Source organism: Pleurodeles waltl, chromosome 9 (assembly GCF_031143425.1).
Source record: "Pleurodeles waltl isolate 20211129_DDA chromosome 9, aPleWal1.hap1.20221129, whole genome shotgun sequence".
In the NCBI taxonomy this organism is placed as follows: Eukaryota; Metazoa; Chordata; class Amphibia; order Caudata; family Salamandridae; genus Pleurodeles; species Pleurodeles waltl.
Window position 1 is genome coordinate 624,097,694 of NC_090448.1, and position 144,179 is coordinate 624,241,872.

The following is a 144,179-nucleotide window of genomic DNA, read 5'->3' on the forward strand; positions in this document are numbered from 1 at the left end:
TGGAATACTGCTGGGCGCGCACTCTGAAATCGGGGATTTTTAAAGGCAAAGATCAAGAGGGCAGACAGTTTGTAAACACAATTTAAATCACAGAAACAGATCAAAACAGTCTCCTAAAAACACACTCTGCAAGATGTATGTAGCCTTTTTACTTAAAAGAAAAAAGGGGGTGGGGGTTAGGTGCCACAAAGTAGCAGGGCAATAAACACAGTCACAGCAAAAACAAATTTAAAGAAAACACCACTTTAAAAGAGACAAGACTAGCTGAAACACAGAGAGTCCACAGTTAAACAGACACAGGTATCTGAAATAAACACTGTTGAACAAATTATACTATTTACCCAGAAAAATCTCAGAGCTCCTTAGCTAGGTCTTTTTGCAATCTTTGAAAACTGGGCTGTATCAGAACACAGGGAAGATGCTGAGGCTCACAAACTGGAGGTGGCTGTCTTGGGCTTCCATCCACAAACTTAAGGGGCCAAAGCAGGTGTGGGGGGGCTGGGACTCAGGTGCAACAGGGACTCAGAGAGCCAATCAGCTAAGTCCAGTCCCTGTGGGCAGAGGGAAAAGCAGCTGCTGCTCTATTCAGAATCTCCTTGGATACAGACAGGCTGAATCCACACTTCCAAGCTAGCAGAGTCTACTTTCCAGGTAAGGGAGAGAGTGCTTAAAAAACAAACACTGGAATACTGCTGGGCGCGAACTCTGAAATCGGGCATATTTAAAGGCAAAAAACAGGGGGGCAGACAGTTTTTAAACACAATTTAAATCACAGAAACAAATTAAAACAGTCTCCTAAAAACACACTCTGCAAGATGTCTACAGCCTTTTTACTTAGAAGAAAAAAGGGGGGAGGGGTTAGGTGCCACAAAGTATCAAGGCAATTCAAACAGTCACGGCAAAAACACATTTTTTTAAAAACACCACTTTAGAAGATGCCAGACTGCCTGAAAGACAGAGAGTCCACAGTAAAACAGACACAGGTAGCTGAAATAAACACTTTTGAACAAATAATACTATTTTCGCAGAAAAATCTCAGGGCTCCTTACCTAGGTCTTTTTGCAATCCTTGAAAACTGGGCTGTATCAGAACACAGGGAAGATGCTGAGGCTCACAAAATGGAGGTGGCTGTCCTGGGCTTCCTTCCACAAACTTAAGGGGCCAGAGCAGGTGTGGGGGGACGGGACTGCGGTGCAACAGGGACTCAGAGAGCCAATCTGCTAAGTCCAGTCCCTGTGGCAGGGGGAAAGGCAGCGGCTGCTCCATTCAGAATCTCCTTGGATGCAGACAGGCTGAATCCACACTTACAAGCTAGCAGAGTCTACTTTGCAGGTAAGGGAGAGATTGTTTAAAAAACAAACACTGGAATACTGCTGGGCGCGCACTCTGAAATCGGGCTTTTTTAAAGGCAGAAAACAGGGGGCTGACATTTTCTAAACACAATTTAAATGTCAGAAACAGATTAAAACAGTCTCCTAAAAACACACTCTGCAAGATATATGTAGCCTTTTTACTTAGAAGATAAAAGGGGGAGGGGGGTTATGTGCCACAAACTAGCAAGGCAATTCACACAGTCACAACAAAAACAAATTAAAAAAAATATCACTTTAAAAGAGGCCAGTCTGCCTGAAACACAGAGAGTCCAAAGTAAAACGGACACAGGTAGCTGAAACAAACACTTTTGAACAAATAATACTATTTACCCAGAAAAATCACAGGGATTCTTACCTAGGTCTTTTTGCAGTCCTTAAACACTGGGCTGTATCAGGACACAGGGAAGATGCTGAGGCTCACAAAATGCAGGTGGCTGTCTTGGGCTTCCCTCCACAAACTTAAGGGGTCAGAGCAGTTGTGGGGGGAGGGGCTCATGTGCAACAGAGATTCAGAGAGCCAATCAGCTAAGTCCAGTCCCTGTGGGCAGGAGGAAAGGCAGCTGCTGCTCTATTCAGAATCTCCTTGGATACAGACATGCTGAATCCACACTTCCAAGCTAGCAGAGTCTACTTTCCAGGTAAGGGAGAGATTGTTTAAATAACAAACACTGGAATACTGCTGGGTGCGCACTCTGAAATCGGGGTTTGTTAAAGGTAGAAAACAGGGGGGCAGACAGTTTTTAAACACAATTTAAATCACAGAAACAGTTTAAAAAGTCTCCTAAAAACACAATCTGCAAGATGTATGTAGTCTTTTTACTTAGAAGAAAAAAGGGGGGTTATGTGCGACAAACTAGCAAGGCAATACGCACAGTCACTGCAAAAACGAATTAAAAAAAAACACCACTTTAAAAGAGACCAGGCTGCCTGAAACACAGATAGTCCACAGTTAAACAGACACAGGAAGTTGAAAGAAAAACTTTTGAACAAATAATACTATTTAACCAGAAAAATCTCAGGGCTCCTTACCTAGGTCTTTTTACAATCCTTGAACACTGGGCAGTATCAGGACACAAGGAAGATGCTGAGACTCACAAAATAGAAGTTGCTGTCTTTGGCTTCCCTCCACAAACTTAAGGGGCCAGAGCCGGTGTGGGGGCGGGCGGCGCTCAGGTGCAACAGGGACTCAGAGAGCCAATCAGCTAAGTCCAGTCCCTGTGGGCAGGGGGAAAGGCAGCTACTGATCTATTCAGAATCTCCTTGGATACAGACAGGCTGAATCCACACTTCCAAGCTAGCAGAATTAACTTTCAAGGTAAGGGAGAGGTTGTTTAAAAAACAAACACTGGAATACTGCTGGCCGTGCACCCTTAAATCGTGCTTTTTTAAAGGCAAAAAACAGGGGGCAGACTGTTTTAATCCGTTTCTGTGATTTAAATTGTGTTTTAAAACTGTCTCCTAAAAACACACTCTGAAAGATATATGTAGCCTTTTTACTTAGAAGATAAAAGGGGGGGTTATGTGCCACAAACAAGCACGGCAATTCACACAGTCACGGCTAAAACAAATTTAAAAAAAACACCACTTTAAAAGAGTCCAGGATGCCTGAAACACAGAGAGTCCACAGTAAAACAGACACAGGTAGCTGAAATAAACATTTTTGAACAAATCATACTATTTACCCAGACGAATCTCAGGGCTCCTTACCTCGGTCCTTTTGCAATCCTTGAACCCTGGGCTGCATCAGAACACAGGGAAGATGCTGAGGCTCACAAAATGGAGGTGGCTGTCTTGGGCTTCCCTGCACAAACTGAAGGGGCCAGAGCTGGGTTGGGGGGGCGGGGCTCAGGTGCAACAGGGACTCAGAGAGCCAATCAGCTAAATCCAGTCGCTGTGGGCAGGGGGAAAGGCAGCTGCTGCTCTATTCAGAATCTCCTAGGATACAGACAGGCGGAATACACACGTCAAAGCTAGCAGAGTCTACTTTCCAGGTAAGGGAGAGATTGTTTAAAAAACAAACACTGGAATACTGCTGGGCGCGCACTCTGAAATCAGGCTTTTTTGAAGGTAGAAAACAGGAGGGCAGACAGTTTTTAAACACAAATTAAATCACAGAAACAGATTAAAACAGTTGCTTAAAAACACACTCTGCAAGATTTATGTAGCCTTTTTACTTAGAAGAAAAAGGTGGGGGGCGGGTTAGGTGCAAAAACTAGCAAGGCAATTGACACAGTCAGAGCAAAAACAAATTTGAAAAACACACCACTTTAAAAGAGACCAGGCTGCCTGAAACACAGAGAGTCCACAGTTAAACATACACAGGTAGCTGAAATAAACAGTTTTGAACAAATAATACTATTTACCCTGAAAAATCTCAGGGCTCCTTACCTAGGTCTTTTTGCAATCCTTGACCACTGGGCTGTATCAGGACACAAGGATGATACTGAGGCTCACAAATGGAAGTGGCTGTCTTGGGCTTCCCTCCACAAACTTAAGGGGCCAGAGCAGGTGTGGGACGGCGGGGCTCAGGTGCAACAGGGACTCAGAGAGCCAATCAGCTAAGTCCAGTTCCTGTGGGCACAGGGAAAGGCAGCAGCTGCTCTATTCAGAATCTTCTTGGATACAGACAGGCTGAATCCACCGTTCCAAGCTAGCAGAGTCTACTTTCTAGGTAAGGGAGAGATTGTTTAAAAAACAAACACTGGAATACTGCTGGGCGCGCACTCTAAAATAGGGCTTTTTTAAATGCAAAAAACAGGGGGGCAGACAGTTTCTAAATACAATTTAAATCACAGAAACAGATTAAAACAGTCTCTTAAAAACACACTTTGCAAGATGTATATAGCCTTTTTGCTTAGAAGAAAAAAGGGGGGGTTAGGTGCAAAAACTAGCAAGGCAATTCACACAGACACGGCAAAAACAAATTTGAAAAAAACACCACATTAAAAGAGACCAGGCTGCCTGAAACACAGAGAGCCCACAGTTAAACAGACACAGGTAGCTGAAATAAACACTTTAGAACAAATAATACTATTTTCCCAGAAAAATCTCAGGGCTCCTTACCTAGGTCTTTTTGCAATCCTTGAAAACTGGGTTGTATCAGAACACAGGGAAGATGCTGAGGCTCACAAACTGGAGGTGGCTGTCTTGGGCTTCTTTCCACAAACTTAAGGGGCCAAAGCAGGTGTGGGGGGCGGGGCTGAGGTGCAACAGTGACTCAGAGAGTCAATCAGCTAAGTCCAGTCCCTGTGGGCAGGGGCAAAGGCAGCTGCTGCTCTATTCAGAATCTCCTTGGATACAGACAGGCTGAATCCACACTTCCAAGCCAGCAGAGTCTACTTTTCAGGTAAGTGAGAGATTGTTTAAAAAACAAACACTGGACTACTGCTGGGCGCGCACTCTGAAATCAGGCTTTTTTAAAGGCAGAAAACAGGGGGGCTGACAGTTCCTAAATACAATTTAAATCACAGAAACAGATTAAAACAGTCTCTTAAAAACACACTTTGCAAGATGTATACAGGGAGTGCAGAATTATTAGGCAAATGAGTATTTTGACCACATCATCCTCTTTATGCATGTTGTCTTACTCCAAGCTGTATAGGCTCGAAAGCCTACTACCAATTAAGCATATTAGGTGATGTGCATCTCTGTAATGAGAAGGGGTGTGGTCTAATGACATCAACACCCTATATCAGGTGTGCATAATTATTAGGCAACTTCCTTTCCTTTGGCAAAATGGGTCAAAAGAAGGACTTGACAGGCTCAGAAAAGTCAAAAATAGTGAGATATCTTGCAGAGGGATGCAGCACTCTTAAAATTGCAAAGCTTCTGAAGCGTGATCATCGAACAATCAAGCGTTTCATTCAAAATAGTCAACAGGGTCGCAAGAAGCGTGTGGAAAAACCAAGGCGCAAAATAACTGCCCATGAACTGAGAAAAGTCAAGCGTGCAGCTGCCACGATGCCACTTGCCACCAGTTTGGCCATACTTCAGAGCTGCAACATCACTGGAGTGCCCAAAAGCACAAGGTGTGCAATACTCAGAGACATGGCCAAGGTAAGAAAGGCTGAAAGACGACCACCACTGAACAAGACACACAAGCTGAAACGTCAAGACTGGGTCAAGAAATATCTCAAGACTGATTTTTCTAAGGTTTTATGGACTGATGAAATGAGAGTGAGTCTTGATGGGCCAGATGGATGGGCCCGTGGCTGGATTGGTAAAGGGCAGAGAGCTCCAGTCCGACTCAGACGCCAGCAAGGTGGAGGTGGAGTACTGGTTTGGGCTGGTATCATCAAAGATGAGCTTGTGGGGCCTTTTCGGGTTGAGGATGGAGTCAAGCTCAACTCCCAGTCCTACTGCCAGTTCCTGGAAGACACCTTCTTCAAGCAGTGGTACAGGAAGAAGTCTGCATCCTTCAAGAAAAACATGATTTTCATGCAGGGCAATGCTCCATCACACGCGTCCAAGTACTCCACAGCGTGGCTGGCAAGAAAGGGTATAAAAGAAGGAAATCTAATGACATGGCCTCCTTGTTCACCTGATCTGAACCCCATTGAGAACCTGTGGTCCATCATCAAATGTGAGATTTACAAGGAGGGAAAACAGTACACCTCTCTGAACAGTGTCTGGGAGGCTGTGGTTGCTGCTGCACGCATTGTTGATGGTGAACAGATCAAAACACTGACAGAATCCATGGATGGCAGGCTTTTGAGTGTCCTTGCAAAGAAAGGTGGCTATATTGGTCACTGATTTGTTTTTGTTTTGTTTTTGAATGTCAGAAATGTATATTTGTGAATGTTGAGATGTTATATTGGTTTCACTGGTAATAATAAATAATTGAAATGGGTATATATTTTTTTTTTGTTAAGTTGCCTAATAATTATGCACAGTAATAGTCACCTGCACACACAGATATCCCCCTAACATAGCTAAAACTAAAAACAAACTAAAAACTACTTCCAAAAATATTCAGCTTTGATATTAATGAGTTTTTTGGGTTCATTGAGAACATGGTTGTTGTTCAATAATAAAATTAATCCTCAAAAATACAACTTGCCTAATAATTCTGCACTCCCTGTATAGCCTTTTTGCTTAGAAGAAAAAAGGGGGGGTTAGGTGGAAAAACTAGCAAGGCAATTCACACAGACACGGCAAAAACAAATTTGAAAAAAACACCACATTAAAAGAGACCAGGCTGCCTGAAACACAGAGAGCCCACAGTTAAACAGACACAGGTAGCTGAAATAAACACTTTAGAACAAATAATACTATTTTCCCAGAAAAATCTCAGGGCTCCTTACCTAGGTCTTTTTGCAATCCTTGAAAACTGGGTTGTATCAGAACACAGGGAAGATGCTGAGGCTCACAAACTGGAGGTGGCTCTCTTGGGCTTCTTTCCACAAACTTAAGGGGCCAAAGCAGGTGTGGGGGGCGGGGCTGAGGTGCAACAGTGACTCAGAGAGCCAATCAGCTAAGTCCAATCCCTGTGGGCAGGGGCAAAGGCAGCTGCTGCTCTATTCAGAATCTCCTTGGATACAGACAGGCTGAATCCACACTTCCAAGCCAGCAGAGTCTACTTTTCAGGTAAGTGAGAGATTGCTTAAAAAACAAACACTGGACTACTGCTGGGCGCGCACTCTAAAATCAGACTTTTTTAAAGGCAGAAAACAGGGGGGCTGACAGTTTCTAAACACAATTTAAATCACAGAAACAGATTAAAACAGTCTCCTAAAAACACACTCTGCAAGATTTATGTTGCCTTTTTACTTAGAAGAAAAAAGTGGGGGGCGGGTTAGGTGCAAAAACTAGCAAGGCAATTCACACAGTCAGAGCAAAAACAAATTTGAAAAACACACCACTTTAAAAGAGACCAGGCTGCCTGAAACACAGAGAGTCCACAGTTAAACATACACAGGTAGCTGAAATAAACAGTTTTGAACAAATAATACTATTTACCCAGAAAAATCTCAGGGCTCCTTACCTAGGTCTTTTTGCAATCCTTGAACACTGGGCTGTATCAGGACACAAGGATGATGCTGAGGCTCACAAATGGAAGTGGCTGTCTTGGGCTTCCCTCCACAAACTTAAGGGGCCAGAGCAGGTGTGGGACGGCGGGGCTCAGGTGCAACAGGGACTCAGAGAGCCAATCAGCTAAGTCCAGTTCCTGTGGGCACAGGGAAAGGCAGCAGCTGCTCTATTCAGAATCTTCATGGATACAGACAGGCTGAATCCACCCTTCCAAGCTAGCAGAGTCTACTTTCCAGGTAAGGGAGAGATTGTTTAAAAAACAAACACTGGAATACTGCTGGGCGCGCATTCTAAAATAAGGCTTTTTTAAATGCAAAAAACAGGGGGGCAGACAGTTCCTAAATACAATTTAAATCACAGAAACAGATTAAAACAGTCTCTTAAAAACACACTTTGCAAGATGTATATAGCCTTTTTGCTTAGAAGAAAAAAGGGGGGGTTAGGTGCAAAAACTAGCAAGGCAATTCACACAGACACGGCAAAAACAAATTTGAAAAAAACACCACATTAAAAGAGACCAGGCTGCCTGAAACACAGAGAGCCCACAGTTAAACAGACACAGGTAGCTGAAATAAACACTTTAGAACAAATAATACTATTTTCCCAGAAAAATCTCAGGGCTCCTTACCTAGGTCTTTTTGCAATCCTTGAAAACTGGGTTGTATCAGAACACAGGGAAGATGCTGAGGCTCACAAACTGGAGGTGGCTGTCTTGGGCTTCTTTCCACAAACTTAAGGGGCCAAAGCAGGTGTTGGGGGTGGGGTTCAGGTGCAACAGGGACTCAGAGAGCCAATCAGCTAAGTCCAGCTCCTGTGGGCACGGGGAAACGCAGCTCCTGCTCTATTCAGAGTCTCCTTGGATACAGACAGGCTGAATCCACCCTTCCAAGCTAGCAGAGTCTACTTTCCAGGTAAGGGAGAGATTGTTTAAAAAACAAACACTGGAGGGGGCGTGTTCTGGGCGTCAAGATGGCGGTCGCACTTTTGTAGTGCTCAGGACCACTCCGTCATCCGCCTCTCATAAAATCACTATCGGTAAACATCAACACCGTGAACCCTTCATCGGGGTTCCTTTATTGTGCCCTGTCTTAAGTGGCGGCTTCCCGGCCCTCACCGCCCTGTGAGACCGAGGTTTTGGCTGCCCAGCGTTCGACCACTGTTTCCCCTGATCAAGATGGTGGCTGAGGGACAGACCTGTGCTGCGGCCCGCTGCGGCGGAAAGGCGGCTGAAAGGTTGCGGCAGCCCGGACGGCCTGGAGGCAGGGCTGCGGACCCCGAGCCAGAGAAGTTTCGGGTCACGGCCGCTGTGACTGGGAGAAATCAAGGTAGGTCCCGGTGCGGCAGCACCGCAATTCTCTGGTCCCCCTGATTTTTTCCCCCCTTCCCATGGTGAGCGAGGGCTGGGAAGGGGGGCGTTCCGTGGGCCGGAGGTCGGGGTACTCGGCCGCGAATTGTGTAGGGCCCTGGCAGGCCCAGAGCCCGACGTTAGGAGGAAGACCTGCAGACCGCTGGGAGGGCCGCCTGAGCGGACGGGTGCTCGCAGGGGCACGGGCACCCCCCTACTTATGCTGCTATAGGCTGGGACACGGGCCGGGATGGAGGGCCTACCAGGGGTGTGATCAGCCGGAGGACCGAACCGGCGGGCTCGTTGCCCCCTCTCCGCCCCCCAAGATAAGAGACTCCGTGGCAGCGAGGGGCCCCCCAGCTGGAGCCCGGGTGAGGGTTTTGGAGCCCAGGGCTGGCTGCAGTCCAGGGCCTAGACATTACATCACATCGAGGGCAGCCAACTACGGACCGTGCTGCGGTGACGCTCTCCCCACTGGTCTCCCCAGGAGAGGGGAAAGAAGAAATTAAGTAACAGTAACAAGCAGCAACCACAAACGTGAGCTGGGACAAACACTGGGATACCGAGAGGTGAATCTAGACCTTCAGGCCCCGTGAGCAGAGAGGGGCCCGATCTCCGTCCTTTGGACCACAGTGGGGTGCAGTCTGAAGGTGACATGTTAGGGATTACAAGTAGAGCCTCCCTTTTCACCCTTTCCTTATTCTCTGACCGCGTCTCCTCCGGACACCAGGCATCCTTACCGACTGGACAAGGGAGGAGTCCGGGAACCATATCGAGTGAATAAAAACGCGGCCGGGGTAAAGGACATAGAAGGGGATAGGACAATAACAAAACAAAACAGTAAGATGAAATAAACTCTGCAACACCGTGTTCCCCCAATACCCCTAGAACTATCTAATAGATTCATAAATTAGGATATACCACTGGGGGAATCAGATTAGATCCCCAGGGATCTCCCATCAGGCCCTACAGTAGGGCAGAACAAAATTGACCGATCACTGCAACCCTATAGAGGTTAGAACCACACCCAACATCATGGGCAAAGACAAAGCGATCAAACAAACAACGGAACAAACTTGTATGGACCAATTCACCACAGGGACAGTGAGCCCACGGTAGGAAGGCCCAACCACAAATGGCGGTAATAACCCACAAACATCGTGCAGCGACCTGGCGGCGATTCAGGCCTCCCAGACAGCAGTCGAATAAAAAATAGGGGAGGTCGGAGTGGAAGTCGCCCTGATCCGGCAAGATCTCCGCAATGCAGTATCCCGAATCACAGAGGCCGAGTCGAAAATCTCCACGGCAGAAGATGAAATAACAACTCTAAAAACCCAAATCTCAAAGCTTACCAAACACACCTCAAATCTACACAGGAGGGCTGCAGACGCCAAAAACAGATCTCGACGTACCAATCTTCGCCTAGTGAGTCTTCCCGAGGCCACTGCAGAATCATCATTGGATACATTCCTAGAGGATTGGTTCTGGTCCTGGTTGCCGGCAGACCACCTCACGCCATGGTTCACAATCGAACAAGCCCATAGGTCGCTGCGCGCAAAGCCTCTGCCCGGCTCCCCACCCAAGCCAGTAATAATCTGCCTCTTCAACTCCAAAGACAGAGACCTGGTCCTGCGGGAGGCTCGCACCAGGGGAGACCTCCTCTGCAATGGAACAAAAGTACTCCTTTTCCCAGATTACACATTAGAGGTACAGCAACAACGCTGCTCGTTCATGGAAGTGAAGCAAAAGCTTAGATCAATGGACATCCAGTATAGTCTCCTGTTTCCAGCCAGCCAGCCTCCGGGTGATCTATAATAATAAAACCTACTTCTTTAAGCGGCCGACCGCGGCACGGACCTGGCTAACGGAAGAAACCCCACTAGATATGCACAGAACAGGATCACACCCACCGCTTAAGACAACACCAGCTCACCCAAGGGGGCAACAACCAATGCGCAGTCAGCGCACACGCTCTCGGAAATGAAGAGGAAGACATAGATGCAGGTCAGACTCCCCTCCCGGGGCTTATTGATCGGAACCCAGACACCCACAATCGAAAGAGAATTCCAGAGCCACCCTGACAAGCCTGAAACCACAGTACACAACCGAGATCCAGCTAGAGACACAAGAAGACTCTGACTTATCCAGTAGTCCAATCCTGTGACTGCATAGGTGGAACTTATTCTGGGAAAGACTTAAGACAATGAACACAGAAATAGAAGCGTTATGCCTAACTTTATCACACATCGAGTATTATACATTTATGCATGATCCGATACTAGGGAGGGGTCCACCGCCACCAATACCACAGCCTTACCACTCAAAAGCCATCTCACCAGTTTTAGAAGTGAGGGGCTATGTATATGGGCGACAGGTGCTTCTGGGGGTGGGGAGGGAGTTGGGGGGCAAGGGGGTTCCGGCCTCATTCTAAAGGCCAATGTTAGAATTTGTATGCAAAGGCAAGATTCATATTTTTTTTTTAATTGAGGCACAGGGCAGGATGCTTAATGACTCAACAGATATAATAGAGTGTGAGAATCGGCAGAAGGAAGATAGAAAGAGAAGTCCTTCAGAGTTGCACAAACTAGTAGCTAAAGGTTGGCTCGACAACTGTAAATTCCCACCTACAATCACCCCCCCCCCATGAATCAAGAACAAATTATGTCATGGAACATCAACGAGCTCCTAGACAAAATGAAACGAACTGCAGTATTCACCTTGATACATAGATACAATCCAGAAATACTCACGTTGCAGGAAACCCACCTTTTGGGGGATAAATACCCATTCCTGACTCGTCGAGGATTTGATAGAGTGTACCATGCGGGATACACACGTGGGTCACAAGGAGTAGCCATATTATTGCATCGTACCTTCCCTATGACACACATCCAAGTACGGAGAGACCAACAGGGGCGGTTTTGTAGCCATTACCGGTAAGGTAGAAGGGATCACATTTAATATAATAATTATCTACGCCCCTCCCTCCCTGGTCAGCTCAACCCTCCAGGCACTCACAAAACTTCTCTCTGACATACCCCCGGGGCACACTATACTAGGTGGCGACTTCAACGCAACCCCGGACCCGACCTTAGATGTAGACGGCCCACTCACCACATATAGACGTACACTGGCAACCAAAATTAAAGAGTGGTTATCTGCCACAGGATTATGTGACGCCTGGCGGATATGGCATCCGAGGCAGAGACAATTCACCCACACCTCAGCAACCCATGGCTCCCAATCCAAACTAGACCTGATGCTTCTTCCGAGCAGAGATTGTACAACCCTCTCACACATCAAGATTCTAGCCAGAGGAATCTCTGACCATGCCCCTCTCCGGCTCATACTAGGCCCGGCCCGCCCCCGGCGTCGCCCCATGTGGCAGCTAAACGCATGGTATCTTCAAGATGAACACTTTAAGGAACAATTACGTCAGGCACAAGCAGAATACCTCCACCTAAACGAAGGCTCAGTAACCTCAGAGGGCACTCTATGGGCGGCAGGGAAGGCGGTATTAAGAGGTATGGCTAAAAATCTGATACGTAATCAGGAACGTGCCAAAACGCTACATATCAAACAGCTAGAGCTCTGAGCAATAAACCTCGAAAGAGACAACGTAATAAACCCAAGCGAGAAACTGACGCAACAACTCCTCCTAATCTGAGAGGAGAGATGAGGTCAATCCCAGGAGGCCGCGAAACATTTAAGGAGGACCAGCACTGGAAGGATATATCGCTGGGGGAACAAGACCGGGAAGATGCTGTATTGGTTGATCTCTCGCGATCACGCCTCCAAGATCGTCCCTGAAATTTATGACGGGATAGGGCCCTGGTTACGGGTCATACCGAAATTGCGAATGCTTTTGCCAACTATTATCATACACTGTACCAAGCATCTACACAAATAGATTCACATCAAAGACGTCAACTACTTGACAAGATCCCCCTCCCACAGTTACCTATGATAGAAGCACAGCTTTTTTTTTTTAAAACTGGGTTGTATCAGAACACAGGGAAGATGCTGAGGCTCACAAACTGGAGGTGGCTGTCTTGGGCTTCTTTACACAAACTTAAGGGGCCAAAGCAGGTGTGGGGGGCGGGGCTGAGGTGCAACAGTGACTCAGAGAGCCAATCAGCTAAGTCCAGTCCCTGTGGGCAGGGGCAAAGGCAGCTGCTGCTCTATTCAGAATCTCCTTGGATACAGACAGGCTGAATCCACACTTCCAAGCCAGCAGAGTCTACTTTTCAGGTAAGTGAGAGATTGTTTAAAAAACAAACACTGGACTACTGCTGGGCGCGCACTCTAAAATCAGGCTTTTTTAAAGGCAGAAAACAGGGGGGCTGACAGTTCCTAAATACAATTTAAATCACAGAAACAGATTAAAACAGTCTCTTAAAAACACACTTTGCAAGATGTATATAGCCTTTTTGCTTAGAAGAAAAAAGGGGGGGTTAGGTGGAAAAACTAGCAAGGCAATTCACACAGACACGGCAAAAACAAATTTGAAAAAAACACCACATTAAAAGAGACCAGGCTGCCTGAAACACAGAGAGCCCACAGTTAAACAGACACAGGTAGCTGAAATAAACACTTTAGAACAAATAATACTATTTTCCCAGAAAAATCTCAGGGCTCCTTACCTAGGTCTTTTTGCAATCCTTGAAAACTGGGTTGTATCAGAACACAGGGAAGATGCTGAGGCTCACAAACTGGAGGTGGCTGTCTTGGGCTTCTTTCCACAAACTTAAGGGGCCAAAGCAGGTGTGGGGGGCGGGGCTGAGGTGCAACAGTGACTCAGAGAGCCAATCAGCTAAGTCCAGTCCCTGTGGGCAGGGGCAAAGGCAGCTGCTGCTCTATTCAGAATCTCCTTGGATACAGACAGGCTGAATCCACACTTCCAAGCCAGCAGTGTCTACTTTTCAGGTAAGTGAGAGATTGCTTAAAAAACAAACACTGGACTACTGCTGGGCGCGCACTCTAAAATCAGACTTTTTTAAAGGCAGAAAACAGGGGGGCTGACAGTTTCTAAACACAATTTAAATCACAGAAACAGATTAAAACAGTCTCCTAAAAACACACTCTGCAAGATTTATGTTGCCTTTTTACTTAGAAGAAAAAAGTGGGGGGCGGGTTAGGTGCAAAAACTAGCAAGGCAATTCACACAGTCAGAGCAAAAACAAATTTGAAAAACACACCACTTTAAAAGAGACCAGGCTGCCTGAAACACAGAGAGTCCACAGTTAAACATACACAGGTAGCTGAAATAAACAGTTTTGAACAAATAATACTATTTACCCAGAAAAATCTCAGGGCTCCTTACCTAGGTCTTTTTGCAATCCTTGAACACTGGGCTGTATCAGGACACAAGGATGATGCTGAGGCTCACAAATGGAAGTGGCTGTCTTGGGCTTCCCTCCACAAACTTAAGGGGCCAGAGCAGGTGTGGGACGGCGGGGCTCAGGTGCAACAGGGACTCAGAGAGCCAATCAGCTAAGTCCAGTTCCTGTGGGCACAGGGAAAGGCAGCAGCTGCTCTATTCAGAATCTTCATGGATACAGACAGGCTGAATCCACCCTTCCAAGCTAGCAGAGTCTACTTTCCAGGTAAGGGAGAGATTGTTTAAAAAACAAACACTGGAATACTGCTGGGCGCGCATTCTAAAATAGGGCTTTTTTAAATGCAAAAAACAGGGGGGCAGACAGTTCCTAAATACAATTTAAATGACAGAAACAGATTAAAACAGTCTCTTAAAAACACACTCTGCAAGATGTATATAGCCTTTTTACTTAGAAGAAAAAAGGGGGGGTTAGGTGCAAAAACTAGCAAGGCAATTCACACAGTCAAGGCAAAAACAAATTTGAAAAAACACCACTTTAAAAGACACCAGGCAGCCTGAAACACAGAGAGCCCACAGTTAAACAGACACAGGTAGCTGAAATAAACACTTTAGAACAAATAATACTATTTTCCCAGAAAAATCTCAGGGCTCCTTACCTAGGTCTTTTTCAAATCCTTGAACACTGGGCTGTATCAGGACACAGGGAAGATGCTGAGGCTCACACAATGGAGGTGGCTGTCTTGGGCTTCCCTCCACAAACTTAAGGGGCCAGAGCAGGTGTGGGGGGAGGGGCTCAGGCGCAACAGGGACTCAGAGAGCCAATCAGCTAAGTCAATTCCCTGTGGGCACTGGGTAAGGCAGCTGCTTCTCTATACACTATATTATACACTAACCCTTCGTTCTGTGTACAGGTTAATGGGACCATACCCCACAGGTTCGACGACCGCAGAGGTACTCGACAGGGATGTCCCCTATCCTCTCTTTTGTTTACCCTGGCCATTGAGCCTCTAGGCCAGATGATCAGAGCAGGCTCAGTATATCGAGGGTGGAAATGGGGTCCATCTCATGAAGACAGGATAGCTCTATATGCAGATGACCCATACGCAAATTAAGTTTTAAATACCTAGGGATCTGGGTAACCTTTCTGCCAAAAATCTATCTCCTCTGCTAACAAGAATCAAAATGGACATGCAGAGATGGCAAACCCTCCCCTTGAATGTGATGGGGTGGGTGGCCCTATACAAAATGATGATCTTGCCAAGACTCCTATACATATTCCAAAATGTTCCCATCCTCATCCCCCACTCCTGGTTCAAAAATCTCGAAAGCATCACCGGAAGATTTCTATGGAGAGGTAACAGACATCGAGTAGTGATACAACATTGCCGGAGAGGAATGTATGATGGAGGTTTGGGTGCGTCAGATCCCTATCTGTATTACCTGGCTACACAATTGATAGTGGTCCATGACTGGTTTAATGGGGGCTGGGAAGACCCGGCGTATAAGACAGAATTGACACTTCTGGGGTTTCCACAGGTTCTTGACATGCTGTATGGAGCATCGCTTCCTCGTGACATGGAGGAAAAAACCAAAGTGGTCTTCCTGGCATGGCGAGCCGCGTTACGCCACACTCACTGGAATACTGTTATCACCCTCCAGACTCCGCTATGGAGAAGGAAATGGATGTATGCCTCCGCCACGCTAGAGGGATTCACAACATGGGACCTAATAGGCATTTCTCTGGTTGGGGACATTTGCAAAGGGAGGGCCATGACATCGTTCCAAGACCTACAAGGAGAATTTCCATTAAAACACACACAGTTCTTTAGATACCTTCAACTAAGACACGCACTGCGAACCCATCTGCCCACCACAAGCCCTATACCGGACTTTAACCCACTGGAAGCCAAAATACTCATGGGAAATATGGAGGGGAGAGGCATTTCTCAATTTTACAAAACGCTAATCAACAACACTCCTGATAACTTAGTCATTTTTAGGACTAAGTGGGAATCATGACTCGGACCCCTAGAAGAAACGGAATGGAGGGAAGCCTTGACGGCGCCCAAGGTATTGGCAATATCGGCAAGGTTCCCCATGATACAATTCTAATATTTATATGGGGCCTATCTGACACCATCCAAACTACACAAAATGGGAGCCCGCCCTTCTGCCAAATGCCCAAGATGCCCGAATGAACCAGCAGACTTCTTTCATATGGTATCGACCTGTCAAAAAATACAAAAGTACTGGGAAGGGGTGATCCGAGATATAGGAAGGGCACTGGGTCAAGAAATACAAAAATCAGCTAAGCTAATCATATTGGAGGTAAAGGAAGAAATGGGAGGAACACATGCTAAACTAACACTGACAGCTATGGCATTATTAGTCGCTAATAGAGATATCGCTGCAGCGTGGATGTCCCCAGAATGCCAGTTGATCCAGAAATGGAGGAAGGGTGTGGATTGGTGTGCCAATCCGGAGAAACTGTTATTTGAGTCTAGAGGGTGCCCACACAAATTCGAAAAGATATGGGGACAATGGCTAGAATGATGACATAAACCAGATACGTAATAAGATACTTAGGGGGTCATTCCGACCCTGGCGGTCCATGACCGCCAGGGCCGGGGACCGCGGAAGCACCGCCAACAGGCTGGCGGTGCTTCCTGGGCCATTCTGACCGCGGCGGAAAAGCAGCGGTCAGAAAAGGGCAACCGGCGGATTCCCGCCGGTTTACCCATGGCCCAGGGAATCCTCCATGGCGGTGCTGCTTGCAGCGCCGCCATGGGGATTCCGACCCCCTTCCCGCCATCCTGTTCCTGGTGGTTTTTACCGCCAGGAACAGGATGGCGGGAACGGGTGTCGTGGGGCCCCTGGGGGCCCCTGCACTGCCCATGCCACTGGCATGGGCAGTGCAGGGGCCCCCTAACAGGGCCCTATAAAGAATTTCAGTGTCTGCTTTGCAGACACTGAAAATCGTGACGGGTGCCACTGCACCCGTCGCACCCCTACAACTCCGCCGGCTCCATTCGGAGCCGGCTTCATTGTTGCAGGGGGTTTCCCGCTGGGCCGGCGGGCGGCCTTCTGGCGGTCGCCCGCCGGCCCAGCGGGAAAGGCAGAATGGCCGCCGCGGTCTTTTGACCGCGGTGCGGTCATTCGGCGGTTCCCGCCGCCCGCCGGGGTCATATTGACCCCCTTAATGTTTCAAGGGGACACTACGGTGGCTAGATCTGCTGATAGCACCACAACCCAATATTGTTGATGACTAACAACGATACTAAAACAATGATAAGACGCACAAATTCCATGCGTCCTTGCCTTGTACTTGAACCTGTTTTTTCCTTCCTTTTCTATATATGTCTGAAAAACAATAAACATTTGTTTATAAAAAAAAAACACTGGAATACTGCTGGGCACACACTCTGAAATTGGGCTTTTTTAAGGGCAAAAAACAGGGGGGCAGACAGATTTTAAACACAATTTAAATCGAAAAAATAGATTAAACCTGTCTCCTAAAAACAAACTCTGCAAGATGTATGTAGCCTTTTTACTTAGAAGAAAAAAAGGGGGGGGGGACTTATGTGCCACAAACTAGCAAGGCAATTCACACAGTCACAGCAAAAACAAATTGAAAAAAAACACCACTTTAAAAGAGGCCAGGCTGCCTGAAACACAGAGAGTCCACAGTAAAACAGACACAGGTAGCTGAAATAAGCACTTTTGAACAAATACTACTATTTACCCAGAAAAATCTCAGGGCTCCTTACCTAGGTCATTTTGCAATCCTTGAACACTAGACTGTATCATGACACAGGGAAGATGCTGAGGCTCACAAAATAGAGGTGGCTGTCTTGGGCTTCCTTCCACAAACTTAAGGGGCCAGAGCAGGTGTTGGGGGTGGGGCTCAGGTGCAACAAGGACTCAGAGAGCCAATCAGCTCAGTCCCCTCCCTGTGGGCAGGGGGAAAGGCAGCTACTGCTCTATTCAGAATCTCCTTGGATACAGACAGGCTGAATCCAGACTTCCAAGCTAGCAGAGTCTACCTTCCAGGTAAGTGAGAGATTGTTTAAAAACAAACACTGGAATACTGCTGGGGGCGCACTCTTAAATCGTGCTTTTTTAAAGGCAAAAAACAGGGGGTCAAACGGTTTTTAAACACAATTTAAATCACAGAAACCGAATAAAACAGTCTCTTAAAAACACACTCTGCAAGATTTATGTAGCCTTTTTACATAGAAGAAAAGGGGGGGTTATGTGCTACAAATTAGTAAGGCAATTCACACAGTCACGACATAAATAAATTTGAAAAAAACACCACTTTAAAAGAGACCAGGCTACCTGAAACACAGAGATTCCATAGTAAAACAGACACAGGTAGCTGAAATAAACACTTTTGAACAAATAATACTACTTTCCCAGAAAAATCTCAGGGCTCCTTACCTAGGTCTTTTTGCAATCCTTGAACAATGGGCTGTATCAGGACACAGGGAAGATGCTGAGGCTCACAAAATAGAGATGGCTGTCTTGGGCTTCCCTCCACAAACTTAAGGGGCCAGAGCAGGTGTGGGGGAACCGGGCTAAGGTGCAACAGGGACTCAGAGAACCAATCAGCTAAGTCCAGTCCCTGTGGGCAGGGACAAAGGCAGCTGCTGCTATATTCAGAATCTCCTTGGATACAGACAGCCTGAATCTACACTTCCAAGCTAGCAGAGTCTACTTTCCAGGTAAGGGAGAGATTGTTTAAAAAGCAAACACTGGAATACTGCTGGACGCGCACTCTGAAATCAGGCTTTTTTAAAGGCAAAAAACAAGGGGCAGACAGTTTTTAAACACATTATAAATCACAGAAACAGAATAAAACAGCCTCCTAAAAACAAACTATGCAAGATGTATGTAGCCTTTTTACATAGAAGAAAAGGGGGGTGTTATGTGCCACAAACTAGCAAAGGAAATCACATAGTCACGCCAAAAACGAATTAAAAAAAACACCACTTTAAAAGAGACCAGGCTGCCTGAAACTCAGAGAGTCCACAGTAAAACAGACACATGTAGCTGAAATAAACACTTTTGATCAAATAATACTATTTACCCAGTCAAATCTCAGGGCTCCTTACCTAGGTGTTTTTGCAATCCTTGAACACTGGGCTGTATCAGGACACAGGGAAGATGCTGAGGCTCACAAAATGGAGGTGGCTGTCTTTGGCTTCCCTCCACAAACTTAAGGGGCCAGAGCAGGTGTGGGATGGCGGGGCTCAGGTGCAACAGGGACTCAGAGAGCAAATCAGCTAAGTCCAGTCCATGTGGGCAGGGGGAAGGCAGCTGCTGCTCTATTCAGAATCTCCTTGGATACAGACATGCTGAATCCACCTTTCTAAGCAAGCAGAGTCTGCTTTCCAGGTAAGGGAGAGATTGCTTAAAAAACAAACACTGGAATACTGCTGGGCGCACACTCTGAAATCGGGCTTTTTTAAAGGCAGAAAACAGGGGGCAGACAGTTTCTAAACACAATTAAAATCACAGAAATTGATTAAAACAGTCTCCTAAAAACTCACTCTGCAAGATGTATGTAGCCTTTTTACTTAGAAGAAAAAAGGGGGGGGGGGTTAGGTGCCACAAAGTAGCAGGGCAATTCACACAGTCATGGCAAAAACAAATTTAAAGAAAGAGACCAGACTGCCTCAAACACAGAGAGTCCACAGTAAAACAGACACAGGTAGCTGAAATAAACACTTTTGAACAAATAATACTATTTACCCAGAAAAATCTCAGAGCTCCTTACCTAGGTCTTTTTGCAATCCTTGAACACTGGGCTGTATCAGGACACAGGGAAGATGCTGAGGCTCACAAAATGGAGGTGGCTGTCTTGGGCTTCCCTCCACAAACTTAAGGGGCCAGAGAAGGTGTGGGGGCGGGCAGAGCTTAGGTGCAACAGGGACTCAGAGAGCGAATCAGCTAAGCCCAGTCCCTGTGGGCGGGGGAAAGGCAGCTGCTGCTCTGTTCAGAATCTTCTTGGATACAGACAGGCTGAATCCACCCTTCCAACCTAGCAGGGTCTACTTTTCAGGTAAGGGAGAGATTATTTAAGAAATAAACACTGGAATACTGCTGGGTGCGCACTCTGAAATCAGGCTTTTTTAAAGACAAAAAACAGGGGGGCAAACTGTTTTTAAACACAATTTAAATCACAGAAACAGATTTAAAAAGTCTCCTAAAAACACACTCTGCACGATGTATGTAGCCTTTTTACTTAGAAGATAAAAGGGGGAGGGGGTTATGTGCCACAAACTAGCAAGGCAATTCACACAGTCACGGCAAAAACAAATAAAAAAAAAAACACAACTTTAAAAGAGGCCAGGCTGCCTGAAACACAGAGAGTCCACAGTAAAACAGACACAGGTAGATGAAATAAACACTTTTGAACAAATAATACTATTTACCCAGAAAAATCTCAGGGCTCCTTTCCTAGGTCTTTTTTGCAATCCTTGAACACTGGGCTGTATCAGGACACAGGGAAGATGCTGAGGCTCCCAAAATGGAGGTAGCTGTCTTGGGCTTCCCTCCACAAACTTAAGGGGCCAAAGCAGGTGTGGGAGGGGCAGGGCTCAGGTGCCACAGGTTCTCAGAGAGCCAATCAGGTAAGTCCAGTCCCTGTGGTCAGAGGGAAAGGCAGCTGCATCTCTATTCAGAATCTCCTTGGATACAGACAGGCTAAATCCTCACTTCCAAGCTAGCAGAGTCTACATTTCAGGTAAGGGAGAGATTGTTTAAAAAACAAACACTGGAATACTGCTGGGCGCACACTCTGATATCAGGCTTTTTTAAAGGCAAAAAACAGGGGGGCAAACAGTTTTTAAACACAATTGAAATCACAGAAACAGATTAAAACAGTCTCCTAAAAACACACTCTGCAAGATGTATGTAGCCTTTTTACTTAGAAGAAAAAAGGGGGGGTTATGTGCCACAGACTAGCAAGGCAATTCACACAGTCACTGCAAAAACAAATTTAAAAAAAACCACAACTTTAAAAGAGGCCAGGCTGCCTGAAACACAGAGAGTCCACAGTAAAACAGACACAGGTAGATGAAATAAACACTTTTGAACAAATAATACTATTTACCCAGAAAAATCTCAGGGCTCCTTTCCTAGGTCTTTTTTGCAATCCTTGAACACTGGGCTGTATCAGGACACAGGGAAGATGCTGAGGCTCCCAAAATGGAGGTAGCTGTCTTGGGCTTCCCTCCACAAACTTAAGGGGCCAAAGCAGGTGTGGGAGGGGCAGGGCTCAGGTGCCACAGGTTCTCAGAGAGTCAAATTAGGTAAGTCCAGTCCCTGTGGTCAGAGGGAAAGGCAGCTGCATCTCTATTCAGAATCTCCTTGGATACAGACAGGCTAAATCCTCACTTCCAAGCTAGCAGAGTCTACTTTTCAGGTAAGGGAGAGATTGTTTAAAAAACAAACACTGGAATACTGCTGGGCGCACACTCTGATATCAGGCTTTTTTAAAGGCAAAAAACAGGGGGGCAAACAGTTTTTAAACACAATTGAAATCACAGAAACAGATTAAAACAGTCTCCTAAAAACACACTCTGCAAGATGTATGTAGCCATTTTACTTAGAAGAAAAAAGGGGGGGTTATGTGCCACAGACTAGCAAGGCAATTCACACAGTCACTGCAAAAACAAATAAAAAAAAAACACCACTGTAAAAGAGGCCAGCTGCCTGAAACACAGAGAGTCCACAGTAAAACAGACACAGGTAGCTGAGATAAACACTTTTGAACAAATAATACTATTTACCCAGAAAATCCCAGGGCTCCTTACCTAGGTCTTTTTGGAATCCTTGAACACTAGGCTGTATCAGGACACAGGGAAGATGTTGAGGCTCACAAAATGGAGGTTGCTGTCTTGAGATTCCCTCCACAAACTTAAGGGGCCAGAGCATGTGTGGGACGGCGGGGCTCAGGTGCAACAGGGACTACTAAAGCCAATCAGCTAATTCCAGTCCCTGTGGGCAGGGGGAAAGGCAGCTGCTGCTCCATTCAGAATCTCCTTGAATACAGACAGGCTGAATCCACACTTCCAAAATAGCAGAGTCTACTTTCCGGGTAAGGGAGAGATTGTTTAAAAAACAAACACTGAAATACTGCTGGGCGCGCACTCTGAAATTGGGCTTTTTTAAAAGCAAAAAACAGGGGGCAGACAGTTTTTAAACACAATTTAAATCACAGAAATAGATTAAAACAGTCTCCTAAAAACACACACTGCAAGATGTATGTATCCTTTTTACTTTGAAGTAAAAAGGGGGGGGAGTTCTGTGCCACAAACTAGCAAGGCAATTCACACAGTCTCCGCAAAAACGAATAAAAAAAAACACCACTTTAAAAGAGGCCTGGCTGCCTGAAACACAGAGACTCCACAGTAAAACAGAAACAGGTAGCTGAAATAAACACTTTTGAACAAATAATACTATTCACCAAGAAAAATCTCAGGGCTCCTTACCTAGGTCTTTTTGCAATCCTTGAACACTGGGCTGTATCAGGACACAGGGAAGATGCTGAGGCTCACAAAATGGAGGTGGCTGTCTTGGGCTTCCCCCCACAAACTTAAGGGGCCAAACTAGGTGTGGGGGTGGGGCGGGCCTCAGGTGCAACAGGGGCTCAGAGAGCCAATCAACTTAGTCCAGTCATTGTGGGCAGAGGGAAAGGCAGCTGCTGCTCTATTCAGAATCGCCTTGGATACAGACAGTCTGAATCCACACTTCCAAGTTAGCAGAGTCTACTTTTCAGGTAAGGGAGAGATTATTTAAAAAACAAACACTGGAATACTGCTGGGCGCGCACTCTGAAATTGGGCTTTTTTTAAAGCAAAAAGCAGGGGGCAGACAGTTTTTAAACACAATTTAAATCACAGAAATAGATTAAAACAGTCTCCTAAAAACACACACTGCAAGATGTATGTAGCCTTTTTACTTTGAAGAAAAAAGGGGGGGGAGTTATTTGCCACAAACTAGCAAGGCAATTCACACAGTCACGGCAAAAACAAATTAAAAAAAACTCCACTTTAAAAGAGGCCAGGCTGCCTGAAACACAGAGACTCCACAGTAAAACAGAAACAGGTAGCTGAAATAAACACTTTTGAACAAATAATACTATTCACCAAGAAAAATCTCAGGGCTCCTTACCTAGGTCTTTTTGAAATCCTTGAACACTGGGCTGTATCAGGACACAGGGAAGATGCTGAGGCTCACAAAATGGAGGTGGCTGTCTTGGGCTTCCCCCCACAAACTTAAGGGGCCAAACTAGGTGTGGGGGTGGGGCGGGCCTCAGGTGCAACAGGGGCTCAGAGAGCCAATCAACTTAGTCCAGTCATTGTGGGCAGAGGGAAAGGCAGCTGCTGCTCTATTCAGAATCGCCTTGGATACAGACTGTCTGAATCCACACTTCCAAGTTAGCAGAGTCTACTTTTCAGGTAAGGGAGAGATTATTTAAAAAACAAACACTGGAATACTGTTGGGCTGCGCACCCTGAAATCGGGGATTTTAAAAGGCAAAGATCAAGGGAGCAGACAGTTTTTAAACACAATTTAATTCACAAAAACAGATTAAAAAAGTCTCCTAAAAAAACACTGTGCAAGATGTATGTAGCCTTTTTACTTAGAAGAAAAAAGGGGGTGGGGTTAGGTGCCACAAAGTAGCAGGGCAATTCACACATTCACGGCAAAAACAAATTTAAAGAAAACACCATTTTAAAAGAGACCAGACTCCCTGAAACACAGGGAGACCACAGTAAAATAGACACATGTAGCTGAAATAAACCCTTTTGAACAAATATTACTATTCACCAAGAAAAATCTCAGGGCTCCTTACCTAGGTCTTTTTGCAATCCTTGAACACTGGGCTGTATCAGGACACAGGGAAGATGCTGAGGCTCACAAAATGGAGGTGGCTGTCTTGGGCTTCCCCCCACAAACTTAAGGGGCCAAACCAGGTGTGGGGGTGGGGCGGGCCGCAGGTGCAACAGGGGCTCAGAGAGCCAATCAACTTAGTCCAGTCATTGTGGTCAGAGGGAAAGGCAGCTGCTGCTCTATTCAGAATCTCCTTGGATGCAGACAGTCTGAATCCACACTTCCAAGTTAGCAGGGTCTACTTTTCAGGTAAGGGAGAGATTATTTAAAAAACAAACACTGGAATACTGCTGGGCATGCACTCTGAAATCGGACGTTGTTAAATTCAGAAAACAGGGGGGAAGACAGTTTTTAAACACAATTTAAATCACAGAAACAGATTAAACAGTCTACTAAAAACACACTCTGCAAGATGTACGTAGCCTTTTTACTTAGAAGAAAAAAGGGGGGGGGTTATGTGCCACAAATTAGCGAAGCAATTCACAGAGTAATGGCAAAAACAAATGTAAAAAAAACACCTCTTTAAATGAGGCCAGGCTGTCTGAAACACAGAGAGTCCACAGTAAAACAGACACATGTAGCTGAAATAAACACTTTTGAACAAATAGTACTATTTCCCAGAAATATCTCAGGCCTCCTTACCTAGGTCTTTTTGTAATCCTTGAACACTGGGCTGTATCAGAACGCAGGGAAGATGCTGAAGCTCACAAAATGGAGGTGGCTGTCTTGGGCTTCCCTCCACAAACTTAAGGGGCCAGAGCAGGTATGGGGGTGTGGGGATCAGGTGCAACAGGGACTCAGAGAGCCAATCAGCTAAGTCCAGTCTCTGTGGGCAGGGGGAAAGGCAGCTGCTGCTCTATTCAGAATCTCCTAAGATACCGACAGGCTGAATCAACACTTCCAAGCTAGCAGGGTCTACTTTCCAGGTAAGGGAGCGATTGTTTAAAAAACAAACACTGGAATACTGCTGGGCACCACTCTGAAATTGGGCTTTTTTAAAGGCAAAAAACAGGGGGCAGACAGTTTTTAAACACAATTTAAATCACAGAAACAGATTGAAAAAGTCTCCTAAAAACACACACTGCAAGATGTGTGTAGCCTTTTTACTTGGAGGAAAAGGGAGGGGGGTATGTGCCACAAACTAGCAAGGCAATTCACACAGTCAAGGCAAAAACTATTTTTTTTTTAAATCACCACTTTAAAAGATGCCAGACTGCCTGAAACACAGAGAGTCCACAGTAAAACATAAACAGGTAGCAGAAATAAACACTTTTGAACTAATAATACTATTCACCCAGAAAATCTCAGGGCTCCTTTCCTAAGTCTTTTTGCAATCCTTGTACACTGGGCTGTATTAGGACACAGGGAAGATGCTGCGGCTCACAAAATGGAGGTGGCTGTCTTGGGCTTCCCTCCACAAACTTAAGGGGCCAGAGCAGGTGTTGGGGCCGGGGCTCAGGTACAACAGGGACTCAGAGAGACAATCAGCTAAGTCCAGTCCCCGTTTGCAGGGGGAAAGGCAGCTGCTGCTCCATTCAGAATCTCCTTGAATACAGACAGGCTGAATCCACACTTCCAAAATAGCAGAGTCTACTTTCCGGGTAAGGGAGAGATTGTTTAAAAAACAAACACTGAAATACTGCTGGGCGCGCACTCTGAAATTGGGCTTTTTTAAAAGCAAAAAACAGGGGGCAGACAGTTTTTAAACACAATTTAAATCACAGAAATAGATTAAAACAGTCTCCTAAAAACACACACTGCAAGATGTATGTAGCCTTTTTACTTTGAAGAAAAAAGGGGGGGGGAGTTCTGTGCCACAAACTAGCAAGGCAATTCACACAGTCTCCGCAAAAACGAATAAAAAAAAACACCACTTTAAAAGAGGCCTGGCTGCCTGAAACACAGAGACTCCACAGTAAAACAGAAACAGGTAGCTGAAATAAACACTTTTGAACAAATAATACTATTCACCAAGAAAAATCTCAGGGCTCCTTACCTAGGTCTTTTTGCAATCCTTGAACACTGGGCTGTATCAGGACACAGGGAAGATGCTGAGGCTCACAAAATGGAGGTGGCTGTCTTGGGCTTCCCCCCACAAACTTAAGGGGCCAAACTAGGTGTGGGGGTGGGGCGGGCCTCAGGTGCAACAGGGGCTCAGAGAGCCAATCAACTTAGTCCAGTCATTGTGGGCAGAGGGAAAGGCAGCTGCTGCTCTATTCAGAATCGCCTTGGATACAGACAGTCTGAATCCACACTTCCAAGTTAGCAGAGTCTACTTTTCAGGTAAGGGAGAGATTATTTAAAAAACAAACACTGGAATACTGCTGGGCGCGCACTCTGAAATCGGGGATTTTTAAAGGCAAAGATCAAGGGAGCAGACAGTTTTTAAACACAATTTAATTCACAAAAACAGATTAAAAAAGTCTCCTAAAAACACACTGTGCAAGATGTATGTAGCCTTTTTACTTAGAAGAAAAAAGGGGGTGGGGTTAGGTGCCGCAAAGTAGCAGGGCAATTCACACATTCACGGCAAAAACAAATTTAAAGAAAACACCATTTTAAAAGAGACCAGACTGCCTGAAACACAGGGAGACCACAATAAAATAGACACAGGTAGCTGAAATAAACCCTTTTGAACAAATATTACTATTCACCAAGAAAAATCTCAGGGCTCCTTACCTAGGTCTTTTTGCAATCCTTGAACACTGGGCTGTATCAGGACACAGGGAAGATGCTGAGGCTCGCAAAATGGAGGTGGCTGTCTTGGGCTTCACCCAACAAACTTAAGGGGCCAAACCAGGTGTGGGGGTGGGGCGGGCCTCAGGTGCAACAGGGGCTCAGACAGCCAATCAACTTAGTCCAGTCATTGTGGTCAGTGGGAAAGGCAGCTGCTGCTCTATTCAGAATCTCCTTGGATACAGACAGTCTGAATCCACACTTCCAAGTTAGCAGAGTCTACTTTTCAGGTAAGGGAGAGATTGTTTAAAAAACAAACACTGGAATACTGCTGGGCGCCACTCTGAAATTGGGCTTTTTTAAAGGCAAAAAACAGGGGGCAGACAGTTTTTAAACACAATTTAAATCACAGAAACAGATTGAAAAAGTCTCCTAAAAACACACTCTGCAAGATGTGTGTAGCCTTTTTACTTGGAGGAAAAGGGAGGGGGGTATGTGCCACAAACTAGCAAGGCAATTCAAACAGTCAAGGCAAAAACTATTTTTTTTTTTAAATCTCCACTTTAAAAGATGCCAGACTGCCTGAAACACAGAGAGTCCACAGTAAAACATAAACAGGTAGCTGAAATAAACACTTTTGAACAAATAATACTATTCACCCAGAAAATTTCAGGGCTCCTTACCTAAGTCTTTTTGCAATCCTTGTACACTGGGCTGTATTAAGACACAGGGAAGATGCTGCGGCTCTCAAAATGGAGGTGGCTGTCTTGGGCTTCCCTCCACAAACTTAAGGGGCCAGAGCAGGTGTTGGGGCCGGGGCTCAGGTACAACAGGGACTCAGAGAGCCAATCAGCTAAGTCCAGTCCCTGTTGGCAGGGGGAAAGGCAGCTGCTGCTTTATTCAGAATCTCATTGGATACAGACAGGCTGAATCCACACTTCTAAGGTAGCAGAGTCTACTTTCCAGGTAAGGGAGAGATTGTTTCAAAAACAAACACTGGAATACTGCTGGGCGCGCACTACGAAATTGGGCTTTTTTAAAATCAAAAAACAGGGGGCAGACAGTTTTTAAACACAATTTAAATCACAGAAATAGATTAAAACAGTCTCCTAAAAACACACACTGCAAGATGTATGTAGCCTTTTTACTTTGAAGAAAAAATGGGGGGGAGTTCTGTGCCACAAACTAGCAAGGCAATTCACACAGTCACGGCAAAAACGAATAAAAAAAAACACCACTTTAAATGAGGCCAGGCTGCCTGAAACACAGAGACTCCACAGTAAAACAGAAAGAGGTAGATGAAATAAACACTTTTGAACAAATAATACTATTCACCAAGAAAAATCTCAGGGCTCCTTACCTAGGTCTTTTTGCAATCCTTGAACACTGGGCTGTATCAGGACACAGGGAAGATGCTGAGGCTCACAAAATGGAGGTGGCTGTCTTGGGCTTCCCCCCACAAACTTAAGGGGCCAAACTAGTTGTGGGGGTGGGGCGGGCCTCAGGTGCAACAGGGGCTCAGAGAGCCAATCAACTTAGTCCAGTCATTGTGGGCACAGGGAAAGGCAGCTGCTGCTCTATTCAGAATCGCCTTGGATACAGACAGTCTGAATCCACACTTCCAAGTTAGCAGAGTCTACTTTTCAGTTAAGGGAGAGATTATTTAAAAAACAAACACTGGAATACTGCTGGGCGCCACTCTGAAATTGGGCTTTTTTAAAGGCAAAAAACAGGGGGCAGACAGTTTTTAAACACAATTTAAATCACAGAAACAGATTGAAAAAGTCTCCTAAAAACACACTCTGCAAGATGTGTGTAGCCTTTTTACTTGGAGGAAAAGGGAGGGGGGTATGTGCCACAAACTAGCAAGGCAATTCAAACAGTCAAGGCAAAAACTGTTTTTTTTTTTAAATCTCCACTTTAAAAGATGCCAGACTGCCTGAAACACAGAGAGTCCACAGTAAAACATAAACAGGTAGCTGAAATAAACACTTTTGAACAAATAATACTATTCACCCAGAAAATTTCAGGGCTCCTTACCTAAGTCTTTTTGCAATCCTTGTACACTGGGCTGTATTAGGACACAGGGAAGATGCTGCGGCTCTCAAAATGGAGGTGGCTGTCTTGGGCTTCCCTCCACAAACTTAAGGGGCCAGAGCAGGTGTTGGGGCCGGGGCTCAGGTACAACAGGGACTCAGAGAGCCTATCAGCTAAGTCCAGTCCCTGTTGGCAGGGGGAAAGGCAGCTGCTGCTTTATTCAGAATCTCATTGGATACAGACAGGCTGAATCCACACTTCTAAGGTAGCAGAGTCTACTTTCCAGGTAAGGGAGAGATTGTTTAAAAAACAAACACTGGAATACTGCTGGGCGCGCACTACGAAATTGGGCTTTTTTAAAAGCAAAAAACAGGGGGCAGACAGTTTTTAAACACAATTTAAATCACAGAAATAGATTAAAACAGTCTCCTAAAAACACACACTGCAAGATGTATGTAGCCTTTTTACTTTGAAGAAAAAATGGGGGGGAGTTCTGTGCCACAAACTAGCAAGGCAATTCACACAGTCACGGCAAAAACAAATAAAAAAAAAAAAAACTTTAAATGAGGCCAGGCTGCCTGAAACACAGAGACTCCACAGTAAAACAGAAAGAGGTAGATGAAATAAACACTTTTGAACAAATAATACTATTCACCAAGAAAAATCTCAGGGCTCCTTACCTAGGTCTTTTTGCAATCCTTGAACACTGGGCTGTATCAGGACACAGGGAAGATGCTGAGGCTCACAAAATGGAGGTGGCTGTCTTGGGCTTCCCCCCACAAACTTAAGGGGCCAAACTAGTTGTGGGGGTGGGGCGGGCCTCAGGTGCAACAGGGGCTCAGAGAGCCAATCAACTTAGTCCAGTCATTGTGGGCACAGGGAAAGGCAGCTGCTGCTCTATTCAGAATCGCCTTGGATACAGACAGTCTGAATCCACACTTCCAAGTTAGCAGAGTCTACTTTTCAGTTAAGGGAGAGATTATTTAAAAAACAAACACTGGAATACTGCTGGGCGCGCACTCTGAAATTGGGGATTTTTAAAGGCAAAGATCAAGGGAGCAGACAGTTTTTAAACACAATTTAATTCACAAAAACAGATGAAAAAAGTCTCCTAAAAACACACTCTGCAAGATGTATGTAGCCTTTTTACTTACAAGAAAAAAGGGGGAGGGTTATGTGCCACAAATTAGCAAGGCAATTCACACAGTCACGACAAAAATAAATTAAAACAAACACCACTTTAAAAGAGCCCAGGTTGCCTGAAACACAGAAAGTCCACCGTAAAACAGACACAGGTAGCTGAAATGAACACTTTTGAACAAATAATACTATTTACCCAGAAAAATCTCAGAGCTCCTTACCTAGGTCTTTTTGCAATCCTTGAACACTGGGCTGTATCAGGACACAGGGAAGATGCTGAGGCTCACAAAATGGAGGTGGCTGTCTTGGGCTTCCCTCCACAAACATAAGGGGCCAGAGCAGGTGTGGGACAGAGGGGCTCAGGTGCAACAGGGACTCAGAGAGCCAATCAGCTAAGTCCAGTCCCTGTGGGCAGGGGGAAAGGCAGCTGCTGCTCTATTCAGAATCTCCTTGGATACAGACAGGTTGAATCCACAATTCCAACCTAGCAGAGTCTACTTTCCAGGTAAGGGAGAGATTGTTTCAAAAACAAACAAACACTGGAATACTACTGGGCGCACACTCTGAAATTGGACTTTTTTAAAGGTAGAAAACGGGGGAAGAGAGTTTTTAAACACAATTTAAATCACAGAAACAGATTAAAACAGTCTCCTAAAAACACACTCTGCAAGATGTATGTAGCCTTTTTACTTAGAAGAGAAGGGGGGGTTATGTGCCACAAACTAGCAAGGCAATTCACACAGTCAAGGCAAAAACAAATTTTTAAAAAAAGCACCACTTTAAAAGAGACCAGGCTGCCTGAAACACAGAGAGTCCACAGTAAAACAGAAACGGGTAGCTGAAATAAACACTTTTGAACAAATAATACTATTCACCCAGAAAAATCTCCGGGCTCCTTAACTAGGTCTTTTTGCAATCCTTGAACACTGGGCTGTATCAGGACACAGGGAAGATGCTAAGGCTCACAAAATGGAGGTGGCTGTCTTGGGCTTCCCTCCACAAACTTAAGGGGCCAGAGCAGGTGTGGGACGGCGGGGCTCAGGTGCAACAGAGACTCAGAGAGCGAATCAGCTAAGTCCAGTACCTGTGGGCAGGGGGAGAGACAGCTGCTGCTCTGTTCAGAATCTCCTTGGACACAGACAGGCTGAATCCACCCTTCCAAGCTAGCAGAGTCTACTTTCCAGGTAAGGGAGAGATTGTTTAAAAAAAAAACACTGAAATGCTGCTGAGCGCGCACTCTGAAATTGGGCCTTTTTAAAAGCAAGAAACAGGGGGTAGACAGTTTTTAAACACAATTTAAATCACAGAAATAGATTAAAACAGTCTCCTAAAAACATACTCTGTTAGATGTATGTAGCCTTTTTACTTTGATGAAAAAAGGGAAGGGGAGTTATGTGCCACAAACTAGCAAGGCAATTCACCCAGTCACGGCAAAAACAAATTTAAAAAGAAACACAACACTTTAAAAGAGACCAGGCTGCCTGAAACAAAGAGAGTCCACAGTTAAGCAGACACAGTTAGCTGAAATAAACACTTTTGAACAAATAATACTATTTTCCCAGAAAAATCTCAGTGCTTCTTACCTAGGTCTTTTTGCAATCCTTGAACACTGGGCTGTATCAGGACACAGGGAAGATTTTGAAGCTCACAAAATGGAGGTGGCTGTCTTGGGCTTCCCTCCAGAAACTTAAGGGGCCAGAGCAGGTGTGGGACGGCGGTGCTCAGGTGCAACAGTGACTCAGAGAGCCAATCAGCTAAATCCAGTCCCTGTGGGCACGGGGAAAGGCAGCTGCTCCTCTATTCAGAATCTCCTTGGATGCAGACAGGCTGAACCCACCCTTCCAAGCTAGCAGAGTCTACTTTCCAGGTAAGGGAGAGATTGATTAAAAACAAACACTGGAATACTGCTGGGCGCGCACTCTGAAATCAGGCTTTTTTAAAGGCAAAATGCAGGGGGGCAGACAGTTTCTAAACACAATTTAAATCACAGAAACAGATTAAAACAGTCTCCTAAAAAGACACTTTGGAAGATGTATGTAGCCTTTTTACTAAGAAGATAAAAGGGCGGGGTTATGTGCCACAAACTAGCAAGGCAATTCACACAGTCACTGCAAAAACAAATTTAAAGAACACACCACTTTAAAAGAGACCAGACTGCCTGAAACACAGAGAGTCTACAGTTAAACAGACACAGGTAGCTGAAATAAACACTTTTGCACAAATACTATTTACCCAGAATAATCTCAGGGCTCCTAACCTAGGTCTTTTTGCAATCCTTGAACACTGGGCTGTATCAGGACACAGGGAAGATGCTGCGGCTCACAAAATGGAGGTGGCTGTCTTGGGCTTCCCTCCACAAACTTAAGGGGCCAGAGCAGGTGTTGGGGCCGGGGCTCAGGTACAACAGGGACTCAGAGAGCCAATCAGCTAAGTCCAGTCCCTGTTGGCAGGGGGAAAGGCAGCTGCTGCTTTATTCAGAATCTCATTGGATACAGACAGGCTGAATCCACACTTCCAAGCTAGCAGAGTCTACTTTCCAGTTAAGGGAGAGATTGTTTAAAAAACAAACACTGGAATACTGCTGGGCGCACACTCTTAAATCGTACATTTTAAAGGCAAAAAACAGGGGGGGGGCAAACAGTTTTTAAACGCAATTTAAATCACAGAAACAGATTAAAACAGTCTCCTAAAAACACACTCTGCAAGATGTATGTAGCCTTTTTACTTAGAAGAAAAAAGGGGGGGTTATGTGCCACAAACTAGCAAGGCAATTCACACAGACACAGCAAAAACACATTTTGAAAAAACACCACTTTAAAAGAGGTCAGGCTGCCTGAAACACAGAGAGTCCACAGTAAAACAGACACAGATAGCTGAAATAAACACTACTGAACAAATAATACTATTTACCCAGAAACATCTCAGGGCTCCTAACCTAGGTCTTTTTGCAATCCTTGAACACTAGGCTGTATCAGGACACAGTGAAGATGCTGAGGCTCACAAAAAGAAGTGGCTGTGTTGGGCTTCCCTCCACAAACTTAAGGGGCTAGAGCAGGTGTGGGTGGCAGACTCAGGTGCAACAGGGACTCAGAGAGCCAATCAGCTAAGTCCAGTCCCTGTCGGAAGGGGGAAAGGCAGCTGCTGCTCTATTCAGAATCTCCTTGGATACAGACAGGCTGAATCCACACTTCCAAACTAGCAGAGTCTACTTTCCAGTTAAGGGAGAGATGGTTTAATAAACAAACACTGGAATACTGCTGGGCGCGCACTCTTAAATCGTACTTTTTTACAAGCGGGCAGACAGTTTTTAAACATAATTTAAATCACAGAAACAGATTAAAACACTCTCCTAAAAACACACTCTGCAAGATGTATGTAGCCTTTTTACTTAGAAGAAAAAAAGGGGGGGGTTATGTGCCTCAAACTAGCAAGGCAATTCACACACTTACGGTAAAAGCTAATTTTAGAAAAACACAACTTTAAAAGAGGCCAGGCTGCCTGAAACACAGAGAGTCCACAGTAAAACAGACACAGGTAGCTGAAATAAACACTTTTGAACAAATAATACTATTTACCCAGAAACATCTCAGGGCTCCTTTCCTAGGTCTTTTTTGCAATCCTTGAACACTGGGCTGTATCAGGACACAGGGAAGATGTTGAGGCTCCCAAAATGGAGGTAGCTGTCTTGGGCTTCCCTCCACAAACTTAAGGGCCAGAGCAGGTGTTGGGGTGGGGCTCAGGTGCAACAGGGACTCAGAGAGCCAATCAGATAAGTCCAGTCCCTGTTGGCAGGGGGAAAGGCAGCTTCTGCTCTATTCAGAATCTCATTGGATACAGACAGGCTGAATCCAAACTTCCAAAATAGCAGAGTCTACCTTCCAGGTAAGGGAGAGATTGTTTAAAAAACAAACACTGGAATACTGCTGGGAACGCACTCTGAAATCAGGCTTCTTAAGTCCAAAAAAAAGGGGGGCAGACAGTTTTTAAACACACTATAAATCACAGAAACAGATTAAAACAGTCTTGTAAAAACACAGTCTGCAAGATGTATGTAGCCTTTTTAATAATAAGAAAATAGGGGGGGGGGGGGTTATGTGCCACAAACTAGCAAGGCAATTCACACAGTCACTGCAAAAACAAATGTAAAGAAAACACCACTTTAAAAGAGACCAGACTGCCTGAAACACAGAGAGTTTACAGTTAAACAGACACAGGTAGCTGAAATAAACACTTTTGAACAAGTAATACTATTTACCCAGAATAATCTCAGGGCTCCTTACCTAGGTCTTTTTGCAATCCTTGTACACTGGGCTGTATCAGGACACAGGGAAGATGCTGCGGCTCACAAAATGGAGGTGGCTTTCTTGGGCTTCCCTCCACAAACATAAGGGGTCAGAGCAGGTGTTGGGGGCGGGGCTTAGGTGCAACAGGGACTCAGAGAGCCAATCAGCTAAGTCAAGTCCCTGTGGGCAGGGGGAAAGGCAGCTGCTGCTCTATTCAGAATCGCATTGGATACAGACAGGCTGAATCCACACTTCCAAGCTAGCAGAGTCTACTTTCCAATTAAGGGAGAGATTGTTTAAAAAACAAACACTGGAATACTGCAGGGCGCACACTCTGATATCGGGCTTTTTTAAAGGCAAAAAACAGGGGGGCAAACAGTTTTTAAACACAATTTAAATCACAGAAACAGATTAAAACAGTCTCCTAAAAACACACTCTGCAAGATGTATGTAGTCTTTTTACTTAGATGAAAAAAGGGGGGGGTTATGTGCCACAAACTAGCAAAGCAATTCACACAGTCACTGCAAAAACAAATTTAAAGAAAACACCACTTTAAAAGAGACCAGACTGCCTGAAACACAGAGAGTCTACAGTTAAACAGACACAGGTAGCTGAAATAAACACTTTTGAACAAATAATACTATTTAACCAGACAAATCTCAGGGCTACTTACCTAGGTCTTTTTGCAATCCTTGAACACTAGGCTGTATCAGGACACAGGGAATATGCTGAGGCTCACAAAATGGAGGTGGCTGTCTTGGGCTTCCCCCCACAAACTTAAGGGGCCAAACCAGGTGTGTGGGTCGTTGCGGGCCTCAGGTGCAACAGGGACTCAGAGAGCCAATCAGCTAAGTCCAGTCCCTGTGGGCAGGGGGAAAGGCAGCAGCTGCACTATTCAGTATCGCCTTGGATGCAGACTGGCTGAATCCACACTTCCAAGCTAGCAGAGTCTACTTTCCAGGTAAGAGAGATATTGTTTACAAAACAAACACTGGAATACTGCTGGGCGTGCACTCTGTAATTGTGATTTTTTAAGTGCAAAAAACAAGGGGGCAGACAGTTTTTAAACACAATATAAATCACAGAAACAGATTAAAACAGTCTCCTAAAAACACATTCTGCAAGATGTATGTAGCCTTTTTACTTAGAAGAAAGGGGGGGAGGGGGGTTATGTGCCACAATCTAGCAAGGCAATTCACACAGTCACAGGAAAAAATAATTTAAACAAAAATACCACTTTAACCCCTTCGCTGCCAGGCCTTTTCCCCCTCCTGTGCCGATCCTTTTTTTGGGTATTTGGAGCAGTTCGCGCTTAGGCCCTCATAACTTTTTGTTCACATAAGCTACCCACGCCAAATTTGCGTCCTTTTTTTCAACATCCTAGGGATTCTAGAGGTACCCAGACTTTGTGGGTTCCCCAGAAGGAGGCCAAGAAATTAGCCAAAAAACAGTGAAAATTTCGTTTTTTTTAAAAAAAATTGGAAAAAAGGGCTGCAGAAGAAGGCTTGTGGTTTTTTACCTGAAAAGGGCATCAACAAAGGGTTTGCCGTGATAAAATTACCAGCTTCCCAGCTTTCAGGAACAGGCAGACTTGAATCAGAAAACCCAATTTTTCAACACAATTTTGGCATTTTACTGGAACATACCCCATTTTTATGATTTTTTGTGCTTTCAGCCTCCTTCCAGTCAGTGACAGAAATGGGCATGAAACCAATGCTGGATCCCATGAACCGCAACATTTTTGAAAAGTAGACAAAAATCTGAATTTAGCAAGGGGTAATTTGTGTAGATCCTACAAGGGTTTCCTACAGAAAATAACAACTGAAAAAGAAAAATATTGAAATTGAGGTGAAAAAAACATCAATTTTTCTCTACGTTTTGCTCTGTAACTTTTTCCAGCAATGTCAGATTTTCGAAAGCAATATACCGTTACATCTGCTGGACTCTTCTGGTTGCGGGGATATATAGGGTTTATAGGTTCAACAAGAACTCTAGGTACCCAGAGCCAATAAATGCTTGCACACTGCAGTGGGTTTTCAATCTATGCCGGGTATATACAGCAATTCATTTGCTGAAATATACAGAGTAAAAAATAGCTATCAAGAAAACCTTTGTATTTCCAAAATGGGCACAAGATAAGGTGTTGAGAAGCAGTGGTTATTTGCACATCTCTGAATTCCGGGGTGCCCATACTAGCATGTGAATTACAGGGCATTTCTCAAATAGATGTCTTTTTTACACACTGTCTTACATTTGGAAGGAAAAAATGTAGAGAAAGACAAGGCGCAATAACACTTGTTTTGCTATTCTATGTTCCCCCAAGTCTCCAGATAAAAATGATACCTCACTTGTGTGGGTAGGCCTAGCGCCCGCGACAGGATATGCCCCAAAACACAACGTAGACACATCACAGAAAACAGAGCTGTTTTTAGCAAAGTGCCTACCTGTAGATTTTGGCCTCTAGCTCAGCCGCCACCAAGGGAAACCTACCAAACCTATGCATTTCTGAAAACTAGAGACCTAGGGGAATCCAAGATGGGGTTACTTGTGTGGCTCGGACCAGGTTCTGTTACCCAGAATCCTTTGCAAACCTCAAAATTTGGCTAAAAAAACACATGTTCCTCATATTTCTGTGGCAGAAAGTTCTGGAATCTTAGAGGAGCCACCAATTTCCTTCCACCCAGAGTTCCCCCACGTCTCCCGATAAAAATGATACCTCACTTGTGTGGGTAGGCCTAGCGCCTGTGACAGGAAATGCCCCAAAGCGCAACGTGGACACATGCCAAATTTTTGAAGGAAAACAGAGGTGTTTTTTGCAAAGTGCCTACCTGTAGATTTGGGCCTGTAGCTCAGCCGCCACCTAGGGAAACCTACCAAACCTGTGCATTTCTGAAAACTAGAGACCTAGGGGAATCCAAGATGGGGTGACTTGTGTGGCTCGGACCAGGTTCTGTTACCCAGAATCCATTGCAAACCTCAAAATTTGGCTAAAAAAACACATGTTCCTAACATTTCTGTGGCAGAAAGTTCTGGAACCTGAGAAGAGCCACAAATTTCCTTCCACCCAGCGTTCCCCCACGTCTCCCGATAAAAATGATACCTCACTTGTGTGGGTAGGCCTAGCGCCCGCGACAGAAAACGCCCCAAGGCGCAACGTGGACACATCCAAATTTGTGAAGGAAAACAGAGGTGTTTTTTGCAAAGTGCCTACCTGTAGATTTTGGCTTGTAGCTCAGCCGCCACCTAGGGAAACCTACCAAACCTGTGCATTTCTGAAAACTAGAGACCTAGGGGAATCCAAGATGGGGTGACATGTGTGGCTCGGACCGGGTTCTGTTACCCAGAATCCTTTGCAAACCTCAAAATTTGGATAAAAAAACACATGTTCCTCAAATTTCTGTGGCAGAACGTTCTGGAATCTGAGAGGAGCCACAAATTTCCTTCCACCCAGCGTTCCCCCACGTCTCCCTATAAAAATGATACCTCACTTGTGTGGGTAGGCCTAGCGCCCGCGACAGGAAACGCCACAAAGCGCAACGTGGACACATCCAACTTTTTGAAGGAAAACAGAGGTGTTTTTTGCAAAGTGCCTACCTATAGATTTTGGCTTGTAGCTCAGCCGCCACCTAGTGAAACCTACCAAACCTGTGCATTTCTGAAAACTAGAGACCTAGGGGAATCCAAGATGGGGTGACTTGTGTGGCTCGGACCAGGTTCTGTTACCCAGAATCCTTTGCAAACCTCAAAATGTGGCTAAAAAAACACATGTTCCTCAAATTTCTGTGGCAGAAAGTTCTGGAATCTGAGAGGAGCCACAAATTTCCTTTCACCCAGCGTTCCCCCACGTCTCCCGATAAAAATGATACCTCACTTGTGTGGGTAGGCTTAGCGCCCGCGACAGGAAACGCCCCAAAGCGCAACGTGGACACAGCCAAATTTTTGAAGGAAAACAGAGGTGTTTTTTGCAAAGTGCCTACGTGTAGATTTTGGCCTGTAGCTCAGCCGCCACCTAGGGAAACCTACCAAACCTGTGCATTTCTGAAAACTAGAGCCCTAGGGGAATCCAAGATGGGGTGACTTGTGTGGCTCGGACCAGGTTCTATTACCCAGAATCCTTTGCAAACCTCAAAATTTGGCTAAAAAAACACATGTTCCTCACATTTCTGTGGCAGAAAATTCTGGAATCTGAGAGGAGCCACAAATTCCTTCCACCCAGCGTTCCCCCACGTCTCCCGATAAAAATGATACCTCACTTGTGTGGGTTGGCCTAGCGCCCGCAACAGGAAATGCCCCAAAGCGCAACGTGGACACAGCCAAATTTTTGAAGGAAAACAGAGGTGTTTTTTGCAAAGTGCCTACCTGTAGGTTTTGGACTGTAGCTCAGCCGCCACCTAGGGAAACCTACCAAACCTGTGCATTTCTGAAAACTAGAGACCTAGGGGAATCCAAGATGGGGTGACTTGTGTGGCTCGGACCAGGTTCTGTTACCCAGAACCCTTTGCAAACCTCAAAATTTGGCTAAAAAAACACATGTTCCTCACATTTCTGTGGCAGAAAGTTCTGGAATCTGAGAGGAGCCACAAATTTCCTTCCACCCAGCGTTCCCCACGTCTCCCGATAAAAATGATACCTCACTTGTGTGGGTAGGCCTAGCGCCCGCGACAGGAAACGCCCCAAAGCGCAACGTGGACATATCCAAATTTTTCAATGAAAACAGAGGTGTTTTTTTGCAAAGTGCCTACCTGTAGATTTTGGCTTGTAGCTCAGCTGCCACCTAGGGAAACCTACCAAACCTGTGCATTTCTGAAAACTAGAGACCTAGGGGAATCCAAGATGGGGTGACTTGTGTGGCACGGACCAGGTTCTGTTACCCAGAATCCTTTGCAAACCTCAAAATTTGGCTTAAAAAACACTTGCTCCTCACATTTCTGTGGCAGAAAGTTCTGGAATCTGAGAGGAGCCACAAATTTCCTTCCACCCAGCGTTCCCACACGTCTCCCGATAAAAATGATACCTCACTTTTGTGGGTAGGCTTAGCGCCTGCGACAGAAAACGCCCCAAGGCGCAACGTGGACACATCCAAAAATGTGAAGGAAAACAGAGGTGTTTTTTGCAAAGTGCCTACCTGTAGATTTTGGCTTGTAGCTCAGCCGCCACCTAGGGAAACCTACCAAACCTGTGCATTTCTGAAAACTAGAGACCTAGGGGAATCCAAGATGGGGTGACATGTGTGGCTCGGACCAGGTTCTGTTACCCAGAATCCTTTGCAAACCTCAAAATTTGGATAAAAAAAACACATGTTCCTCAAATTTTTGTGGCAGAACGTTCTGGAATCTGAGAGGAGCCACAAATTTCCTTCCACCCAGCGTTCCCCCACGTCTCCCTATAAAAATGATACCTCACTTGTGTGGGTAGGCCTAGCGCCCGCGACAGGAAACGCCCCAAAGCGCAACGTGGACACATCCAAATTTTTGAAGGAAAACAGAGGTGTTTTTTGCAAAGTGCCTACCTGTAGATTTTGGACTGTAGCTCAGCCGCCACCTAGGGAAACCTACCAAACCTGTGCATTTCTGAAAACTAGAGACCTAGGGGAATCCAAGATGGGGTGACTTGTGTGGCTCGGACCAGGTTCTGTTACCCAGAATCCATTGCAAACCTCAAAATTTGGCTAAAAAAACACATGTTCCTCACATTTCTGTGGCAGAAAGTTCTGGAGTCTGAGAGGAGCCACGAATTTGCTTCCACCCAGCGTTCCCCCATGTCTCCCGATAAAAATGATACCTCACTTGTGTGGGTAGGCCTAGCGCCCGCGACAGGAAATGCCCCAAAGCGCAACGTGGACACAGCCAAATTTTTGAAGGAAAACAGAGGTGTTTTTTGCAAAGTGCCTACCTGTAGATTTTGGCTTGTAGCTCAGCCGCCACCTAGGGAAACCTACCAAACCTGTGCATTTCTGAAAACTAGAGACCTAGGGGAATCCAAGATGGGGTGACTTGTGTGGCTCGGACCAGGTTCTGTTACCCAGAACCCTTTGCAAACCTCAAAATTTGGCTAAAAAAACACATGTTCCTCACATTTCTGTGGCAGAAAGTTCTGGAATCTGAGAGGAGCCACAAATTTCCTTCCACCCAGCGTTCCCCCACGTCTCCCGATAAAAATGATACCTCACTTGTGTGGGTAGGCCTAGCGCCCGCGACAGGAAACTCCCCAAAGCGCAACGTGGACATATCCAAATTTTTCAAGGAAAACAGAGGTTTTTTTTGCAAAGTGCCTACCTGTAGATTTTGGCTTGTAGCTCAGCTGCCACCTAGGGAAACCTACCAAACCTGTGCATTTCTGAAAACTAGAGACCTAGGGGAATCCAAGATGGGGTGACTTGTGTGGCTCGGACCAGGTTCTGTTACCCAGAATCCTTTGCAAACCTCAAAATTTGGCTAAAAAAACACATGTTCCTCACATTTCTGTGGCAGAAAGTTCTGGAATCTGAGAGGAGCCACAAATTTCCTTCCACCCAGCGTTCCCCCACGTCTCCCGATAAAACTGATACCTCACTTGTGTGGGTAGGCCTAGCGCCCGCGACAGGAAACGCCCCAAAGCGCAACATGGACACATCCAAATTTTTGAAGGAAAACAGAGGTGTTTTTTGCAAAGTGCCTACCTGTAGATTTTGGCTTGTAGCTCAGCCGCCACCTAGGGAAACCTACCAAACCTGTGCATTTCTGAAAACTAGAGACCTAGGGGAATCCAAGATGGGGTGACATGTGTGGCTCGGACCAGGATCTGTTACCCAGAATCCTTTGCAAACCTCAAAATTTGGATAAAAAAACCACATGTTCCTCAAATTTCTGTGGCAAAAAGTTCTGGAATCTGAGAGGAGCCACAAATTTCCTTTCACCCAGCGTTCCCCCACATCTCCCGATAAAAATGATACCTCACTTGTGTGGGTAGGCCTAGCGCCCACGACAGGAAACGCCCCAAAGCGCAACGTGGACACAGCCAAATTTTTGAAGGAAAACAGAGGTGTTTTTTGCAAAGTGCCCACCTGTAGATTTTGGACTGTAGCTCAGCCGCCATCTAGGGAAACCTACCAAACCTGTGCATTTCTGAAAACTAGAGACCTAGGGGAATCCAAGATGGGGTGACTTGTGTGGCTCGGACCAGGTTCTGTTACCCAGAATCCATTGCAAACTTCAAAATTTGGCTAAAAAAACATATGTTCCTCACATTTCTGTGGCAGAAAGTTCTGGAATCTGAGAGGAGCCACGAATTTCCTTCCACCCAGCGTTCCCCCACGTCTCCCGATAAAAATGATACCTCACTTGTGTGGGTTGGCCTAGCGCCCGCAACAGGAAATGCCCCAAAGCGCAACGTGGACACAGCCAAATTTTTGAAGGAAAACAGAGGTGTTTTTTGCAAAGTGCCTACCTGTAGATTTTGGCCTGTAGCTCAGCCGCCACCTAGGGAAACCTACCAAACCTGTGCATTTCTGAAAACTAGAGCCCTAGGGGAATCCAAGGTGGGATGACTTGTGTGGCTCGGACCAGGTTCTATTACCCAGAATCCTTTGCAAACCTCAAAATTTGGCTAAAAAAACATATGTTCCTCACATTTCTGTGGCAGAAAGTTCTGGAATCTGAGAGGAGCCACGAATTTCCTTCCACCCAGCGTTCCCCCACGTCTCCCGATAAAAATGATACCTCACTTGTGTGGGTTGGCCTAGCGCCCGCAACAGGAAATGCCCCAAAGCGCAACGTGGACACAGCCAAATTTTTGAAGGAAAACAGAGGTGTTTTTTGCAAAGTGCCTACCTGTAGATTTTGGACTGTAGCTCAGCCGCCACCTAGGGAAACCTACCAAACCTGTGCATTTCTGAAAACTAGAGACCTAGGGGAATCCAAGATGGGGTGACTTGTGTGGCTCGGACCAGGTTCTGTTACCCAGAATCCATTGCAAACCTCAAAATTTGGCTAAAAAAACACATGTTCCTCACATTTCTGTGGCAGAAAGTTCTGGAATCTAAGAGGAGCCACAAATTTGCATCCACCCAGCGTTCCCCCACGTCTCCCGATAAAAATGATACCTCACTTGTGTGGGTAGGCCTAGCGCCCACGACAGGAAATGCCCCAAAGTGCAACGTGGACACAGCCAAATTTTTGAAGGAAAACAGAGGTGTTTTTTGCAAAGTGCCTACCTGTAGATTTTGGCCTGTAGCTCAGCCGCCACCTAGGGAAACCTACCAAACCTGTGCATTTCAGAAAACTAGAGACCTAGGGGAATCCAAGATGGGCTGACTTGTGTGGCTCGGACCAGGTTCTGTTACCCAGAATCCTTTGCGAACCTCAGAATTTGGCTAAAAAAACACATGTTCCTCAAATTTCTGTGGCAGAACGTTCTGGAATCTGAGAGGAGCCACAAATTTCCTTCCACCCAGCGTTCCCCCACGTCTCCCTATAAAAATGATACCTCACTTGTGTGGGTAGGCCTAGCGCCCACGACAGGAAACCCCCCAAAGCGCAACGTGAACACATCCAAATTTTTGAAGGAAAACAGAGGTGTATTTTTGCAAAGTGCCTACCTGTAGATTTTGGCTTGTAGCTCAGCCGCCACCTAGGGAAACCTACCAAACCTGTGCATTTCTGAAAACTAGAGACCTAGGGGAATCCAAGATGGGGTGACTTGTGTGGCTCGGACCAGGTTCTGTTACCCAGAATCCTTTGCAAACCTCAAAATGTGGCTAAAAAAACACATGTTCCTCATATTTCTGTGGCAGAAAGTTCTGGAATCTGAGAGGAGCCACAAATTTCCTTTCACCCAGCGTTCCCCTACGTCTCCCGATAAAAATGATACCTCACTTGTGTGGGTAGGCCTAGCGCCCACGACAGGAAACGCCCCAAAGCGCAACGTGGACATAGCCAAATTTTTTAAGGAAAACAGAGGTGTTTTTTGCAAAGTGCCTACCTGTAGATTTTGGACTGTAGCTCAGCCGCCATCTAGGGAAACCTACCAAACCTGTGCATTTCTGAAAACTAGAGACCTAGGGGAATCCAAGATGGGGTGACTTGTGTGGCTCGGACCAGGTCCTGTTACCCAGAATCCATTGCAAACCTCAAAATTTGGCTAAAAAAACACATGTTCCTCACATTTCTGTGGCAGAAAGTTCTGGAATCTGAGAGGAGACACGAATTTGCTTCCACCCAGCGTTCCCCCACGTCTCCCGATAAAAATGATACCTCACTTGTGTGGGTAGGCTTAGCGCCCGCGACAGGAAACGCCCCAAAGTGCAACGTGGACACAGCCAAATTTTGGAAGGAAAACAGAGGTGTTTTTTGCAAAGTGCCTACCTGTAGATTTTGGCCTGTAGCTCAGCCGCCACCTAGGGAAACCTACCAAACCTGTGCATTTCTGAAAACTAGAGCCCTAGGGGAATCCAAGGTGGGATGACTTGTGTGGCTCGGACCAGGTTCTATTACCCAGAATCCTTTGCAAACCTCAAAATTTGGCTAAAAAAAAAAATGTTCCTCACATTTCTGTGGCAGAAAGTTCTGGAATCTGAGAGGAGCCACGAATTTCCTTCCACCCAGCGTTCCCCCACGTCTCCCGATAAAAATGATACCTCACTTGTGTGGGTTGGCCTAGCGCCCGCAACAGGAAATGCCCCAAAGCGCAACGTGGACACAGCCAAATTTTTGAAGGAAAACAGAGGTGTTTTTTGCAAAGTGCCTACCTGTAGATTTTGGACTGTAGCTCAGCCGCCACCTAGGGAAACCTACCAAACCTGTGCATTTCTGAAAACTAGAGACCTAGGGGAATCCAAGATGGGGTGACTTGTGTGGCTCGGACCAGGTTCTGTTACCCAGAATCCATTGCAAACCTCAAAATTTGGCTAAAAAAACACATGTTCCTCACATTTCTGTGGCAGAAAGTTCTGGAATCTAAGAGGAGCCACGAATTTGCATCCACCCAGCGTTCCCCCACGTCTCCCGATAAAAATGATACCTCACTTGTGTGGGTAGGCCTAGCGCCCACGACAGGAAATGCCCCAAAGTGCAACGTGGACACAGCCAAATTTTTGAAGGAAAACAGAGGTGTTTTTTGCAAAGTGCCTACCTGTAGATTTTGGCCTGTAGCTCAGCCGCCACCTAGGGAAACCTACCAAACCTGTGCATTTCAGAAAACTAGAGACCTAGGGGAATCCAAGATGGGCTGACTTGTGTGGCTCGGACCAGGTTCTGTTACCCAGAATCCTTTGCAAACCTCAGAATTTGGCTAAAAAAACACATGTTCCTCAAATTTCTGTGGCAGAACGTTCTGGAATCTGAGAGGAGCCACAAATTTCCTTCCACCCAGCGTTCCCCCACGTCTCCCTATAAAAATGATACCTCACTTGTGTGGGTAGGCCTAGCGCCCACGACAGGAAACCCCCCAAAGCGCAACGTGAACACATCCAAATTTTTGAAGGAAAACAGAGGTGTATTTTTGCAAAGTGCCTACCTGTAGATTTTGGCTTGTAGCTCAGCCGCCACCTAGGGAAACCTACCAAACCTGTGCATTTCTGAAAACTAGAGACCTAGGGGAATCCAAGATGGGGTGACTTGTGTGGCTCGGACCAGGTTCTGTTACCCAGAATCCTTTGCAAACCTCAAAATGTGGCTAAAAAAACACATGTTCCTCATATTTCTGTGGCAGAAAGTTCTGGAATCTGAGAGGAGCCACAAATTTCCTTTCACCCAGCGTTCCCCTACGTCTCCCGATAAAAATGATACCTCACTTGTGTGGGTAGGCCTAGCGCCCACGACAGGAAACGCCCCAAAGCGCAACGTGGACATAGCCAAATTTTTTAAGGAAAACAGAGGTGTTTTTTGCAAAGTGCCTACCTGTAGATTTTGGACTGTAGCTCAGCCGCCATCTAGGGAAACCTACCAAACCTGTGCATTTCTGAAAACTAGAGACCTAGGGGAATCCAAGATGGGGTGACTTGTGTGGCTCGGACCAGGTTCTGTTACCCAGAATCCATTGCAAACCTCAAAATTTGGCTAAAAAAACACATGTTCCTCACATTTCTGTGGCAGAAAGTTCTGGAATCTGAGAGGAGACACGAATTTGCTTCCACCCAGCGTTCCCCCACGTCTCCCGATAAAAATGATACCTCACTTGTGTGGGTAGGCTTAGCGCCCGCGACAGGAAACGCCCCAAAGTGCAACGTGGACACAGCCAAATTTTGGAAGGAAAACAGAGGTGTTTTTTGCAAAGTGCCTACCTGTAGATTTTGGCCTGTAGCTCAGCCGCCACCTAGGGAAACCTACCAAACCTGTGCATTTCTGAAAACTAGAGCCCTAGGGGAATCCAAGATGGGGTGACTTGTGTGGCTCGGACCATGTTCTATTACCCAGAATCCTTTGCAAACCTCAAAAATTTGCTAAAAAAACATATGTTCCTCACATTTCTGTGGCAGAAAGTTCTGGAATCTGAGAGGAGCCACAAATTTCCTTCCACCCAGCGTTCCCCCACGTCTCCCGATAAAAATGATACCTCACTTGTGTGGGTTGGCCTAGCGCCCGCAACAGGAAATGCCCCAAAGCGCAACGTGGACACAGCCAAATTTTTTAAGGAAAACAGAGGTGTTTTTTGCAAAGTGCCTACCTGTAGATTTTGGCCTGTAGCTCAGCCGCCACCTAGGGAAACCTACCAAACCTGTGCATTTCGGTAAACTAGAGACCTAGGGGAATCCAAGATGGGGTGACTTGTGTGGCTCGGACCAGGTTCTGTTACCCAGAATCCTTTGCAAACCTCAGAATTTGGCTAAAAAAACACATGTTCCTCACATTTCTGTGGCAGAAAGTTCTGGAATCTGAGAGGAGACACGAATTTGCTTCCACCCAGCGTTCCCCCACGTCTCCCGATAAAAATGATACCTCACTTGTGTGGGTAGGCTTAGCGCCCGCGACAGGAAACGCCCCAAAGTGCAACGTGGACACAGCCAAATTTTGGAAGGAAAACAGAGGTGTTTTTTGCAAAGTGCCTACCTGTAGATTTTGGCCTGTAGCTCAGCCGCCACCTAGGGAAACCTACCAAACCTGTGCATTTCTGAAAACTAGAGCCCTAGGGGAATCCAAGATGGGGTGACTTGTGTGGCTCGGACCAGGTTCTATTACCCAGAATCCTTTGCAAACCTCAAAAATTTGTAAAAAAAAACATATGTTCCTCACATTTCTGTGGCAGAAAGTTCTGGAATCTGAGAGGAGCCACAAATTTCCTTCCACCCAGCGTTCCCCCACGTCTCCCGATAAAAATGATACCTCACTTGTGTGGGTTGGCCTAGCGCCCGCAACAGGAAATGCCCCAAAGCGCAACGTGGACACAGCCAAATTTTTGAAGGAAAACAGAGGTGTTTTTTGCAAAGTGCCTACCTGTAGATTTTGGCCTGTAGCTCAGCCGCCACCTAGGGAAACCTACCAAACCTGTGCATTTCGGTAAACTAGAGACCTAGGGGAATCCAAGATGGGGTGACTTGTGTGGCTCGGACCAGGTTCTGTTACCCAGAATCCTTTGCAAACCTCAGAATTTGGCTAAAAAAACACATGTTCCTCACATTTCTGTGGCAGAACGTTCTGGAATCTGAGAGGACCCACAAATTTCCGTCCACCCAGCGTTCCCCCAGGTCTCCCGATAAAAATGATACCTCACTTGTGTGGGTAGGCCTAGCGCCCGCGACAGGAAACGCCCCAAAGCGCAACGTGGACACATCCAAATTTTTGAAGGAAAACAGAGGTGTTTTTTGCAAAGTGCCTACCTGTAGATTTTGGCTTGTAGCTCAGCTGCCACCTAGGGAAACCTACCAAACCTGTGCATTTCTGAAAACTAGAGACCTAGGGTAATCCAAGATGGGGTGACTTGTGTGGCTCGGACCAGGTTCTGTTACCCAGAACCCTTTGCAAACCTCAAAATTTGGCTAAAAAAACACATGTTCCTCACATTTCTGTGGCAGAAAGTTCTGGAATCTGAGAGGAGCCACAAATTTCCTTCCACCCAGCGTTCCCCACGTCTCCCGATAAAAATGATACCTCACTTGTGTGGGTAGGCCTAGCGCCCGCGACAGGAAACGCCCCAAAGCGCAACGTGGACATATCCAAATTTTTCAAGGAAAACAGAGGTGTTTTTTTGCAAAGTGCCTACCTGTAGATTTTGGCTTGTAGCTCAGCTGCCACCTAGGGAAACCTACCAAACCTGTGCATTTCTGAAAACTAGAGACCTAGGGGAATCCAAGATGGGGTGACTTGTGTGGCTCGGACCAGGTTCTGTTACCCAGAATCCTTTGCAAACCTCAAAATTTGGCTTAAAAAACACTTGTTCCTCACATTTCTGTGGCAGAAAGTTCTGGAATCTGAGAGGAGCCACAAATTTCCTTCCACCCAGCGTTCCCCCACGTCTCCCGATAAAACTGATACCTCACTTGTGTGGGTAGGCCTAGCGCCCGCGACAGGAAACGCACCAAAGCGCAACGTGGACACATCCAAATTTTTGAAGGAAAACAGAGGTGTTTTTTGCAAAGTGCCTACCTGTAGATTTTGGCTTGTAGCTCAGCCGCCACCTAGGGAAACCTACCAAACCTGTGCATTTCTCAAAACTAGAGACCTAGGGGAATCCAAGATGGGGTGACTTGTGTGGCTCGGACCAGGTTCTCTTACGCAGAATCCTTTGCAAACCTCAAAATTTGGCTAAAAAAACACTTGTTCCTCACATTTCTGTGGCAGAAAGTTCTGGAATCTGAGAGGAGCCACAAATTTCCTTTCACCCAGCGTTCCCCCACGTCTCCCGATAAAAATGATACCTCACTTGTGTGGGTAGGCCTAGCGCCCGCGACAGGAAACGCCCCAAAGCGCAACTTGGACACATCCAAATTTTTGAAGGAAAACAGAGGTGTTTTTTGCAAAGTGCCTACCTGTAGATTTTGGCTTGTAGCTCAGCCGCCACCTAGGGAAACCTACCAAACCTGTGCATTTCTGAAAACTAGAGACCTAGGGAAATCCAAGATGGGGTGACTTGTGTGGCTTGGACCAGGTTCTGTTACCCAGAATCCTTTGCAAACCTCAAAATTTGGCTAACAAAACACATGTTCCTCACATTTCTGTGGAAGAAAGTTCTGGAATCTGAGAGGAGCCACCAATTTCCTTCCACCCAGCGTTCCCCCACGTCTCCCGATAAAAATGATACCTCACTTGTGTGGGTAGGCCTAGCGCCCGCGACAGGAAACGCCCCAAAGCGCAACGTGGACACATCCAAATTTTTGAAGGAAAACAGAGGTGTATTTTTGCAAAGTGCCTACCTGTAGATTTTGGCTTGTAGCTCAGCCGCCACCTAGGGAAACCTACCAAACCTGTGCATTTCTGAAAACTAGAGACCTAGGGGAATCCAAGATGGGGTGACTTGTGTGGCTCGGACCAGGTTCTGTTACCCAGAATCCTTTGCAAACCTTAAAATTTGGCTAAAAAAACACATGTTCCTCACATTTCTGTGGCAGAAAGTTCTGGAATCTGAGAGGAGCCACAAATGTCCTTCCACGTCTCCCGATAAAAATGATACCTCACTTGTGTGGGTAGGCCTAGCGCCCGCGACAGGAGACACCCCAAAACGCAACGTGGACACATCTAATTTTTTAATTGAAAACATTGCCTAACTGTAGATTTTGGCCTCTAGCTCAGCCGGCACCTAGGGAAACCTACCAAACCTGTGCATTTTTTAAAACTAGAGACCTAGGGGAATCCAAGATGGGGTGACTTGCGGGGCTCTGACCAGGTTCTGTTACCCAGAATCCTTTGCAAACCTCAAATTCTGTCTAAAAAAACACATTATCCACACATTTCGGTGACAGAAAGTTCTGGAATCTGAGTGGAGCCACAAATTTCCTTCCACCCAGCGTTCCCCCAAGTCTCCCGATAAAAATGATACCTCACTTGTGTGGGTGGGCCAGGTGCCTGCAACAGAATAAGGCCCAAAACTTGTAGAGATAGAGGGGATAGCACAGCAAGTTTATAAGGACATATTCTTTTATACATCTTTAGACTGACTCTGCTTTGGGGACCCACATAAGTGAGGTGTCATTTTACTTGGGAGACTGAGGGGAACACTGGGGAGTAGGAATTTTGTGCTGGAGTGGTGATCCTACGAAGAAAAGTAAGGAAAATATGCTTTTTTAAGCACATTTTGAGGTTTACAGAGGAGTCTGGGTAAGAAAATGTTGGGGGATCCACGCAAGCCACACCTCCCTGGACTCCTTGGGGTGTCTAGTTTTAAAAAATGTCTGGGTTTGGTAGGTTTCCCTAGATGAAGGCCGCACACAGGACCAAAAACATAGGTGCCCTCTCCCCCCCAAACACAGGTAGTTTTGTAATATATCGTTTTGATGTGCCCACATACGTCCGTGATGTGCCAAACACAAAAATTTTGAAAAGAAACACACTTAGGTTATGTGAAAAAGATCCCTCACCCACCAACCAAGTTGGTGGCATGCTTCATCATCGGGGTCCCACCTGAGGCACCTAGTGTGTCACAGGTGTGCTGCGACGCCTGATTACAGCGGAGCAGGTTTTGTCATTTTTACCACCCATACTGGTTGGATTTGGCACGAGGGTGAGTGATGGTTTTGTGGATCAAATTTTACTAACAAGAGCTTTCACAAAAATGAAATGCACTGTTAGTAACTGAAAGGCAAAAAACTGAACCAATGACTCACAGCTCGTGAGCTGTAAAGCCGCGACAAGGCACCAACCACTTTACAGTCCATTCACACAACTTTCATACATGACACACACAAGGCCATTCACACCGCCTGCCACGGGCCCAGCACATTACAACACTCACATCGACAGACAGCGCCACTCAAGGGCCCATCACTTACATACGCCCACATGCCTGATACAACAATCACACCAGCTGATGGGAGTGTGTGGACTGGTGTTTGGCTGGCAGTGTGTTGCAGTAGCCAATAGCAAGTCAATATGTACACTCTCAGCCAAGCCCCACTCCACACACAATGGCATCATTTTTTTTAATTTTTTTTTTAAACAGAGGAACCCCTAACTAAGTAGAAAGAAGTACAAAACTACAAACACAAAAGCTCTAACTAAGAACATGACAGCAATGCTAACCATGAAACTAAACACATGAAAATACAAAACAGACATGAGTTTACACTCATGGTTGTTCCCATAAATTCTTCTGGGTGTGGTAATTCTTAAAACAAGCACCGACACACAGCCCAGGCTTTGAAGGACAATCTGGGCAGTACATTTGAGTCATTTGAGTCATTTCTTACAATCTAGCCACATCCTCCACCACTGCTTCTCTAGGAACTCTGGCCTGTTCCACCACAATAAGGCTCTCTATCACTGACTCCTGAAATTTCACAAATGTCATCTTTGACTCTGGAGACCTATCCCTAAACACAATAAAAGCATTGAAGGTTGCTAAGTGGAAGAGGTGAAGTGCTAACTTCTTATACCAAACGTAAGACTTACGAATAGCAGTATAAGGTTCCAACCTCTGGTCAACTCTATCTACACCTCCCATGTGCTTATTATAATCTAAAATGCACACAGGTTTGCGCACTTCCGCAACCTGGCCCCAAACAGTCACAGGGGAAGTACTCTCATCATGGATGGTACTTAGCATGTAGACATCCCTCTTGTCTGAAAATTTCTAAGCTAGCAGCTCCTCGTTCCGCAAGGCACAGCACTGTCCTCTCTCAAGTTTTTTACAGACAAGCTCCCTTGGATAGCCTTTCCGGTTAGAACGGATTGTGCCACAAGCAACTGTGTCCACTCTAAACAATTCCTTGAACAATTGCACACCAGTGTAGAAGTTATCTACATACAAATGGTGACCTTTGTTGAACAGTCGTCTACCAAGATCCCACACAATTTTCTCAGTAACTCCAAAAGTGGGAGGACAACCAAGGGGGTCAATATTAGAATCCCTACCAGTGTACACACGGAAACTATACACATATCCTGTCCTACTTTCAGACAGCATATACAATTTAATTCCATATCGTGCCCTTTTGTTAGGAATGTACTGCCTAAAAATCAAACGACCCTTGAGGAGGACCAAAGACTCGTCCACACTTATCTCTTTGCCTGGAATAAAGACCTCCGAAAACCAATCTACAAAATGATCAAGGACAGGCCTAATCTTAAAAAGACGGTCAGAATCTGGGTGATCTCGTGGCTAGGCTAATGCATTGTCAACAAAATGCAGCATCCTAAGAAGAAGCAAATACCGATTACGACTCATGGTCGCTGGAAATATAGCTGTTGCCATCAAGGGACTAGTAGACCAATAAGAAGCCAGTGACGGCTTCCTTATCAACCCCATCAAAAAAGTCAAACCCAAAAACTTTTTTAACTCCTCCAAATTTGTGGGAATCCACTGGGCAGCTCTAGAGTGTGGCCTAAGTCTTGCAGCGTTGTCCCTCAAATGCTGCTCCGCATACAAATTAGTCTGCTCAACAATCTCTTCCAAAAACTTATCATCCATGAATAACTCAAAGAAATTGATAGGCATAAAGTTCTCTGTATTGGCGTTACACCCAGGGAGACCAGTAAAGGCAGGCAATTCTGGCTGCTCCATGTTTGGGGCAACCCAGACATCAGGTCTTATAACGGGAAACCTTTCAGCCCCAGGTTGCTGCACTATTGGCACATCAATGTCCTCATCTAAAACAGGCCCTTCATCTGCACTGAGTGTGGCTTCATCATCAGAAGATTCCCCTCCAACAGAAACATCACTGCCAGAATCTCTGACTTCCTCCTCTGCCTCAGATGCAGAGTCCGTCTCACAGTCATGATCAGACTGTGACTCAAAAAGCATACCAACCACCTGCTGAGCGGTCATCCTGCGGCTAGCCATGATCTCTCCTGCTAAAATTAACTGGACAAATTCACCACCAACAACCAGCACTGTGTAAGACAAGTAACAAAGTGTAGCTCTGTTAGTAAGAGTTATAAACTCAAAAACTATACCGCTCACTTGTCTGAAAAAGCTTGATTCACCAGCAACTACACAGCAATCACCAATGATATCCCACTAAAAATAAAGAAAGAAAGGCAAATTAGAAATAAGACAAAACAAATACCATTGTGCACAAACCTAAGGACAATTTCACACACAATCCTGCATTTAGTACACCCCCTACAAACATGTCATTCAGGCATGGCAACAATACTCCTTTGGAGTAAATTGTTTTTACTTACCTAAAACATGCAACTTTGCAAACTGCAGGTCAACCACCGCCAAAACCGCAAGGAGCCACAGCAAATAAAGCAAAAGCTTTGAACTAGAACAAAAAGGAGGAAAACATTTTTTATCACAAATGCAAAGACTTCTTCAGTTGACAAACACCCCACCATCAAACATTTAGAAATTGGTGCCTAAGTGGATTCTGCCATAGGGGCAGATGGGCCTACTACAAAAATAGGCCTGTCTGCCCCAAGGAAGCCAGAAAATACCTTTATTAGTGTGTCCCCATGGAGAGCGACCCTTGCCAAAGGGGACAGCCCTCAAAAAAAAAAAGAAAAAAAAAAAAACACACACACTATCCCTGGTGTCTACATGGCTTCTGCCCCCCTTGGGGGCAGGTGGGCCTAAAAAAATAGGCCCATCTGCCCCCAGGGGGTGTAGAAATGGCCAACAGGTCAATGCCCCCCTTGGGGGGGCGCCCCGTGACCAAGGGGACGCCCCCCCACAAAAATAAACAAATTAAAAAAAATCCCTGGCGTTCTAGTGGTTTCTGCCCCCCTTGGGGGCAGACCAGCCTAAAAATAATAGGCTGATCTGTCTCCAAGGGGTGCAGAAATGGCCTGGGTACATGTGCCCCCAAAGTGGGGGGGCGACCCTTGCCCAAGGCCCCCCCCATCCACTAACACACACACACACACACTATCCCTGGTGTCTACGTGGCTTCTGCCCCCCTTGGGGGCAGGTGGGCCTAAGAAAATAGGCCCATCTGCCCCCAGGAGGTGTAGAAATGGCCAACAGGTCAATGCCCCCCTTGGGGGGGGGCGCCCCGTGACCAAGGGGACACCCCCCCACAAAAATAAACAAATAAAAAAAAACCCTGGCGTTCTAGTGGTTTCTGCCCCCCTTGGGGGCAGACCAGCCTAAAAATAATAGGCTGATCTGTCTCCAAGGGGTGCAGAAAGGGACTGGGTACATGTGCCCCCAAAGTGGGGGGGCGACCCTTGCCCAAGGCCCCCCCATCCACTAACACACACACACACACACACACACACACACACACACACTATCCCTGGTGTCTAAGTGGCTTCTGCCCCCCTTGGGGGCAGGTGGGCCTAACAAAATAGGCCCATCTGCCCCCAGGGGGTGTAGAAATGGCCAACAGGTCAATGCCCCCCTTGGGGGGGCGCCCAGTGACCAAGGGGACGCCCCCCACAAAAATAAACAAATTTTAAAAAATCCCTGCCGTTCTAGTGGTTTCTGCCCCCCTTGGGGGCAGACCAGCCTAAAAATAATAGGCTGATCTGTCTCCAAGGGGTGCAGAAATGGCCTGGGTACATGTGCCCCCAAAGTGGGGGGCGACCCTTGCCCAAGGCCCCCCCCATCCACTAACATACACACACACTATCCCTGGTGTCTAAGTGGCTTCTGCCCCCCTTGGGGGCAGGTGGGCTTAACAAAATAGGCCCATCTGCCCCCAAGGGGTGTAGAAATGGCCAACAGGTCAATGCCCCCCTTGGGGGGGCGCCCCGTGACCAAGGGGACGCCCCCCCCACAAAAATAAACAAATAAAAAAATAATAGGCTGATCTGTCTCCAAGGGGTGCATGTGCCCCCAAAGTGGGGGGCGACCCTTGCCCAAGGCCCCCCCCATCCACTAACACAGACACACACACACTATCCCTGGTGTCTAAGTGGCTTCTGCCCCCCTTGGGGGCAGGTGGGCCTACAAAAATAGGCCCATCTGTCCCCAGGGGGGGCAGAAATGGCCAACAGGTCAATGCCCACCTTGGGGGGGCGCCCCGTGCCCAAGGGGACGCCCCCCCACAAAAATAAACACATTAAAAAAAATCCCTGGCGTTCTAGTGGTTTCTGCCCCTAAAAATAATAGGCTGATCTGCCCTCAAGGGGGGCAGAAATGGCCCTAAAATGCATGCCCCCCAAAGGGGAGCGACCCTTGCCCAAGGGGGCGCCCCCCCATCCACTACACACACAATCCCTGGTGCCTAAGTGGCTTCTGCCCCCCTTGGGAGCTGATGGACCTAAAAAAAATAGGCCGATCTGCCCCCAAGGGGGGCAGAAAAGGCCAACAGTTCTCTGCCCCCTTGGGGGGGGGCGCCCCTTGCCCAAGGGTGCACCCCCTCACACATAAATGCACATAAAAATATAAATCCCTGGTGATCTAGTGTTTTCTGCCCCCCTTGGGGGAAGATCTGGCTAAAAAGTAGCCAATCTGCCCCCAAGGGGGGCAGAAATGGCCTAAGTAATTGCCCCCTAAAGTGGAGCGACCCTTGCCCAAGGGGCCGCTCCCCGCAAGCCAAAATCGCCAAATAAATTTAAAAAAAAACAATCCCTGGTGTCTAGTGGGCATTCCTGCTGCCCGATCGCAGTGCCTTTCCTTTCCCCCGGTGCCTCTTTAGCCCAAACCCCCCACCCACCGGGAAGAGGAATTCACCTCTTCACTCCACGCCGCACAGGAAGCAAATGGGGGGGTCGGGGGTGGAAGGGGAAGGGCTTCCCCTTCCATCCATGACTTTGGGGGGTGGGGGGAAGCACACAGAGGGAGCGAGAGCGCTCCCTCTGGGCTGTGTGCCGAGGACATAGTGGTTACGTCCTCGGCACAGCAGCACTGTGCCGCAGGACGTAACCACTACGTCCGCGGCACAGAAGGGGTTAAAAGAGGCCAGTCTGCTTGAAACACAGAGAGTCTACAGTAAAACAGACACAGGTAGCTGAAATAAACACTTTTGAACAAATAATGCTATTTACCCAGAAAAATCTCAGGGCTCATTACGTAGGTATTTTTGCAATCCTTGAACACTGGGCTGTATCAGGACACAGGGAAGATGCTGCGGCTCATAAAATGGAGGTGGCTGTCTTGGGCTTCCGTTCACAAACTTAAGGGGCCGGAGCTCAGGTGCAACAGGGACTCAGAGAGACCAATCAGCGAAGTCCAGTCCCTGTGGGCAGGGGGAAAGGCTCTATTCAGAATCTCATTGGATAGAGACAGGCTGAATCCACACTTCCAAGCTAGCAGAGTCTACTTTCCAAGTAAGAGAGATATTGTTTACAAAACAAACACTGGAATACTGCTGGGCGTGCACTCTGTAATTGGGATTTTTTAAGTGCAAAAAACAAGGGGGCAGACAGTTTTTAAACACAAAATAAATCACAGAAACAGATTAAAACAGTCTCCTAAAAACACATTCTGCAAGATGTATGTAGCCTTTTTACTTAGAAGAAAAAACGGGGCGTATGTGCCACAAACTAGCAAGGCAATTCACACAGTCACAGGAAAAAATTATTTAAACAAAAATACCACTTTAAAAGAGGCCAGTCTGCTTGAAACACAGAGAGTCTACAGTAAAACAGACACAGGTAGCTGAAATAAACACTTTTGAACAAATAATGCTATTTACCCAGAAAAATCTCAGGGCTCCTTACCTAGGTATTTTTGCAATCCTTGAACACTGGGCTGTATCAGGACACAGGGAAGATGCTGAGGCTCATAAAATGGAGGTGGCTGTCTTGGGCTTCCCTCCACAAACTTAAGGGGCCAGAGCAGGTGTGGAGGGCAGGGCTCAGGTGCAACAGGGACTCACAGAGCCAATCAGCTACGTCCAGTCCCTGTGGGCAGGGGGAAAGGCAGCAGCTGCTCTATTCAGAATCTCCTTGGAAACAGACAGGCTGAATCCACCCTTCCAAGCTAGCACAGTCTACTTTCCAGGTAAGGGAGAGATTGTTTAAAAAACAAACACTGGAATACTGCTGGGCACGCACTCTGAAATCGGGCTTTGTTAAAGGCAGAAAACAGGGGGGCAGACAGTTTTTAAACACAATTTAAAACACAGAAACAGATTAAAACAGACTCCTAAAAACACACACTGCAAGATGTATATAGCCTTTTTACTTAGAAGAAAAAAGGGGGGGGGGGAGTTATGTGCCACAAACTAGCAATGCAATTCACACAGTCACAGGAAAAAATAATTTAAACAAAAACACCACTTTAAAATAGGCCAGTCTGCCTGAAACACAGAGAGTCTACAGTAAAACAGACACAGGTAACTGAAATAAACACTTTTGAACAAATAATGCTATTTACCCAGAAAAATCTCAGGGCTCCTTACCTAGGTATTCTTGCAATCCTTGAACACTGGGCTGAATCAGGACACAGGGAAGATGCTGAGGCTCACAAAATGGAGGTGGCTATCTTGGGCTTAGCTCCACCAACTTAAGGGGCCAGAGCAGGTGTTGGAGGCGGGGCTCAGGTGCAACAGGGACTCAGAGAACCAATCAGCTAAATCCAGTCCCTGTGGGCAGGGGAAAGGCAGCTGCTGCTCTATTCAGAATATCCTTGGATATAGACAGGCTGAATCCAAACTTCCAAGCTAGCAGAGTCTACCTTCCAGGTAAGAGAGAGATTGTTAAAAAATGAACACTGGAATACTGCTGGGCACACACTCTGAAATCTGGCTTTTTTTAAGGTAAAAGACAGGGGGGCAGACAGTTTTTAAACACAATATAAATCATATAAACAGAATAAAACAGTCTCCTAAAAGCACTCTGCAAGATTTATGTAGCCTTTTTACATAGAAGAAAAGGGGGGGTTATGTGCCACAAACTAGCAAGGCAATTCACACGGTCAAGGCAAAAAAGAATTTGAACAAAGCACCACTTTAAAAGAGACCAGGCTACCTGAAACACAGAGAGGCCACAGTGAAACAGAAACAGGTAGCTGAAAGAATCACTTTTGAACAAATAATACTATTTACCCAGAAAAATCTCAGGGCTCCTTACCTAGGTCTTTTTGCAATCCTTGAACACTGGGCTGTATCAGGACACAGGGAAATGCTGAGGCTCACAAAATGGAGGTTGCTGTCTTTGGCTTCCCTCCACAAACTTAAGGGGAAAGAGCAGGTGTGGGGGGGCAGGGCTCAGGTGCAAAAGGGACTCAGAGAGCCAATCAGCTAAGTCCAGTCCCTGTGGGCAGGGGGAAAGGCAGCTGCTGCTCTATTCAGAATCTCCTAGGATACAAACAGGCTGAATCCACACTTCCAAGCTAGCAGGGTCTACTTTCCAGGTAAGGGAGAGATTGTTTCAAAAACAAACAATGGAATACTGCTGGGCGCGCACTCTGAAATCGGAGAATTTTAAAGGCAAACATCAGGGGGGCAGACAGTTTTTAAACACAATTTAAATCACAGAAACAGATTAAAACAGTCTCCTAAAAACACACTCTGCAAGATGTATATAGCCTTTTTACTTATAAGAAAAAGGGGGGGGGGAGTTATGTGCCACAAACCAGCAATGCAATTCACACAGTCACAGCAAAAATGAATAAAAAAATAAAAAAAACACTTTAAAAGAGACCTGGCTACCTGAAACACAGAGAGGCCACAGTAAACCAGACACAGGTAGCTGAAATAAACACTTTTGAACAAATACTACTATTTACCCAGAAAAATCTCAGGGCTCCTTACCTAGGTCATTTTACAATCCTTGAACACTAGACTGTATCATGACACAGGGAAGATGCTGAGGCTCACAAAATAGAGGTGGCTGTCTTGGGCTTCCTTCCACAAACTTAAGGGGCCAGAGCAGGTGTTGGGGGTGGGGCTCAGGTGCAACAAGGACTCAGAGAGCCAATCAGCTCAGTCCCCTCCCTGTGGGCAGGGGGAAAGGCAGCTACTGCTCTATTCAGAATCTCCTTGGATACAGACAGGCTGAATCCAGACTTCCAAGCTAGCAGAGTCTACCTTCCAGGTAAGTGAGAGATTGTTTAAAAACAAACACTGGAATACTGCTGGGGGCGCACTCTTAAATCGTGCTTTTTTAAAGGCAAAAAACAGGGGGTCAAACAGTTTTTAAACACAATTTAAATCACAGAAACCGAATAAAACAGTCTCTTAAAAACACACTCTGCAAGATTTATGTAGCCTTTTTACATAGAAGAAAAGGGGGGGTTATGTGCCACAAATTAGTAAGGCAATTCACACAGTCACGACATAAATAAATTTGAAAAAAACACCACTTTAAAAGAGACCAGGCTACCTGAAACACAGAGATTCCATAGTAAAACAGACACAGGTAGCTGAAATAAACACTTTTGAACAAATAATACTATTTACCCAGAAAATCCCAGGGCTCCTTACCTAGGTCTTTTTGGAATCCTTGAACACTAGGCTGTATCAGGACACAGGGAAGATGTTGAGGCTCACAAAATGGAGGTTGCTGTCTTGGGCTTCCCTCCACAAACTTAAGGGGCCAAACTATGTGTGGGGGTGGGGGCGGGCCTCAGGTGCAACAGGGACTCAGAGAGCCAATAAGCTTAGTCCAGTCTCTGTGGGCAGGGGGAAAGGCAGCTGCTGCCCTATTCAGAATCTCATTGGATACAGACAGGCTGAATCCACACTTCAAGCTAGCAGAGTCTACTTTCCAGGTAAGTGAGAGATTGTTTAAAAAACAGACACTGGAATACTGCTGGGCGCGCATTCTGAAATCAGGTTTTTGTTAAAGGCAAAAAACAGGGGGGCAGACAGTTTTTAAACACAATATAAATCACAGAAACAGATTAAAACAGTCTCCTAAAAACACACTGTGCAAGATGTATGTAGCCTTTTTACTTAGAAGAAAGGGGGGGAGGGGGGTTATGTGCCAAAAACTAGCAAGGCAATTCACACAGTCACAGCAAAAACACATTTAAAAAAAAAACACCACTTTAAAAGAGGCCAGGTTGCCTGAAACACAGAGAGTCCACAGTAAAACAGACACAGGTAGCTGAAATAAACACTTTTGAAAAAAAAATACTATTTACCCAGAAAAATCTCAGGGCTCCTTACCTAGGACTTTTTGCAATCCTTGAACACTAGGCTGTATCAGGACACAGGGAAGATGCTGAGGCTCACAAAATGGAGGTGGCTGTCTTGGGCTTCCCTTCACAAACTTAAGGGGCCAGAGCAGGTGTTGGAGGCGGGGCTGAGGTGCAACAGGGACTACGAAAGCCAATCAGCTAATTCCAGTCCCTGTGGGCAGGGGGAAAGGCAGCTGCTGCTCCATTCAGAATCTCCTTGAATACAGACAGGCTGAATTCACACTTCCAAAATAGCAGAGTCTACTTTCCGGGTAAGGGAGAGATTGTTTAAAAAACAAACACTGAAATACTGCTGGGCGCGCACTCTGAAATTGGGCTTTTTTTAAAGCAAAAAACAGGGGGCAGACAGTTTTTAAACACAATTTAAATCACAGAAATAGATTAAAACTGTCTCCTAAAAACACACACTGCAAGATGTATGTAGCCTTTTTTACTTTGAAGAAAAAAGGGGGGGGGAGTTATGTGCCACAAACTAGCAAGGCAATTCACACAGTCACGGCAAAAACAAATTAAAAAAAACTCCACTTTAAAAGAGGCCAGCCTGCCTGCAACACAGAGACTCCACAGTAAAACAGAAACAGGTAGCTGAAATAAACACTTTTGAACAAATAATACTATTCACCAAGAAAAATCTCAGGGCTCCTTACCTAGGTCTTTTTGCAATCCTTGAACACTGGGCTGTATCAGGACACAGGGAAGATGCTGAGGCTCACAAAATGGAGGTGGCTGTCTTGGGCTTCCCCCCACAAACTTAAGGGGCCAAACTAGGTGTGGGGGTGGGGTGGGCCTCAGGTGCAACAGGGGCTCAGAGAGCCAATCAACTTAGTCCAGTCATTGTGGGCAGAGGGAAAGGCAGCTGCTGCTCTATTCAAGAATCGCCTTGGATACAGACAGTCTGAATCCACACTTCCAAGTTAGCAGAGTCTACTTTTCAGGTAAGGGAGAGATTATTTAAAAAACAAACACTGGAATACTGCTGGGCGGCGCACTCTGAAATCGGGGATTTTAAAAGGCAAAGATCAAGGGAGCAGACAGTTTTTAAACACAATTTAATTCACAAAAACAGATTAAAAAAGTCTCCTAAAAAAACACTGTGCAAGATGTATGTAGCCTTTTTACTTAGAAGAAAAAAGGGGGTGGGGTTAGGTGCCAAAAAGTAGCAGGGCAATTCACACATTCACGGCAAAAACAAATTTAAAGAAAACACCATTTTAAAAGAGACCAGACTGCCTGAAACACAGGGAGACCACAGTAAAATAGACACATGTAGCTGAAATAAACCCTTTTGAACAAATATTACTATTCACCAAGAAAAATCTCAGGGCTCCTTACCTAGGTCTTTTTGCAATCCTTGAACACTGGGCTGTATCAGGACACAGGGAAGATGCTGAGGCTCACAAAATGGAGGTGGCTGTCTTGGGCTTCCCCCCACAAACTCAAGGGGCAAAACCAGGTGTGGGGGTGGGGCAGGCCTCAGGTGCAACAGGGGCTCAGAGAGCCAATCAACTTAGTCCAGTCATTGTGGTCAGAGGGAAAGGCAGCTGCTGCTCTATTCAGAATCTCCTTGGATGCAGACAGTCTGAATCCACACTTCCAAGTTAGCAGGGTCTACTTTTCAGGTAAGGGAGAGATTATTTAAAAAACAAACACTGGAATACTGCTGGGCATGCACTCTGAAATCGGACTTTGTTAAAGGCAGAAAACAGGGGGGCAGACAGTTTTTAAACACAATTTAAATCACAGAAACAGATTAAACAGTCTACTAAAAACACACTCTGCAAGATGTACGTAGCCTTTTTACTTAGAAGAAAAAAGGGGGGGGTTATGTGCCACAAATTAGAGAAGCAATTCACACAGTAATGGCAAAAACAAATGTAAAAAAAACACCTCTTTAAATGAGGCCAGGCTGTCTGAAACCAGAGAGTCCACAGTAAAACAGACACATGTAGCTGAAATAAACACTTTTGAACAAATAGTACTATTTCCCAGAAATATCTCAGGCCTCCTTACCTAGGTCTTTTTGTAATCCTTGAACACTGGGCTGTATCAGGACGCAGGGAAGATGCTGAAGCTCACAAAATGGAGGTGGCTGTCTTGGGCTTCCCTCCACAAACTTAAGGGGCCAGAGCAGGTATGGGGGTGCGGGGATCAGGTGCAACAGGGACTCAGAGAGCCAATCAGCTAAGTCCAGTCTCTATGGGCAGGGGGAAAGGCAGCTGCTGCTCTATTCAGAATCTCCTAAGATACAGACAGGCTGAATCAACACTTCCAAGCTAGCAGGGTCTACTTTCCAGGTAAGGGAGCGATTGTTTAAAAAACAAACACTGGAATACTGCTGGGCACCACTCTGAAATTGGGCTTTTTTAAAGGCAAAAAACAGGGGGCAGACAGTTTTTAAAGACAATTTAAATCACAGAAACAGATTGAAAAAGTCTCCTAAAAACACACACTGCAAGATGTGTGTAGCCTTTTTACTTGGAGGAAAAGGGAGGGGGGTATGTGCCACAAACTAGCAAGGCAATTCACACAGTCAAGGCAAAAACGATTTTTTTTTTAAATCACCACTTTAAAAGATGCCAGACTGCCTGAAACACAGAGAGTCCACAGTAAAACATAAACAGGTAGCTGAAATAAACACTTTTGAACAAATAATACTATTCACCCAGAAAATCTCAGGGCTCCTTACCTAAGTCTTTTTGCAATCCTTGTACACTGGGCTGTATTAGGACACAGGGAAGATGCTGTGGCTCACAAAATGGAGGTGGCTGTCTTGGGCTTCCCTCCACAAACTTAAGGGGCCAGAGCAGGTGTTGGGGCCGGGGCTCAGGTACAACAGGGTCTCAGAGAGCCAATCAGCTAAGTCCAGTCCCCGTTTGCAGGGGAAAAGGCAGCTGCTGCTCCATTCAGAATCTCCTTGAATACAGACAGGCTGAATCCAAACTTCCAAAATAGCAGAGTCTACTTTCCGGGTAAGGGAGAGATTGTTTAAAAAACAAACACTGAAATACTGCTGGGCACGCACTCTGAAATTGGGCTTTTTTAAAAGCAAAAAACAGGGGGCAGACAGTTTTTAAACACTATTTAAATCACAGAAATAGATTAAAACAGTCTCCTAAAAACACACACTGCAAGATGTATGTAGCCTTTTTACTTTGAAGAAAAAAGGGGGGGAGTTCTGTGCCACAAACTAGCAAGGCAATTCACACAGTCTCCGCAAAAACGAATAAAAAAAAACACCACTTTAAAAGAGGCCTGGCTGCCTGAAACACAGAGACTCCACAGTAAAACAGAAACAGGTAGCTGAAATAAACACTTTTGAACAAATAATACTATTCACCAAGAAAAATCTCAGGGCTCCTTGCCTAGGTCTTTTTGCAATCCTTGAACACTGGGCTGTATCAGGACACAGGGAAGATGCTGAGGCTCACAAAATGGAGGTGGCTGTCTTGGGCTTCCCCCCACAAACTTAAGGGGCCAAACTAGGTGTGGGGGTGGGGCGGGCCTCAGGTGCAACAGGGGCTCAGAGAGCCAATCAACTTAGTCCAGTCATTGTGGGCAGAGGGAAAGGCAGCTGCTGCTCTATTCAGAATCGCCTTGGATACAGACAGTCTGAATCCACACTTCCAAGTTAGCAGAGTCTACTTTTCAGGTAAGGGAGAGATTATTTAAAAAACAAACACTGGAATACTGCTGGGCGCGCACTCTGAAATCGGGGATTTTTAAAGGCAAAGATCAAGGGAGCAGACAGTTTTTAAACACAATTTAATTCACAAAAACAGATTAAAAAAGTCTCCTAAAAACACACTGTGCAAGATGTATGTAGCCTTTTTACTTAGAAGAAAAAAGGGGGTGGGGTTAGGTGCCGCAAAGTAGCAGGGCAATTCACACATTCACGGCAAAAACAAATTTAAAGAAAACACCATTTTAAAAGAGAACAGACTGCCTGAAACACAGGGAGACCACAATAAAATAGACACTGGTAGCTGAAATAAACCCCTTTGAACAAATATTACTATTCACCAAGACAAATCTCAGGGCTCCTTACCTAGGTCTTTTTGCAATCCTTGAACACTGGGCTGTATCAGGACACAGGGAAGATGCTGAGGCTCGCAAAATGGAGGTGGCTGTCTTGGGCTTCCCCCCACAAACTTAAGGGGCCAAACCAGGTGTGGGGGTGGGGCGGGCCTCAGGTGCAACAGGGGCTCAGAGAGCCAATCAACTTAGTCCAGTCATTGTGGTCAGTGGGAAAGGCAGCTGCTGCTCTATTCAGAATCTCCTTGGATACAGACAGTCTGAATCCACACTTCCAAGTTAGCAGAGTCTACTTTTCAGGTAAGGGAGAGATTATTTAAAAAACAAACACTGGAATACTGCTGGGCGTGCACTCTGAAATCGGGCTTTGTTAAAGGCAGAAAACAGGGGGGCAGACAGTTTTTAAACACAATTTAAATCACAGAAACAGATTAAACAGTCTCCTAAAAACACACCCTGCAAGATGTGTGTAGCCTTTTTACTTGGAGGAAAAGGGAGGGGGGTATGTGCCACAAACTAGCAAGGCAATTCACACAGTCAAGGCAAAAACTATTTTGTTTTTAAAATCACCACTTTAAAAGATGCCAGACTGCCTGAAACACAGAGAGTCCACAGTAAAACATAAACAGGTAGCTGAAATAAACACTTTTGAACAAATAATACTATTCACCCAGAAAATCTCAGGGCTCCTTACCTAAGTCTTTTTGCAATCCTTGTACACTGGGCTGTATTAGGACACAGGGAAGATGCTGCGGCTCTCAAAATGGAGGTGGCTGTCTTGGGCTTCCCTCCACAGACTTAAGGGGCCAGAGCAGGTGTTGGGGCCGGGGCTCAGGTACACAGGGACTCAGAGAGCCAATCAGCTAAGTCCAGTCCCTGTTGGCAGGGGGAAAGGCAGCTGCTGCTTTATTCAGAATCTCATTGGATACAGACAGGCTGAATCCACACTTCTAAGCTAGCAGAGTCTAATTTCCAGGTAAGGGAAAGATTGTTTAAAAAACAAACACTGAAATACTGCTGGGCGCGCACTCTGAAATTGGGCTTTTTTTAAAGGAAAAAACAGGGGGCAGACAGTTTTTAAACACAATTTAAATCACAGAAATAGATTAAAAGAGTCTCCTAAAAACACACACTGCAAGATGTATGTAGCCTTTTTACTTTGAAGAAAAAAGGAGGGGGGGGAGTTCTGTGCCACAAACCAGCGAAGCAATTCACACAGTAATGGCAAAAACAAATGTAAAAAAAACACCACTTTAAATGAGGCCAGGCTGTCTGAAACACAGAGAGTCCACAGTAAAACAGACACATGTAGCTGAAATAAACACTTTTGAACAAATAGTACTATTTCCCAGAAATATCTCAGGCCTCCTTACCTAGGTCTTTTTGTAATCCTTGAACACTAGGCTGTATCAGGACGCAGGGAAGATGCTGAAGCTCACAAAATGGAGGTGGCTGTCTTGGGCTTCACTCCACAAACTTAAGGGGCCAGAGCAGTTGTGGGGGGACGGGGCTCAGGTGCAACAGGGACTCAGAGAGCCAATCAGCTAAGTCCAGTCTCTGTGGGCAGGGGGAGAGACAGCTGCTGCTCTGTTCAGAATCTCCTTGGACACAGACAGGCTGAATCCACCCTTCCAAGCTAGCAGAGTCTACTTTCCAGGTAAGGGAGAGAATTTTTAAAAAACAAACACTGGAATACTGCTGGGCGCGCACTCTGAAATTGGGGATTTTTAAAGGCAAAGATCAAGGGAGCAGACAGTTTTTAAACACAATTTAATTCACAAAAACAGATAAAAAAAGTCTCCTAAAAACACACTCTGCAAGATGTATGTAGCCTTTTTACTTACAAGAAAAAGGGGGGAGGGTTATGTGCCACAAATTAGCAAGGCAATTCACACAGTCACGACAAAAATAAATTAAAACAAACACCACTTTAAAAGAGCCCAGGTTGCCTGAAACACAGAAAGTCCACCGTAAAACAGACACAGGTAGCTGAAATGAACACTTTTGAACAAATAATACTATTTACCCAGAAAAATCTCAGAGCTCCTTACCTAGGTCTTTTTGCAATCCTTGAACACTGGGCTGTATCAGGACACAGGGAAGATGCTGAGGCTCACAAAATGGAGGTGGCTGTCTTGGGCTTCCCTCCACAAACATAAGGGGCCAGAGCAGGTGTGGGACAGAGGGGCTCAGGTGCAACAGGGACTCAGAGAGCCAATCAGCTAAGTCCAGTCCCTGTGGGCAGGGGGAAAGGCAGCTGCTGCTCTATTCAGAATCTCCTTGGATACAGACAGGCTGAACCCACCCTTCCAAGCTAGCAGAGTCTACTTTCCAGGTAAGGGAGAGATTGATTAAAAACAAACACTGGAATACTGCTGGGCGCGCACTCTGAAATCAGGCTTTTTTAAAGGCAAAATGCAGGGGGGCAGACAGTTTCTAAACACAATTTAAATCACAGAAACAGATTAAAACAGTCTCCTAAAAAGACACTCTGGAAGATGTATGTAGCCTTTTTACTAAGAAGATAAAAGGGGGGGGGTTATGTGCCACAAACTAGCAAGGCAATTCACACAGTCACTGCAAAAACAAATTTAAAGAAAACTCCACTTTAAAAGAGACCAGACTGCCTGAAACACAGAGAGTCTACAGTTAAACAGACACAGGTAGTTGAAATAAACACTTTTGCACAAATACTATTTACCCAGAATAATCTCAGGTCTCCTAACCTAGGTCTTTTTGCAATCCTTGAACACTGGGCTGTATCAGGACACAGGGAAGATGCTGCGGCTCACAAAATGGAGGTGGCTGTCTTGGGCTTCCCTCCACAAACATAAGGGGCCAGAGCAGGTGTTGGGGCCGGGGCTCAGGTACAACAGGGACTCAGAGAGCCAATCAGCTAAGTCCAGTCCCTGTTGGCAGGGGGAAAGGCAGCTGCTGCTTAATTCAGAATCTCATTGGATACAGACAGGCTGAATCCACACTTCCAAGCTAGCAGAGTCTACTTTCCAGTTAAGGGAGAGATTGTTTAAAAAACAAACACTGGAATACTGCTGGGCGCACACTCTTAAATCGTACATTTTAAAGGCAAAAAACAGGGGGGGGCAAACAGTTTTTAAACGCAATTTAAATCACAGAAACAGATTAAAACAGTCTCCTAAAAACACACTCTGCAAGATGTATGTAGCCTTTTTACTTAGAAGAAAAAAGGGGGGGGTTATGTGCCACAAACTAGCAAGGCAATTCACACAGACACAGCAAAAACACATTTTGAAAAAACACCACTTTAAAAGAGGTCAGGCTGCCTGAAACACAGAGAGTCCACAGTAAAACAGACACAGATAGCTGAAATAAACACTACTGAACAAATAATACTATTTAACCAGACAAATCTCAGGGCTCCTTACCTAGGTCTTTTTGCAATCCTTGAACACTAGGCTGTATCAGGACACAGTGAAGATGCTGAGGCTCACAAAAAGAAGTGGCTGTGTTGGGCTTCCCTCCACAAACTTAAGGGGCTAGAGCAGGTGTGGGTGGCAGACTCAGGTGCAACAGGGACTCAGAGAGCCAATCAGCTAAGTCCAGTCCCTGTCGGAAGGGGGAAAGGCAGCTGCTGCTCTATTTAGAATCTCCTTGGATACAGGCAGGCTGAATCCACACTTCCAAACTAGCAGAGTCTACTTTCCAGTTAAGGGAGAGATGGTTTAATAAACAAACACTGGAATACTGCTGGACGCGCACTCTTAAATCGTACTTTTTTACAAGCGGGCAGACAGTTTTTAAACATAATTTAAATCACAGAAACAGATTAAAACACTCTCCTAAAAACACACTCTGCAAGATGTATGTAGCCTTTTTACGTAGAAGAAAAAAAGGGGGGGGTTATGTGCCTCAAACTAGCAAGGCAATTCACACAGTTACGGTAAAAGCTAATTTTAGAAAAACACAACTTTAAAAGAGGCCAGGCTGCCTGAAACACAGAGAGTCCACAGTGAAACAGACACAGGTAGCTGAAATAAACACTTTTGAACAAATAATACTATTTACCCAGAAACATCTCAGGGCTCCTTTCCTAGGTCTTTTTTGCAATCCTTGAACACTGGGCTGTATCAGGACACAGGGAAGATGTTGAGGCTCCCAAAATGGAGGTAGCTGTCTTGGGCTTCCCTCCACAAACTTAAGGGCCAGAGCAGGTGTTGGGGTGGGGCTCAGGTGCAACAGGGACTCAGAGAGCCAATCAGCTAAGTCCAGTCCCTGTTGGCAGGGGGAAAGGCAGCTTCTGCTCTATTCAGAATCTCATTGGATACAGACAGGCTGAATCCAAACTTCCAAAATAGCAGAGTCTACCTTCCAGGTAAGGGAGAGATTGTTTAAAAAACAAACACTGGAATACTGCTGGGAACGCACTCTGAAATAAGGCTTCTTAAGTCCAAAAAACAGGGGGGCAGACAGTTTTTAAACACACTATAAATCACAGAAACAGATTAAAACAGTCTTGTAAAAACACAGTCTGCAAGATGTATGTAGCCTTTTTAATAAGAAGAAAATAGGGGGGGGGGTTATGTGCCACAAACTAGCAAGGCAATTCACACAGTCACTGCAAAAACAAATGTAAAGAAAGCACCACTTTAAAAGAGACCAGACTGCCTGAAACACAGAGAGTTTACAGTTAAACAGACACAGGTAGCTGAAATAAACACTTTTGAACAAATAATACTATTTACCCAGAATAATCTCAGGGCTCCTTACCTAGGTCTTTTTGCAATCCTTGTACACTGGGCTGTATCAGGACACAGGGAAGATGCTGCGGCTCACAAAATGGTGGTGGCTTTCTTGGGCTTCCCTCCACAAACTTAAGGGGTCAGAGCAGGTGTTGGGGGCGGGGCTTAGGTGCAACAGGGACTCAGAGAGCCAATCAGCTAAGTCAAGTCCCTGTGGGCAGGGGGAAAGGCAGCTGCTGCTCTATTCAGAATCGCATTGGATACAGACAGGCTGAATCCACACTTCCAAGCTAGCAGAGTCTACTTTCCAATTAAGGGAGAGATTGTTTAAAAAACAAACACTGGAATACTGCAGGGCGCACACTCTGATATCGGGCTTTTTTAAAGGCAAAAAACAGGGGGGCAAACAGTTTTTAAACACACTATAAATCACAGAAACAGATTAAAACAGTCTTGTAAAAACACACTCTGCAAGATGTATGTAGTCTTTTTACTTAGATGAAAAAAGGGGGGGGTTATGTGCCACAAACTAGCAAAGCAATTCACACAGTCACTGCAAAAACAAATTTAAAGAAAACACCACTTTAAAAGAGACCAGACTGCCTGAAACACAGAGAGTCTACAGTTAAACAGACACAGGTAGCTGAAATAAACACTTTTGAACAAATAATACTATTTAACCAGACAAATCTCAGGGCTACTTACCTAGGTCTTTTTGCAATCCTTGAACACTAGGCTGTATCAGGACACAGGGAATATGCTGAGTCTCACAAAATGGAGGTGGCTGTCTTGGGCTTCCCCCCACAAACTTAAGGGGCCAAACCAGGTGTGTGGGTCGTTGCGGGCCTCAGGTGAAACAGGGACTCAGAGAGCCAATCAGCTAAGTCCAGTCCCTGTGGGCAGGGGGAAAGGCAGCTGCTGCACTATTCAGTATCGCCTTGGATGCAGACTGGCTGAATCCACACTTCCAAGCTAGCAGAGTCTACTTTCCAGGTAAGAGAGATATTGTTTACAAAACAAACACTGGAATACTGCTGGGCGTGCACTCTGTAATTGTGATTTTTTAAGTGCAAAAAACAAGGGGGCAGACAGTTTTTAAACACAATATAAATCACAGAAACAGATTAAAACAGTCTCCTAAAAACACATTCTGCAAGATGTATGTAGCCTTTTTACTTAGAAGAAAAAACGGGGCGTATGTGCCACAATCTAGCAAGGCAATTCACACAGTCACAGGAAAAAATAATTTAAACAAAAATACCACTTTAACCCCTTCGCTGCCAGGCCTTTTCCCCCTCCTGTGCCGATCCATTTTTTGGCTATTTGGAGCAGTTCGCGCTTAGGCCCTCATAACTTTTTGTTCACATAAGCTACCCACGCCAAATTTGCGTCCTTTTTTTCAACATCCTAGGGATTCTAGAGGTACCCAGACTTTGTGGGTTCCCCAGAAGGAGGCCAAGAAATTAGCCAAAAAACAGTGAAAATTTCGTTTTTTTTTAATAAAATGGAAAAAAGGGCTGCAGAAGAAGGCTTGTGGTTTTTTTACCTGAAAAGGGCATCAACAAAGGGTTTGCCGTGATAAAATCACCAGCTTCCCAGCTTTCAGGAACAGGCAGACTTGAATCAGAAAACCCAATTTTTCAACACAATTTTGGCATTTTACTGGAACATACCCCATTTTTATGATTTGTTGTGCTTTTTGCCTCCTTCCAGTCAGTGACAGAAATGGGCATGAAACCAATGCTGGATCCCAGAAACCGCAACATTTTTGAAAAGTAGACAAAAATCTGAATTTAGCAAGGGGTAATTTGTGTAGATCCTACAAGGGTTTCCTACAGAAAATAACAACTGAAAAAGAAAAATATTGAAATTGAGGTGAAAAAAACATCAATTTTTCTCTACGTTTTGCTCTGTAACTTTTTCCAGCAATGTCAGATTTTCGAAAGCAATATACCGTTACATCTGCTGGACTCTTCTGGTTGCGGGGATATATAGGGCTTATAGGTTCATCAAGAACTCTAGGTACCCAGAGCCAATAAATGCTTGCACACTGCAGTGGGTTTTCAATCTATGCCGGGTATACAGCAATTCATTTGCTGAAATATACAGAGTAAAAAATAGCTATCAAGAAAACCTTTGTATTTCCAAAATGGGCACAAGATAAGGTGTTGAGAAGCAGTGGTTATTTGCACATCTCTGAATTCCGGGGTGCCCATACTAGCATGTGAATTACAGGGCATTTCTCAAATAGATGTCTTTTTTACACACTGTCTTACATTTGGAAGGAAAAAATGTAGAGAAAAACAAGGCGCAATAACACTTGTTTTTCTATTTTATGTTCCCCCAAGTCTCCCGATAAAAATGATATCTCACTTGTGTGGGTAGGCCTAGCGCCCGCGACAGGATATGCCCCAAAACACAACGTAGACACATCACACAAAACAGAGCTGTTTTTAGCAAAGTGCCTACCTGTAGATTTTGGCCTCTAGCTCAGCCGCCACCAAGGGAAACCTACCAAAGCTATGCATTTCTGAAAACTAGAGACCTAGGGGAATACAAGATGGGGTTACTTGTGTGGCTCGGACCAGGTTCTGTTACCCAGAATCCTTTGCAAACCTCAAAATTTGGCTAAAAAAACACATGTTCCTCATATTTCTGTGGCAGAAAGTTCTGGAATCTTAGAGGAGCCACCAATTTCCTTCCACCCAGCGTTCCCCCATGTCTCCCTATAAAAATGATACCTCACTTGTGTGGGTAGGCCTAGCGCCCGTGACAGGAAATGCCCGAAAGCGCAACGTGGACACATCCAAATTTTTGATGGAAAACAGAGGTGTTTTTTGCAAAGTGCCTACCTGTAGATTTTGGCTTGTAGCTCAGCCGCCACCTAGGGAAACCTACCAAACATGTGCATTTCTGAAATCTAGAGACCTAGGGGAATCCAAGATGGGGTGACTTGCGTGGCTCGGACCAGGTTCTGTTACCCAGAATCCTTTGCAAACCTCAAAATGTGGCTAAAAAAACACATGTTCCTCAAATTTCTGTGGCAGAAAGTTCTGGAATCTGAGAGGAGCCACAAATTTCCTTTCACCCAGCGTTCCCCCACGTCTCCCGATAAAAATGATACCTCACTTGTGTGGGTAGGCCTAGCGCCCACGACAGGAAACGCCCCAAAGCGCAACGTGGACACAGCCAAATTTTTTAAGGAAAACAGAGGTGTTTTTTGCAAAGTGCCTACCTGTAGATTTTGGCCTGTAGCTCAGCCGCCACCTAGGGAAACCTACCAAACCTGTGCATTTCTGAAAACTAGAGACCTAGGGGAATCCAAGATGGGGTGACTTGTGTGGCTCGGACCAGGTTCTGTTACCCAGAATCCATTGCAAACCTCAAAAATTTGGCTAAAAAAACACATGTTCCTAACATTTCTGTGGCAGAAAGTTCTGGAACCTGAGAAGAGCCACAAATTTCCTTCCACCCAGCGTTCCCCCACGTCTCCCGATAAAAATGATACCTCACTTGTGTGGGTAGGCTTAGCGCCCGCGACAGGAAACGCCCCAAAGCGCAACGTGGACACAGCCAAATTTTTGAAGGAAAACAGAGGTGTTTTTTGCAAAGTGCCTACCTGTAGATTTTGGCCTGTAGCTCAGCCGCCACCTAGGGAAACCTACCAAACCTGTGCATTTCTGAAAACTAGAGCCCTAGGGGAATCCAAGATGGGGTGAGTTGTGTGGCTCGGACCAGGTTCTATTACCCAGAATCCTTTGCAAACCTCAAAATGTGGCTAAAAAAACACATGTTCCTCAAATTTCTGTGGCAGAAAGTTCTGGAATCTGAGAGGAGCCACAAATTTCCTTTCACCCAGCGTTCCCCCACGTCTCCCGATAAAAATGATACCTCACTTGTGTGGGTAGGCCTAGCGCCCACGACAGGAAACGCCCCAAAGCGCAACGTGGACACAGCCAAATTTTTTAAGGAAAACAGAGGTGTTTTTTGCAAAGTGCCTACCTGTAGATTTTGGCCTGTAGCTCAGCCGCCACCTAGGGAAACCTACCAAACCTGTGCATTTCTGAAAACTAGAGACCTAGGGGAATCCAAGATGGGGTGACTTGTGTGGCTCGGACCAGGTTCTGTTACCCAGAATCCATTGCAAACCTCAAAAATTTGGCTAAAAAAACACATGTTCCTAACATTTCTGTGGCAGAAAGTTCTGGAACCTGAGAAGAGCCACAAATTTCCTTCCACCCAGCGTTCCCCCACGTCTCCCGATAAAAATGATACCTCACTTGTGTGGGTAGGCTTAGCGCCCGCGACAGGAAACGCCCCAAAGCGCAACGTGGACACAGCCAAATTTTTGAAGGAAAACAGAGGTGTTTTTTGCAAAGTGCCTACCTGTAGATTTTGGACTGTAGCTCAGCCGCCACCTAGGGAAACCTACCAATCCTGTGCATTTCTGAAAACTAGAGACCTAGGGGAATCCAAGATGGGGTGACTTGTGTGGCTCGGACCAGGTTCTTTTACCCAGAATCCATTGCAAACCTCAAAATTTGGCTAAAAAAACACATGTTCCTCACATTTCTGTGGCAGAAAGTTCTGGAATCTGAGAGGAGCCACGAATTTGCATCCACCCAGCGTTCCCCCACGTCTCCCGATAAAAATGATACCTGACTTGTGTGGGTAGGCCTAGCGCCCGCGACAGGAAATGCCCCAAAGCGCAACGTGGACACAGCCAAATTTTTGAAGGAAAACAGAGGTGTTTTTTGCAAAGTGCCTACCTGTAGATTTTGGCCTGTAGCTCAGCCGCCACCTAGGGAAACCTACCAAACCTGTGCATTTCTGAAAACTAGAGCCCTAGGGGAATCCAAGATGGGGTGACTTGTGTGGCTCGGACCAGGTTCTATTACCCAGAATCCTTTGCAAACCTCAAAATGTGGCTAAAAAAACACATGTTCCTCAAATTTCTGTGGCAGAAAGTTCTGGAATCTGAGAGGAGCCACAAATTTCCTTTCACCCAGCGTTCCCCCACGTCTTCCGATAAAAATGATACCTCACTTGTGTGGGTAGGCCTAGCGCCCACGACAGGAAACGCCCCAAAGCGCAACGTGGACACAGCCAAATTTTTTAAGGAAAACAGAGGTGTTTTTTGCAAAGTGCCTACCTGTAGATTTTGGCCTGTAGCTCAGCCGCCACCTAGGGAAACCTACCAAACCTGTGCATTTCTGAAAACTAGAGACCTAGGGGAATCCAAGATGGGGTGACTTGTGTGGCTCGGACCAGGTTCTGTTACCCAGAATCCATTGCAAACCTCAAAAATTTGGCTAAAAAAACACATGTTCCTAACATTTCTGTGGCAGAAAGTTCTGGAACCTGAGAAGAGCCACAAATTTCCTTCCACCCAGCGTTCCCCCACGTCTCCCGATAAAAATGATACCTCACTTGTGTGGGTAGGCTTAGCGCCCGCGACAGGAAACGCCCCAAAGCGCAACGTGGACACAGCCAAATTTTTGAAGGAAAACAGAGGTGTTTTTTGCAAAGTGCCTACCTGTAGATTTTGGACTGTAGCTCAGCCGCCACCTAGGGAAACCTACCAATCCTGTGCATTTCTGAAAACTAGAGACCTAGGGGAATCCAAGATGGGGTGACTTGTGTGGCTCGGACCAGGTTCTTTTACCCAGAATCCATTGCAAACCTCAAAATTTGGCTAAAAAAACACATGTTCCTCACATTTCTGTGGCAGAAAGTTCTGGAATCTGAGAGGAGCCACGAATTTGCATCCACCCAGCGTTCCCCCACGTCTCCCGATAAAAATGATACCTGACTTGTGTGGGTAGGCCTAGCGCCCGCGACAGGAAATGCCCCAAAGCGCAACGTGGACACAGCCAAATTTTTAAAGGAAAACAGAGGTGTTTTTTGCAAAGTGCCTACCTGTAGATTTTGGCCTCTAGCTCAGCCGCCACCAAGGGAAACCTACCAAAGCTATGCATTTCTGAAAACTAGAGACCTAGGGGAATACAAGATGGGGTTACTTGTGTGGCTCGGACCAGGTTCTGTTACCCAGAATCCTTTGCAAACCTCAAAATTTGGCTAAAAAAACACATGTTCCTCATATTTCTGTGGCAGAAAGTTCTGGAATCTTAGAGGAGCCACCAATTTCCTTCCACCCAGCGTTCCCCCACGTCTCCCTATAAAAATGATACCTCACTTGTGTGGGTAGGCCTAGCGCCCGTGACAGGAAATGCCCGAAAGCGCAACGTGGACACATCCAAATTTTTGATGGAAAACAGAGGTGTTTTTTGCAAAGTGCCTACCTGTAGATTTTGGCTTGTAGCTCAGCCGCCACCTAGGGAAACCTACCAAACATGTGCATTTCTGAAATCTAGAGACCTAGGGGAATCCAAGATGGGGTGACTTGCGTGGCTCGGACCAGGTTCTGTTACCCAGAATCCTTTGCAAACCTCAAAATGTTGCTAAAAAAACACATGTTCCTCAAATTTCTGTGGCAGAAAGTTCTGGAATCTGAGAGGAGCCACAAATTTCCTTTCACCCAGCGTTCCCCCACGTCTCCCGATAAAAATGATACCTCACTTGTGTGGGTAGGCCTAGCGCCCACGACAGGAAACGCCCCAAAGCGCAACGTGGACACAGCCAAATTTTTTAAGGAAAACAGAGGTGTTTTTTGCAAAGTGCCTACCTGTAGATTTTGGCCTGTAGCTCAGCCGCCACCTAGGGAAACCTACCAAACCTGTGCATTTCTGAAAACTAGAGACCTAGGGGAATCCAAGATGGGGTGACTTGTGTGGCTCGGACCAGGTTCTGTTACCCAGAATCCATTGCAAACCTCAAAAATTTGGCTAAAAAAACACATGTTCCTAACATTTCTGTGGCAGAAAGTTCTGGAACCTGAGAAGAGCCACAAATTTCCTTCCACCCAGCGTTCCCCCACGTCTCCCGATAAAAATGATACCTCACTTGTGTGGGTAGGCTTAGCGCCCGCGACAGGAAACGCCCCAAATCGCAACGTGGACACAGCCAAATTTTTGAAGGAAAACAGAGGTGTTTTTTGCAAAGTGCCTACCTGTAGATTTTGGCCTGTAGCTCAGCCGCCACCTAGGGAAACCTATCAAACCTGTGCATTTCTGAAAACTAGAGCCCTAGGGGAATCCAAGATGGGGTGAGTTGTGTGGCTCGGACCAGGTTCTATTACCCAGAATCCTTTGCAAACCTCAAAATGTGGCTAAAAAAACACATGTTCCTCAAATTTCTGTGGCAGAAAGTTCTGGAATCTGAGAGGAGCCACAAATTTCCTTTCACCCAGCGTTCCCCCACGTCTCCCGATAAAAATGATACCTCACTTGTGTGGGTAGGCCTAGCGCCCACGACAGGAAACGCCCCAAAGCGCAACGTGGACACAGCCAAATTTTTTAAGGAAAACACAGGTGTTTTTTGCAAAGTGCCTACCTGTAGATTTTGGCCTGTAGCTCAGCCGCCACCTAGGGAAACCTACCAAACCTGTGCATTTCTGAAAACTAGAGACCTAGGGGAATCCAAGATGGGGTGACTTGTGTGGCTTGGACCAGGTTCTGTTACCCAGAATCCATTGCAAACCTCAAAAATTTGGCTAAAAAAACACATGTTCCTAACATTTCTGTGGCAGAAAGTTCTGGAACCTGAGAAGAGCCACAAATTTCCTTCCACCCAGCGTTCCCCCACGTCTCCCGATAAAAATGATACCTGACTTGTGTGGGTAGGCCTAGCGCCCGCGACAGGAAATGCCCCAAAGCGCAACGTGGACACAGCCAAATTTTTAAAGGAAAACAGAGGTGTTTTTTGCAAAGTGCCTACCTGTAGATTTTGGCCTGTAGCTCAGCCGCCACCTAGGGAAACCTACCAAACCTGTGCATTTCTGAAAACTAGAGACCTAGGGGAATCCAAGATGGGGTGACTTGTGTGGCTCGGACCAGGTTCTGTTACCCAGAATCCTTTGCAAACCTCAGAATTTGGCTAAAAAAACACATGTTCCTCACATTTCTGTGGCAGAACGTTCTGGAATCTGAGAGGAGCCACAAATTTCCTTCCACCCAGCGTTCCCCCAGGTCTCCCGATAAAAATGATACCTCACTTGTGTGGGTAGGCCTAGCACCCGCGACAGGAAACGCCCCAAAGCGCAACGTGGACACATCCAAATTTTTGAAGGAAAACAGAGGTGTTTTTTGCAAAGTGCCTACCTGTAGATTTTGGCTTGTAGCTCAGCTGCCACCTAGGGAAACCTACCAAACCTGTGCATTTCTGAAAACTAGAGACCTAGGGTAATCCAAGATGGGGTGACTTGTGTGGCTCGGACCAGGTTCTGTTACCCAGAACCCTTTGCAAACCTCAAAATTTGGCTAAAAAAACACATGTTCCTCACATTTCTGTGGCAGAAAGTACTGGAATCTGAGAGGAGCCACAAATTTCCTTCCACCCAGCGTTCCCCACGTCTCCCGATAAAAATGATACCTCACTTGTGTGGGTAGGCCTAGCGCCTGCGACAGGAAACGCCCCAAAGCGCAACGTGGACATATCCAAATTTTTCAATGAAAACAGAGGTGTTTTTTTGCAAAGTGCCTACCTGTAGATTTTGGCTTGTAGCTCAGCTGCCACCTAGGGAAACCTACCAAACCTGTGCATTTCTGAAAACTAGAGACCTAGGGTAATCCAAGATGGGGTGACTTGTGTGGCTCGGACCAGGTTCTGTTACCCAGCATCCTTTGCAAACCTCAAAATGTGGCTTAAAAAACACTTGTTCCTCACATTTCTGTGGCAGAAAGTTCTGGAATCTGAGAGGAGCCACAAATTTCCTTCCACCCAGCGTTCCCCCACGTCTCCAGATAAAAATGATACCTCACTTGTGTGGGTAGGCCTAGCGCCCGCGACAGGAAACGCCCCAAAGCGCAACGTGGACACATCCAAATTTTTGAAGGAAAACAGAGGTGTTTTTTGCAAAGTGCCTACCTGTAGATTTTGGCTTGTAGCTCAGCCGCCACCTAGGGAAACCTACCAAACCTGTGCATTTCTGAAAACTAGAGACCTAGGGGAATCCAAGATGGGGTGACTTGTGTGGCTCGGACCAAGGTCTGTTACCCAGAATCCATTGCAAACCTCAAAATTTGGCTAAAAAAACACATGTTCCTCACATTTCTGTGGCAGAAAGTTCAGGAATCTGAGAGGAGCCACGAATTTGCTTCCACCCAGCGTTCCCCCATGTCTCCCGATAAAAATGATACCTCACTTGTGTGGGTAGGCCTAGCGCCCGCGACAGGAAATGCCCCAAAGCGCAACGTGGACACAGCCAAATTTTTGAAGGAAAACAGAGGTGTTTTTTGCAAAGTGCCTACCTGTAGATTTTGGCTTGTAGCTCAGCCGCCACCTAGGGAAACCTACCAAACTTGTGCATTTCTGAAAACTAGAAACCTAGGGGAATCCAAGATGGGGTGACTTGTGTGGCTCGGACCAGGTTCTGTTACCCAGAACCCTTTGCAAACCTCAAAATTTGGCTAAAAAAACACATGTTCCTCATATTTCTGTGGCAGAAAGTTCTGGAATCTGAGAGGAGCCACAAATTTCCTTCCACCCAGCGTTCCTCCACGTCTCCCCCGATAAAAATGATACCTCACTTGTGTGGGTAGGCCTAGCGCCCGCGACAGGAAACGCCCCAAAGCGCAACGTGGACATATCCAAATTTTTTAAGGAAAACAGAGGTGTTTTTTGCAAAGTGCCTACCTGTAGATATTGGCTTGTAGCTCAGCTGCCGCCTAGGGAAACCTACCAAACCTGTGCATTTCTGAAAACTAGAGACCTAGGGGAATCCAAGATGGGGTGACTTGTGTGGCTCGGACCAGGTTCGTTTAACCAGAATCCTTTGCAAACCTCAACATTTGGCTAAAAAAACACTTGTTCCTCACATTTCTGTGGCAGAAAGTTCTGGAATCTGAGAGGAGCCACAAATTTCCTTCCACCCAGCGTTCCCCCACGTCTCCCGATAAAACTGATACCTCACTTATGTGGGTATTCCTAGCGCCCGCGACAGGAAACGCCCCAAAGCGCAACGTGGACACATCCAAATTTTTGAAGGAAAAAGAGGTGTTTTTTGCAGAGTGCCTACCTGTAGATTTTGGATTGTAGCTCAGCCGCCACCTAGGGAAACCTACCAAACCTGTGCATTTCTGAAAACTAGAGACCTAGGGGAATCCAAGATGGGGTGACATGTGTGGCTCGGACCAGGTTCTGTTACCCAGAATCCTTTGCAAACCTCAAAATTTGGATAAAAAAAACACATGTTCCTCAAATTTCTGTGGCAGAACGTTCTGGAATCTGAGAGGAGCCACAAATTTCCTTCCACCCAGCGTTCCCCCACATCTCCCTATAAAAATGATACCTCACTTGTGTGGGTAGGCCTAGCGCCCGCGACAGGAAACGCCCCAAAGCGCAACGTGGACACATACACATTTTTGAAGGAAAACAGAGGTGTTTTTTGCAAAGTGCCTACCTGTAGATTTTGGCTTGTAGCTCAGCCGCCACCTAAGGAAACCTACCAAACCTGTGCATTTCTGAAAACTAGAGACCTAGGGGAATCCAAAATGGGGTGACTTGTGTGGCTCGGACCAGGTTCTGTTACCCAGAATCCTTTGCAAACCTCAAAATGTGGCTAAAAAAACACATGTTCCTCAAATTTCTGTGGCAGAAAGTTCTGGAATCTGAGAGGGGCCACAAATTTCCTTTCACCCAGCGTTCCCCCACGTCTCCCGATAAAAATGATACCTCACTTGTGTGGGTAGGCCTAGCGCCCGCGACAGGAAATGCCCCAAAGCGCAACGTGGACACAGCCAAATTTTTGAAGGAAAACAGAGGTGTTTTTTGCAAAGTGCCTACCTGTAGATTTTGGCCTGTAGCTCAACCGCCACCTAGGGAAACCTACCAAACCTGGGCATTTCGGAAAACTAGAGACCTAGGGGAATCCAAGATGGGGTGACTTGTGTGGCTCGGACCAGGTTCTGTTACCCAGAATCCATTGCAAACCTCAAAATTTGGCTAAAAAAACACATGTTCCTCACATTTCTGTGGCAGAAAGTTCTGGAATCTGAGAGGAGCCACGAATTTGCTTCCACCCAGCGTTCCCCCATGTCTCCCGATAAAAATGATACCTCACTTGTGTGGGTAGGCATAGCGCCCGCGACAGGAAATGCCCCAAAGCGCAACGTGGACACAGCCAAATTTTTGAAGGAAAACAGAGGTGTTTTTTGCAAAGTGCCTACCTGTAGATTTTGGCTTGTAGCTCAGCCGCCACCTAGGGAAACCTACCAAACCTGTGCATTTCTGAAAACTAGAGACCTAGGGGAATCCAAGATGGGGTGACTTGTGTGGCTCGGACCAGGTTCTGTTACCCAGAACCCTTTGCAAACCTCAAAATTTGGCTAAAAAAACACATGTTCCTCACATTTCTGTGGCAGAAAGTTCTGGAATCTGAGAGGAGCCACAAATTTCCTTCCACCCAGCGTTCCCCCACGTCTCCCGATAAAAATGATACCTCACTTGTGTGGGTAGGCCTAGCGCCCGCGACAGGAACCGCCCCAAAGCGCAACGTGGACATATCCAAATTTTTCAAGGAAAACAGAGGTTTTTTTTGCAAAGTGCCTACCTGTAGATTTTGGCTTGTAGCTCAGCTGCCACCTAGGGAAACCTACCAAACCTGTGCATTTCTGAAAACTAGAGACCTAGGGGAATCCAAGATGGGGTGACTTGTGTGGCTCGGACCAGGTTCTGTTACCAGAATCCTTTGCAAACCTCAAAATTTGGCTAAACAAACACATGTTCCTCACATTTCTGTGGCAGAAAGTTCTGGAATCTGAGAGGAGCCACAAATTTCCTTCCACCCAGCGTTCCCCCACGTCTCCCGATAAAAATGATACCTCACTTGTGTGGGTAGGCCTAGCACCCGCGACAGGAAACGCCCCAAAGCGCAACGTGGACACATCCAAATTTTTGAAGGAAAACAGAGGTGTTTTTTGCAAAGTGCCTACCTGTAGATTTTGGCTTGTAGCTCAGCCGCCACCTAGGGAAACCTACCAAACCTGTGCATTTCTGAAAACTAGAGACCTAGGGGAATCCAGGATGGGGTGACTTGTGTGGCTCGGACCAGGTTCTGTTACCCAGAACCCTTTGCAAACCTCAAAATTTGGCTAAAAAAACAAATGTTCCTCACATTTCTGTGGCAGAAAGTTCTGGAATCTGAGAGGAGCCACAAATTTCCTTCCACCCAGCGTTCCCCACGTCTCCCGATAAAAATGATACCTCACTTGTGTGGGTAGGCCTAGCGCCCGCGACAGGAAACGCCCCAAAGCGCAACGTGGACATATCCAAATTTTTCAAGGAAAACAGAGGTGTTTTTTTGCAAAGTGCCTACCTGTAGATTTTGGCTTGTAGCTCAGCTGCCACCTAGGGAAACCTACCAAACCTGTGCATTTCTGAAAACTAGAGACCTAGGGGAATCCAAGATGGGGTGACTTGTGTGGCTCGGACCAGGTTCTGTTACCCAGAATCCATTGCAAACCTCAAAATTTGGCTAAAAAAACACATGTTCCTCACATTTCTGTGGCAGAAAGTTCTGCAATCTGAGAGGAGCCACAAATTTCCTTCCTCCCAGTGTTCCCCCACGACTCCCGATAAAAATGATACCTCACTTGTGTCGGTAGGCTTAGCGCCCGCGACAGTAAATGCCCAAAAGCGCAACGTGGACACATCCAAATTTTTGAAGGAAAACAGAGGTGTTTTTTGCAAAGTGCCTACCTGTAGATTTTGGCTTGTAGCTCAGCCGCCACCTAGGGAAACCTACCAAACCTGTGCATTTCTGAAAACTAGAGACCTAGGGGAATCCAAGATGGGGTGACTTGTGTGGCTCGGACCAGGTTCTGTTACCCAGAATCCATTGCAAACCTCAAAATTTGGCTAAAAAAACACATGTTCCTCACATTTCTGTGGCAGAAAGTTCTGGAATCTGAGAGGAGCCACGAATTTGCTTCCACCCAGCGTTCCCCCATGTCTCCCGATAAAAATGATACCTCACTTGTGTGGGTAGGCCTAGCGCCCGCGACAGGAAATGCCCCAAAGCGCAACGTGGACACAGCCAAATTTTTGAAGGAAAACAGAGGTGTTTTATGCAAAGTGCCTACCTGTAGATTTTGGCTTGTAGCTCAGCCGCCACCTAGGGAAACCTACCAAACCTGTGCATTTCTGAAAACTAGAGACCTAGGGGAATCCAAGATGGGGTGCGTTGTGTGGCTCGGACCAGGTTCTGTTACCCAGAACCCTTTGCAAACCTCAAAATTTGGCTAAAAAAACACATGTTCCTCACATTTCTGTGGCAGAAAGTTCTGGAATCTGAGAGGAGCCACAAATTTCCTTCCACCCAGCGTTCCCCCACGTCTCCCGATAAAAATGATACCTCACTTGTGTGGGTAGGCCTAGCGCCCGCGACAGGAACCGCCCCAAAGCGCAACGTGGACATATCCAAATTTTTCAAGGAAAACAGAGGTTTTTTTTGCAAAGTGCCTACCTGTAGATTTTGGCTTGTAGCTCAGCTGCCACCTAGGGAAACCTACCAAACCTGTGCATTTCTGAAAACTAGAGACATAGGGGAATCCAAGATGGGGTGACTTGTGTGGCTCGGACCAGGTTCTGTTACCCAGAATCCTTTGCAAACCTCAAAATTTGGCTAAAAAAACACATGTTCCTCACATTTCTGTGGCAGAAAGTTCTGGAATCTGAGAGGAGCCACAAATTTCCTTCCACCCAGCGTTCCCCCACGTCTCCCGATAAAAATGATACCTCACTTGTGTGGGTAGGCCTAGCGCCCGCGACAGGAAACGCCCCAAAGCGCAACGTGGACATATCCAAATTTTTGAAGGAAAACAGAGATGTTTTTTGCAAAGTGCCTACCTGTAGATTTTGGCTTGTAGCTCAGCCGCCACCTAGGGAAACCTACCAAACCTGTGCATTTCTGAAAACTAGAGACCTAGGGGAATCCAAGATGGGGTGACTTGTGTGGCTCGGACTAGGTTCTGTTACCCAGAACCCTTTGCAAACCTCAAAATTTGGCTACAAAAACACATGTTCCTCACATTTCTGTGGCAGAAAGTTCTGGAATCTGAGAGGAGCCACAAATTTCCTTCCACCCAGCGTTCCCCACGTCTCCCGATAAAAATGATACCTCACTTGTGTGGGTAGGCCTAGCGCCCGCGACAGGAAACGCCCCAAAGCGCAACGTGGACATATCCAAATTTTTCAAGGAAAACAGAGGTGTTTTTTTGCAAAGTGCCTACCTGTAGATTTTGGCTTGTAGCTCAGCTGCCACCTAGGGAAACCTACCAAACCTGTGCATTTCTGAAAACTAGAGACCTAGGGGAATCCAAGATGGGGTGACTTGTGTGGCTCGGACCAGGTTCTGTTACCCAGAATCCATTGCAAACCTCAAAATTTGGCTAAAAAAACACATGTTCCTCACATTTCTGTGGCAGAAAGTTCTGGAATCTGAGAGGAGCCACAAATGTCCTTCCACCCAGTGTTCCCCCACGACTCCCGATAAAAATGATACCTCACTTGTGTGGGTAGGCTTAGCGCCCGTGACAGGAAACGCCCCAAAGCGCAACGTGGACACATCCAAATTTTTGAAGGAAAACAGAGGTGTTTTTTGCAAAGTGCCTACCTGTAGATTTTGGCTTGTAGCTCAGCCGCCACCTAGGGAAACCTACCAAACCTGTGCATTTCTGAAAACTAGAGACCTAGGGGAATCCAAGATGGGGTGACTTGTGTGGCTCGGACCAGGTTCTGTTACCCAGAATCCATTGCAAACCTCAAAATTTGGCTAAAAAAACACATGTTCCTCACATTTCTGTGGCAGAAAGTTCTGGAATCTGAGAGGAGCCACGAATTTGCTTCCACCCAGCGTTCCCCCATATCTCCCGATAAAAATGATACCTCACTTGTGTGGGTAGGCCTAGCGCCCGCGACAGGAAATGCACCAAAGCGCAACGTGGACACAGCCAAATTTTTGAAGGAAAACAGAGGTGTTTTTTGCAAAGTGCCTACCTGTAGATTTTGGCTTGTAGCTCAGCCGCCACCTAGGGAAACCTACCAAAGCTGTGCATTTCTGAAAACTAGAGACCTAGGGGAATCCAAGATGGGGTGACTTGTGTGGCTCGGACTAGGTTCTGTTACCCAGAACCCTTTGCAAACCTCAAAATTTGGCTACAAAAACACATGTTCCTCACATTTCTGTGGCAGAAAGTTCTGGAATCTGAGAGGAGCCACAAATTTCCTTCCACCCAGCGTTCCCCACGTCTCCCGATAAAAATGATACCTCACTTGTGTGGGTAGGCCTAGCGCCCGCGACAGGAAACGCCCCAAAGCGCAACGTGGACATATCCAAATTTTTCAAGGAAAACAGAGGTGTTTTTTTGCAAAGTGCCTACCTGTAGATTTTGGCTTGTAGCTCAGCTGCCACCTAGGGAAACCTACCAAACCTGTGCATTTCTGAAAACTAGAGACCTAGGGGAATCCAAGATGGGGTGACTTGTGTGGCTCGGACCAGGTTCTGTTACCCAGAATCCATTGCAAACCTCAAAATTTGGCTAAAAAAACACATGTTCCTCACATTTCTGTGGCAGAAAGTTCTGGAATCTGAGAGGAGCCACAAATGTCCTTCCACCCAGTGTTCCCCCACGACTCCCGATAAAAATGATACCTCACTTGTGTGGGTAGGCTTAGCGCCCGTGACAGGAAACGCCCCAAAGCGCAACGTGGACACATCCAAATTTTTGAAGGAAAACAGAGGTGTTTTTTGCAAAGTGCCTACCTGTAGATTTTGGCTTGTAGCTCAGCCGCCACCTAGGGAAACCTACCAAACCTGTGCATTTCTGAAAACTAGAGACCTAGGGGAATCCAAGATGGGGTGACTTGTGTGGCTCGGACCAGGTTCTGTTACCCAGAATCCATTGCAAACCTCAAAATTTGGCTAAAAAAACACATGTTCCTCACATTTCTGTGGCAGAAAGTTCTGGAATCTGAGAGGAGCCACGAATTTGCTTCCACCCAGCGTTCCCCCATGTCTCCCGATAAAAATGATACCTCACTTGTGTGGGTAGGCCTAGCGCCCGCGACAGGAAATGCACCAAAGCGCAACGTGGACACAGCCAAATTTTTGAAGGAAAACAGAGGTGTTTTTTGCAAAGTGCCTACCTGTAGATTTTGGCTTGTAGCTCAGCCGCCACCTAGGGAAACCTACCAAACCTGTGCATTTCTGAAAACTAGAGACCTAGGGGAATCCAAGATGGGGTGACTTGTGTGGCTCGGACCAGGTTCTGTTACCCAGAACCCTTTGCAAACCTCAAAATTTGGCTAAAAAAACACATGTTCCTCACATTTCTGTGGCAGAAAGTTCTGGAATCTGAGAGGAGCCACAAATTTCCTTCCACCCAGCGTTCCCCCACGTCTCCCGATAAAAATGATACCTCACTTGTGTGGGTAGGCCTAGCGCCCGCGACAGGAAACACCCCAAAGCGCAACGTGGACATATCCAAATTTTTCAAGGAAAACAGAGGTTTTTTTTGCAAAGTGCCTACCTGTAGATTTTGGCTTGTAGCTCAGCTGCCACCTAGGGAAACCTACCAAACCTGTGCATTTCTGAAAACTAGAGACCTTAGGGAATCCAAGATGGGGTGACTTGTGTGGCTCGGACCAGGTTCTGTTACCCAGAATCCTTTGCAAACCTCAAAATTTGGCTAAAAAAACACATGTTCCTCACATTTCTGTGGCAGAAAGTTCTGGAATCTGAGAGGAGCCACAAATTTCCTTCCACCCAGCATTCCCCCACGTCTCCCGATAAAAATGATACCTCACTTATGTGGGTAGGCCTAGCGCCCGCGACAGGAAACGCCCCAAAGCGCAACGTGGACACATCCAAATTTTTGAAGGAAAACAGAGGTGTTTTTTGCAAAGTGCCTACCTGTAGATTTTGGCTTGTAGCTCAGCCGCCACCTAGGGAAACCTACCAAACCTGTGCATTTCTGAAAACTAGAGACCTAGGGGAATCCAAGATGGGGTGACTTGTGTGGCTCGGACCAGGTCCTGTTACCCAGAATCCATTGCAAACCTCAAAATTTGGCTAATAAAACACATGTTCCTCACATTTCTGTGGCAGAAAGTTCTGGAATCTGAGAGGAGCCACGGATTTGCTGCCACCCAGCGTTCCCCCATGTCTCCCGATAAAAATGATACCTCACTTGTGTGGGTAGGCCTAGCGCCCGCGACAGGAAATGCCCCAAAGCGCAACGTGGACACAGCCAAATTTTTGAAGGAAAACAGAGGTGTTTTTTGCAAAGTGCCTACCTGTAGATTTTGGCTTGTAGCTCAGCCGCCACCTAGGGAAACCTACCAAACCTGTGCATTTCTGAAAACTAGAGACCTAGGGGAATCCAAGATGGGGTGACTTGTGTGGCTCGGACCAGGTTCTGTTACCCAGAATCCTTTGCAAACCTCAAAATGTGGCTTAAAAAACACTTGTTCCTCACATTTCTGTGGCAGAAAGTTCTGGAATCTGAGAGGAGCCACAAATTTCCTTCCACCCAGCGTTCCCCCACGTCTCCAGATAAAAATGATACCTCACTTGTGTGGGTAGGCCTAGCGCCCGCGACAGGAAACGCCCCAAAGCGCAACGTGGACACATCCAAATTTTTGAAGGAAAACAGAGGTGTTTTTTGCAAAGTGCCTACCTGTAGATTTTGGCTTGTAGCTCAGCCGCCACCTAGGGAAACCTACCAAACCTGTGCATTTCTGAAAACTAGAGACCTAGGGGAATCCAAGATGGGGTGACTTGTGTGGCTCGGACCAAGGTCTGTTACCCAGAATCCATTGCAAACCTCAAAATTTGGCTAAAAAAACACATGTTCCTCACATTTCTGTGGCAGAAAGTTCAGGAATCTGAGAGGAGCCACGAATTTGCTTCCACCCAGCGTTCCCCCATGTCTCCCGATAAAAATGATACCTCACTTGTGTGGGTAGGCCTAGCGCCCGCGACAGGAAATGCCCCAAAGCGCAACGTGGACACAGCCAAATTTTTGAAGGAAAACAGAGGTGTTTTTTGCAAAGTGCCTACCTGTAGATTTTGGCTTGTAGCTCAGCCGCCACCTAGGGAAACCTACCAAACTTGTGCAGTTCTGAAAACTAGAAACCTAGGGGAATCCAAGATGGGGTGACTTGTGTGGCTCGGACCAGGTTCTGTTACCCAGAACCCTTTGCAAACCTCAAAATTTGGCTAAAAAAACACATGTTCCTCATATTTCTGTGGCAGAAAGTTCTGGAATCTGAGAGGAGCCACAAATTTCCTTCCACCCAGCGTTCCCCCACGTCTCCCGATAAAAATGATACCTCACTTGTGTGGGTAGGCCTAGCGCCCGCGACAGGAAACGCCCCAAAGCGCAACGTGGACATATCCAAATTTTTTAAGGAAAACAGAGGTGTTTTTTGCAAAGTGCCTACCTGTAGATTTTGGCTTGTAGCTCAGCTGCCGCCTAGGGAAACCTACCAAACCTGTGCATTTCTGAAAACTAGAGACCTAGGGGAATCCAAGATGGGGTGACTTGTGTGGCTCGGACCAGGTTCGTTTAACCAGAATCCTTTGCAAACCTCAACATTTGGCTAAAAAAACACTTATTCCTCACATTTCTGTGGCAGAAAGTTCTGGAATCTGAGAGGAGCCACAAATTTCCTTCCACCCAGCGTTCCCCCACGTCTCCCGGTAAAACTGATACCTCACTTGTGTGGGTAGGCCTAGCGCCCGCGACAGGAAACGCCCCAAAGCGCAACGTGGACACATCCAAATTTTTGAAGGAAATAGAGGTGTTTTTTGCAGAGTGCCTACCTGTAGATTTTGGATTGTAGCTCAGCCGCCACCTAGGGAAACCTACCAAACCTGTGCATTTCTGAAAACTAGAGACCTAGGGGAATCCAAGATGGGGTGACATGTGTGGCTCGGACCAGGTTCTGTTACCCAGAATCCTTTGCAAACCTCAAAATTTGGATAAAAAAAACACATGTTCCTCAAATTTCTGTGGCAGAACGTTCTGGAATCTGAGAGGAGCCACAAATTTCCTTCCACCCAGCGTTCCCCCACATCTCCCTATAAAAATGATACCTCACTTGTGTGGGTAGGCCTAGCGCCCGCGACAGGAAACGCCCCAAAGCGCAACGTGGACACATCCACATTTTTGAAGGAAAACAGAGGTGTTTTTTGCAAAGTGCCTACCTGTAGATTTTGGCTTGTAGCTCAGCCGCCACCTAGGGAAACCTACCAAACCTGTGCATTTCTGAAAACTAGAGACCTAGGGGAATCCAAAATGGGGTGACTTGTGTGGCTCGGACCAGGTTCTGTTACCCAGAATCCTTTGCAAACCTCAAAATGTGGCTAAAAAAACACATGTTCCTCAAATTTCTGTGGCAGAAAGTTCTGGAATCTGAGAGGGGCCACAAATTTCCTTTCACCCAGCGTTCCCCCACGTCTCCCGATAAAAATGATACCTCACTTGTGTGGGTAGGCCTAGCGCCCGCAACAGGAAATGCCCCAAAGCGCAACGTGGACACAGCCAAATTTTTGAAGGAAAACAGAGGTGTTTTTTGCAAAGTGCCTACCTGTAGATTTTGGCCTGTAGCTCAACCGCCACCTAGGGAAACCTACCAAACCTGGGCATTTCGGAAAACTAGAGACCTAGGGGAATCCAAGATGGGGTGACTTGTGTGGCTCGGACCAGGTTCTGTTACCCAGAATCCATTGCAAACCTCAAAATTTGGCTAAAAAAACACATGTTCCTCACATTTCTGTGGCAGAAAGTTCTGGAATCTGAGAGGAGCCACGAATTTGCTTCCACCCAGCGTTCCCCCATGTCTCCCGATAAAAATGATACCTCACTTGTGTGGGTAGGCATAGCGCCCGCGACAGGAAATGCCCCAAAGCGCAACGTGGACACAGCCAAATTTTTGAAGGAAAACAGAGGTGTTTTTTGCAAAGTGCCTACCTGTAGATTTTGGCTTGTAGCTCAGCCGCCACCTAGGGAAACCTACCAAACCTGTGCATTTCTGAAAACTAGAGACCTAGGGGAATCCAAGATGGGGTGACTTGTGTGGCTCGGACCAGGTTCTGTTACCCAGAACCCTTTGCAAACCTCAAAATTTGGCTAAAAAAACACATGTTCCTCACATTTCTGTGGCAGAAAGTTCTGGAATCTGAGAGGAGCCACAAATTTCCTTCCACCCAGCGTTCCCCCACGTCTCCCGATAAAAATGATACCTCACTTGTGTGGGTAGGCCTAGCGCCCGCGACAGGAACCGCCCCAAAGCGCAACGTGGACATATCCAAATTTTTCAAGGAAAACAGAGGTTTTTTTTGCAAAGTGCCTACCTGTAGATTTTGGCTTGTAGCTCAGCTGCCACCTAGGGAAACCTACCAAACCTGTGCATTTCTGAAAACTAGAGACCTAGGGGAATCCAAGATGGGGTGACTTGTGTGGCTCGGACCAGGTTCTGTTACCCAGAATCCTTTGCAAACCTCAAAATTTGGCTAAACAAACACATGTTCCTCACATTTCTGTGGCAGAAAGTTCTGGAATCTGAGAGGAGCCACAAATTTCCTTCCACCCAGCGTTCCCCCACGTCTCCCGATAAAAATGATAACTCACTTGTGTGGGTAGGCCTAGCGCCCGCGACAGGAAACGCCCCAAAGCGCAACGTGGACACATCCAAATTTTTGAAGGAAAACAGAGGTGTTTTTTGCAAAGTGCCTACCTGTAGATTTTGGCTTGTAGCTCAGCTGCCACCTAGGGAAACCTACCAAACCTGTGCATTTCTGAAAACTAGAGACATAGGGGAATCCAAGATAGGGTGACTTGTGTGGCTCGGACCAGGTTCTGTTACCCAGAATCCTTTGCAAACCTCAAAATTTGGCTAAAAAAACACATGTTCCTCACATTTCTGTGGCAGAAAGTTTTGGAATCTGAGAGGAGCCACAAATTTCCTTCCACCCAGCGTTCCCCCACGTCTCCCGATAAAAATGATACCTCACTTGTGTGGGTAGGCCTAGCGCCCGCGACAGGAAACGCCCCAAAGCGCAACGTGGACACATCCAAATTTTTGAAGGAAAACAGAGATGTTTTTTGCAAAGTGCCTACCTGTAGATTTTGGCTTGTAGCTCAGCCGCCACCTAGGGAAACCTACCAAACCTGTGCATTTCTGAAAACTAGAGACCTAGGGGAATCCAGGATGGGGTGACTTGTGTGGCTCGGACCAGGTTCTGTTACCCAGAACCCTTTGCAAACCTCAAAATTTGGCTAAAAAAACAAATGTTCCTCACATTTCTGTGGCAGAAAGTTCTGGAATCTGAGAGGAGCCACAAATTTCCTTCCACCCAGCGTTCCCCACGTCTCCCGATAAAAATGTACCTCACTTGTGTGGGTAGGCCTAGCGCCCGCGACAGGAAACGCCCCAAAGCGCAACGTGGACATATCCAAATTTTTCAAGGAAAACAGAGGTGTTTTTTTGCAAAGTGCCTACCTGTAGATTTTGGCTTGTAGCTCAGCTGCCACCTAGGGAAACCTACCAAACCTGTGCATTTCTGAAAACTAGAGACCTAGGGGAATCCAAGATGGGGTGACTTGTGTGGCTCGGACCAGGTTCTGTTACCCAGAATCCATTGCAAACCTCAAAATTTGGCTAAAAAAACACATGTTCCTCACATTTCTGTGGCAGAAAGTTCTGCAATCTGAGAGGAGCCACAAATTTCCTTCCACCCAGTGTTCCCCCACGACTCCCGATAAAAATGATACCTCACTTGTGTCGGTAGGCTTAGCGCCCGCGACAGGAAATGCCGCAAAGCGCAACGTGGACACATCCAAATTTTTGAAGGAAAACAGAGGTGTTTTTTGCAAAGTGCCTACCTGTAGATTTTGGCTTGTAGCTCAGCCGCCACCTAGGGAAACCTACCAAACCTGTGCATTTCTGAAAACTAGAGACCTAGGGGAATCCAAGATGGGGTGACTTGTGTGGCTCGGACCAGGTTCTGTTACCCAGAATCCATTGCAAACCTCAAAATTTGGCTAAAAAAACACATGTTCCTCACATTTCTGTGGCAGAAAGTTCTGGAATCTGAGAGGAGCCACGAATTTGCTTCCACCCAGCGTTCCCCCATGTCTCCCGATAAAAATGATACCTCACTTGTGTGGGTAGGCCTAGCGCCCGCGACAGGAAATGCCCCAAAGCGCAACGTGGACACAGCCAAATTTTTGAAGGAAAACAGAGGTGTTTTTTGCAAAGTGCCTACCTGTAGATTTTTGCTTGTAGCTCAGCCGCCACCTAGGGAAACCTACCAAACCTGTGCATTTCTGAAAACTAGAGACCTAGGGGAATCCAAGATGGGGTGCGTTGTGTGGCTCGGACCAGGTTCTGTTACCCAGAACCCTTTGCAAACCTCAAAATTTGGCTAAAAAAACACATGTTCCTCACATTTCTGTGGCAGAAAGTTCTGGAATCTGAGAGGAGCCACAAATTTCCTTCCACCCAGCGTTCCCCCACGTCTCCCGATAAAAATGATACCTCACTTGTGTGGGTAGGCCTAGCGCCCGCGACAGGAACCGCCCCAAAGCGCAACGTGGACATATCCAAATTTTTCAAGGAAAACAGAGGTTTTTTTTGCAAAGTGCCTACCTGTAGATTTTGGCTTGTAGCTCAGCTGCCACCTAGGGAAACCTACCAAACCTGTGCATTTCTGAAAACTAGAGACATAGGGGAATCCAAGATGGGGTGACTTGTGTGGCTCGGACCAGGTTCTGTTACCCAGAATCCTTTGCAAACCTCAAAATTTGGCTAAAAAAACACATGTTCCTCACATTTCTGTGGCAGAAAGTTCTGGAATCTGAGAGGAGCCACAAATTTCCTTCCACCCAGCGTTCCCCCACGTCTCCCGATAAAAATGATACCTCACTTGTGTGGGTAGGCCTAGCGCCCGCGACAGGAAACGCCCCAAAGCGCAACGTGGACACATCCAAATTTTTGAAGGAAAACAGAGATGTTTTTTGCAAAGTGCCTACCTGTAGATTTTGGCTTGTAGCTCAGCCGCCACCTAGGGAAACCTACCAAACCTGTGCATTTCTGAAAACTAGAGACCTAGGGGAATCCAGGATGGGGTGACTTGTGTGGCTCGGACCAGGTTCTGTTACCCAGAACCCTTTGCAAACCTCAAAATTTGGCTAAAAAAACAAATGTTCCTCACATTTCTGTGGCAGAAAGTTCTGGAATCTGAGAGGAGCCACAAATTTCCTTCCACCCAGCGTTCCCCACGTCTCCCGATAAAAATGTACCTCACTTGTGTGGGTAGGCCTAGCGCCCGCGACAGGAAACGCCCCAAAGCGCAACGTGGACATATCCAAATTTTTCAAGGAAAACAGAGGTGTTTTTTTGCAAAGTGCCTACCTGTAGATTTTGGCTTGTAGCTCAGCTGCCACCTAGGGAAACCTACCAAACCTGTGCATTTCTGAAAACTAGAGACCTAGGGGAATCCAAGATGGGGTGACTTGTGTGGCTCGGACCAGGTTCTGTTACCCAGAATCCATTGCAAACCTCAAAATTTGGCTAAAAAAAACACATGTTCCTCACATTTCTGTGGCAGAAAGTTCTGCAATCTGAGAGGAGCCACAAATTTCCTTCCACCCAGTGTTCCCCCACGACTCCCGATAAAAATGATACCTCACTTGTGTCGGTAGGCTTAGCGCCCGCGACAGGAAATGCCCCAAAGCGCAACGTGGACACATCCACATTTTTGAAGGAAAACAGAGGTGTTTTTTGCAAAGTGCCTACCTGTAGATTTTGGCTTGTAGCTCAGCCGCCACCTAGGGAAACCTACCAAACCTGTGCATTTCTGAAAACTAGAGACCTAGGGGAATCCAAGATGGGGTGACTTGTGTGGCTCGGGCCAGGTTCTGTTACCCAGAATCCATTGCAAACCTCAAAATTTGGCTAAAAAAACACATGTTCTTCACATTTCTGTGGCAGAAAGTTCTGGAATCTGAGAGGAGCCACGAATTTGCTTCCACCCAGCGTTCCCCCATGTCTCCCGATAAAAATGATACCTCACTTGTGTGGGTAGGCCTAGCGCCCGCGACAGGAAATGCCCCAAAGCGCAACGTGGACACAGCCAAATTTTTGAAGGAAAACAGAGGTGTTTTTTGCAAAGTGCCTACCTGTAGATTTTTGCTTGTAGCTCAGCCGCCACCTAGGGAAACCTACCAAACCTGTGCATTTCTGAAAACTAGAGACCTAGGGGAATCCAAGATGGGGTGCGTTGTGTGGCTCGGACCAGGTTCTGTTACCCAGAACCCTTTGCAAACCTCAAAATTTGGCTAAAAAAACACATGTTCCTCACATTTCTGTGGCAGAAAGTTCTGGAATCTGAGAGGAGCCACAAATTTCCTTCCACCCAGCGTTCCCCCACGTCTCCCGATAAAAATGATACCTCACTTGTGTGGGTAGGCCTAGCGCCCGCAACAGGAACCGCCCCAAAGCGCAACGTGGACATATCCAAATTTTTCAAGGAAAACAGAGGTTTTTTTTGCAAAGTGCCTACCTGTAGATTTTGGCTTGTAGCTCAGCTGCCACCTAGGGAAACCTACCAAACCTGTGCATTTCTGAAAACTAGAGACATAGGGGAATCCAAGATGGGGTGACTTGTGTGGCTCGGACCAGGTTATGTTACCCAGAATCCTTTGCAAACCTCAAAATTTGGCTAAAAAAACACATGTTCCTCACATTTCTGTGGCAGAAAGTTCTGGAATCTGAGAGGAGCCACAAATTTCATTCCACCCAGCGTTCCCCCACGTCTCCCGATAAAAATGATACCTCACTTGTGTGGGTAGGCCTAGCGCCCGCGACAGGAAACGCCCCAAAGCGCAACGTGGACACATCCAAATTTTTGAAGGAAAACAGAGATGTTTTTTGCAAAGTGCCTACCTGTAGATTTTGGCTTGTAGCTCAGCCGCCACCTAGGGAAACCTACCAAACCTGTGCATTTCTGAAAACTAGAGACCTAGGGGAATCCAAGATGGGGTGACTTGTGTGGCTCGGACTAGGTTCTGTTACCCAGAACCCTTTGCAAACCTCAAAATTTGGCTACAAAAACACATGTTCCTCACACTTCTGTGGCAGAAAGTTCTGGAATCTGAGAGGAGCCACGAATTTCCTTCCACCCAGCGTTCCCCACGTCTCCCGATAAAAATGATACCTCACTTGTGTGGGTAGGCCTAGCGCCCGCGACAGGAAACGCCCCAAAGCGCAACGTGGACATATCCAAATTTTTCAAGGAAAACAGAGGTGTTTTTTTGCAAAGTGCCTACCTGTAGATTTTGGCTTGTAGCTCAGCTGCCACCTAGGGAAACCTACCAAACCTGTGCATTTCTGAAAACTAGAGACCTAGGGGAATCCAAGATGGGGTGACTTGTGTGGCTCGGACCAGGTTCTGTTACCCAGAATCCATTGCAAACCTCAAAATTTGGCTAAAAAAACACATGTTCCTCACATTTCTGTGGCAGAAAGTTCTGGAATCTGAGAGGAGCCACAAATGTCCTTCCACCCAGTGTTCCCCCACGACTCCCGATAAAAATGATACCTCACTTGTGTGGGTAGGCTTAGCGCCCGCGACAGGAAACGCCCCAAAGCGCAACGTGGACACATCCAAATTTTTGAAGGAAAACAGAGGTGTTTTTTGCAAAGTGCCTACCTGTAGATTTTGGCTTGTAGCTCAGCCGCCACCTAGGGAAACCTACCAAACCTGTGCATTTCTGAAAACTAGAGACCTAGGGGAATCCAAAATGGGGTGACTTGTGTGGCTCGGACTAGGTTCTGTTACCCAGAACCCTTTGCAAACCTCAAAATTTGGCTACAAAAACACATGTTCCTCACACTTCTGTGGCAGAAAGTTCTGGAATCTGAGAGGAGCCACGAATTTCCTTCCACCCAGCGTTCCCCACGTCTCCCGATAAAAATGATACCTCACTTGTGTGGGTAGGCCTAGCGCCCGCGACAGGAAACGCCCCAAAGCGCAACGTGGACATATCCAAATTTTTCAAGGAAAACAGAGGTGTTTTTTTGCAAAGTGCCTACCTGTAGATTTTGGCTTGTAGCTCAGCTGCCACCTAGGGAAACCTACCAAACCTGTGCATTTCTGAAAACTAGAGACCTAGGGGAATCCAAGATGGGGTGACTTGTGTGGCTCGGACCAGGTTCTGTTACCCAGAATCCATTGCAAACCTCAAAATTTGGCTAAAAAAACACATGTTCCTCACATTTCTGTGGCAGAAAGTTCTGGAATCTGAGAGGAGCCACAAATGTCCTTCCACCCAGTGTTCCCCCACGACTCCCGATAAAAATGATACCTCACTTGTGTGGGTAGGCTTAGCGCCCGCGACAGGAAACGCCCCAAAGCGCAACGTGGACACATCCAAATTTTTGAAGGAAAACAGAGGTGTTTTTTGCAAAGTGCCTACCTGTAGATTTTGGCTTGTAGCTCAGCCGCCACCTAGGGAAACCTACCAAACCTGTGCATTTCTGAAAACTAGAGACCTAGGGGAATCCAAGATGGGGTGACTTGTGTGGCTCGGACCAGGTTCTGTTACCCAGAACCCTTTGCAAACCTCAAAATTTGGCTAAAAAAACACATGTTCCTCACATTTCTGTGGCAGAAAGTTCTGGAATCTGAGAGGAGCCACAAATTTCCTTCCACCCAGCGTTCCCCCACGTCTCCCGATAAAAATGATACCTCACTTGTGTGGGAAGGCCTAGCGCCCGCGACAGGAAACGCCCCAAAGCGCAACGTGGACATATCCACATTTTTCAAGGAAAACAGAGGTTTTTTTTGCAAAGTGCCTACCTGTAGATTTTGGCTTGTAGCTCAGCTGCCACCTAGGGAATCCTACCAAACCTGTGCATTTCTGAAAACTAGAGACCTTAGGGAATCCAAGATGGGGTGACTTGTGTGGCTCGGACCAGGTTCTGTTACCCAGAATCCTTTGCAAACCTCAAAATTTGGCTAAAAAAACACATGTTCCTCACATTTCTGTGGCAGAAAGTTCTGGAATCTGAGAGGAGCCACAAATTTCCTTCCACCCAGCATTCCCCCACGTCTCCCGATAAAAATGATACCTCACTTATGTGGGTAGGCCTAGCGCCCGCGACAGGAAACGCCCCAAAGCGCAACGTGGACACATCCAAATTTTTGAAGGAAAACAGAGGTGTTTTTTGCAAAGTGCCTACCTGTAGATTTTGGCTTGTAGCTCAGCCGCCACCTAGGGAAACCTACCAAACCTGTGTATTTCTGAAAACTAGAGACCTAGGGGAATCCAAGATGGGGTGACTTGTGTGGCTCGGACCAGGTCCTGTTACCCAGAATCCATTGCAAACCTCAAAATTTGGCTAAAAAAACACATGTTCCTCACATTTCTGTGGCAGAAAGTTCTGGAATCTGAGAGGAGCCACGGATTTGCTGCCACCCAGCGTTCCCCCATGTCTCCCGATAAAAATGATACCTCACTTGTGTGGGTAGGCCTAGCGCCCGCGACAGGAAATGCCCCAAAGCGCAACGTGGACACAGCCAAATTTTTGAAGGAAAACAGAGGTGTTTTTTGCAAAGTGCCTACCTGTAGATTTTGGCTTGTAGCTCAGCCGCCACCTAGGGAAACCTACCAAACCTGTGCATTTCTGAAAACTAGAGACCTAGGGGAATTCAAGATGGGGTGACTTGTGTGGCTCGGACCAGGTTCTGTTTTACCCAGAACCCTTTGCAAACCTCAAAATTTGGCTAAAAAAACACATGTTCCTCACATTTCTGTGGCAGAAAGTTCTGGAATCTGAGAGGAGCCACAAATTTCCTTCCACCCAGCGTTCCCCCACGTCTCCCTATAAAAATGATACCTCACTTGTGTGGGTAGGCCTAGCGCCCGCGACAGGAAACACCCGAAAGCGCAACGTGGACACATCCAAATTTTTGAAGGAAAACAGAGGTGTTTTTTGCAAAGTGCCTGCCTGTAGATTTTGGCTTGTAGCTCAGCCGCCACCTAGGGAAACCTACCAAACCTGTGCATTTCTGAAAACTAGAGACCTAGGGGAATCCAAGATGGGGTGACTTGTGTGGCTCGGACCAGGTTCTGTTACCCAGAATCCTTTGCAAACCTCAAAATGTGGCTACAAAAACACATGTTCCTCAAATTTCTGTGGCAGAATGTTCTGGAATCTGAGAGGAGCCACAAATTTCCTTTCACCCAGCGTTCCCCCACGTCTCCCGATACAAATGATACCTCACTTGTGTGGGTAGGCCTAGCGCCCACGACAGGAAACGCCCCAAAGCGCAACGTGGACACAGCCACATTTTTGAAGGAAAACAGAGGTGTTTTTTGCAAAGTGCCTACCTGTAGATTTTGGCTTGTAGCTCAGCCGCCACCTAGGGAAACCTACCAAACCTGTGCATTTCTGAAAACTAGAGACCTAGGGGAATCCAAGATGGGGTGACTTGTGTGGCTCGGACCAGGTTCTGTTTTGCCCAGAACCCTTTGCAAACCTCAAAATTTGGCTAAAAAAACACATGTTCCTCACATTTCTGTGGCAGAAAGTTCTGGAATCTGAGAGGAGCCACAAATTTCCTTCCACCCAGCGTTCCCCCACGTCTCCCGATAAAAATGATACCTCACTTTTGTGGGTAGGCCTAGCGCCCACGACAGGAAACTCCCCAAAGCGCAACGTGGACACAGCCAAATTTTTTAAGGAAAACAGAGGTGTTTTTTGCAAAGTGCCTACCTGTAGATTTTGGACTGTAGCTCAGCCGCCATCTAGGGAAACCTACCAAACCTGTGCATTTCTGAAAACTAGAGACCTAGGGGAATCTAAGATGGGGTGACTTTTGTGGCTCGGACCAGGTTCTGTTACCCAGAATCCATTGCAAACCTCAAAATTTGGCTAAAAAAACACATGTTCCTCACATTTCTGTGGCAGAAAGTTCTGGAATCTGAGAGGAGCCACGAATTTGCTTCCACCCAGCGTTCCCCCACGTCTCCCGATAAAAATGATACCTCACTTGTGTGGGTAGGCTTAGCGCCCGCGACAGGAAACGCCCCAAAGCGCAACGTGGACACAGCCAAATTTTTGAAGGAAAAACAGAGGTGTTTTTTGCAAATTGCCTACCTGTAGATTTTGGCCTGTAGCTCAGTCGCCACCTAGGGAAACCTACCAAACCTGTGCATTTCTGAAAACTAGAGCCCTAGGGGAATCCAAGATGGGGTGACTTGTGTGGCTCGGACCAGGTTCTGTTTTACCCAGAACCCTTTGCAAACCTCAAAATTTGGCTAAAAAAACACATGTTCCTCACATTTCTGTGGCAGAAAGTTCTGGAATCTGAGCGGAGCCACAAATTTCCTTCCACCCAGCGTTCCCCCACGTCTCCCGATAAAAATGATACCTCACTTGTGTGGGTTGGCCTCGCGCCTGCGACAGGAAACGCCCCAAAGCGCAACGTGGACATATCCAAATTTTTCAAGGAAAACAGAGGTGTTTTTTTGCAAAGTGCCTACCTGTAGATTTTGGCTTGTAGCTCAGCTGCCACCTAGGGAAACCTACCAAACCTGTGCATTTCTGAAAACTAGAGACCTAGGGGAATCTAAGATGGGGTGACTTGTGTGGCTCGGATCAGGTTCTGTTACCCAGAATCCATTGCAAACCTCAAAATTTGGCTAAAAAAACACATGTTCCTCACATTTCTGTGGCAGAAAGTTCTGGAATCTGAGAGGAGCCACAAATTTGCTTCCACCCAGCGTTCCCCCACGACTCGAGATAAAAATGATACCTCACTTGTGTGGGTAGGCTTAGCGCCCGCGACAGGAAACGCCCCAAAGCGCAACGTGGACACATCCAAATTTTTGAAGGAAAACAGAGGTGTTTTTTGCAAAGTGCCTACCTGTAGATTTTGGCTTGTAGCTCAGCTGCCACCTAGGGAAACCTATCAAACCTGTGCATTTCTGAAAACTAGAGACCTTAGGGAATCCAAGATGGGGTGACTTGTGTGGCTCGGACCAGGTTCTGTTACCCAGAATCCTTTGCAAACCTCAAAATTTGGCTAAAAAAACACATGTTCCTCACATTTCTGTGGCAGAAAGTTCTGGAATCTGAGAGGAGCCACAAATTTCCTTCCACCCAGCATTCCCCCACGTCTCCCGATAAAAATGATACCTCACTTGTGTGGGTAGGCATAGCGCCCGCGACAGGAAACGCCCCAAAGCGCAACGTGGACACATCCAAATTTTTGAAGGAAAACAGAGGTGTTTTTTGCAAAGTGCCTACCTGTAGATTTTGGCTTGTAGCTCAGCTGCCACCTAGGGAAACCTACCAAACCTGTGCATTTCTGAAAACTAGAGACATAGGGGAATCCAAGATGGGGTGACTTGTGTGGCTCGGACCAGGTTCTGTTACCCAGAATCCTTTGCAAACCTCAAAATTGGGCTAAAAAAACACATGTTCCTCACATTTCTGTGGCAGAAAGTTCTGGAATCTGAGAGGAGCCACAAATTTCCTTCCACCCAGCGTTCCCCCACGTCTCCCGATAAAAATGATACCTCACTTGTGTGGGTAGGCCTAGCGCCCGCGACAGGAAACGCCCCAAAGCGCAACGTGGACACATCCAAATTTTTGAAGGAAAACAGAGATGTTTGTTGCAAAGTGCCTACCTGTAGATTTTGGCTTGTAGCTCAGCCGCCACCTAGGGAAACCTACCAAACCTGTGCATTTCTGAAAACTAGAGACCTAGGGGAATCCAAGATGGGGTGACTTGTGTGGCTCGGACTAGGTTCTGTTACCCAGAACCCTTTGCAAACCTCAAAATTTGGCTACAAAAACACATGTTCCTCACATTTCTGTGGCAGAAAGTTCTGGAATCTGAGAGGAGCCACAAATTTCCTTCCACCCAGCGTTCCCCACGTCTCCCGATAAAAATGATACCTCACTTGTGTGGGTAGGCCTAGCGCCCGCGACAGGAAACGCCCCAAAGCGCAACGTGGACATATCCAAATTTTTCAAGGAAAACAGAGGTGTTTTTTTGCAAAGTGCCTACCTGTAGATTTTGGCTTGTAGCTCAGCTGCCACCTAGGGAAACCTACCAAACCTGTGCATTTCTGAAAACTAGAGACCTAGGGGAATCCAAGATGGGGTGACTTGTGTGGCTCGGACCAGGTTCTGTTACCCAGAATCCATTGCAAACCTCAAAATTTGGCTAAAAAAACACATGTTCCTCACATTTCTGTGGCAGAAAGTTCTGGAATCTGAGAGGAGCCACAAATGTCCTTCCACCCAGTGTTCCCCCACGACTCCCGATAAAAATGATACCTCACTTGTGTGGGTAGGCTTAGCGCCCGCGACAGGAAACGCCCCAAAGCGCAACGTGGACACATCCAAATTTTTGAAGGAAAACAGAGGTGTTTTTTGCAAAGTGCCTACCTGTAGATTTTGGCTTGTAGCTCAGCCGCCACCTAGGGAAACCTACCAAACCTGTGCATTTCTGAAAACTAGAGACCTAGGGGAATCCAAGATGGGGTGACTTGTGTGGCTCGGACCAGGTTCTGTTACCCAGAATCCATTGCAAACCTCAAAATTTGGCTAAAAAAACACATGTTCCTCACATTTCTGTGGCAGAAAGTTCTGGAATCTGAGAGGAGCAACGAATTTGCTTCCACCCAGCGTTCCCCCATGTCTCCCGATAAAAATGATACCTCACTTGTGTGGGTAGGCCTAGCGCCCGCGACAGGAAATGCACCAAAGCGCACCGTGGACACAGCCAAATTTTTGAAGGAAAACAGAGGTGTTTTTTGCAAAGTGCCTACCTGTAGATTTTGGCTTGTAGCTCAGCCGCCACCTAGGGAAACCTACCAAACCTGTGCATTTCTGAAAACTAGAGACCTAGGGGAATCCAAGATGGGGTGACTTGTGTGGCTCGGACCAGGTTCTGTTACCCAGAACCCTTTGCAAACCTCAAAATTTGGCTAAAAAAACACATGTTCCTCACATTTCTGTGGCAGAAAGTTCTGGAATCTGAGAGGAGCCACAAATTTCCTTCCACCCAGCGTTCCCCCACGTCTCCCGATAAAAATGATACCTCACTTGTATGGGTAGGCCTAGCGCCCGCGACAGGAAACGCCCCAAAGCGCAACGTGGACATATCCAAATTTTTCAAGGAAAACATAGGTTTTTTTTGCAAAGTGCCTACCTGTAGATTTTGGCTTGTAGCTCAGCTGCCACCTAGGGAAACCTACCAAACCTGTGCATTTCTGAAAACTAGAGACCTTAGGGAATCCAAGATGGGGTGACTTGTGTGGCTCGGACCAGGTTCTGTTACCCAGAATCCTTTGCAAACCTCAAAATTTGGCTAAAAAAACACATGTTCCTCACATTTCTGTGGCAGAAAGTTCTGGAATCTGAGAGGAGCCACAAATTTCCTTCCACCCAGCATTCCCCCACGTCTCCCGATAAAAATGATACCTCACTTATGTGGGTAGGCCTAGCGCCCGCGACAGGAAACGCCCCAAAGCGCAACGTGGACACATCCAAATTTTTGAAGGAAAACAGAGGTGTTTTTTGCAAAGTGCCTACCTGTAGATTTTGGCTTGTAGCTCAGCCGCCACCTAGGGAAACCTACCAAACCTGTGCATTTCTGAAAACTAGAGACCTAGGGGAATCCAAGATGGGGTGACTTGTGTGGCTCGGACCAGGTTCTGTTACCCAGAATCCATTGCAAACCTCAAAATTTGGCTAAAAAAACACATGTTCCTCACATTTCTGTGGCAGAAAGTTCTGGAATCTGAGAGGAGCCACGAATTTGTTTCCACCCAGCGTTCCCCCATGTCTCCCGATAAAAATGATACCTCACTTGTGTGGGTAGGCCTAGCGCCCGCGACAGGAAATGCACCAAAGCGCAACGTGGACACAGCCAAATTTTTGAAGGAAAACAGAGGTGTTTTTTGCAAAGTGTTTACCTGTAGATTTTGGCTTGTAGCTCAGCCGCCACCTAGGGAAACCTACCAAACCTGTGCATTTCTGAAAACTAGAGACCTAGGGGAATCCAAGATGGGGTGACTTGTGTGGCTCGGACCAGGTTCTGTTACCCAGAACCCTTTGCAAACCTCAAAATTTGGCTAAAAAAACACATGTTCCTCACATTTCTGTGGCAGAAAGTTCTGGAATCTGAGAGGAGCCACAAATTTCCTTCCACCCAGCGTTCCCCCACGTCTCCCGATAAAAATGATACCTCACTTGTGTGGGTAGGCCTAGCGCCCGCGACAGGAAACGCCCCAAAGCGCAACGTGGACATATCCAAATTTTTCAAGGAAAACAGAGGTTTTTTTTGCAAAGTGCCTACCTGTAGATTTTGGCTTGTAGCTCAGCTGCCACCTAGGGAAACCTACCAAACCTGTGCATTTCTGAAAACTAGAGACCTTAGGGAATCCAAGATGGGGTGACTTTTGTGGCTCGGACCAGGTTCTGTTACCCAGAATCCTTTGCAAACCTCAAAATTTGGCTAAAAAAACACATGTTCCTCACATTTCTGTGGCAGAAAGTTCTGGAATCTGAGAGGAGCCACAAATTTCCTTCCACCCAGCATTCCCCCACGTCTCCCGATAAAAATGATACCTCACTTATGTGGGTAGGCCTAGCGCCCGCGACAGGAAACGCCCCAAAGCGCAACGTGGACACATCCAAATTTTTGAAGGAAAACAGAGGTGTTTTTTGCAAAGTGCCTACCTGTAGATTTTGGCTTGTAGCTCAGCCGCCACCTAGGGAAACCTACCAAACCTGTGCATTTCTGAAAACTAGAGACCTAGGGGAATCCAAGATGGGGTGACTTGTGTGGCTCGGACCAGGTCCTGTTACCCAGAATCCATTGCAAACCTCAAAATTTGGCTAAAAAAACACATGTTCCTCACATTTCTGTGGCAGAAAGTTCTGGAATCTGAGAGGAGCCACGGATTTGCTGCCACGCAGCGTTCCCCCATGTCTCCCGATAAAAATGATACCTCACTTGTGTGGGTAGGCCTAGCGCCCGCGACAGGAAATGCCCCAAAGCGCAACGTGGACACAGCCAAATTTTTGAAGGAAAACAGAGGTGTTTTTTGCAAAGTGCCTACCTGTAGATTTTGGCTTGTAGCTCAGCCGCCACCTAGGGAAACCTACCAAACCTGTGCATTTCTGAAAACTAGAGACCTAGGGGAATCTAAGATGGGGTGACTTGTGTGGCTCGGACCAGGTTCTGTTACCCAGAACCCTTTGCAAACCTCAAAATTTGGCTAAAAAAACACATGTTCCTCACATTTCTGTGGCAGAAAGTTCTGGAATCTGAGAGGAGCCACAAATTTCCTTCCACCCAGCGTTCCCCCACGTCTCCCGATAAAAATGATACCTCACTTGTGTGGGTAGGCCTAGAGCCCGCGACAGGAAACGCCCCAAAGCGCAACGTGGACATATCCAAATTTTTCAAGGAAAACAGAGGTTTTTTTTGCAAAGTGCCTACCTGTAGATTTTGGCTTGTAGCTCAGCTGCCACCTAGGGAAACCTACCAAACCTGTGCATTTCTGAAAACTAGAGACCTTAGGGAATCCAAGATGGGGTGACTTGTGTGGCTAGGACCAGGTTCTGTTACCCAGAATCCTTTGCAAACCTCAAAATTTGGCTAAAAAAAAACATGTTCCTCACATTTCTGTGGCAGAAAGTTCTGGAATCTGAGAGGAGCCACAAATTTCCTTCCACCCAGCATTCCACCACGTCTCCCGATAAAAATGATACCTCACTTATGTGGGTAGGCCTAGCGCCCGCGACAGGAAACGCCCCAAAGCGCAACGTGGACACATCCAAATTTTTGAAGGAAAACAGAGGTGTTTTTTGCAAAGTGCCTAACTGTAGATTTTGGCTTGTAGCTCAGCCGCCACCTAGGGAAACCTACCAAACCTGTGCATTTCTGAAAACTAGAGACCTAGGGGAATCCAAGATGGCGTGACTTGTGTGGCTCGGACCAGGTTCTGTTTTACCCAGAACCCTTTGCAAACCTCAAAATTTGGCTAAAAAAACACATGTTCCTCACATTTCTGTGGCAGAAAGTTCTGGAATCTGAGAGGAGCCACAAATTTGCTTCCACCCAGCGTTCCCCCACGACTCGAGATAAAAATGATACCTCACTTGTGTGGGTAGGCTTAGCGCCCGCGACAGGAAACGCCCCAAAGCGCAACGTGGACACATCCAAATTTTTGAAGGAAAACAGAGGTGTTTTTTGCAAAGTGCCTACCTGTAGATTTTGGCTTGTAGCTCAGCTGCCACCTAGGGAAACCTACCAAACCTGTGCATTTCTGAAAACTAGAGACATAGGGGAATCCAAGATGGGGTGACTTGTGTGGCTCGGACCAGGTTCTGTTACCCAGAATCCTTTGCAAACCTCAAAATTTGCCTAAAAAAACACATGTTCCTCACATTTCTGTGGCAGAAAGTTCTGGAATCTGAGAGGAGCCACAAATTTCCTTCCACCCAGCGTTCCCCCACGTCTCCCGATAAAAATGATACCTCACTTGTGTGGGTAGGCCTAGCGCCCGCGACAGGAAACGCCCCAAAGCGCAACGTGGACACATCCAAATTTTTGAAGGAAAACAGAGATGTTTGTTGCAAAGTGCCTACCTGTAGATTTTGGCTTGTAGCTCAGCCGCCACCTAGGGAAACCTACCAAACCTGTGCATTTCTGAAAACTAGAGACCTAGGGGAATCCAAGATGGGGTGACTTGTGTGGCTCGGACTAGGTTCTGTTACCCAGAACCCTTTGCAAACCTCAAAATTTGGCTACAAAAACACATGTTCCTCACATTTCTGTGGCAGAAAGTTCTGGAATCTGAGAGGAGCCACAAATTTCCTTCCACCCAGCGTTCCCCACGTCTCCCGATAAAAATGATACCTCACTTGTGTGGGTAGGCCTAGCGCCCGCGACAGGAAACGCCCCAAAGCGCAACGTGGACATATCCAAATTTTTCAAGGAAAACAGAGGTGTTTTTTTGCAAAGTGCCTACCTGTAGATTTTGGCTTGTAGCTCAGCTGCCACCTAGGGAAACCTACCAAACCTGTGCATTTCTGAAAACTAGAGACCTAGGGGAATCCAAGATGGGGTGACTTGTGTGGCTCGGACCAGGTTCTGTTACCCAGAATCCATTGCAAACCTCAAAATTTGGCTAAAAAAACACATGTTCCTCACATTTCTGTGGCAGAAAGTTCTGGAATCTGAGAGGAGCCACAAATGTCCTTCCACCCAGTGTTCCCCCACGACTCCCGATAAAAATGATACCTCACTTGTGTGGGTAGGCTTAGCGCCCGCGACAGGAAACGCCCCAAAGCGCAACGTGGACACATCCAAATTTTTGAAGGAAAACAGAGGTGTTTTTTGCAAAGTGCCTACCTGTAGATTTTGGCTTGTAGCTCAGCCGCCACCTAGGGAAACCTACCAAACCTGTGCATTTCTGAAAACTAGAGACCTAGGGGAATCCAAGATGGGGTGACTTGTGTGGCTCGGACCAGGTTCTGTTACCCAGAATCCATTGCAAACCTCAAAATTTGGCTAAAAAAACACATGTTCCTCACATTTCTGTGGCAGAAAGTTCTGGAATCTGAGAGGAGCCACGAATTTGCTTCCACCCAGCGTTCCCCCATGTCTCCCGATAAAAATGATACCTCACTTGTGTGGGTAGGCCTAGCGCCCGCGACAGGAAATGCACCAAAGCGCAACGTGGACACAGCCAAATTTTTGAAGGAAAACAGAGGTGTTTTTTGCAAAGTGCCTACCTGTAGATTTTGGCTTGTAGCTCAGCCGCCACCTAGGGAAACCTACCAAACCTGTGCATTTCTGAAAACTAGAGACCTAGGGGAATCCAAGATGGGGTGACTTGTGTGGCTCGGACCAGGTTCTGTTACCCAGAACCCTTTGCAAACCTCAAAATTTGGCTAAAAAAACACATGTTCCTCACATTTCTGTGGCAGAAAGTTCTGGAATCTGAGAGGAGCCACAAATTTCCTTCCACCCAGCGTTCCCCCACGTCTCCCGATAAAAATGATACCTCACTTGTATGGGTAGGCCTAGCGCCCGCGACAGGAAACGCCCCAAAGCGCAACGTGGACATATCCAAATTTTTCAAGGAAAACATAGGTTTTTTTTGCAAAGTGCCTACCTGTAGATTTTGGCTTGTAGCTCAGCTGCCACCTAGGGAAACCTACCAAACCTGTGCATTTCTGAAAACTAGAGACCTTAGGGAATCCAAGATGGGGTGACTTGTGTGGCTCGGACCAGGTTCTGTTACCCAGAATCCTTTGCAAACCTCAAAATTTGGCTAAAAAAACACATGTTCCTCACATTTCTGTGGCAGAAAGTTCTGGAATCTGAGAGGAGCCACAAATTTCCTTCCACCCAGCATTCCCCCACGTCTCCCGATAAAAATGATACCTCACTTATGTGGGTAGGCCTAGCGCCCGCGACAGGAAACGCCCCAAAGCGCAACGTGGACACATCCAAATTTTTGAAGGAAAACAGAGGTGTTTTTTGCAAAGTGCCTACCTGTAGATTTTGGCTTGTAGCTCAGCCGCCACCTAGGGAAACCTACCAAACCTGTGCATTTCTGAAAACTAGAGACCTAGGGGAATCCAAGATGGGGTGACTTGTGTGGCTCGGACCAGGTTCTGTTACCCAGAATCCATTGCAAACCTCAAAATTTGGCTAAAAAAACACATGTTCCTCACATTTCTGTGGCAGAAAGTTCTGGAATCTGAGAGGAGCCACGAATTTGTTTCCACCCAGCGTTCCCCCATGTCTCCCGATAAAAATGATACCTCACTTGTGTGGGTAGGCCTAGCGCCCGCGACAGGAAATGCACCAAAGCGCAACGTGGACACAGCCAAATTTTTGAAGGAAAACAGAGGTGTTTTTTGCAAAGTGCCTACCTGTAGATTTTGGCTTGTAGCTCAGCCGCCACCTAGGGAAACCTACCAAACCTGTGCATTTCTGAAAACTAGAGACCTAGGGGAATCCAAGATGGGGTGACTTGTGTGGCTCGGACCAGGTTCTGTTAACCAGAACCCTTTGCAAACCTCAAAATTTGGCTAAAAAAACACATGTTCCTCACATTTCTGTGGCAGAAAGTTCTGGAATCTGAGAGGAGCCACAAATTTCCTTCCACCCAGCGTTCCCCCACGTCTCCCGATAAAAATGATACCTCACTTGTGTGGGTAGGCCTAGCGCCCGCGACAGGAAACGCCCCAAAGCGCAACGTGGACATATCCAAATTTTTCAAGGAAAACAGAGGTTTTTTTTGCAAAGTGCCTACCTGTAGATTTTGGCTTGTAGCTCAGCTGCCACCTAGGGAAACCTACCAAACCTGTGCATTTCTGAAAACTAGAGACCTTAGGGAATCCAAGATGGGGTGACTTTTGTGGCTCGGACCAGGTTCTGTTACCCAGAATCCTTTGCAAACCTCAAAATTTGGCTAAAAAAACACATGTTCCTCACATTTCTGTGGCAGAAAGTTCTGGAATCTGAGAGGAGCCACAAATTTCCTTCCACCCAGCATTCCCCCACGTCTCCCGATAAAAATGATACCTCACTTATGTGGGTAGGCCTAGCGCCCGCGACAGGAAACGCCCCAAAGCGCAACGTGGACACATCCAAATTTTTGAAGGAAAACAGAGGTGTTTTTTGCAAAGTGCCTACCTGTAGATTTTGGCTTGTAGCTCAGCCGCCACCTAGGGAAACCTACCAAACCTGTGCATTTCTGAAAACTAGAGACCTAGGGGAATCCAAGATGGGGTGACTTGTGTGGCTCGGACCAGGTCCTGTTACCCAGAATCCATTGCAAACCTCAAAATTTGGCTAAAAAAACACATGTTCCTCACATTTCTGTGGCAGAAAGTTCTGGAATCTGAGAGGAGCCACGGATTTGCTGCCACCCAGCGTTCCCCCATGTCTCCCGATAAAAATGATACCTCACTTGTGTGGGTAGGCCTAGCGCCCGCGACAGGAAATGCCCCAAAGCGCAACGTGGACACAGCCAAATTTTTGAAGGAAAACAGAGGTGTTTTTTGCAAAGTGCCTACCTGTAGATTTTGGCTTGTAGCTCAGCCGCCACCTAGGGAAACCTACCAAACCTGTGCATTTCTGAAAACTAGAGACCTAGGGGAATCTAAGATGGGGTGACTTGTGTGGCTCGGACCAGGTTCTGTTACCCAGAACCCTTTGCAAACCTCAAAATTTGGCTAAAAAAACACATGTTCCTCACATTTCTGTGGCAGAAAGTTCTGGAATCTGAGAGGAGCCACAAATTTCCTTCCACCCAGCGTTCCCCCACGTCTCCCGATAAAAATGATACCTCACTTGTGTGGGTAGGCCTAGAGCCCGCGACAGGAAACGCCCCAAAGCGCAACGTGGACATATCCAAATTTTTCAAGGAAAACAGAGGTTTTTTTTGCAAAGTGCCTACCTGTAGATTTTGGCTTGTAGCTCAGCTGCCACCTAGGGAAACCTACCAAACCTGTGCATTTCTGAAAACTAGAGACCTTAGGGAATCCAAGATGGGGTGACTTGTGTGGCTAGGACCAGGTTCTGTTACCCAGAATCCTTTGCAAACCTCAAAATTTGGCTAAAAAAAAACATGTTCCTCACATTTCTGTGGCAGAAAGTTCTGGAATCTGAGAGGAGCCACAAATTTCCTTCCACCCAGCATTCCACCACGTCTCCCGATAAAAATGATACCTCACTTATGTGGGTAGGCCTAGCGCCCGCGACAGGAAACGCCCCAAAGCGCAACGTGGACACATCCAAATTTTTGAAGGAAAACAGAGGTGTTTTTTGCAAAGTGCCTAACTGTAGATTTTGGCTTGTAGCTCAGCCGCCACCTAGGGAAACCTACCAAACCTGTGCATTTCTGAAAACTAGAGACCTAGGGGAATCCAAGATGGCGTGACTTGTGTGGCTCGGACCAGGTTCTGTTTTACCCAGAACCCTTTGCAAACCTCAAAATTTGGCTAAAAAAACACATGTTACTCACATTTCTGTGGCAGAAAGTTCTGGAATCTGAGAGGAGCCAAAAATGTCCTTCCACCCAGCGCTCCCCCACGTCTCCCGATAAAAATGATACCTCACTTGTGTGGGTAGGCCTCGCGCCCGCGACAGGAAACGCCCCAAAGCGCAACGTGGACATATCCAAATTTTTGAAGGAAAACAGAGGTGTTTTTTGCAAAGTGCCTACCTGTAGATTTTGGCTTGTAGCTCAGCTGCCACCTAGGGAAACCTACCAAACCTGTGCATTTCTGAAAACTAGAGTCCTAGGGGAATCCAAGATGGGGTGACTTGTGTGGCTCGGACCAGGTTCTGTTTTACCCAGAACCCTTTGCAAACCTCAAAATTTGGCTAAAAAAACACATGTTCCTCACATTTCTGTGGCAGAAAGTTCTGGAATCTGAGAGGAGCCACAAATTTCCTTCCACCCAGCGTTCCCCCACGTCTCCCTATAAAAATGATACCTCACTTGTGTGGGTAGGCCTAGCGCCCGCGACAGGAAACGCCCGAAAGCGCAACGTGGACACATCCAAATTTTTGAAGGAAAACAGAGGTGTTTTTTGCAAAGTGCCTACCTGTAGATTTTGGCTTGTAGCTCAGCCGCCACCTAGGGAAACCTACCAAACCTGTGCATTTTTGAAAACTAGAGACCTAGGGGAATCCAAGATGGGGTGACTTGTGTGGCTCGGACCAGGTTCTGTTACCCAGAATCCTTTGCAAACCTCAAAATGTGGCTACAAAAACACATGTTCCTCAAATTTCTGTGGCAGAATGTTGTGGAATCTGAGAGGAGCCACAAATTTCCTTTCACCCAGCGTTCCCCCACGTCTCCCGATACAAATGATACCTCACTTGTGTGGGTAGGCCTAGCGCCCACGACAGGAAACGCCCCAAAGCGCAACGTGGACACAGCCACATTTTTGAAGGAAAACAGAGGTGTTTTTTGCAAAGTGCCTACCTGTAGATTTTGGCTTGTAGCTCAGCCGCCACCTAGGGAAACCTACCAAACCTGTGCATTTCTGAAAACTAGAGACCTAGGGGAATCCAAGATGGGGTGACTTGTGTGGCTCGGACCAGGTTCTGTTTTGCCCAGAACCCTTTGCAAACCTCAAAATTTGGCTAAAAAAACACATGTTCCTCACATTTCTGTGGCAGAAAGTTCTGGAATCTGAGAGGAGCCACAAATTTCCTTCCACCCAGCGTTCCCCCATGTCTCCCGATAAAAATGATACCTCACTTGTGTGGGTAGGCCTAGCGCCCACGACAGGAAACGCCCCAAAGCGCAACGTGGACACAGCCAAATTTTTTAAGGAAAACAGAGGTGTTTTTTGCAAAGTGCCTACCTGTAGATTTTGGACTGTAGCTCAGCCGCCATCTAGGGAAACCTACCAAACCTGTGCATTTCTGAAAACTAGAGACCTAGGGGAATCCAAGATGGGGTGACTTGTGTGGCTCGGACCAGGTTCTGTTACCCAGAATCCATTGCAAACCTCAAAATTTGGCTAAAAAAACACATGTTCCTCATATTTCTGTGGCAGAAAGTTCTGGAATCTGAGAGGAGCCACGAATTTGCTTCCACCCAGCGTTCCCCCACGTCTCCCGATAAAAATGATACCTCACTTGTGTGGGTAGGCTTAGCGCCCGCAACAGGAAACGCCCCAAAGCGCAACGTGGACACAGCCAAATTTTTGAAGGAAAACAGGGGTGTTTTTTGCAAATTGCCTACCTGTAGATTTTGGCCTGTAGCTCAGCCGCCACCTAGGGAAACCTACCAAACCTGTGCATTTCTGAAAACTAGAGCCCTAGGGGAATCCAAGATGGGGTGACTTGTGTGGCTCGGACCAGGTTCTGTTTTACCCAGAACCCTTTGCAAACCTCAAAATTTGGCTAAAAAAACACATGTTCCTCACATTTCTGTGGCAGAAAGTTCTGGAATCTGAGAGGAGCCACAAATTTCCTTCCACCCAGCGTTCCCCCACGTCTCCCTATAAAAATGATACCTCACTTGTGTGGGTTGGCCTTGCGCCCGCGACAGGAAACGCCCCAAAGCGCAACGTGGACATATCCACATTTTTGAAGGAAAACAGAGGTGTTTTTTGCAAAGTGCCTAACTGTAGATTTTGGACTGTAGCTCAGCCGCCACCTAGGGAAACCTACCAAACCTGTGCATTTCTGAAAACTAGAGACCTAGGGGAATCCAAGATGGGGTGACTTGTGTGGCTCGGACCAGGTTCGTTTACCCAGAATCCTTTGCAAACCTCAACATTTGGCTAAAAAAACACTTGTTCCTCACATTTCTGTGGCAGAAAGTTCTGGAATCTGAGAGGAGCCACAAATTTCCTTCCACCCAGCGTTCCCCCACGTCTCCCGATAAAACTGATACCTCACTTGTGTGGGGAGGCCTAGCGCCCGCGACAGGAAACGCCCCAAAGCGCAACGTGGACACATCCAAATTTTTGAAGGAAAACAGAGGTGTTTTTTGCAAAGTGCCTACCTGTAGATTTTGGCTTGTAGCTCAGCAGCCACCTAGGGAAACCTACCAAACCTCTGCATTTCTGAAAACTAGAGACCTAGGGGAATCCAAGATGGGGTGACATGTGTGGCTCGGACCAGGTTCTGTTACCCAGAATCCTTTGCAAACCTCAAAATTTGGAGAAAAAAAACACATGTTCCTCAAATTTCTGTGGCAGAACGTTCTGGAATCTGAGAGGAGCCACGAATTTCCTTCCACCCAGCGTTCCCCCACGTCTCCCTATAAAAATGATACCTCACTTGTGTGGGTAGGCCTAGCGCCCGCGACAGGAAACGCCCCAAAGCGCAACGTGGACACATCCACATTTTTGAAGGAAAACAGAGGTGTTTTTTGCAAAGTGCCTAACTGTAGATTTTGGCTTGTAGCTCAGCCGCCACCTAGGGAAACCTACCAAACCTGTGCATTTAAAAAAACTAGAGACCTAGGGGAATCCAAAATGGGGTGACTTGTGTGGCTCGGACCAGGTTCTGTTTTACCCAGAACCCTTTGCAAACCTCAAAATTTGGCTAAAAAAACACATGTTACTCACATTTCTGTGGCAGAAAGTTCTGGAATCTGAGAGGAGCCAAAAATTTCCTTCCACCCAGCGCTCCCCCACGTCTCCCGATAAAAATGATACCTCACTTGTGTGGGTAGGCCTCACGCCCGCGACAGGAAACGCCCCAAAGCGCAACGTGGACATATCCAAATTTTTGAAGGAAAACAGAGGTGTTTTTTGCAAAGTGCCTACCTGTAGATTTTGGCTTGTAGCTCAGCTGCCACCTAGGGAAACCTACCAAACCTGTGCATTTCTGAAAACTAGAGACCTAGGGGAATCCAAGATGGGGTGACTTGTGTGGCTCGGACCAGGTTCGTTTACCCAGAATCCTTTGCAAACCTCAATATTTTGCTAAAAAAACACTTGTTCCTCACATTTCTGTGGCAGAAAGTTCTGGAATCTGAGAGGAGCCACAAATTTCCTTCCACCCAGCGTTCCCCCACGTCTCCCGATAAAACTGATACCTCACTTGTGTGGGTAGGCCTAGCGCCCACGACAGGAAACGCCCCAAAGCGCAACGTGGACACATCCAAATTTTTGAAGGAAAACAGAGGTGTTTTTTGCAAAGTGCCTACCTGTAGATTTTGGCTTGTAGCTCAGCAGCCACCTAGGGAAACCTATCAAATCTGTTCATTTCTGAAAACTAGAGACCTTAGGGAATCCAAGATGGGGTGACTTGTGTGGCTCGGACCAGGTTCTGTTACCCAGAATCCTTTGCAAACCTCAAAATTTGGCTAAAAAAACACATGTTCCTCACATTTCTGTGGCAGAAAGTTCTGGAATCTGAGAGGAGCCACAAATTTCCTTCCACCCAGCATTCCCCCACGTCTCCCGATAAAAATGATACCTCACTTGTGTGGGTAGGCCTAGCGCCCGCGACAGGAAACGCCCCAAAGCGCAACGTGGACACATCCAAATTTTTGAAGGAAAACAGAGGTGTTTTTTGCAAAGTGCCTACCTGTAGATTTTGGCTTGTAGCTCAGCCGCCACCTAGGGAAACCTACCAAACCTGTGCATTTCTGAAAACTAGAGACCTAGGGGAATCCAAGATAGGGTGACTTGTGTGGCTCGGACCAGGTCCTGTTACCCAGAATCCATTGCAAACCTCAAAATTTGGCTAAAAAAACACATGTTCCTCACATTTCTGTGGCAGAAAGTTCTGGAATCTGAGAGGAGCCACGAATTTGCTGCCACCCAGCGTTCCCCCATGTCTCCCGATAAAAATGATACCTCACTTGTGTGGGTAGGCCTAGCGCCCGCGACAGGAAATGCCCCAAAGCGCAACGTGGACACTGCCAAATTTTTGAAGGAAAACAGAGGTGTTTTTTGCAAAGTGCCTACCTGTAGATTTTGGCTTGTAGCTCAGCCGCCACCTAGGGAAACCTACCAAACCTGTGCATTTCTGAAAACTAGAGACCTAGGGGAATCCAAGATGGGGTGACTTGTGTGGCTCGGACCAGGTTCTGTTTTACCCAGAACCCTTTGCAAACCTCAAAATTTGGCTTAAAAAACACATGTTCCTCACATTTCTGTGGCAGAAAGTTCTGGAATCTGAGAGGAGCCACAAATTTCCTTCCACCCAGCGTTCCCCCACGTCTCCCTATAAAAATGATACCTCACTTGTGTGGGTAGGCCTAGCGCCCGCGACAGGAAACGCCCGAAAGCGCAACGTGGACACATCCAAATTTTTGAAGGAAAACAGAGGTGTTTTTTGCAAAGTGCCTACCTGTAGATTTTGGCTTGTAGCTCAGCCGCCACCTAGGGAAACCTACCAAACCTGTGCATTTCTGAAACCTAGAGACCTAGGGGAATCCAAGATGGGGTGACTTGTGTGGCTCGGACCAGGTTCTGTTACCCAGAATCCTTTGCAAACCTCAAAATGTGGCTACAAAAACACATGTTCCTCAAATTTCTGTGGCAGAATGTTCTGGAATCTGAGAGGAGCCACAAATTTCCTTTCACCCAGCGTTCCCCCACGTCTCCCGATACAAGTGATACCTCACTTGTGTGGGTAGGCCTAGCGCCCACGACAGGAAACGCCCCAAAGCGCAACGTGGACACAGCCACATTTTTGAAGGAAAACAGAGGTGTTTTTTGCAAAGTGCCTACCTGTAGATTTTGGCTTGTAGCTCAGCCGCCACCTAGGGAAACCTACCAAACCTGTGCATTTCTGAAAACTAGAGACCTAGGGGAATCCAAGATGGGGTGACTTGTGTGGCTCGGACCAGGTTCTGTTTTGCCCAGAACCCTTTGCAAACCTCAAAATTTGGCTAAAAAAACACATGTTTCTCACATTTCTGTGGCAGAAAGTTCTGGAATCTGAGAGGAGCCACAAATTTCCTTCCACCCAGCGTTCCCCCACGTCTCCCGATAAAAATGATACCTCACTTGTGTGGGTAGGCCTAGCGCCCACGACAGGAAACGCCCCAAAGCGCAACGTGGACACAGCCAAATTTTTTAAGGAAAACAGAGGTGTTTTTTGCAAAGTGCCTACCTGTAGATTTTGGACTGTAGCTCAGCCGCCATCTAGGGAAACCTACCAAACCTGTGCATTTCTGAAAACTAGAGACCTAGGGGAATCCAAGATGGGGTGACTTGTGTGGCTCGGACCAGGTTCTGTTACCCAGAATCCATTGCAAACCTCAAAATTTGGCTAAAAAAACACATGTTCCTCACATTTCTGTGGCAGAAAGTTCTGGAATCTGAGAGGAGCCACGAATTTGCTTCCACCCAGCGTTCCCCCACGTCTCCCGATAAAAATGATACCTCACTTGTGTGGGTAGGCTTAGCGCCCGCGACAGGAAACGCCCCAAAGCGCAACGTGGACACAGCCAAATTTTTGAAGGAAAACAGAGGTGTTTTTTGCAAATTGCCTACGTGTAGATTTTGGCCTGTAGCTCAGCCGCCACCTAGGGAAACCTACCAAACCTGTGCATTTCTGAAAACTAGAGCCCTAGGGGAATCCAAGATGGGGTGACTTGTGTGGCTCGGACCAGGTTCTGTTTTACCCAGAACCCTTTGCAAACCTCAAAGTTTGGCTAAAAAAACACATGTTCCTCACATTTCTGTGGCAGAAAGTTCTGGAATCTGAGAGGAGCCACAAATTTCCTTCCACCCAGCGTTCCCCCACGTCTCCCGATAAAAATGATACCTCACTTGTGTGGGTTGGCCTCGCGCCCGCGACAGGAAACGCCCCAAAGCGCAACGTGGACATATCCACATTTTTGAAGGAAAACAGAGGTGTTTTTTGCAAAGTGCCTAACTGTAGATTTTGGACTGTAGCTCAGCCGCCACCTAGGGAAACCTACCAAACCTGTGCATTTCTGAAAACTAGAGACCTAGGGGAATCCAAGATGGGGTGACTTGTGTGGCTCGGACCAGGTTCGTTTACCCAGAATCCTTTGCAAACCTCAACATTTGGCTAAAAAAACACTTGTTCCTCACATTTCTGTGGCAGAAAGTTCTGGAATCTGAGAGGAGCCACAAATTTCCTTCCACCCAGCGTTCCCCCACGTCTCCCGATAAAACTGATACCTCACTTGTGTGGGTAGGCCTAGCGCCCGCGACAGGAAACGCCCCAAAGCGCAACGTGGACACATCCAAATTTTTGAAGGAAAACAGAGGTGTTTTTTGCAAAGTGCCTACCTGTAGATTTTGGCTTGTAGCTCAGCAGCCACCTAGGGAAACCTACCAAACCTCTGCATTTCTGAAAACTAGAGACCTAGGTGAATCCAAGATGGGGTGACATGTGTGGCTCGGACCAGGTTCTGTTACCCAGAATCCTTTGCAAACCTCAAAATTTGGATAAAAAAAACACATGTTCCTCAAATTTCTGTGGCAGAACGTTCTGGAATCTGAGAGGAGCCACGAATTTCCTTCCACCCAGCGTTCCCCCACGTCTTCCTATAAAAATGATACCTCACTTGTGTGGGTAGGCCTAGCGCCCGCGACAGGAAACGCCCCAAAGCGCAACGTGGACACATCCAAATTTTTGAAGGAAAACAGAGGTGTTTTTTGCAAAGTGCCTAACTGTAGATTTTGGCTTGTAGCTCAGCCGCCACCTAGGGAAACCTACCAAACCTGTGCATTTCTGAAAACTAGAGACCTAGGGCAATCCAAGATGGGGTGACTTGTGTGGCTCGGACCAGGTTCTGTTTTACCCAGAACCCTTTGCAAACCTCAAAATTTGGCTAAAAAAACACATGTTACTCACCTTTCTGTGGCAGAAAGTTCTGGAATCTGAGAGGAGCCAAAAATTTCCTTCCACCCAGCGCTCCCCCACATCTCCCGATAAAAATGATACCTCACTTGTGTGGGTAGACCTCGCGCCCGCGACAGGAAACGCCCCAAAGCGCAACGTGGACATATCCAAATTTTTCAAGGAAAACAGAGGTGTTTTTTGCAAAGTGCCTACCTGTAGATTTTGGCTTGTAGCTCAGCTGCCACCTAGGGAAACCTACCAAACCTGTGCATTTCTGAAAACTAGAGACCTAGGGGAATCCAAGATGGGGTGACTTGTGTGGCTCGGACCAGGTTCGTTTACCCAGAATCCTTTGCAAACCTCAACATTTTGCTAAAAAAACACTTGTTCCTCACATTTCTGTGGCAGAAAGTTCTGGAATCTGAGAGGAGCCACAAATTTCCTTCCACCCAGCGTTCCCCCACGTCTCCCGATAAAACTGATACCTCACTTGTGTGGGTAGGCCTAGCGCCCGCGACAGGAAACGCCCCAAAGCGCAACGTGGACACATCCAAATTTTTGAAGGAAAACAGGTGTTTTTTGCAAAGTGCCTACCTGTAGATTTTGGCTTGTAGCTCAGCAGCCACCTAGGGAAACCTACCAAACCTCTGCATTTCTGAAAACTAGAGACCTAGGGGAATCCAAGATGGGGTGACATGTGTGGCTCGGACCAGGTTCTGTTACCCAGAATCCTTTGCAAACCTCAAAATTTGGATAAAAAAAACACATGTTCCTCAAATTTCTGTGGCAGAACGTTCTGGAATCTGAGAGGAGCCACAAATTTCCTTCCACCCAGCATTCCCCCACGTCTCCCTATAAAAATGATACCTCACTTGTGTGGGTAGGCCTAGCGCCCGCGACAGGAAACGCCCCAAAGCGCAACGTGGACACATCCAAATTTTTGAAGGAAAACAGAGGTGTTTTTTGCAAAGTGCCTACCTGTAGATTTTGGTTTGTAGCTCAGCCGCCACCTAGGGAAACCTACCAAACCTGTGCATTTCTGAAAACTAGAGACCTTAGGGAATCCAAGATGGGGTGACTTGTGTGGCTCGGACCAGGTTCTGTTACCCAGAATCCTTTGCAAACCTCAAAATTTGGATAAAAAAAACACATGTTCCTCAAATTTCTGTGGCAGAACGTTCTGGAATCTGAGAGGAGCCACAAATTTCCTTCCACCCAGCATTCCCCCACGTCTCCCGATAAAAATGATACCTCACTTGTGTGGGTAGGCCTAGCGCCCGCGACAGGAAACGCCCCAAAGCGCAACGTGGACACATCCAAATTTTTGAAGGAAAACAGAGGTGTTTTTTGCAAAGTGCCTACCTGTAGATTTTGGCTTGTAGCTCAGCCGCCACCTAGGGAAACCTACCAAACCTGTGCATTTCTGAAAACTAGAGACCAAGGGGAATCCAAGATGGGGTGACTTGTGTGGCTCGGACCAGGTTCTGTTTTACCCAGAACCCTTTGCAAACCTCAAAATTTGGCTAAAAAAACACATGTTCCTCACATTTCTGTGGCAGAAAGTTCTGGAATCTGAGAGGAGCCACAAATTTCTTTCCACCCAGCGTTCCCCCACGTCTCCCTATAAAAATGATACCTCACTTGTGTGGGTAGGCCTAGCGCCCGCGACAGGAAACGCCCGAAAGCGCAACGTGGACACATCCAAATTTTTGAAGGAAAACAGAGGTGTTTTTTGCAAAGTGCCTACCTGTAGATTTTGGCTTGTAGCTCAGCCGCCACCTAGGGAAACCTACCAAACCTGTGCATTTCTGAAAACTAGAGACCTAGGGGAATCCAAGATGGGGTGACTTGTGTGGCTCGGACCAGGTTCTGTTACCCAGAATCCTTTGCAAACCTCAAAATGTGGCTACAAAAACACATGTTCCTCAAATTTCTGTGGCAGAATGTTCTGGAATCTGAGAGGAGACACAAATTTTCTTTCACCCAGCGTTCCCCCACGTCTCCCGATACAAATGATACCTCACTTGTGTGGGTAGGCCTAGCGCCCATGACAGGAAACGCCCCAAAGCACAACGTGGACACAGCCACATTTTTGAAGGAAAACAGAGGTGTTTTTTGCAAAGTGCCTACCTGTAGATTTTGGCTTGTAGCTCAGCCGCCACCTAGGGAAACCTACCAAACCTGTGCATTTCTGAAAACTAGAGACCTAGGGGAATCCAAGATGGGGTGACTTGTGTGGCTCGGACCAGGTTCTGTTTTGCCCAGAACCCTTTGCAAACCTCAAAATTTGGCTAAAAAAACACATGTTCCTCACATTTCTGTGGCAGAAAGTTCTGGAATCTGAGAGGAGCCACAAATTTCCTTCCACCCAGCGTTCCCCCACGTCTCCCGATAAAAATGATACCTCACTTGTGTGGGTAGGCCTAGCGCCCACGACAGGAAACGCCCCAAAGCGCAACGTGGACACAGCCAAATTTTTTAAGGAAAACAGAGGTGTTTTTTGCAAAGTGCCTACCTGTAGATTTTGGACTGTAGCTCAGCCGCCATCTAGGGAAACCTACCAAACCTGTGCATTTCTGAAAACTAGAGACCTAGGGGAATCCAAGATGGGGGGACTTGTGTGGCTCGGACCAGGTTCTGTTACCCAGAATCCATTGCAAACCTCAAAATTTGGTTAAAAAACACATGTTCCTCACATTTCTGTGGCAGAAAGTTCTGGAATCTGAGAGGAGCCACGAATTTGCTTCCACCCAGCGTTCCCCCACGTCTCCCGATAAAAATGATGCCTCACTTGTGTGGGTAGGCTTAGCGCCCGCGACAGGAAACGCCCCAAAGCGCAACGTGGACACAGCCAAATTTTTGAAGGAAAACAGAGGTGTTTTTTGCAAATTGCCTACCTGTAGATTTTGGCCTGTAGCTCAGCCGCCACCTAGGGAAACCTACCAAACCTGTGCATTTCTGAAAACTAGAGCCCTAGGGGAATCCAAGATGGGGTGACTTGTGTGGCTCGGACCAGGTTCGTTTAACCAGAATCCTTTGCAAACCTCAACATTTGGCTAAAAAAACACTTGTTCCTCACATTTCTGTGGCAGAAAGTTCTGGAATCTGAGAGGAGCCACAAATTTCCTTTCACCTAGCGTTCCCCCACGTCTCCCGATAAAACTGATACCTCACTTGTGTGGGTAGGCCTAGCGCCCGCGACAGGAAACGCCCCAAAGCGCAACGTGGACACATCCAAATTTTTGAAGGAAAACAGAGGTGTTTCTTGCAGAGTGCCTACCTGTAGATTTTGGATTGTAGCTCAGCCGCCACCTAGGGAAACCTACCAAACCTGTGCATTTCTGAAAACTAGAGACCTAGGGGAATCCAAGATGGGGTGACATGTGTGGCTCGGACCAGGTTCTGTTACCCAGAATCCTTTGCAAACCTCAAAATTTGGATAAAAAAAACACATGTTCCTCAAATTTCTGTGGCAGAACGTTCTGGAATCTGAGAGGAGCCACAAATTTCCTTCCACCCAGCGTTCCCCCACGTCTCCCTATAAAAATGATACCTCACTTGTGTGGGTAGGCCTAGCGCCCGCGACAGGAAACGCCCCAAAGCGCAACGTGGACACATCCAAATTTTTGAAGGAAAACAGAGGTGTTTTTTGCAAAGTGCCTACCTGTAGATTTTGGCTTGTAGCTCAGCCGCCACCTAGGGAAACCTACCAAACCTGTGCATTTCTGAAAACTAGAGACCTAGGGGAATCCAAGATGGGGTGACTTGTGTGGCTCGGAACAGGTTCTGTTACCCAGAATCCTTTGCAAACCTCAAAATGTGGCTAAAAAAACACATGTTCCTCAAATTTCTGTGGCAGAAAGTTCTGGAATCTGAGAGGAGCCACAAATTTCCTTTCACCCAACGTTCCCCCACGTCTCCCGATAAAAATGATACCTCACTTGTGTGGGTAGGCCTAGCGCCCGCGACAGGAAATGCCCCAAAGCGCAACGTGGACACAGCCAAATTTTTGAAGGAAAACAGAGGTGTTTTTTGCAAAGTGCCTACCTGTAGATTTTGGCCTGTAGCTCAACCGCCACCTAGGGAAACCTACCAAACCTGTGCATTTCGGAAAACTAGAGACCTAGGGGAATCCAAGATGGGGTGACTTGTGAGGCTCGGACCAGGTTCTGTTACCCAGAATCCTTTGCAAACCTCAGAATTTGGCTAAAAAAACACATGTTCCTCACATTTCTGTGGCAGAACGTTCTGGAATCTGAGAGGAGCCACAAATTTCCTTCCACCCAGCGTTCCCCCAGGTCTCCCGATAAAAATGATACCTCACTTGTGTGGGTAGGCCTAGCGCCCGCGACAGGAAACGCCCCAAAGCGCAACGTGGACACATCCAAATTTTTGAAGGAAAACAGAGGTGTTTTTTGCAAAGTGCCTACCTGTAGATTTTGGCTTGTAGCTCAGCTGCCACCTAGGGAAACCTACCAAACCTGTGCATTTCTGAAAACTAGAGACCTAGGGTAATCCAAGATGGGGTGACTTGTGTGGCTCGGACCAGGTTCTGTTACCCAGAACCCTTTGCAAACCTCAAAATTTGGCTAAAAAAACACATGTTCCTCACATTTCTGTGGCAGAAAGTTCTGGAATCTGAGAGGAGCCACAAATTTCCTTCCACCCAGCGTTCCCCACGTCTCCCGATAAAAATGATACCTCACTTGTGTGGGTAGGCCTAGCGCCCGCGACAGGAAACGCCCCAAAGCGCAACGTGGACATATCCAAATTTTTCAAGGAAAACAGAGGTGTTTTTTTGCAAAGTGCCTACCTGTAGATTTTGGCTTGTAGCTCAGCTGCCACCTAGGGAAACCTACCAAACCTGTGCATTTCTGAAAACTAGAGACCTAGGGGAATCCAAGATGGGGTGACTTGTGTGGCTCGGACCAGGTTGTGTTACCCAGAATCCTTTGCAAACCTCAAAATTTGGCTTAAAAAACACTTGTTCCTCACATTTCTGTGGCAGAAAGTTCTGGAATCTGAGAGGAGCCACAAATTTCCTTCCACCCCGCGTTCCCCCACGTCTCCCGATTAAAATGATACCTCACTTGTGTGGGTAGGCCTAGCGCCCGCGACAGGAAACGCCCCAAAGCGCAACGTGGACACATCCAAATTTTTGAAGGAAAACAGAGGTGTTTTTTGCAAAGTGCCTACCTGTAGATTTTGGCTTGTAGCTCAGCCGCCACCTAGGGAAACCTACCAAACCTGTGCATTTCTGAAAACTAGAGACCTAGGGCAATCCAAGATGGGGTGACTTGTGTGGCTCGGACCAGGTTCTGTTTTACCCAGAACCCTTTGCAAACCTCAAAATTTGGCTAAAAAAACACATGTTACTCACATTTCTGTGGCAGAAAGTTCTGGAATCTGAGAGGAGCCAAAAATTTCCTTCCACCCAGCGCTCCCCCACGTCTCCCGATAAAAATGATACCTCACTTGTGTGGGTAGGCCTCGCGCCCGCGACAGGAAATGCCCCAAAGCGCAACGTGGACATATCCAAATTTTTGAAGGAAAACAGAGGTGTTTTTTGCAAAGTGCCTACCTGTAGATTTTGGCTTGTAGGTCAGCTGCCACCTAGGGAAACCTACCAAACCTGTGCATTTCTGAAAACTAGAGACCTAGGGGAATCCAAGATGGGGTGACTTGTGTGGCTCGGACCAGGTTCGTTTACCCAGAATCCTTTGCAAACCTCAACATTTTGCTAAAAAAACACTTGTTCCTCACATTTCTGTGGCAGAAAGTTCTGGAATCTGAGAGGAGCCACAAATTTCCTTCCACCCAGCGTTCCCCCACGTCTCCCGATAAAACTGATACCTCACTTGTGTGGGTAGGCCTAGCGCCCGCGACAGGAAACGCCCCAAAGCGCAACGTGGACACATCCAAATTTTTGAAGGAAAACAGGTGTTTTTTGCAAAGTGCCTACCTGTAGATTTTGGCTTGTAGCTCAGCAGCCACCTAGGGAAACCTACCAAACCTCTGAATTTCTGAAAACTAGAGACCTAGGGGAATCCAAGATGGGGTGACATGTGTGGCTCGGACCAGGTTCTGTTACCCAGAATCCTTTGCAAACCTCAAAATTTGGATAAAAAAAACACATGTTCCTCAAATTTCTGTGGCAGAACGTTCTGGAATCTGAGAGGAGCCACAAATTTCCTTCCACCCAGCATTCCCCCACGTCTCCCTATAAAAATGATACCTCACTTGTGTGGGTAGGCCTAGCGCCCGCGACAGGAAACGCCCCAAAGCGCAACGTGGACACATCCAAATTTTTGAGCGAAAACAGAGGTGTTTTTTGCAAAGTGCCTACCTGTAGATTTTGGTTTGTAGCTCAGCCGCCACCTAGGGAAACCTACCAAACCTGTGCATTTCTGAAAACTAGAGACCTTAGGGAATCCAAGATGGGGTGACTTGTGTGGCTCGGACCAGGTTCTGTTACCCAGAATCCTTTGCAAACCTCAAAATTTGGATAAAAAAAACACATGTTCCTCAAATTTCTGTGGCAGAACGTTCTGGAATCTGAGAGGAGCCACAAATTTCCTTCCACCCAGCATTCCCCCACGTCTCCCGATAAAAATGATACCTCACTTGTGTGGGTAGGCCTAGCGCCCGCGACAGGAAACGCCCCAAAGCGCAACGTGGACACATCCAAATTTTTGAAGGAAAACAGAGGTGTTTTTTGCAAAGTGCCTACCTGTAGATTTTGGCTTGTAGCTCAGCCGCCACCTAGGGAAACCTACCAAACCTGTGCATTTCTGAAAACTAGAGACCTAGGGGAATCCAGGATGGGGTGACTTGTGTGGCTCGGACCAGGTCCTGTTACCCAGAATCCATTGCAAACCTCAAAATTTGGCTAAAAAAACACATGTTCCTCACATTTCTGTGGCAGAAAGTTCTGGAATCTGAGAGGAGCCACGAATTTGCTGCCACCCAGCGTTCCCCCATGTCTCCCGATAAAAATGATACCTCACTTGTGTGGGTAGGCCTAGCGCCCGCGACAGGAAATGCCCCAAAGCGCAACGTGGACACAGCCAAATTTTTGAAGGAAAACAGAGGTGTTTTTTGCAAAGTGCCTACCTGTAGTTTTTGGCTTGTAGCTCAGCCGCCACCTAGGGAAACCTACCAAACCTGTGCATTTCTGAAAACTAGAGACCTAGGGGAATCCAAGATGGGGTGACTTGTGTGGCTCGGACCAGGTTCTGTTTTACCCAGAACCCTTTGCAAACCTCAAAATTTGGCTAAAAAAACACATGTTCCTCACATTTCTGTGGCAGAAAGTTCTGGAATCTGAGAGGAGCCACAAATTTCTTTCCACCCAGCGTTCCCCCACGTCTCCCTATAAAAATGATACCTCACTTGTGTGGGTAGGCCTAGCGCCCGCGACAGGAAACGCCCGAAAGCGCAACGTGGACACATCCAAATTTTTGAAGGAAAACAGAGGTGTTTTTTGCAAAGTGCCTACCTGTAGATTTTGGCTTGTAGCTCAGCCGCCACCTAGGGAAACCTACCAAACCTGTGCATTTCTGAAAACTAGAGACCTAGGGGAATCCAAGATGGGGTGACTTGTGTGGCTCGGACCAGGTTCTGTTACCCAGAATCCTTTGCAAACCTCAAAATGTGGCTACAAAAACACATGTTCCTCAAATTTCTGTGGCAGAATGTTCTGGAATCTGAGAGGAGACACAAATTTCCTTTCACCCAGCGTTCCCCCACGTCTCCCGATACAAATGATACCTCACTTGTGTGGGTAGGCCTAGCGCCCACGACAGGAAACGCCCCAAAGCGCAACGTGGACACAGCCACATTTTTGAAGGAAAACAGAGGTGTTTTTTGCAAAGTGCCTACCTGTAGATTTTGGCTTGTAGCTCAGCCGCCACCTAGGGAAACCTACCAAACCTGTGCATTTCTGAAAACTAGAGACCTAGGGGAATCCAAGATGGGGTGACTTGTGTGGCTCGGACCAGGTTCTGTTTTGCCCAGAACCCTTTGCAAACCTCAAAATTTGGCTAAAAAAACACATGTTCCTCACATTTCTGTGGCAGAAAGTTCTGGAATCTGAGAGGAGCCACAAATTTCCTTCCACCCAGCATTCCCCGACGTCTCCCGATAAAAATGATACCTCACTTGTGTGGGTAGGCCTAGCGCCCACGACAGGAAACGCCCCAAAGCGCAACGTGGACACAGCCAAATTTTTTAAGGAAAACAGAGGTGTTTTTTGCAAAGTGCCTACCTGTAGATTTTGGACTGTAGCTCAGCCGCCATCTAGGGAAACCTACCAAACCTGTGCATTTCTGAAAACTAGAGACCTAGGGGAATCCAAGATGGGGTGACTTGTGTGGCTCGGACCAGGTTCTGTTACCCAGAATCCATTGCAAACCTCAAAATTTGGTTAAAAAACACATGTTCCTCACATTTCTGTGGCAGAAAGTTCTGGAATCTGAGAGGAGCCACGAATTTGCTTCCACCCAGTGTTCCCCCACGTCTCCCGATAAAAATGATACCTCACTTGTGTGGGTAGGCTTAGCGCCCGCGACAGGAAACGCCCCAAAGCGCAACGTGGACACAGCCAAATTTTTGAAGGAAAACAGAGGTGTTTTTTGCAAATTGCCTACCTGTAGATTTTGGCCTGTAGCTCAGCCGCCACCTAGGGAAACCTACCAAACCTGTGCATTTCTGAAAACTAGAGCCCTAGGGGAATCCAAGATGGGGTGACTTGTGTGGCTCGGACCAGGTTCGTTTAACCAGAATCCTTTGCAAACCTCAACATTTGGCTAAAAAAACACTTGTTCCTCACATTTCTGTGGCAGAAAGTTCTGGAATCTGAGAGGAGCCACAAATTTCCTTCCACCCAGCGTTCCCCCACGTCTCCCGATAAAACTGATACCTCACTTGTGTGGGTAGGCCTAGCACCCGCGACAGGAAACGCCCCAAAGCGCAACGTGGACACATCCAAATTTTTGAAGGAAAACAGAGGTGTTTTTTGCAGAGTGCCTACCTGTAGATTTTGGATTGTAGCTCAGCCGCCACCTAGGGAAACCTACCAAACCTGTGCATTTCTGAAAACTAGAGACCTAGGGGAATCCAAGATGGGGTGACATGTGTGGCTCGGACCAGGTTCTGTTACCCAGAATCCTTTGCAAACCTCAAAATTTGGATAAAAAAAACACATGTTCCTCAAATTTCTGTGGCAGAACGTTCTGGAATCTGAGAGGAGCCACAAATTTCCTTCCACCCAGCGTTCCCCCACGTCTCCCTATAAAAATGATACCTCACTTGTGTGGGTAGGCCTAGCGCCCGCGACAGGAAACGCCCCAAAGCGCAACGTGGACATATCCAAATTTTTCAAGGAAAACAGAGGTTTTTTTTGCAAAGTGCCTACCTGTAGATTTTGGCTTGTAGCTCAGGTGCCACCTAGGGAAACCTACCAAACCTGTGCATTTCTGAAAACTAGAGACCTAGGGGAATCCAAGATGGGGTGACTTGTGTGGCTCGGACCAGGTTCTGTTTAACCCAGAATCCTTTGCAAACCTCAAAATTTGGCTAAAAAAACACGTTCCTCACATTTCTGTGGCAGAAAGTTCTGGAATCTGAGAGGAGCCACAAATTTCCTTCCACCCAGCGTTCCCCCACGTCTCCCGATAAAAATGATACCTCACTTGTGTGGGTAGGCCTAGCGCCCGCGACAGGAAACGCCCCAAAGCGCAACGTGGACACATCCAAATTTTTGAAGGAAAACAGAGGTGTTTTTTGCAAAGTGCCTACCTGTAGATTTTGGCTTTTAGCTCAGCCGCCACCTAGGGAAACCTACCAAACCTGTGCATTTCTGAAAACTAGAGACCTAGGGGAATCCAAGATGGGGTGACTTGTGTGGCTCGGACCAGGTTCTGTTACCCAGAACCCCTTGCAAACCTCAAAATTTGGCTAAAAAAACACATGTTCCTCACATTTCTGTGGCAGAAAGTTCTGGAATCTGAGAGGAGCCACAAATTTCCTTCCACCCAGCGTTCCCCACGTCTCCCGATAAAAATGATACCTCACTTGTGTGGGTAGGCCTAGCGCCCGCGACAGGAAACGCCCCAAAGCGCAACGTGGACATATCCAAATTTTTCAAGGAAAACAGAGGTGTTTTTTTGCAAAGTGCCTACCTGTAGATTTTGGCTTGTAGCTCAGCTGCCACCTAGGGAAACCTACCAAACCTGTGCATTTCTGAAAACTAGGGACCTAGGGGAATCCAAGATAGGGTGACTTGTGTGGCTCGGACCAGGTTCTGTTACCCAGAATCCATTGCAAACCTCAAAATTTGGCTAAAAAAACACATGTTCCTCACATTTCTGTGGCAGAAAGTTCTGGAATCTGAGAGGAGCCACAAATTTCCTTCCACCCAGCGTTCCCCCACGACTCCCGATAAAAATTATACCTCACTTGTGTGGGTAGGCTTAGCGCCCACGACAGGAAACGCCCCTAAGCGCAACGTGGACACATCCAAATTTTTGAAGGAAAACAGAGGTGTTTTTTGCAAAGTGCCTACCTGTAGATTTTGGCTTGTAGCTCAGCCGCCACCTAGGGAAACCTACCAAACCTGTGCATTTCTGAAAACTAGAGACATAGGGGAATCCAAGATGGGGTGACTTGTGTGGCTTGGACCAGGTTCTGTTACCCAGAATCCATTGCAAACCTCAAAATTTGGCTAAAAAAACACATGTTCCTCACATTTCTGTGGCAGAAAGTTCTGGAATCTGAGAGGAGCCACGAATTTGCTTCCACCCAGCGTTCCCCCATGTCTCCCGATAAAAATGATACCTCACTTGTGTGGGTAGGCCTAGCGCCCGCGACAGGAAATGCCCCAAAGCGCAACGTGGACACAGCCAAATTTTTGAAGGAAAACAGAGGTGTTTTTTGCAAAGTGCCTACCTGTAGATTTTGGCTTGTAGCTCAGCCGCCACCTAGGGAAACCTACCAAACCTGTGCATTTCTGAAAACTAGAGACCTAGGGGAATCCAAGATGGGGTGACTTGTGTGGCTCGGACCAGGTTCTGTTACCCAGAACCCTTTGCAAACCTCAAAATTTGGCTAAAAAAACACATGTTCCTCACATTTCTGTGGCAGAAAGTTCTGGAATCTGAGAGGAGCCACAAATTTCCTTCCACCCAGCGTTCCCCCACGTCTCCCGATAAAAATGATACCTCACTTGTGTGGGTAGGCCTAGCGCCCGCGACAGGAAACGCCCCAAAGCGCAACGTGGACATATCCAAATTTTTCAAGGAAAACAGAGGTTTTTTTTGCAAAGTGCCTACCTGTATATTTTGGCTTGTAGCTCAGCTGCCACCTAGGGAAACCTACCAAACCTGTGCATTTCTGAAAACTAGAGACCTTAGGGAATTCAAGATGGGGTGACTTGTGTGGCTCGGACCAGGTTCTGTTACCCAGAATCCTTTGCAAACCTCAAAATTTGGCTAAAAAAACACATGTTCCTCACATTTCTGTGGCAGAAAGTTCTGGAATCTGAGAGGAGCCACAAATTTCCTTCCACCCAGCATTCCCCCACGTCTCCCGATAAAAATGATACCTCACTTGTGTGGGTAGGCCTAGCGCCCGCGACAGGAAACGCCCCAAAGCGCAACGTGGACACATCCAAATTTTTGAAGGAAAACAGAGGTGTTTTTTGCAAAGTGCCTACCTGTAGATTTTGGCTTGTAGCTCAGCCGCCACCTAGGGAAACCTACTAAACCTGTGCATTTCTGAAAACTAGAGACCTAGGGGAATCCAAGATGGGGTGACTTGTGTGGCTCGGACCAGGTCCTGTTACCCAGAATCCATTGCAAACCTCAAAATTTGGCTAAAAAAACACATGTTCCTCACATTTCTGTGGCAGAAAGTTCTGGAATCTGAGAGGAGCCACGAATTTGCTGCCACCCAGCGTTCCCCCATGTCTCCCGATAAAAATGATACCTCACTTGTGTGGGTAGGCCTAGCGCCCGCGACAGGAAATGCCCCAAAGCGCAACGTGGACACAGCCAAATTTTTGAAGGAAAACAGAGGTGTTTTTTGCAAAGTGCCTACCTGTAGATTTTGGCTTGTAGCTCAGCCGCCACCTAGGGAAACCTACCAAACCTGTGCATTTCTGAAAACTAGAGACCTAGGGGAATCCAAGATGGGGTGACTTGTGTGGCTCGGACCAGGTTCTGTTTTACCCAGAATCCTTTGCAAACCTCAAAATTTGGCTAAAAAAACACATGTTCCTCACATTTCTGTGGCAGAAAGTTCTGGAATCTGAGAGGAGCCACAAATTTGCTTCCACCCAGCGTTCCCCCACGTCTCCCTATAAAAATGATACCTCACTTGTGTGGGTAGGCCTAGCGCCCGCGACAGGAAACGCCCGAAAGCGCAACGTGGACACATCCACATTTTTGAAGGAAAACAGAGGTGTTTTTTGCAAAGTGCCTACCTGTAGATTTTGGCTTGTAGCTCAGCCGCCACCTAGGGAAACCTACCAAACCTGTGCATTTCTGAAAACTAGAGACCTAGGGGAATCCAAGATGGGGTGACTTGTGTGGCTCGGACCAGGTTCTGTTACCCAGAATCCTTTGCAAACCTCAAAATGTGGCTACAAAAACACATGTTCCTCAAATTTCTGTGGCAGAATGTTCTGGAATCTGAGAGGAGCCACAAATTTCCTTTCACCCAGCGTTCCCCCACGTCTCCCGATACAAATGATACCTCACTTGTGTGGGTAGGCCTAGCGCCCACGACAGGAAACGCCCCAAAGCGCAACGTGGACACAGCCACATTTTTGAAGGAAAACAGAGGTGTTTTTTGCAAAGTGCCTACCTGTAGATTTTGGCTTGTAGCTCAGCCGCCACCTAGGGAAACCTACCAAACCTGTGCATTTCTGAAAACTAGAGACCTAGGGGAATCCAAGATGGGGTGACTTGTGTGGCTCAGACCAGGTTCTGTTTTGCCCAGAACCCTTTGCAAACCTCAAAATTTGGCTAAAAAAACACATGTTCCTCACATTTCTGTGGCAGAAAGTTCTGGAATCTGAGAGGAGCCACAAATTTCCTTCCACCCAGCGTTCCCCCACGTCTCCCGATAAAAATGATACCTCACTTGTGTGGGTAGGCCTAGCGCCCACGACAGGAAACGCCCCAAAGCGCAACGTGGACACAGCCAATTTTTTAAGGAAAACAGAGGTGTTTTTTGCAAAGTGCCTACCTGTAGATTTTGGACTGTAGCTCAGCCGCCATCTAGGGAAACCTACCAAACCTGTGCATTTCTGAAAACTAGAGACCTAGGGGAATCCAAGATGGGGTGACTTGTGTGGCTCGGACCAGGTTCTGTTACCCAGAATCCATTGCAAAACTCAAAATTTGGCTAAAAAAACACATGTTCCTCACATTTCTGTGGCAGAAAGTTCTGGAATCTGAGAGGAGCCACGAATTTGCTTCCACCCAGCGTTTCCCCACGTCTCCCGATAAAAATGATACCTCACTTGTGTGGGTAGGCTTAGCGCCCGCGACAGGAAACGCCCCAAAGCGCAACGTGGACACAGCCAAATTTTTGAAGGAAAACAGAGGTGTTTTTTGCAAATTGCCTACCTGTAGATTTTGGCCTGTAGCTCAGCCGCCACCTAGGGAAACCTACCAAACCTGTGCATTTCTGAAAACTAGAGCCCTAGGGGAATCCAAGATGGGGTGACTTGTGTGGCTCGGACCAGGTTCTGTTTTACCCAGAACCCTTTGCAAACCTCAAAATTTGGCTAAAAAAACACATGTTCCTCACATTTCTGTGGCAGAAAGTTCTGGAATCTGAGAGGAGCCACAAATTTCCTTCCACCCAGCGTTCCCCCACGTCTCCCGATAAAAATGATACCTCACTTGTGTGGGTTGGCCTCGCGCCCGCGACAGGAAACGCCCCAAAGCGCAACGTGGAAATATCCACATTTTTGAAGGAAAACAGAGGTGTTTTTTGCAAAGTGCCTAACTGTAGATTTTGGACTGTAGCTCAGCCGCCACCTAGGGAAACCTACCAAACCTGTGCATTTCTGAAAACTAGAGACCTAGGGGAATCCAAGATGGGGTGACTTGTGTGGCTCGGACCAGGTTCGTTTACCCAGAATCCTTTGCAAACCTCAACATTTGGCTAAAAAAACACTTGTTCCTCACATTTCTGTGGCAGAAAGTTCTGGAATCTGAGAGGAGCCACAAATTTCCTTCCACCCAGCGTTCCCCCACGTCTCCCGATAAAACTGATACCTCACTTGTGGGGGTAGGCCTAGCGCCCGCGACAGGAAACGCCCCAAAGCGCAACGTGGACACATCCAAATTTTTGAAGGAAAACAGAGGTGTTTTTTGCAAAGTGCCTACCTGTAGATTTTGGCTTGTAGCTCAGCAGCCACCTAGGGAAACCTACCAAACCTCTGCATTTCTGAAAACTAGAGACCTAGGGGAATCCAAGATGGGGTGACATGTGTGGCTCGGACCAGGTTCTGTTACCCAGAATCCTTTGCAAACCTCAAAATTTGGATAAAAAAAACACATGTTCCTCAAATTTCTGTGGCAGAACGTTCTGGAATCTGAGAGGAGCCACGAATTTCCTTCCACCCAGCGTTCCCCCACGTCTCCCTATAAAAATGATACCTCACTTGTGTGGGTAGGCCTAGCGCCCGCGACAGGAAACGCTCCAAAGCGCAACGTGGACACATCCAAATTTTTTAAGGAAAACAGAGGTGTTTTTTGCAAAGTGCCTAACTGTAGATTTTGGCTTGTAGCTCAGCCGCCACCTAGGGAAACCTACCAAACCTGTGCATTTCTGAAAACTAGAGACCTAGGGGAATCCAAGATGGGGTGACTTGTGTGGCTCGGACCAGGTTCTGTTTTACCCAGAACCCTTTGCAAACCTCAAAATTTGGCTAAAAAAACACATGTTCCTCACATTTCTGTGGCAGAAAGTTCTGGAATCTGAGAGGAGCCAAAAATTTCCTTCCACCCAGCGCTCCCCCACGTCTCCCGATAAAAATGATACCTCACTTGTGTGGGTAGGCCTCGCGCCCGCGACAGGAAACGCCCCAAAGCGCAACGTGGACTTATCCAAATTTATGAAGGAAAACAGAGGTGTTTTTTGCAAAGTGCCTACCTGTAGATTTTGGCTTCTAGCTCAGCTGCCACCTAGGGAAACCTACCAAACCTGTGCATTTCTGAAAACTAGAGACCTAGGGGAATCCAAGATGGGGTGACTTGTGTGGCTCGGACCAGGTTCGTTTACCCAGAATCCTTTGCAAACCTCAACATTTTGCTAAAAAAACACTTGTTCCTCACATTTCTGTGGCAGAAAGTTCTGGAATCTGAGAGGAGCCACAAATTTCCATCCACCCAGCGTTCCCCCACGTCTCCCGATAAAACTGATACCTCACTTGTGTGGGTAGGCCTAGCGCCCGTGACAGGAAACGCCCCAAAGCACAACGTGGACACATCCAAATTTTTGAAGGAAAACAGAGGTGTTTTTTGCAAAGTGCCTACCTGTAGATTTTGGCTTGTAGCTCAGCAGCCACCTAGGGAAACCTACCAAACCTCTGCATTTCTGAAAACTAGAGACCTAGGGGAATCCAAGATGGGGTGACATGTGTGGCTCGGACCAGGTTCTGTTACCCAGAATCCTTTGCAAACCTCAAAATTTGGATTAAAAAAACACATGTTCCTCAAATTTCTGTGGCAGAACGTTCTGGAATCTGAGAGGAGCCGCAAATTTCCTTCCACTCAGCATTCCCCCACGTCTCCCTATAAAAATGATACCTCACTTGTGTGGGTAGGCCTAGCGCCCGCGACAGGAAACGCCCCAAAGCGCAACGTGGACACATCCAAATTTTTGAAGGAAAACAGAGGTGTTTTTTGCAAAGTGCCTACCTGTAGATTTTGGTTTGTAGCTCAGCCGCCACCTAGGGAAACCTACCAAATCTGTGCATTTCTGAAAACTAGAGACCTAGGGGAATCCAAGATGGGGTGACTTGTGTGGCTCGGACCAGGTTCTGTTACCCAGAATCCTTTGCAAACCTCAAAATGTGGCTAAAAAAACACATGTTCCTCAAATTTCTGTGGCAGAAAGTTCTGGAATCTGAGAGGAGCCACAAATTTCCATTCACCCAGCGTTCCCCCACGTCTCCCGATAAAAATGATACCTCACTTGTGTGGGTAGGCCTAGCGCCCACGACAGGAAACGCCCCAAAGCGCAACGTGGACACAGCCAAATTTTTGAAGGAAAACAGAGGTGTTTTTTGCAAAGTGCCTACCTGTAGATTTTGGACTGTAGCTCAGCCGCCATCTAGGGAAACCTACCAAACCTGTGCATTTCTGAAAACTAGAGACCTAGGGGAATCCAAGATGGGGTGACTTGTGTGGCTCGGACCAGGTTCTGTTACCCAGAATCCATTGCAAACCTCAAAATTTGGCTAAAAAAAACACATGTTCCTCACATTTCTGTGGCAGAAAGTTCTGGAATCTGAGAGGAGCCACGAATTTGCTTCCACCCAGCGTTCCCCCACGTCTCCCGATAAAAATGATACCTCACTTGTGTGGGTTGGCCTAGCGCCCGCAACAGGAAATGCCCCAAAGCGCAACGTGGACACAGCCAAATTTGTGAAGGAAAACAGAGGTGTTTTTTGCAAAGTGCCTACCTGTAGATTTTGGACTGTAGCTAAGCCGCCACCTAGGGAAACCTACCAAACCTGTGCATTTCTGAAAACTAGAGACCTAGGGGAATCCAAGATGGGGTGACTTGTGTGGCTCGGACCAGGTTCTGTTACCCAGAATCCATTGCAAACCTCAAAATTTGGATAAAAAAACACATGTTCCTCACATTTCTGTGGCAGAAAGTTCTGGAATCTGAGAGGAGCCACGAATTTGCATCCACCCAGCTTTCCCCCACGTCTCCCGATAAAAATGATACCTCACTTGTGTGGGTAGGCCTAGCGCCCGCGACAGGAAATGCCCCAAAGCGCAACGTGGACACAGCCAAATTTTTTAAGGAAAACAGAGGTGTTTTTTGCAAAGTGCCTACCTGTAGATTTTGGCCTGTAGCTCAGCCGCCACCTAGGGAAACCTACCAAACCTGTGCATTTCGGAAAACTAGAGACCTAGGGGAATCCAAGATGGGGTGACTTGTGTGGCTCGGACCAGGTTCTGTTACCCAGAATCCTTTGCAAACCTCAGAATTTGGCTAAAAAAACACATGTTCCTCAAATTTCTGTGGCAGAACGTTCTGGAATCTGAGAGGAGCCACAAATTTCCTTCCACCCAGCGTTCCCCCACGTCTCCCTATAAAAATGATACCTCACTTGTGTGGGTAGGCCTAGCGCCCGCGACAGGAAACGCCCGAAAGCGCAACGTGGACACATCCAAATTTTTGAAGGAAAACAGAGGTGTTTTTTGCAAAGTGCCTACCTGTAGATTTTGGCTTGTAGCTCAGCCGCCACCTAGGGAAACCTACCAAACCTGTGCATTTCTGAAAACTAGAGACCTAGGGGAATCCAAGATGGGGTGACTTGTGTGGCTCGGACCAGGTTCTGTTACCCAGAATCCTTTGCAAACCTCAAAATGTGGCTAAAAAAACACATGTTCCTCAAATTTCTGTGGCAGAAAGTTCTGGAATCTGAGAGGAGCCACAAATTTCCTTTCACCCAGCGTTCCCCCACGTCTTCCGATAAAAATGATACCTCACTTGTGTGGGTAGGCCTAGCGCCCACGACAGGAAACGCCCCAAAGCGCAACGTGGACACAGCCAAATTTTTTAAGGAAAACAGAGGTGTTTTTTGCAAAGTGCCTACCTGTAGATTTTGGACTGTAGCTCAGCCGCCATCTAGGGAAACCTACCAAACCTGTGCATTTCTGAAATCTAGAGACCTAGGGGAATCCAAGATGGGGTGACTTGTGTGGCTCGGACCAGGTTCTGTTACCCAGAATCCTTTGCAAACCTCAAAATTTGGCTTAAAAAACACTTGTTCCTCACATTTCTGTGGCAGAAAGTTCTGGAATCTGAGAGGAGCCACAAATTTCCTTCCACCCAGCGTTCCCCCACGTCTCCCGATAAAACTGATACCTCACTTGTGTGGGTAGGCCTAGCGCCCGCGACAGGAAACGCCCCAAAGCGCAACGTGGACACATCCAAATTTTTGAAGGAAAACAGAGGTGTTTTTTGCAAAGTGCCTACCTGTAGATTTTGGCTTGTAGCTCAGCCGCCACCGAGGGAAACCGACCAAACCTGTGCATTTCTGAAAACTAGAGACGTAGGGGAATCCAAGATGGGGTGACTTGTGTGGCTCGGACCAGGTTCTGTTACCCAGAATCCTTTGCAAACCTCAAAATTTGGCTAAAAAAACACATGTTCCTCACATTTCTGTGGCAGAAAGTTCTGGAATCTGAGAGGAGACACAAATTTCCTTCCACCCAGCGTTCCCCCACGTCTCCCGATAAAAATGATACCTCACTTGTGTGGGTAGGCCTAGCGCCCGCGACAGGAAATGCCCCAAAGCGCAACGTGGACACATCCAAATTTTTGAAGGAAAACAGAGGTGTTTTTTGCAAAGTGCCTAACTGTAGATTTTGGCTTGTAGCTCAGCCGCCACCTAGGGAAACCTCCCAAACCTGTGCATTTCTGAAAACTAGAGACCTAGGGGAATCCAAGATGGGGTGACTTGTGTGGCTTGGACCAGGTTCTGTTACCCAGAATCCATTGCAAACCTCAAAATTTGGCTAAAAAAACACATGTTCCTCACATTTCTGTGGCAGAAAGTTCTGGAATCTGAGAGGAGCCACGAATTTGCTTCCACCCAGCGTTCCCCCATGTCTCCCGATAAAAATGATACCTCACTTGTGTGGGTAGGCCTAGCGCCCGCGACAGGAAATGTCCCAAAGCGCAACGTGGACACAGACAAATTTTTGAAGGAAAACAGAGGTGTTTTTTGCAAAGTGCCTACCTGTAGATTTTGGACTGTAGCTCAGCCGCCATCTAGGGAAACCTACCAAACCTGTGCATTTCTGAAAACTAGAGACCTAGGGGAATCCAAGATGGGGTGACTTGTGTGGCTCGGGCCAGGTTCTGTTACCCAGAACCCTTTGCAAACCTCAAAATTTGGCTAAAAAAACACATGTTCCTCACATTTCTGTGGCAGAAAGTTCTGGAATCTGAGAGGAGCCACAAATTTCCTTCCACCCAGCGTTCCCCCACGTCTCCCGATAAAAATGATACCTCACTTGTGTGGGTAGGCCTAGCGCCCGCGACAGGAAACGCCCCAAAGCGCAACGTGGACATATCCACATTTTTGAAGGAAAACAGAGGTGTTTTTTGCAAAGTGCCTACCTGTAGATTTTGGCTTGTAGCTCAGCTGCCACCTAGGGAAACCTACCAAACCTGTGCATTTCTGAAAACTAGAGACCTAGGGGAATCCAAGATGGGGTGACTTGTGTGGCTCGGACCAGGTTCTGTTACCCAGAATCCTTTGCAAACATCAACATTTGGCTAAAAAAACTCTTGTTCCTCACATTTCTGTGGCAGAAAGTTCTGGAATCTGAGAGGAGCCACAAATTTCCTTCCACCCAGCGTTCCCCCACGTCTCCCGATAAAACTGATACCTCACTTGTGTGGGTAGGCCTAGCGCCCGCGACAGGAAACGCCCCAAAGCGCAACGTGGACACATCCAAATTTTTGAAGGAAAACAGAGGTGTTTTTTTGCAAAGTGCCTACCTGTAGATTTTGGCTTGTAGCTCAGCCGCCACCGAGGGAAACCGACCAAACCTGTGCATTTCTGAAAACTAGAGACCTAGGGGAATACAAGATGGGGTGACTTGTGTGGCTCGGACCAGGTTCTGTTACCCAGAATCCTTTGCAAACCTCAAAATTTGGCTAAAAAAACACATGTTCCTCACATTTCTGTGGCAGAAAGTTCTGGAATCTGAGAGGAGCCACAAATTTCCTTCCACCCAGCGTTCCCCCACGTCTCCCGATGAAAATGATACCTCACTTGTGTGGGTAGGCCTAGCGCTCGCGACAGGAAATGCCCCAAAGCGCAACGTGGACACATCCAAATTTTTGAAGGAAAACAGAGGTGTTTTTTGCAAAGTGCCTAACTGTAGATTTTGGCTTGTAGCTCAGCCGCCACCTAGGGAAACCTCCCAAACCTGTGCATTTCTGAAAACTAGAGACCTAGGGGAATCCAAGATGGGGTGACTTGTGTGGCTCGGACCAGGTTCTGTTACCCAGAATCCATTGCAAACCTCAAAATTTGGCAAAAAAAACACATGTTCCTCACATTTCTGTGGCAGAAAGTTCTGGAATCTGAGAGGAGCCACGAATTTGCTTCCACCCAGCGTTCCCCCATGTCTCCCGATAAAAATGATACCTCACTTGTGTGGGTAGGCCTAGCGCCCGCGACAGGAAATGCCCCAAAGCGCAACGTGGACACAGACAAATTTTTGAAGGAAAACAGAGGTGTTTTTTGCAAAGTGCCTACCTGTAGATTTTGGCTTGTAGCTCAGCCGCCACCTAGGGAAACCTACCAAACCTGTGCATTTCTGAAAACTAGAGACCTAGGGGAATCCAAGATGGGGTGACTTGTGTGGCTCGGGCCAGGTTCTGTTACCCAGAACCCTTTGCAAACCTCAAAATTTGGCTAAAAAAACACATGTTCCTCACATTTCTGTGGCAGAAAGTTCTGGAATCTGAGAGGAGCCACAAATTTCCTTCCACCCAGCGTTCCCCCACATCTCCCGATAAAAATGATACCTCACTTGTGTGGGTAGGCCTAGCGCCCGCGACAGGAAACGCCCCAAAGCGCAACGTGGACATATCCAAATTTTTGAAGGAAAACAGAGGTGTTTTTTGCAAAGTGCCTACCTGTAGATTTTGGCTTGTAGCTCAGCTGCCACCTAGGGAAACCTACCAAACCTGTGCATTTCTGAAAATTAGAGACCTAGGGGAATCCAAGATGGGGTGACTTGTGTGGCTCGGACCAGGTTCTGTTACCCAGAATCCTTTGCAAACCTCAACATTTGGCTAAAAAAACACTTGTTCCTCACATTTCTGTGCAGAAAGTTCTGGAATCTGAGAGGAGCCACAAATTTCCTTCCACCCAGCGTTCCCCCACGTCTCCCGATAAAACTGATACCTCACTTGTGTGGGTAGGCCTAGCGCCCGCGACAGCAAACGCCCCAAAGCGCAACGTGGACACATCCAAATTTTTGAAGGAAAACAGAGGTGTTTTTTGCAAAGTGCCTACCTGTAGATTTTGGCTTGTAGCTCAGCCGCCACCTAGGGAAACCTACCAAACCTGTGCATTTCTGAAAACTAGAGACCTAGGGGAATACAAGATGGGGTGACTTGTGTGGCTCGGACCTGGTTCTGTTACCCAGAATCCTTTGCAAACCTCAAAATTTGGCTTAAAAAACACATGTTCCTCACATTTCTGTGGCAGAAAGTTCTGGAATCTGAGAGGAGCCACAAATTTCCTTCCACCCAGCCTTCCCCCACGTCTCCCGATAAAAATGATACCTCACTTGTGTGGGTAGGCCTAGCGCCCGCGACAGGAAACGCCCCAAAGCGCAACGTGGACACATCCAAATTTTTGAAGGAAAACAGAGGTTTTTTTTGCAAAGTGCCTACCTGTAGATTTTGGCTTGTAGCTCAGCCGCCACCTAGGGAAACCTACCAAACCTGTGCATTTCTGAAAACTAGAGACCTAGGGGAATCCAAGATGGGGTGACTTGTGTGGCACGGACCAGGTTCTGTTACCCAGAATCCTTTGCAAACCTCAAAATTTGGCTAAAAAAACACTTGTTCCTCACATTTCTGTTGCAGAAAGTTCTGGAATCTGAGAGGAGCCACAAATTTCCTTCCACCCAGCGTTCCCCCACCTCTCCCGATAAAAATGATACCTCACTTGTGTGGGTAGGCCTAGCGCCCGCGACAGGAAACGCCCCAAAGCGCAACGTGGACACATCCAAATTTTTGAAGGAAAACAGAGGTGTTTTTTGCAAAGTGCCTACCTGTAGATTTTGGCTTGTAGCTCAGCCGCCACCTAGGGAAACCTACCAAACCTGTGCATTTCTGAAAACTAGAGACCTAGGGGAATCCAAGATTGGGTGACTTGTGTGGCTCAGACAGGTTCTGTTACCCAGAATCCTTTGCAAACCTCAAAATTAGGCTAAAAAAACACATGTTCCTCACATTTCTGTGGCAGAAAGTTCTGGAATCTGAGAGGAGCCACAAATTTCCTTCCACCCAGCGTTCCCCCACGTCTCCCCATAAAAATGATACCTCACTTGTGTGGGTAGGCCTAGCGCCCGCGACTGGAAACGCCCCAAAGCGCAACGTGGACACATCCAAATTTTTGAAGGAAAACAGAGGTGTTTTTTGCAAAGTGCCTACCTGTAGATTTTGGCTTGTAGCTCAGCCGCCACCTAGGGAAACCTACCAAACCTGTGCATTTCTGAAAACTAGAGACCTAGGGGAATCCAAGATGGGGTGACTTGTGTGGCTTGGACCATGTTCTGTTACCCAGAATCCTTTGCAAACCTCAATATTTGGCTAAAAAAACACATGTTCCGCACATTTCTGTGGCAGAAAGTTCTGGAATCTGAGAGGAGCCACCAATTTCCTTTCACCCAGCGTTCCCCCACGTCTCCCGATAAAAATGATACCTCACTTGTGTGGGTAGGCCTAGCGCCCGCGACAGGAAACGCCCCAAAGCGCAACGTGGACACATCCAAATTTTTTAAGGAAAACAGAGGTGTATTTTTGTAAAGTTCCTACCTGTAGATTTTGGCTTGTAGCTCAGCCGCCACCTAGGGAAACCTACCAAACCTGTGCATTTCTGAAAACTAGAGACCTAGGGGAATCCAAGATGGGGTGACTTGTGTGGCTCGGACCAGGTTCTGTTACCCAGAATCCTTTGCAAACCTCAAAATTTGGCTAAAAAAACACATGTTCCTCACATTTCTGTGGCAGAAAGTTCTGGAATCTGTGAGGAGCCACAAATGTCCTTCCACCCAGCGTTCCCCCACGTCTCCCGATAAAAATGATACCTCACTTGTGTGGGTAGGCCTAGCGCCCGCGACAGGAGACACCCCAAAACGCAACGTGGACACATCTCATTTTTTCATTGAAAACATTGCCTACCTGTAGATTTTGGCCTCTAGCTCAGCCGGCACCTAGGGAAACCTACCAAACCTGTGCATTTTTGAAAACTAGAGACCTAGGGGAATCCAAGATGGGGTGACTTGCGGGGCTCTGACCAGGTTCTGTTACCCAGAATCCTTTGCAAACCTCAAATTCTGTCTAAAAAAACGCATTTTCAACACATTTCGGTGACACAAAGTTCTGGAATCTGAGTGGAGCCACAAATTTCCTTCCACCCAGCGTTCCCCCAAGTCTCCCGATAAAAATGATACCTCACTTGTGTGGGTGGGCCAGGTGCCTGCAACAGAATAAGGCCCAAAACTTGTAGAGATAGAGGGGATAGCACAGCAAGTTTATAAGGACATATTCTTTTATACATCTTTAGACTGACTCTGCTTTGGGGACCCACATAAGTGAGGTGTCATTTTACTTGGGAGACTGAGGGGAACACTGGGGAGTAGGAATTTTGAGCTGGAGTGGTGATCCTACGAAGAAAAGTAAGGAAAATATGCTTTTTTAAGCACATTTTGAGGTTTACAGAGGAGTCTGGGTAAGAAAATGTTGGGGGATCCACGCAAGCCACACCTCCCTGGACTCCTTGGGGTGTCTAGTTTTAAAAAATGTCTGGGTTTGGTAGGTTTCCCTAGATGAAGGCCGCACACAGGACCAAAAACATAGGTGCCCTCTCCCCCCCAAACACAGGTAGTTTTGTAATATATCGTTTTGATGTGCCCACATACGTCTGTGATGTGCCAAACACAAACATTTTGAAAAGAAACACACTTAGGTTATGTGAAAAAGACCCCTCACCCACCAACCAAGTTGGTGGCATGCTTCATCATCGTGGTCCCACCTGAGGCACCTAGCGTGTCACAGGTGTGCTGCGACGCCTGATTACAGCGGAGCAGGTTTTGTCATTTTTACCACCCATACTGGTTGGATTTGGCACGAGGGTGAGTGATGGTTCAGTGGATCAAATTTTACTAACAAGAGCTTTCACAAAAATGAAATGCACTGTTAGTAACTGAAAGGCAAAAAACTGAACCAATGACTCACAGCTCGTGAGCTGTAAAGCCGCGACAAGGCACCAACCGCTTTACAGTCCATTCACACAACTTTCATACATGACACACACAAGGCCATTCACACCGCCTGCCACGGGCCCAGCACATTACAACACTCACATCGACAGACAGCGCCACTCAAGGGCCCATCACTTACATACGCCCACATGCCTGATACAACAATCACACCAGCTGATGGGAGTGTGTGGACTGGTGTTTGGCTGGCAGTGTGTTGCAGTAGCCAATAGCAAGTCAATATGTACACTCTCTGCCAAGCCCCACTCCACACACAATGGCATCATTTTTTTAATTTTTTTTTTTAAACAGAGGAACCCCTAACTAAGTAGAAAGAAGTACAAAACTCAAACACAAAAGCTCTAACTAAGAACATGACAGAAATGCTAACCATGAAACTAAACACATGAAAATACAAAACAGACATGAGTTTACACTCATGGTTGTTCCCATAAATTCTTCTGGGTGTGGTAATTCTTAAAACAACCACCCACACACAGCCCAGGCTTTGAAGGACAATCTGGGCAGTACATTTGAGTCTCCCTCCGGATACCTCTTCGAAAACACACTCTACATTTCTTAGCTGGAAAGTCTTTTTTGGGTGTGGGAGGAATGTGCTCAGCAAAGTGGCGATCTTTCAATCTAGCCACATCCTCCACCACTGCTTCTCTAGGAACTCTGGCCTGTTCCACCACAATAAGGCTCTCTATCACTGACTCCTGAAATTTCACAAATGTCATCTTTGACTCTGGAGACCTATCCCTAAACACAATAAAAGCATTGAAGGTTGCTAAGTGGAAGAGGTGAAGTGCTAACTTCTTATACCAAACGTAAGACTTACGAATAGCAGTATAAGGTTCCAACCTCTGGTCAACTCTATCTACACCTCCCATGTGCTTATTATATTCTAAAATGCACACAGGTTTGCGCACTTCCGCAACCTGGCCCCAAACAGTCACAGGGGAAGTACTCTCATCATGGATGGTACTTAGCATGTAGACATCCCTCTTGTCTGAAAATTTCAAAGCTAGCAGCTCCTTGTTCCGCAAGGCACAGCACTGTCCTCTCTCAAGTTTTTTACAGACAAGCTCCCTTGGATAGCCTTTCCGGTTAGAACGGATTGTGCCACAAGCAACTGTGTCCACTCTAAACAATTCCTTGAACAATTGCACACCAGTGTAGAAGTTATCTACATACAAATGGTGACCTTTGTTGAACAGTCGTCTACCAAGATCCCACACAATTTTCTCAGTAACTCCAAAAGTGGGAGGACAACCAGGGGGGTCAATATTAGAATCCCTACCAGTGTACACACGGAAACTATACACATATCCTGTCCTACTTTCAGACAGCATATACAATTTAATTCCATATCGTGCCCTTTTGCTGGGAATGTACTGCCTAAAAACCAAACGACCCTTGAGGAGGACCAAAGACTCGTCCACACTTATCTCTTTGCCTGGAACATAGACCTCCGAAAACCAATCTACAAAATGATCAAGGACAGGCCTAATCTTAAAAAGACGGTCAGAATCTGGGTGATCTCGTGGCAAGGCTAATGCATTGTCAACAAAATGTAGCATCCTAAGAAGAAGCAAATACCGATTACGACTCATGGTCGCTGGAAATATAGCTGTTGCCATCAAGGGACTAGTAGACCAATAAGAAGCCAGTGACGGCTTCCTTATCAACCCCATCAAAAAAGTCAAACCCAAAAACTTTTTTAACTCCTCCAAATTTGTGGGAATCCACTGGGCAGCTCTAGAGTGTGGCCTAAGTCTAGCAGCATTGTCCCTCAAATGCTGCTCCGCATACAAATTAGTCTGCTCAACAATCTCTTCCAAAAACATATCATCCATGAATAACTCAAAGAAATTGATAGGCATAAAGTTCTCTGTATTGGCGTTACACCCAGGGAGACCAGTAAAGGCAGGCAATTCTGGCTGCTCCATGTTTGGGGCAACCCAGACATCAGGTCTTATAACGGGAAACCTTTCAGCCCCAGGTTGCTGCACTATTGGCACATCAATGTCCTCCTCTAAAACAGGCCCTTCATCTGCACTGAGTGTGGCTTCATCATCAGAAGATTCCCCTCCAACAGAAACATCACTGCCAGAATCTCTGACTTCCTCCTCTGCCTCAGATGCAGAGTCTGTCTCACAGTCATGATCAGACTGTGACTCAAAAAGCATACCAACCACCTGCTGAGCGGTCATCTGCGGCTAGCCATGATCTCTCCTGCTAAAATTAACTGGACAAATTCACCACCAACAACCAGCACTCTGTAAGACAAGTAACAAAGTGTAGCTCTGTTAGTAAGAGTTATAAACTCAAAAACTATACCGCTCACTTGTCTGAAAAAGCTTGATTCACCAGCAACTACACAGCAATCACCAATGATATCCCACTAAAAATAAAGAAAGAAAGGCAAATTAGAAATAAGACAAAACAAATATCATTGTGCACAAACCTAAGGACAATTTCACACACAATCCTGCATTTAGTACACCCCCTACAAACATGTCATTCATGCATGGCAACAATACTCCTTTGGAGTAAATTCTTTTTACTTACCTAAAACATGCAACTGTGCAAACTGCAGGTCAACCACCGCCAAAACCGCAAGGAGCCACAGCAAATAAAGCAAAAGCTTTGAACTAGAACAAAAAGGAGGAAAACATTTTTTATCACAAATGCAAAGACTTCTTCAGTTGACAAACACCCCACCATCAAACATTTAGAAATTGGTGCCTAAGTGGATTCTGCCATAGGGGCAGATGGGCCTACTACAAAAATAGGCCTGTCTGCCCCAAGGAAGCCAGAAAATACCTTTATTAGTGTGTCCCCATGGAGAGCGACCCTTGCCAAAGGGGACAGCCTTCAAACAAAAAAAAAAACAAAAAAAACACACACACACTATCCCTAGTGTCTACATGGCTTCTGCCCCCCTTGGGGGCAGGTGGGCCTACAAAAATAGGCCCATCTGCCCCCAGGGGGTGTAGAAATGGCCAACAGGTCAATGCCCCCCTTGGGGGGGGCGCCCGTAACCAAGGGGACGCCCCCCCACAAAAATAAACAAATAAAAAAAAATCCCTGGCGTTCTAGTGGTTTCTGCCCCCCTTGGGGGCAGACCAGCCTAAAATAATAGGCTGATCTGTCTCCAAGGGGTGCAGAAATGGCCTGGGTACATGTGCCCCCAAAGTGGGGGGGGCGACCCTTGCCCAAGGCGCCCCCATCCACTAACACACACACACACTATCCCTGGTGTCTACGTGGCTTCTGCCCCCCTTGGGGGCAGGTGGGCCTAAGAAAATAGGCCCATCTGCCCTCATGAGGTGTAGAAATGGCCAACAGGTCAATGCCTCCCTTGGGGGGGGGGCGCCCCGTGACCAAGGGGACGCCCCCCCCACAAAAATAAACAAATAAAAAAAAAACCCTGGCGTTCTAGTGGTTTCTGCCCCCCTTGGGGGCAGACCAGCCTAAAATAATAGGCTGATCTGTCTCCAAGGGGTGCAGAAATGGCCTGGGTACATGTGCCCCCAAAGTGGGGGGGCGACCCTTGCCCAAGGCCCCCCCATCCACTAACACACACACACACACACACACACACACACTATCCCTGGTGTCTAAGTGGCTTCTGCCCCCCTTGGGGGCAGGTGGGCTTAACAAAATAGGCCCATCTGCCCCCAAGGGGTGTAGAAATGGCCAACAGGTCAATGCCCCCCTTGGGGGGGCGCCCCGTGACCAAGGGGACCACCCCCCCCACAAAAATAAACAAATACAAAAATAATAGGCTGATCTGTCTCCAAGGGGTGCATGTGCCCCCAAAGTGGGGGGCGACCCTTGCCCAAGGCCCCCCCCATCCACTAACACACACACACACACACTATCCCTGGTGTCTAAGTGGCTTCTGCCCCCCTTGGGGGCAGGTGGGCCTACAAAAATAGGCCCATCTGCCCCCAGGGGGGGCAGAAATGGCCAACAGGTCAATGCCCACCTTGGGGGGGCGCCCCGTGCCCAAGGAGACGCCCCCCCACAAAAATAAACACATTAAAAAAAATCCCTGGCGTTCTAGTGGTTTCTGCCCCTAAAAATAATAGGCTGATCTGCCCTCAAGGGGGGCAGCAATGGCCCTAAAATGCATGCCCCCCAAAGGGGAGCGACCCTTGCCCAAGGGGGCGCCCCCCCATCCACTACACACACAATCCCTGGTGCCTAAGTGGTTTCTGCCCCCCTTGGGAGCCGATGGACCTAAAAAAAATAGGCCGATCTGCCCCCAAGGGGGGCAGAAAAGGCCAACAGTTCTCTGCCCCCTTGGGGGGGGCGCCCCTTGCCCAAGGGTGCACCCCCTCACACATAAATGCACATACAAATATAAATCCCTGGTGATCTAGTGTTTTCTGGCCCCCTTGGGGGCAGATCTGGCTAAAATGTAGCCAAT